Below are 121,287 nucleotides of genomic sequence, written 5' to 3'. Positions count from 1 at the left end.
TCAACATTTTTTTTTACCTCAAAATGTCATAAAAAACGTCATAGTATAGTAAGGCGTTTTTTGCTGCCAAAAAAAGTCAAAAATTTTTTTGACCTCAAAATGTCATAAAAAACGTCATGGTATAGTAAGGCATCAAAATCGGCCAAAAAAAGTCCAAAAATTTTTTTGACCTCAAAATGTCATAAAAACGTCATAGTATAGTATTGCGTTTTTTTCAGGCAAAAAAAGTCAAAAAATGTTTTGACCTCAAAATGTCATAAAAAACGTCATAGTATAGTATGGCGTTTTTTTCGGGCAAAAAAAGTCAAAAATTTTTTTGACCTCAAAATGTCATAAAAAACGTCATAGTATAGTATTGTGTTTTTTTCGGGCAAAAAAAGTCAAAAAAATTTTTGACCTCAAAATGTCATAAAAAACGTCATAGTATAGTATGGCGTTTTTTTCAAGCAAAAAAAGTCAAAAAATTTTTTGACCTCAAAATGTCATAAAAAACGTCATAGTATAGTATGGCGTTTTTTTCGGGCAAAAAAAGTCAAAAATTTTTTTGACCTCAAAATGTCATAAAAAACGTCATAGTATAGTATGGCGTTTTTTTCGGGCAAAAAAAGTCAACAATTTTTTTGACCTCAAAATGTCATAAAAAACGTCATGGTATAGTATGGCGTTTTTTTCGGACAAAAAAAGTCAAAAAATTTTTTGACCTCAAAATGTCATAAAAAAACATCATGGTATAGTATGGCGTTTTTTTCGGGCAAAAAAAGTCAAAAAATTTTTTGACCTCAAAATGTCATAAAAAACGTCATGGTATAGTATGGCGTTTTTTTCGGGCAAAAAAAGTCAAAAAATTTTTTGACCTCAAAATGTCATAAAAAACGTCATGGTATAGTATGGCGTTTTTTTCGGGCAAAAAAAGTCAAAAAATTTTTTGACCTCAAAATGTCATAAAAAACGTCATAGTATAGTAAGGCGTCAAAATTGGCCAAAAAAAGTCAACATTTTTTTTGACCTCAAAATGTCATAAAAAACGTCATAGTATAGTAAGGCGTCAAAATCGGCCAAAAAAAGTCAAAATTTTTTTTGACCTCAAAATGTCATAAAAAACGTCATAGTATAGTAAGGCGTCAAAATCGGCCAAAAAAAGTCAAAATTTTTTTTGACCTCAAAATGTCATAAAAAACATCATAGTATAATATGGCGTTTTTTTCGGGCAAAAAAAGTCAAAAATTTTTTTGACCTCAAAATGTCATAAAAAACGTCATAGTATAGTATGGCGTTTTTTTTCGGGCAAAAAAAGTCAAAAAAATTTTTGACCTCAAAATGTCATAAAAAACGTCATAGTATAGTATTGCGTTTTTTTTTGGGCAAAAAAAGTCAAAAATTTTTTTGACCTCAAAATGTCATAAAAAACGTCATTGTATAGTAAGGCGTTTTTTTCAGGCAAAAAAAGTCAACATTTTTTTTGACCTCAAAATGTCCTAAAAAACGTCATAGTATAGTAAGGCGTTTTTTTCGGCCAAAAAAAGTCAAAAATTTTTTTGACCTCAAAATGTCGTAAAAAAAGTCATGGTATAGTAAGGCATCAAAATCGGCCAAAAAAAGTCCAAAAATTTTTTTGACCTCAAAATGTTATAAAAACGTCATAGTATAGTATGGCGTTTTTTTCAGGCAAAAAAAGTCAAAAAAATTTTTGAGCTCAAAATGTCATAAAAAACGTCATAGTATAGTATGGCGTTTTTTTCAAGCGAAAAAAGTCAAAAAAATTTTTGAGCTCAAAATGTCATAAAAAACGTCATAGTATAGTATGGCGTTTTTTTCGGGCAAAAAAAGTCAAAAATGTTTTTGACCTCAAAATGTCATGAAAAACGTCATAGTATAGTAAGGCGTTTTTTTCGGGCCAAAAAAGTCAAAAAATTTTTTGACCTCAAAATGTCATAAAAAACGTCATAGTATAGTATGGTGTTTTTTTCGGGCAAAAAAAGTCAAAAAATTTTTTGACCTCAAAATGTCATAAAAAACGTCATAGTATAGTATGGCGTTTTTTTCGGGCAAAAAAAGTCAAAAATTTTTTTGACCTCAAAATGTCATAAAAAACGTCATAGTATAGTATGGCGTTTTTTTCGGGCAAAAAAAGTCAAAAATTTTTTTGACCTCAAAATGTCATAAAAAACGTCATAGTATAGTAAGGCGTCAAAATCGGCCAAAAAAAGTCAACATTTTTTTTTACCTCAAAATTTCATAAAAAACGTCATAGTATAGTAAGGCGTCAAAATCGGCCAAAAAAAGTCAACATTTTTTTTTACCTCAAAATTTCATAAAAAACGTCATAGTATAGTAAGGCGTCAAAATCGGCCAAAAAAAGTCAAAAAATTTTTTGACCTCAAAATGTCATAAAAAACGTCATAGTATAGTATTGCGTTTTTTTCGGGCAAAAAAAGTCAAAATTTTTTTTGACCTCAAAATGTCATAAAAAACGTCATAGTATAGTATTGCGTTTTTTACGGGCCAAAAAAGTCAAAAAAAATTTTGACCTCAAAATGTCATAAAAAACGTCATAGTATAGTAAGGCGTCAAAATCGGCCAAAAAAAGTCAACATTTTTTTTGACCTCAAAATGTCATAAAAAACGTCATAGTATAGTAAGGCGTCAAAATCGGCCAAAAAAAGTCAAAAAATTTTTTGACCTCAAAATGTCATAAAAAACGTCATAGTATAGTAAGGCGTTTTTTTCAGCCAAAAAAAGTCAAAAATTTTTTTGACCTCAAAATGTCCTAAAAAACGTCATAGTATAGTAAGGCGTTTTTTTCGGCCGAAAATAGTCAAAATTTTTTTTGACCTCAAAATGTCATAAAAAACGTCATAGTATAGTAAGGCGTCAAAATCGGCCAAAAAAAGTCAACATTTTTTTTTACCTCAAAATTTCATAAAAAACGTCATAGTATAGTATTGCGTTTTTTTCGGGCAAAAAAAGTCAAAATTTTTTTTGACCTCAAAATGTCATAAAAAACGTCATAGTATAGTATTGCGTTTTTTACGGGCCAAAAAAGTCAAAAAAAATTTTGACCTCAAAATGTCATAAAAAACGTCATAGTATAGTAAGGCGTCAAAATCGGCCAAAAAAAGTCAAAAAATTTTTTGACCTCAAAATGTCATAAAAAACGTCATAGTATAGTAAGGCGTCAAAATCGGCCAAAAAAAGTCAAAAATTTTTTTGACCTCAAAATGTCCTAAAAAACGTCATAGTATAGTAAGGCGTCAAAATCGGCCAAAAAAAGTCAACTTTTTTTTTTTACCTCAAAATTTCATAAAAAACGTCATAGTATAGTATTGCGTTTTTTTCGGGCAAAAAAAGTCAACTTTTTTTTTTACCTCAAAATTTCATAAAAAACGTCATAGTATAGTATTGCGTTTTTTTCGGGCAAAAAAAGTCAAAATTTTTTTTGACCTCAAAATGTCATAAAAAACGTCATAGTATAGTATTGCGTTTTTTACGGGCCAAAAAAGTCAAAAAAAATTTTGACCTCAAAATGTCATAAAAAACGTCATAGTATAGTAAGGCGTCAAAATCGGCCAAAAAAAGTCAAAAAATTTTTTTACCTCAAAATGTCATAAAAAACGTCATAGTATAGTAAGGCGTCAAAATCGGACAAAAAAAGTCAAAAAAAAATTTTGACCTCAAAATGTCATAAAAAACGTCATAGTATAGTATGTCGTTTTTTTCGGACAAAAAAAGTCAAAAAATTTTTTGACCTCAAAATGTCATAAAAAACGTCATAGTATAGTATGTCGTTTTTTTCGGACAAAAAAAGTCAAAATTTTTTTTGACCTCAAAATGTCATAAAAAACGTCATAGTATAGTATGTCGTTTTTTTCGGACAAACAAAGTCAACAATTTTTTTGACCTCAAAATGTCATAAAAAACGTCATAGTATAGTATGGCGTTTTTTTTCGGGCAAAAAAAGTCAAAAAAATTTTTGACCTCAAAATGTCATAAAAAACGTCATAGTATAGTATTGCGTTTTTTTTGGGCAAAAAAAGTCAAAAATTTTTTTGACCTCAAAATGTCATAAAAAACGTCATTGTATAGTAAGGCGTTTTTTTCAGGCAAAAAAAGTCAACATTTTTTTTGACCTCAAAATGTCCTAAAAAACGTCATAGTATAGTAAGGCGTTTTTTTCGGCCAAAAAAAGTCAAAAATTTTTTTGACCTCAAAATGTCGTAAAAAAAGTCATGGTATAGTAAGGCATCAAAATCGGCCAAAAAAAGTCCAAAAATTTTTTTGACCTCAAAATGTTATAAAAACGTCATAGTATAGTATGGCGTTTTTTTCAGGCAAAAAAAGTCAAAAAAATTTTTGAGCTCAAAATGTCATAAAAAACGTCATAGTATAGTATGGCGTTTTTTTCAAGCGAAAAAAGTCAAAAAAATTTTTGAGCTCAAAATGTCATAAAAAACGTCATAGTATAGTATGGCGTTTTTTTCGGGCAAAAAAAGTCAAAAATGTTTTTGACCTCAAAATGTCATGAAAAACGTCATAGTATAGTAAGGCGTTTTTTTCGGGCCAAAAAAGTCAAAAAATTTTTTGACCTCAAAATGTCATAAAAAACGTCATAGTATAGTATGGTGTTTTTTTCGGGCAAAAAAAGTCAAAAAATTTTTTGACCTCAAAATGTCATAAAAAACGTCATAGTATAGTATGGCGTTTTTTTCGGGCAAAAAAAGTCAAAAATTTTTTTGACCTCAAAATGTCATAAAAAACGTCATAGTATAGTATGGCGTTTTTTTCGGGCAAAAAAAGTCAAAAATTTTTTTGACCTCAAAATGTCATAAAAAACGTCATAGTATAGTAAGGCGTCAAAATCGGCCAAAAAAAGTCAACATTTTTTTTTACCTCAAAATTTCATAAAAAACGTCATAGTATAGTAAGGCGTCAAAATCGGCCAAAAAAAGTCAACATTTTTTTTTACCTCAAAATTTCATAAAAAACGTCATAGTATAGTAAGGCGTCAAAATCGGCCAAAAAAAGTCAAAAAATTTTTTGACCTCAAAATGTCATAAAAAACGTCATAGTATAGTATTGCGTTTTTTTCGGGCAAAAAAAGTCAAAATTTTTTTTGACCTCAAAATGTCATAAAAAACGTCATAGTATAGTATTGCGTTTTTTACGGGCCAAAAAAGTCAAAAAAAATTTTGACCTCAAAATGTCATAAAAAACGTCATAGTATAGTAAGGCGTCAAAATCGGCCAAAAAAAGTCAACATTTTTTTTGACCTCAAAATGTCATAAAAAACGTCATAGTATAGTAAGGCGTCAAAATCGGCCAAAAAAAGTCAAAAAATTTTTTGACCTCAAAATGTCATAAAAAACGTCATAGTATAGTAAGGCGTTTTTTTCAGCCAAAAAAAGTCAAAAATTTTTTTGACCTCAAAATGTCCTAAAAAACGTCATAGTATAGTAAGGCGTTTTTTTCGGCCGAAAATAGTCAAAATTTTTTTTGACCTCAAAATGTCATAAAAAACGTCATAGTATAGTAAGGCGTCAAAATCGGCCAAAAAAAGTCAACATTTTTTTTTACCTCAAAATTTCATAAAAAACGTCATAGTATAGTATTGCGTTTTTTTCGGGCAAAAAAAGTCAAAATTTTTTTTGACCTCAAAATGTCATAAAAAACGTCATAGTATAGTATTGCGTTTTTTACGGGCCAAAAAAGTCAAAAAAAATTTTGACCTCAAAATGTCATAAAAAACGTCATAGTATAGTAAGGCGTCAAAATCGGCCAAAAAAAGTCAAAAAATTTTTTGACCTCAAAATGTCATAAAAAACGTCATAGTATAGTAAGGCGTCAAAATCGGCCAAAAAAAGTCAAAAATTTTTTTGACCTCAAAATGTCCTAAAAAACGTCATAGTATAGTAAGGCGTCAAAATCGGCCAAAAAAAGTCAACTTTTTTTTTTACCTCAAAATTTCATAAAAAACGTCATAGTATAGTATTGCGTTTTTTTCGGGCAAAAAAAGTCAACTTTTTTTTTTACCTCAAAATTTCATAAAAAACGTCATAGTATAGTATTGCGTTTTTTTCGGGCAAAAAAAGTCAAAATTTTTTTTGACCTCAAAATGTCATAAAAAACGTCATAGTATAGTATTGCGTTTTTTACGGGCCAAAAAAGTCAAAAAAAATTTTGACCTCAAAATGTCATAAAAAACGTCATAGTATAGTAAGGCGTCAAAATCGGCCAAAAAAAGTCAAAAAATTTTTTTACCTCAAAATGTCATAAAAAACGTCATAGTATAGTAAGGCGTCAAAATCGGACAAAAAAAGTCAAAAAAAAATTTTGACCTCAAAATGTCATAAAAAACGTCATAGTATAGTATGTCGTTTTTTTCGGACAAAAAAAGTCAAAAAATTTTTTGACCTCAAAATGTCATAAAAAACGTCATAGTATAGTATGTCGTTTTTTTCGGACAAAAAAAGTCAAAATTTTTTTTGACCTCAAAATGTCATAAAAAACGTCATAGTATAGTATGTCGTTTTTTTCGGACAAACAAAGTCAACAATTTTTTTGACCTCAAAATGTCATAAAAAACGTCATAGTATAGTAAGGCGTCAAAATCGGCCAAAAAAAGTCAACATTTTTTTTTACCTCAAAATTTCATAAAAAACGTCATAGTATAGTAAGGCGTCAAAATCGGCCAAAAAAAGTCAACATTTTTTTTTACCTCAAAATTTCATAAAAAACGTCATAGTATAGTAAGGCGTCAAAATCGGCCAAAAAAAGTCAAAAAATTTTTTGACCTCAAAATGTCATAAAAAACGTCATAGTATAGTATTGCGTTTTTTTCGGGCAAAAAAAGTCAAAATTTTTTTTGACCTCAAAATGTCATAAAAAACGTCATAGTATAGTAAGGCGTTTTTTTCAGGCAAAAAAAGTCAACATTTTTTTTTACCTCAAAATGTCATAAAAAACGTCATAGTATAGTAAGGCGTTGTTTTTCGGCCAAAAAAAGTCAAAAAATTTTTTGACCTCAAAATGTCATAAAAAACGTCATAGTATAGTATGGCGTTTTTTTCGGGAAAAAAAAGTCAAAAATTTTTTTGACCTCAAAATGTTGTAAAAAACATCATGGTATAGTAAGGCATCAAAATCGGCCAAAAAAGTCCAAAAATTTTTTTGACCTCAAAATGTCATAAAAACGTCATAGTATAGTATGGCGTTTTTTTTGGGCAAAAAAAGTCAAAAATTTTTTTGACCTCAAAATGTCATAAAAAACGTCATAGTATAGTATGGCGTTTTTTCGGCCAAAAAAAGTCAAAAAATTTTTTGACCTCAAAATGTCATAAAAAACGTCATAGTATAGTAAGGCGTCAAAATCGGCCAAAAAAAGTCAACATTTTTTTTGACCTCAAAATGTCATAAAAAACGTCATAGTATAGTATGGCGTTTTTTTCGGGCAAAAAAAGTCAAAAATTTTTTAACCTCAAAATGTCATAAAAAACGTCATAGTATAGTAAGGCGTCAAAATCGGCCAAAAAAAGTCAACATTTTTTTTTTACCTCAAAATGTCATAAAAAACGTCATAGTATAGTAAGGCGTCAAAATCGGCCAAAAAAAGTCAAAATTTTTTTTGACCTCAAAATGTCATAAAAAACGTCATAGTATAGTAAGGCGTCAAAATCGGCCAAAAAAAGTCAAAAAATTTTTTGACCTCAAAATGTCATAAAAAACGTCATAGTATAGCATGGCGTTTTTTTCGGGCAAAAAAAGTCAAAAATTTTTTTGACCTCAAAATGTCATAAAAAACGTCATAGTATAGTAAGGCGTCAAAATCGGCCAAAAAAAGTCAAAATTTTTTTTGACCTCAAAATGTCATAAAAAACGTCATAGTATAGTATTGCGTTTTTTACGGGCCAAAAAAGTCAAAAAAAATTTTGACCTCAAAATGTCATAAAAAACGTCATAGTATAGTAAGGCGTCAAAATCGGCCAAAAAAAGTCAAAAAATTTTTTGACCTCAAAATGTCATAAAAAACGTCATAGTATAGTAAGGCGTTTTTTTCAGCCAAAAAAAGTCAAAAATTTTTTTGACCTCAAAATGTCCTAAAAAACGTCATAGTATAGTAAGGCGTTTTTTTCGGCCGAAAATAGTCAAAATTTTTTTTGACCTCAAAATGTAATAAAAAACGTCATAGTATAGTAAGGCGTCAAAATCGGCCAAAAAAAGTCAACATTTTTTTTTACCTCAAAATTTCATAAAAAACGTCATAGTATAGTATTGCGTTTTTTTCGGGCAAAAAAAGTCAAAATTTTTTTTGACCTCAAAATGTCATAAAAAACGTCATAGTATAGTATTGCGTTTTTTACGGGCCAAAAAAGTCAAAAAAAAATTTGACCTCAAAATGTCATAAAAAACGTCATAGTATAGTAAGGCGTCAAAATCGGCCAAAAAAAGTCAAAAAATTTTTTGACCTCAAAATGTCATAAAAAACGTCATAGTATAGTAAGGCGTCAAAATCGGCCAAAAAAAGTCAAAAAATTTTTTGACCTCAAAATGTCATAAAAAACGTCATAGTATAGTAAGGCGTTTTTTTCAGCCAAAAAAAGTCAAAAATTTTTTTGACCTCAAAATGTCCTAAAAAACGTCATAGTATAGTAAGGCGTCAAAATCGGCCAAAAAAAGTCAACTTTTTTTTTTACCTCAAAATTTCATAAAAAACGTCATAGTATAGTATTGCGTTTTTTTCGGGCAAAAAAAGTCAACTTTTTTTTTTACCTCAAAATTTCATAAAAAACGTCATAGTATAGTATTGCGTTTTTTTCGGGCAAAAAAAGTCAAAATTTTTTTTGACCTCAAAATGTCATAAAAAACGTCATAGTATAGTATTGCGTTTTTTACGGGCCAAAAAAGTCAAAAAAAATTTTGACCTCAAAATGTCATAAAAAACGTCATAGTATAGTAAGGCGTCAAAATCGGCCAAAAAAAGTCAAAAAATTTTTTTACCTCAAAATGTCATAAAAAACGTCATAGTATAGTAAGGCGTCAAAATCGGACAAAAAAAGTCAAAAAAAAATTTTGACCTCAAAATGTCATAAAAAACGTCATAGTATAGTATGTCGTTTTTTTCGGACAAAAAAAGTCAAAAAATTTTTTGACCTCAAAATGTCATAAAAAACGTCATAGTATAGTATGTCGTTTTTTTCGGACAAAAAAAGTCAAAATTTTTTTTGACCTCAAAATGTCATAAAAAACGTCATAGTATAGTATGTCGTTTTTTTCGGACAAACAAAGTCAACAATTTTTTTGACCTCAAAATGTCATAAAAAACGTCATAGTATAGTAAGGCGTCAAAATCGGCCAAAAAAAGTCAACATTTTTTTTTACCTCAAAATTTCATAAAAAACGTCATAGTATAGTAAGGCGTCAAAATCGGCCAAAAAAAGTCAACATTTTTTTTTACCTCAAAATTTCATAAAAAACGTCATAGTATAGTAAGGCGTCAAAATCGGCCAAAAAAAGTCAAAAAATTTTTTGACCTCAAAATGTCATAAAAAACGTCATAGTATAGTATTGCGTTTTTTTCGGGCAAAAAAAGTCAAAATTTTTTTTGACCTCAAAATGTCATAAAAAACGTCATAGTATAGTAAGGCGTTTTTTTCAGGCAAAAAAAGTCAACATTTTTTTTTACCTCAAAATGTCATAAAAAACGTCATAGTATAGTAAGGCGTTGTTTTTCGGCCAAAAAAAGTCAAAAAATTTTTTGACCTCAAAATGTCATAAAAAACGTCATAGTATAGTATGGCGTTTTTTTCGGGAAAAAAAAGTCAAAAATTTTTTTGACCTCAAAATGTTGTAAAAAACATCATGGTATAGTAAGGCATCAAAATCGGCCAAAAAAGTCCAAAAATTTTTTTGACCTCAAAATGTCATAAAAACGTCATAGTATAGTATGGCGTTTTTTTTGGGCAAAAAAAGTCAAAAATTTTTTTGACCTCAAAATGTCATAAAAAACGTCATAGTATAGTATGGCGTTTTTTCGGCCAAAAAAAGTCAAAAAATTTTTTGACCTCAAAATGTCATAAAAAACGTCATAGTATAGTAAGGCGTCAAAATCGGCCAAAAAAAGTCAACATTTTTTTTGACCTCAAAATGTCATAAAAAACGTCATAGTATAGTATGGCGTTTTTTTCGGGCAAAAAAAGTCAAAAATTTTTTAACCTCAAAATGTCATAAAAAACGTCATAGTATAGTAAGGCGTCAAAATCGGCCAAAAAAAGTCAACATTTTTTTTTTACCTCAAAATGTCATAAAAAACGTCATAGTATAGTAAGGCGTCAAAATCGGCCAAAAAAAGTCAAAATTTTTTTTGACCTCAAAATGTCATAAAAAACGTCATAGTATAGTAAGGCGTCAAAATCGGCCAAAAAAAGTCAAAAAATTTTTTGACCTCAAAATGTCATAAAAAACGTCATAGTATAGCATGGCGTTTTTTTCGGGCAAAAAAAGTCAAAAATTTTTTTGACCTCAAAATGTCATAAAAAACGTCATAGTATAGTAAGGCGTCAAAATCGGCCAAAAAAAGTCAAAATTTTTTTTGACCTCAAAATGTCATAAAAAACGTCATAGTATAGTATTGCGTTTTTTACGGGCCAAAAAAGTCAAAAAAAATTTTGACCTCAAAATGTCATAAAAAACGTCATAGTATAGTAAGGCGTCAAAATCGGCCAAAAAAAGTCAAAAAATTTTTTGACCTCAAAATGTCATAAAAAACGTCATAGTATAGTAAGGCGTCAAAATCGGCCAAAAAAAGTCAACATTTTTTTTTACCTCAAAATTTCATAAAAAACGTCATAGTATAGTAAGGCGTCAAAATCGGCCAAAAAAAGTCAAAAAATTTTTTGACCTCAAAATGTCATAAAAACGTCATAGTATAGTAAGGCATTTTTTTTTCGGCCAAAAAAAGTCAAAAATTTTTTTGACCTCAAAATGTCATAAAAAACGTCACAGTATAGTATTGCGTTTTTTTCGGGCAAAAAAAGTCAAAATTTTTTTGACCTCAAAATGTCATAAAAAACGTCATAGTATAGTAAGGCGTTTTTTTCAGGCAAAAAAAGTCAACATTTTTTTTGACCTCAAAATGTCATAAAAAACGTCATAGTATAGTAAGGCGTTGTTTTTCGGCCAAAAAAAGTCAAAAATTTTTTTGACCTCAAAATGTCATAAAAAACGTCATAGTATAGTATGGCGTTTTTTTTGGGAAAAAAAAGTCAAAAATTTTTTTGACCTCAAAATGTTGTAAAAAACATCATGGTATAGTAAGGCATCAAAATCGGCCAAAAAAGTACAAAAATTTTTTTGACCTCAAAATGTCATAAAAAATGTCATAGTATAGTATGGCGTTTTTTTCGGGCAAAAAAAGTCAAAAAATTTTTTGACCTCAAAATGTCATAAAAAACGTCATAGTATAGTATGGCGTTTTTTTCGGGCAAAAAAAGTCAAAAAATTTTTTAACCTCAAAATGTCATAAAAAACGTCATAGTATAGTAAGGCGTCAAAATCGGCCAAAAAAAGTCAACATTTTTTTTTTACCTCAAAATGTCATAAAAAACGTCATAGTATAGTAAGGCGTCAAAATCGGCCAAAAAAAGTCAAAATTTTTTTTGACCTCAAAATGTCATAAAAAACGTCATAGTATAGTAAGGCGTCAAAATCGGCCAAAAAAAGTCAAAAAATTTTTTGACCTCAAAATGTCATAAAAAACGTCATAGTATAGCATGGCGTTTTTTTCGGGCAAAAAAAGTCAAAAATTTTTTTGACCTCAAAATGTCATAAAAAACGTCATAGTATAGTAAGGCGTCAAAATCGGCCAAAAAAAGTCAAAATTTTTTTTGACCTCAAAATTTCATAAAAAACGTCATAGTATAGTATTGCGTTTTTTACGGGCCAAAAAAGTCAAAAAAAATTTTGACCTCAAAATGTCATAAAAAACGTCATAGTATAGTAAGGCGTCAAAATCGGCCAAAAAAAGTCAAAAAATTTTTTGACCTCAAAATGTCATAAAAAACGTCATAGTATAGTAAGGCGTCAAAATCGGCCAAAAAAAGTCAACATTTTTTTTTACCTCAAAATTTCATAAAAAACGTCATAGTATAGTAAGGCGTCAAAATCGGCCAAAAAAAGTCAAAAAATTTTTTGACCTCAAAATGTCATAAAAACGTCATAGTATAGTAAGGCTTTTTTTTTCGGCCAAAAAAAGTCAAAAATTTTTTTGACCTCAAAATGTCATAAAAAACGTCATAGTATAGTATTGCGTTTTTTTCGGGCAAAAAAAGTCAAAATTTTTTTGACCTCAAAATGTCCTAAAAAACGTCATAGTATAGTATGGCGTTTTTTTCGGGCAAAAAAAGTCTAAAAATTTTTTGACCTCAAAATGTCATAAAAAACGTCATAGTATAGTATGGCGTTTTTTTCGGGCAAAAAAGTCAAAAATTTTTTTGACCTCAAAATGTCATAAAAAACGTCATAGTATAGTATGGCGTTTTTTCGGCCAAAAAAAGTCAAAAAAGTTTTTGACCTCAAAATGTCATAAAAAACGTCATAGTATAGTAAGGCGTCAAAATCGGCTAAAAAAAGTCCAAAAATTTTTTGACCTCAAAATGTCATAAAAAACGTCATAGTATAGTAAGGCGTCAAAATCGGCCAAAAAAAGTCAAAATTTTTTTTGACCTCAAAATGTCATAAAAAACGTCATAGTATATTATTGGGTTTTTTTCGGGCAAAAAAAGTCAAAACATTTTTTGACCTCAAAATGTCATAAAAAACGTCATAGTATAGTAAGGCGTCAAAATCGGACAAAAAAAGTCAAAATTTTTTTTTACCCCAAAATGTCATACAAAACGTCATAGTATAGTAAGGCGTCAAAATCGGCCAAAAAAAGTCAAAATTTTTTTTGACCTCAAAATGTCATAAAAAACGTCATAGTATAGTAAGGCGTCAAAATCGGCCAAAAAAAGTCAAAAAATTTTTTGACCTCAAAATGTCATAAAAAACGTCATAGTATAGCATGGCGTTTTTTTCGGGCCAAAAAAGTCAAAAATTTTTTTGACCTCAAAATGTCATAAAAAACGTCATAGTATAGTAAGGCGTCAAAATCGGCCAAAAAAAGTCAAAATTTTTTTTGACCTCAAAATGTCATAAAAAACGTCATAGTATAGTATTGCGTTTTTTACGGGCCAAAAAAGTCAAAAAAAATTTTGACCTCAAAATGTCATAAAAAACGTCATAGTATAGTAAGGCGTCAAAATCGGCCAAAAAAAGTCAAAAAATTTTTTGACCTCAAAATGTCATAAAAAACGTCATAGTATAGTAAGGCGTCAAAATCGGCCAAAAAAAGTCAACATTTTTTTTTACCTCAAAATTTCATAAAAAACGTCATAGTATAGTAAGGCGTCAAAATCGGCCAAAAAAAGTCAAAAAATTTTTTGACCTCAAAATGTCATAAAAACGTCATAGTATAGTAAGGCCTTTTTTTTCGGCCAAAAAAAGTCAAAAATTTTTTTGACCTCAAAATGTCATAAAAAACGTCATAGTATAGTATGGCGTTTTTTTCGGGCAAAAAAAGTCAAAAAATTTTTTAACCTCAAAATGTCATAAAAAACGTCATAGTATAGTAAGGCGTCAAAATCGGCCAAAAAAAGTCAACATTTTTTTTTTACCTCAAAATGTCATAAAAAACGTCATAGTATAGTAAGGCGTCAAAATCGGCCAAAAAAAGTCAAAATTTTTTTTGACCTCAAAATGTCATAAAAAACGTCATAGTATAGTAAGGCGTCAAAATCGGCCAAAAAAAGTCAAAAAATTTTTTGACCTCAAAATGTCATAAAAAACGTCATAGTATAGCATGGCGTTTTTTTCGGGCAAAAAAAGTCAAAAATTTTTTTGACCTCAAAATGTCATAAAAAACGTCATAGTATAGTAAGGCGTCAAAATCGGCCAAAAAAAGTCAAAATTTTTTTTGACCTCAAAATGTCATAAAAAACGTCATAGTATAGTATTGCGTTTTTTACGGGCCAAAAAAGTCAAAAAAAATTTTGACCTCAAAATGTCATAAAAAACGTCATAGTATAGTAAGGCGTCAAAATCGGCCAAAAAAAGTCAAAAAATTTTTTGACCTCAAAATGTCATAAAAAACGTCATAGTATAGTAAGGCGTCAAAATCGGCCAAAAAAAGTCAACATTTTTTTTTACCTCAAAATTTCATAAAAAACGTCATAGTATAGTAAGGCGTCAAAATCGGCCAAAAAAAGTCAAAAAATTTTTTGACCTCAAAATGTCATAAAAACGTCATAGTATAGTAAGGCATTTTTTTTTCGGCCAAAAAAAGTCAAAAATTTTTTTGACCTCAAAATGTCATAAAAAACGTCATAGTATAGTATTGCGTTTTTTTCGGGCAAAAAAAGTCAAAATTTTTTTGACCTCAAAATGTCCTAAAAAACGTCATTGTATAGTAAGGCGTTTTTTTCAGGCAAAAAAAGTCAACATTTTTTTTGACCTCAAAATGTCATAAAAAACGTCATAGTATAGTAAGGCGTTGTTTTTCGGCCAAAAAAAGTCAAAAATTTTTTTGACCTCAAAATGTCATAAAAAACGTCATAGTATAGTATGGCGGTTTTTTTCGGGAAAAAAAAGTCAAAAATTTTTTTGACCTCAAAATGTTGTAAAAAACATCATGGTATAGTAAGGCATTAAAATCGGCCAAAAAAGTACAAAAATTTTTTTGACCTCAAAATGTCATAAAAAATGTCATAGTATAGTAAGGCGTTTTTTTCGGGCAAAAAAAGTCAAAAAATTTTTTGACCTCAAAATGTCATAAAAAACGTCATAGTATAGTAAGGCGTTTTTTTCGGGCAAAAAAAGTCAAAAAATTTTTTGACCTCAAAATGTCATAAAAAACGTCATAGTATAGTATGGCGTTTTTTTCGGGCAAAAAAAGTCAAAAAAATTTTTGACCTCAAAATGTCATAAAAAACGTCATAGTATAGTATGGCGTTTTTTTCGGGCCAAAAAAGTCAAAAAAATTTTTGACCTCAAAATGTCATAAAAAACGTCATAGTATAGTATGGCGTTTTTTTCTGGCAAAAAAAGTCAAAAAAATTTTTGACCTCAAAATGTCATAAAAAACGTCATAGTATAGTAAGGCGTTTTTTTCGGGCAAAAAAAGTCAAAAAATTTTTTGACCTCAAAATGTCATAAAAAACGTCATAGTATAGTATGGCGTTTTTTTCGGGCAAAAAAGTCAAAAATTTTTTTGACCTCAAAATGTCATAAAAAACGTCATAGTATAGTATGGCGTTTTTTCGGCCAAAAAAAGTCAAAAAAGTTTTTGACCTCAAAATGTCATAAAAAACGTCATAGTATAGTAAGGCGTCAAAATCGGCTAAAAAAAGTCCAAAAATTTTTTGACCTCAAAATGTCATAAAAAACGTCATAGTATAGTAAGGCGTCAAAATCGGCCAAAAAAAGTCAAAATTTTTTTTGACCTCAAAATGTCATAAAAAACGTCATAGTATATTATTGCGTTTTTTTCGGGCAAAAAAAGTCAAAACATTTTTTGACCTCAAAATGTCATAAAAAACGTCATAGTATAGTAAGGCGTCAAAATCGGACAAAAAAAGTCAAAATTTTTTTTTACCCCAAAATGTCATACAAAACGTCATAGTATAGTAAGGCGTCAAAATCGGCCAAAAAAAGTCAAAATTTTTTTTGACCTCAAAATGTCATAAAAAACGTCATAGTATAGTATTGCATTTTTTACGGGCCAAAAAAGTCAAAAAAAATTTTGACCTCAAAATGTCATAAAAAACGTCATAGTATAGTATGGCGTTTTTTTCGGGCCAAAAAAGTCAAAAAATTTTTTGACCTCAAAATGTCATAAAAAACGTCATAGTATAGTATGGCGTTTTTTTCTGGCAAAAAAAGTCAAAAAAATTTCTGACCTCAAAATGTCATAAAAAACGTCATAGTATAGTATGGCGTTTTTTTCGGGCCAAAAAAGTCAAAAAATTTTTTGACCTCAAAATGTCATAAAAAACGTCATAGTATAGTATGGTGTTTTTTTCGGGCAAAAAAAGTCAAAAATGTTTTTGACCTCAAAATGTCATAAAAAACCTCATAGTATAGTAAGGCGTTTTTTTCGGGCAAAAAAAGTCAAAAATGTTTTTGACCTCAAAATGTCATAAAAAACGTCATAGTATAGTATGGCGTTTTTTTCGGGCAAAAAAAGTCAAAAAATTTTTTGACCTCAAAATGTCATAAAAAACGTCATAGTATAGTATGGCGTTTTTTTCGGGCAAAAAAAGTCAAAAATTTTTTTGACCTCAAAATGTCATAAAAAACGTCATAGTATAGTATGGCGTTTTTTCGGCCAAAAAAATTCAAAAAAGTTTTTGACCTCAAAATGTCATAAAAAACGTCATAGTATAGTAAGGCGTCAAAATCGGCTAAAAAAAGTCCAAAAATTTTTTGACCTCAAAATGTCATAAAAAGCGTCATAGTATAGTATGGCGTTTTTTTCGGGCAAAAAAAGTCAAAAATTTTTTTGACCTCAAAATGTCATAAAAAACGTCATAGTATAGTATGGCCTTTTTTTCGGGCAAAAAAAGTCAAAAAAATTTTTTGACCTCAAAATGTCATTACATAGTATAGTATTGCGTTTTTTACGGGCCAAAAAAGTCAAGAAACATTTTGACCTCAAAATGTCATAAAAAATGTCATAGTATAGTAAGGCGTCAAAATCGGCCAAAAAAAGTCAAAAAATTTTTTGACCTCAAAATGTCATAAAAAACGTCATAGTATAGTATTGCGTTTTTTTCGGGCCAAAAAAGTCAAAATTTTTTTTGACCTCAAAATGTCATAAAAAACATCATAGTATAGTAAGGCGTTTTTTTCGGGCCAAAAAAGTCAAAAAAATTTTTGACCTCAAAATGTCATAAAAAACGTCATAGTATAGTATGGCGTTTTTTTCAAGCAAAAAAAGTCGAAAAATTTTTTGACCTCAAAATGTCATAAAAAACGTCATAGTATAGTATGGCGTTTTTTTCGGGCAAAAAAAGTCAAAAAATTTTTTGACCTCAAAATGTCATAAAAAGCGTCATAGTATAGTATTGCGTTTTTTTCGGGCCAAAAAAGTCAAAATTTTTTTTGACCTCAAAATGTCATAAAAAACATCATAGTATAGTAAGGCGTTTTTTTCGGGCCAAAAAAGTCAAAAAAATTTTTGACCTCAAAATGTCATAAAAAACGTCATAGTATAGTATGGCGTTTTTTTCAAGCAAAAAAAGTCGAAAAATTTTTTGACCTCAAAATGTCATAAAAAACGTCATAGTATAGTATGGCGTTTTTTTCGGGCAAAAAAAGTCAAAAAATTTTTTGACCTCAAAATGTCATAAAAAGCGTCATAGTATAGTATGGCGTTTTTTTCGGGCAAAAAAAGTCAAGAAAAATTTTGACCTCAAAATGTCATAAAAAATGTCATAGTATAGTAAGGCGTCAAAATCGGCCAAAAAAAGTCAAAAAAATTTTTGACCTCAAAATGTCATAAAAAACGTCATAGTATAGTATGGCGTTTTTTTCGGGCAAAAAAAGTCAAAAATGTTTTTTACCTCAAAATGTCATAAAAAACCTCATAGTATAGTATGGCGTTTTTTTCGGGCAAAAAAAGTCAAAAAATTTTTTTTGACCTCAAAATGTCATAAAAAACGTCGTAGTATAGTAAGGCGTTTTTTTCAGCCAAAAAAAGTCAAAAAATTTTTTGACCTCAAAATGTCATAAAAAACGTCATAGTATAGTAAGGCGTTTTTTTCGGCCGAAAATAGTCAAAAAATTTTTTGACCTCAAAATGTCATAAAAAACGTCATAGTATGGTAAGGCGTTTTTTTTTCGGCCAAAAAAAGTCAAAATTTTTTTTGACCTCAAAATTTCATAAAAAACGTCATAGTATAGTAAGGCGTCAAAATCGGCCAAAAAAAGTCAACATTTTTTTTGACCTCAAAATGTCATAAAAAACGTCATAGTATAGTAAGGCGTTTTTTTCGCCCAAAAAAAGTCAAAATTTTTTTTGACCTCAACATTTCGTAAAAAACGTCATAGTATAGTAAGGCGTTTTTTTCGGCCAAAAAAAGTCAAAAAATTTTTTGACCTCAAAATGTCATAAAAAACGTCATAGTATAGTAAGGCATCAAAATCGGCCAAAAAAAGTCAACTTTTTTTTTTTACCTCAAAATGTCATAAAAAACGTCATAGTATAGTAAGGCGTCAAAATCGGCCAAAAAAAGTCAAAATTTTTTTTGACCTCAAAATGTCATAAAAAACGTCATAGTATAGTAAGGCGTCAAAATCGGCCAAAAAAAGTCAAAAAATTTTTTGACCTCAAAATGTCATAAAAAGCGTCATAGTATAGTATGGCGTTTTTTTCGGGCAAAAAAAGTCAAAAAAATTTTTGACCTCAAAATGTCATAAAAAGCGTCATAGTATAGTATGGCGTTTTTTTCGGGCAAAAAAAGTCAAGAAAAATTTTGACCTCAAAATGTCATAAAAAATGTCATAGTATAGTAAGGCGTCAAAATCGGCCAAAAAAAGTCAAAAAAATTTTTGACCTCAAAATGTCATAAAAAACGTCATAGTATAGTATTGCGTTTTTTACGGGCCAAAAAAGTCAAAAAAAATTTTGACCTCAAAATGTCTTAAAAAACGTCATAGTATAGTAAGGCGTCAAAATCGGCCAAAAAAAGTCAACATTTTTTTTTACCTCAAAATTTCATAAAAAACGTCATAGTATAGTAAGGCGTCAAAATCGGCCAAAAAAAGTCAACATTTTTTTTGACCTCAAAATTTCATAAAAAACGTCATAGTATAGTAAGGCGTCAAAATCGGCCAAAAAAAGTCAAAAAATTTTTTGACCTCAAAATGTCATAAAAAACGTCATAGTATAGTATTGCGTTTTTTTCGGGCAAAAAAAGTCAACATTTTTTTTGACCTCAAAATGTCATAAAAAACGTCATAGTATAGTTTTGCGTTTTTTACGGGCCAAAAAAGTCAAAAAAAATTTTGATCTCAAAATGTCATAAAAAACGTCATAGTATAGTAAGGCGTCAAAATCGGCCAAAAAAAGTCAAAAAATTTTTTGACCTCAAAATGTCATAAAAAACGTCATAGTATAGTAAGGCGTCAAAATCGGCCAAAAAAAGTCAAAAAATTTTTTGACCTCAAAATGTCATAAAAAACGTCATAGTATAGTAAGGCGTTTTTTTCAGCCAAAAAAAGTCAAAAATTTTTTTGACCTCAAAATGTCCTAAAAAACATCATAGTATAGTAAGGCGTTTTTTTCGGCCGAAAATAGTCAAAATTTTTTTTGACCTCAAAATGTCATAAAAAACGTCATAGTATAGTAAGGCGTCAAAATCGGCCAAAAAAAGTCAACATTTTTTTTTACCTCAAAATTTCATAAAAAACGTCATAGTATAGTATTGCGTTTTTTTCGGGCAAAAAAAGTCAAAATTTTTTTTGACCTCAAAATGTCATAAAAAACGTCATAGTATAGTATTGCGTTTTTTACGGGCCAAAAAAGTAAAAAAAAATTTTGACCTCAAAATGTCATAAAAAACGTCATAGTATAGTAAGGCGTCAAAATCGGCCAAAAAAAGTCAAAAAATTTTTTGACCTCAAAATGTCATAAAAAACGTCATAGTATAGTAAGGCGTCAAAATCGGCCAAAAAAAGTCAAAAAATTTTTTGACCTCAAAATGTCATAAAAAACGTCATAGTATAGTAAGGCGTTTTTTTCAGCCAAAAAAAGTCAAAAATTTTTTTGACCTCAAAATGTCCTAAAAAACGTCATAGTATAGTAAGGCGTCAAAATCGGCCAAAAAAAGTCAACTTTTTTTTTTACCTCAAAATTTCATAAAAAACGTCATAGTATAGTATTGCGTTTTTTTCGGGCAAAAAAAGTCAACATTTTTTTTTACCTCAAAATTTCATAAAAAACGTCATAGTATAGTATTGCGTTTTTTTCGGGCAAAAAAAGTCAAAATTTTTTTTGACCTCAAAATGTCATAAAAAACGTCATAGTATAGTATTGCGTTTTTTACGGGCCAAAAAAGTCAAAAAAAATTTTGACCTCAAAATGTCATAAAAAACGTCATAGTATAGTAAGGCGTCAAAATCGGCCAAAAAACAGTCAAAAAATTTTTTTACCTCAAAATGTCATAAAAAACGTCATAGTATAGTAAGGCGTCAAAATCGGCCAAAAAAAGTCAAAAAATTTTTTGACCTCAAAATGTCATAAAAAACGTCATAGTATAGTAAGGCGTTTTTTTCAGCCAAAAAAAGTCAAAAATTTTTTTGACCTCAAAATGTCCTAAAAAACGTCATAGTATAGTAAGGCGTTTTTTTCGGCCGAAAATAGTCAAAAAATTTTTTGACCTCAAAATGTCATAAAAAACGTCATAGTATGGTAAGGCGTTTTTTTTCGGCCAAAAAAAGTCCAAATTTTTTTTGACCTCAAAATTTCATAAAAAACGTCATAGTATAGTAAGGCGTCAAAATCGGCCAAAAAAAGTCAACATTTTTTTTGACCTCAAAATGTCATAAAAAACGTCATAGTATAGTAAGGCGTTTTTTTCGCCCAAAAAAAGTCAAAATTTTTTTTGACCTCAACATTTCATAAAAAACGTCATAGTATAGTAAGGCGTTTTTTTCGGCCAAAAAAAGTCAAAAAATTTTTTGACCTCAAAATGTCATATAAAACGTCATAGTATAGTAAGGCATCAAAATCGGCCAAAAAAAGTCAACATTTTTTTTTTACCTCAAAATGTCATAAAAAACGTCATAGTATAGTAAGGCGTCAAAATCGGCCAAAAAAAGTCAAAATTTTTTTTGACCTCAAAATGTCATAAAAAACGTCATAGTATAGTATTGCGTTTTTTACGGGCCAAAAAAGTCAAAAAAAATTTTGACCTCAAAATGTCATAAAAAACGTCATAGTATAGTAAGGCGTCAAAATCGGCCAAAAAAAGTCAAAAAATTTTTTGACCTCAAAATTTCATCAAAAACGTCATAGTATAGTATGTCGTTTTTTTCGGACAAAAAAAGTCAAAAAATTTTTTGACCTCAAAATGTCATAAAAAACGTCATAGTATAGTAAGGCGTCAAAATCGGCCAAAAAAAGTCAAAATTTTTTTTGACCTCAAAATGTCATAAAAAACGTCATAGTATAGTATTGCGTTTTTTACGGGCCAAAAAATTCAAAAAAAATTTTGACCTCAAAATGTCATAAAAAACGTCATAGTATAGTAAGGCGTCAAAATCGGCCAAAAAAAGTCAAAAAATTTTTTGACCTCAAAATTTCATCAAAAACGTCATAGTATAGTATGTCGTTTTTTTCGGACAAAAAAAGTCAACAATTTTTTTGACCTCAAAATGTCATAAAAAACGTCATAGTATAGTAAGGCGTCAAAATCGGCCAAAAAAAGTCAACATTTTTTTTTACCTCAAAATTTCATAAAAAACGTCATAGTATAGTAAGGCGTCAAAATCGGCCAAAAAAAGTCAACATTTTTTTTTACCTCAAAATTTCATAAAAAACGTCATAGTATAGTAAGGCGTCAAAATCGGCCAAAAAAAGTCAAAAAATTTTTTGACCTCAAAATGTCATAAAAAACGTCATAGTATAGTATTGCGTTTTTTTCGGGCAAAAAAAGTCAAAATTTTTTTTGACCTCAAAATGTCATAAAAAACGTCATAGTATAGTAAGGCGTTTTTTTCAGGCAAAAAAAGTCAACATTTTTTTTGACCTCAAAATGTCATAAAAAACGTCATAGTATAGTAAGGCGTTGTTTTTCGGCCAAAAAAAGTCAAAAAAATTTTTGACCTCAAAATGTCATAAAAAACGTCATAGTATAGTATGGCGTTTTTTTCGGGAAAAAAAAGTCAAAAATTTTTTTGACCTCAAAATGTTGTAAAAAACATCATGGTATAGTAAGGCATCAAAATCGGCCAAAAAAGTCCAAAAATTTTTTTGACCTCAAAATGTCATAAAAACGTCATAGTATAGTATGGCGTTTTTTTTGGGCAAAAAAAGTCAAAAATTTTTTTGACCTCAAAATGTCATAAAAAACGTCATAGTATAGTATGGCGTTTTTTCGGCCAAAAAAAGTCAAAAAATTTTTTGACCTCAAAATGTCATAAAAAACGTCATAGTATAGTAATGCGTCAAAATCGGCTAAAAAAAGTCAAAAAATTTTTTGACCTCAAAATGTCATAAAAAACGTCATAGTATAGTAAGGCGTCAAAATCGGCCAAAAAAAGTCAAAATTTTTTTTGACCTCAAAATGTCATAAAAAACGTCATAGTATAGTATTGCGTTTTTTTCGGGTAAAAAAAGTCAAAAATGTTTTTGACCTCAAAATGTCATAAAAAATGTCATAGTATAGTATGGCGTTTTTTTCGGGCAAAAAAAGTCAAAAAATTTTTTGACCTCAAAATGTCATAAAAAATGTCATAGTATAGTATGGCGTTTTTTTCGGGCAAAAAAAGTCAAAAAATTTTTTGACCTCAAAATGTCATAAAAAACGTCATAGTATAGTATGGCGTTTTTTTCGGGCAAAAAAAGTCAAAAAATTTTTTAACCTCAAAATGTCATAAAAAACGTCATAGTATAGTAAGGCGTCAAAATCGGCCAAAAAAAGTCAACATTTTTTTTTTACCTCAAAATGTCATAAAAAACGTCATAGTATAGTAAGGCGTCAAAATCGGCCAAAAAAAGTCAAAATTTTTTTTGACCTCAAAATGTCATAAAAAACGTCATAGTATAGTAAGGCGTCAAAATCGGCCAAAAAAAGTCAAAAAATTTTTTGACCTCAAAATGTCATAAAAAACGTCATAGTATAGCATGGCGTTTTTTTCGGGCAAAAAAAGTCAAAAATTTTTTTGACCTCAAAATGTCATAAAAAACGTCATAGTATAGTAAGGCGTCAAAATCGGCCAAAAAAAGTCAAAAATTTTTTTGACCTCAAAATGTCATAAAAAACGTCATAGTATAGTATTGCGTTTTTTACGGGCCAAAAAAGTCAAAAAAAATTTTGACCTCAAAATGTCATAAAAAAACGTCATAGTATAGTAAGGCGTCAAAATCGGCCAAAAAAAGTCAAAAAATTTTTTGACCTCAAAATGTCATAAAAAACGTCATAGTATAGTAAGGCGTCAAAATCGGCCAAAAAAAGTCAACATTTTTTTTTACCTCAAAATTTCATAAAAAACGTCATAGTATAGTAAGGCGTCAAAATCGGCCAAAAAAAGTCAAAAAATTTTTTGACCTCAAAATGTCATAAAAACGTCATAGTATAGTAAGGCATTTTTTTTTCGGCCAAAAAAAGTCAAAAATTTTTTTGACCTCAAAATGTCATAAAAAACGTCACAGTATAGTATTGCGTTTTTTTCGGGCAAAAAAAGTCAAAATTTTTTTGACCTCAAAATGTCATAAAAAACGTCATAGTATAGTAAGGCGTCAAAATCGGCCAAAAAAAGTCAAAATTTTTTTTGACCTCAAAATGTCATAAAAAACGTCATAGTATATTATTGCGTTTTTTTCGGGCAAAAAAAGTCAAAACATTTTTTGACCTCAAAATGTCATAAAAAACGTCATAGTATAGTAAGGCGTCAAAATCGGACAAAAAAAGTCAAAATTTTTTTTTACCCCAAAATGTCATACAAAACGTCATAGTATAGTAGGGCGTCAAAATCGGACAAAAAAAGTCAAAAAAAATTTCGACCTCAAAATGTCATAAAAAACGTCATAGTATAGTAAGGCGTCAAAATCGGCCAAAAAAAGTCAAAATTTTTTTTGACCTCAAAATGTCATAAAAAACGTCATAGTATAGTATTGCGTTTTTTACGGGCCAAAAAAGTCAAAAAAAATTTTGACCTCAAAATGTCATAAAAAACGTCATAGTATAGTATGGCGTTTTTTTCGGGCCAAAAAAGTCAAAAAATTTTTTGACCTCAAAATGTCATAAAAAACGTCATAGTATAGTATGGCGTTTTTTTCGGGCAAAAAAAGTCAAAAAAATTTTTGACCTCAAAATGTCATAAAAAACGTCATAGTATAGTATGGCGTTTTTTTCGGGCAAAAAAAGTCAAAAAATTTTTTGACCTCAAAATGTCATAAAAAACGTCATAGTATAGTATGGCGTTTTTTTCGGGCAAAAAAAGTCAAAAAATTTTTTGACCTCAAAATGTCATAAAAAACGTCATAGTATAGTATGGCGTTTTTTTCGGCCAAAAAAAGTCAAAAAAGTTTTTGACCTCAAAATGTCATAAAAAACGTCATAGTATAGTAAGGCGTCAAAATCGGCTAAAAAAAGTCCAAAAATTTTTTGACCTCAAAATGTCATAAAAAGCGTCATAGTATAGTATGGCGTTTTTTTCGGGCAAAAAAAGTCAAAAATTTTTTTGACCTCAAAATGTCATAAAAAACGTCATAGCATAGTATGGCCTTTTTTTCGGGCAAAAAAAGTCAAAAAATTTTTTTGACCTCAAAATGTCATTACATAGTATAGTATTGCGTTTTTTACGGGCCAAAAAAGTCAAGAAAAATTTTGACCTCAAAATGTCATAAAAAATGTCATAGTATAGTAAGGCGTCAAAATCGGCCAAAAAAAGTCAAAAAATTTTTTGACCTCAAAATGTCATAAAAAACGTCATAGTATAGTATTGCGTTTTTTTCGGGCCAAAAAAGTCAAAATTTTTTTTGACCTCAAAATGTCATAAAAAACATCATAGTATAGTAAGGCGTTTTTTTCGGGCCAAAAAAGTCAAAAAAATTTTTGACCTCAAAATGTCATAAAAAACGTCATAGTATAGTATGGCGTTTTTTTCAAGCAAAAAAAGTCGAAAAATTTTTTGACCTCAAAATGTCATAAAAAACGTCATAGTATAGTATAGTATGGCGTTTTTTTCGGGCAAAAAAAGTCAAAAAATTTTTTGACCTCAAAATGTCATAAAAAGCGTCATAGTATAGTATTGCGTTTTTTTCGGGCCAAAAAAGTCAAAATTTTTTTTGACCTCAAAATGTCATAAAAAACATCATAGTATAGTAAGGCGTTTTTTTCGGGCCAAAAAAGTCAAAAAAATTTTGACCTCAAAATGTCATAAAAAACGTCATAGTATAGTATGGCGTTTTTTTCAAGCAAAAAAAGTCGAAAAATTTTTTGACCTCAAAATGTCATAAAAAACGTCATAGTATAGTAAGGCGTCAAAATCGGCCAAAAAAAGTCAAAAAAATTTTTGACCTCAAAATGTCATAAAAAACGTCATAGTATAGTATTGCGTTTTTTACGGGCCAAAAAAGTCAAAAAAAAATTTTGACCTCAAAATGTCATAAAAAACGTCATAGTATAGTAAGGCGTCAAAATCGGCCAAAAAAAGTCAAAAAATTTTTTGACCTCAAAATGTCATAAAAAACGTCATAGTATAGTATTGCGTTTTTTTCGGGCCAAAAAAGTCAAAAATTTTTTTGACCTCAAAATGTCATAAAAAACGTCATAGTATAGTAAGGCGTTTTTTTCGGGCCAAAAAAGTCAAAAAATTTTTTGACCTCAAAATGTCATAAAAAACCTCATAGTATAGTATGGCGTTTTTTTCGGGCAAAAAAAGTCAAAAAATTTTTTGACCTCAAAATGTCATAAAAAACGTCATAGTATAGTAAGGCGTTTTTTTCAGCCAAAAAAAGTCAAAAAATTTTTTGACCTCAAAATGTCATAAAAAACGTCATAGTATAGTAAGGCGTTTTTTTCGGCCGAAAATAGTCAAAAAATTTTTTGACCTCAAAATGTCATAAAAAACGTCATAGTATGGTAAGGCGTTTTTTTCGGCCAAAAAAAGTCAAAATTTTTTTTGACCTCAAAATTTCATAAAAAACGTCATAGTATAGTAAGGCGTCAAAATCGGCCAAAAAAAGTCAAAAAATTTTTTGACCTCAAAATGTCATAAAAAACGTCATAGTATAGTATTGCGTTTTTTACGGGCCAAAAAAGTCAAAAAAAATTTTGACCTCAAAATGTCATAAAAAACGTCATAGTATAGTAAGGCGTCAAAATCGGCCAAAAAAAGTCAAAAAATTTTTTGACCTCAAAATGTCATAAAAAACGTCATAGTATAGTATTGCGTTTTTTTCGGGCCAAAAAAGTCAAAATTTTTTTTGACCTCAAAATGTCATAAAAAACGTCATAGTATAGTAAGGCGTTTTTTTCGGGCCAAAAAAGTCAAAAAATTTTTTGACCTCAAAATGTCATAAAAAACGTCATAGTATAGTATGGCGTTTTTTTCAAGCGAAAAAAGTCAAAAAAATTTTTGAGCTCAAAATGTCATAAAAAACGTCATAGTATAGTATGGCGTTTTTTTCGGGCAAAAAAAGTCAAAAAATTTTTTGACCTCAAAATGTCATAAAAAACGTCATAGTATAGTAAGGCGTTTTTTTCAGCCAAAAAAAGTCAAAAAATTTTTTGACCTCAAAATGTCATAAAAAACGTCATAGTATAGTAAGGTGTTTTTTTCGGCCGAAAATAGTCAAAAAATTTTTTGACCTCAAAATGTCATAAAAAACGTCATAGTATGGTAAGGCGTTTTTTTCGGCCAAAAAAAGTCAAAATTTTTTTTGACCTCAAAATTTCATAAAAAACGTCATAGTATAGTAAGGCGTCAAAATCGGCCAAAAAAAGTCAACATTTTTTTTGACCTCAAAATGTCATAAAAAACGTCATAGTATAGTAAGGCGTTTTTTTCGCCCAAAAAAAGTCAAAATTTTTTTTGACCTCAACATTTCATAAAAAACGTCATAGTATAGTAAGGCGTTTTTTTCGGCCAAAAAAAGTCAAAAAATTTTTTGACCTCAAAATGTCATAAAAAACGTCATAGTATAGTAAGGCATCAAAATCGGCCAAAAAAAGTCAACTTTTTTTTTTTACCTCAAAATGTCATAAAAAACGTCATAGTATAGTAAGGCGTCAAAATCGGCCAAAAAAAGTCAAAATTTTTTTTGACCTCAAAATGTCATAAAAAACGTCATAGTATAGTAAGGCGTCAAAATCGGCCAAAAAAAGTCAAAAAATTTTTTGACCTCAAAATGTCATAAAAAGCGTCATAGTATAGTATGGCGTTTTTTTCGGGCAAAAAAAGTCAAAAAAATTTTTGACCTCAAAATGTCATAAAAAGCGTCATAGTATAGTATGGCGTTTTTTTCGGGCAAAAAAAGTCAAGAAAAATTTTGACCTCAAAATGTCATAAAAAATGTCATAGTATAGTAAGGCGTCAAAATCGGCCAAAAAAAGTCAAAAAAATTTTTGACCTCAAAATGTCATAAAAAACGTCATAGTATAGTATTGCGTTTTTTACGGGCCAAAAAAGTCAAAAAAAATTTTGACCTCAAAATGTCATAAAAAACGTCATAGTATAGTAAGGCGTCAAAATCGGACAAAAAAAGTCAAAAAAAATTTCAACCTCAAAATGTCATATAAAACGTCATAGTATAGTATGGCGTCAAAATCGGCCAAAAAAAGTCAAAAAATTTTTTGACCTCAAAATGTCATAAAAAACGTCATAGTATAGTATTGCGTTTTTTTCGGGCCAAAAAAGTCAAAATTTTTTTTGACCTCAAAATGTCATAAAAAACGTCATAGTATAGTAAGGCGTTTTTTTCGGGCCAAAAAAGTCAAAAAATTTTTTGACCTCAAAATGTCATAAAAAACGTCATAGTATAGTATGGCGTTTTTTTCAAGCGAAAAAAGTCAAAAAAATTTTTGAGCTCAAAATGTCATAAAAAACGTCATAGTATAGTAAGGCGTTTTTTTCGCCCAAAAAAAGTCAAAATTTTTTTTGACCTCAACATTTCATAAAAAACGTCATAGTATAGTAAGGCGTTTTTTTCGGCCAAAAAAAGTCAAAAAATTTTTTGACCTCAAAATGTCATAAAAAACGTCATAGTATAGTAAGGCATCAAAATCGGCCAAAAAAAGTCAACTTTTTTTTTTTACCTCAAAATGTCATAAAAAACGTCATAGTATAGTAAGGCGTCAAAATCGGCCAAAAAAAGTCAAAATTTTTTTTGACCTCAAAATGTCATAAAAAACGTCATAGTATAGTAAGGCGTCAAAATCGGCCAAAAAAAGTCAAAAAATTTTTTGACCTCAAAATGTCATAAAAAGCGTCATAGTATAGTATGGCGTTTTTTTCGGGCAAAAAAAGTCAAAAAAATTTTTGACCTCAAAATGTCATAAAAAGCGTCATAGTATAGTATGGCGTTTTTTTCGGGCAAAAAAAGTCAAGAAAAATTTTGACCTCAAAATGTCATAAAAAATGTCATAGTATAGTAAGGCGTCAAAATCGGCCAAAAAAAGTCAAAAAAATTTTTGACCTCAAAATGTCATAAAAAACGTCATAGTATAGTATTGCGTTTTTTACGGGCCAAAAAAGTCAAAAAAAATTTTGACCTCAAAATGTCATAAAAAACGTCATAGTATAGTAAGGCGTCAAAATCGGACAAAAAAAGTCAAAAAAAATTTCAACCTCAAAATGTCATATAAAACGTCATAGTATAGTATGGCGTCAAAATCGGCCAAAAAAAGTCAAAAAATTTTTTGACCTCAAAATGTCATAAAAAACGTCATAGTATAGTATTGCGTTTTTTTCGGGCCAAAAAAGTCAAAATTTTTTTTGACCTCAAAATGTCATAAAAAACGTCATAGTATAGTAAGGCGTTTTTTTCGGGCCAAAAAAGTCAAAAAATTTTTTGACCTCAAAATGTCATAAAAAACGTCATAGTATAGTATGGCGTTTTTTTCAAGCGAAAAAAGTCAAAAAAATTTTTGAGCTCAAAATGTCATAAAAAACGTCATAGTATAGTATGGCGTTTTTTTCGGGCAAAAAAAGTCAAAAATGTTTTTTACCTCAAAATGTCATAAAAAACCTCATAGTATAGTAAGGCGTTTTTTTCGAGCAAAAAAAGTCAAAATTTTTTTTGACCTCAAAATGTCATAAAAAACATCATAGTATAGTAAGGCGTTTTTTTCGGGCCAAAAAAGTCAAAAAATTTTTTGACCTCAAAATGTCATAAAAAGCGTCATATTATAGTATGGCGTTTTTTTCGGGCAAAAAAAGTCAAAATTTTTTTTGACCTCAAAATGTCATAAAAAACGTCATAGTATAGTATTGCGTTTTTTACGGGCCAAAAAAGTCAAAAAAAAATTTTGACCTCAAAATGTCATAAAAAACGTCATAGTATAGTAAGGCGTCAAAATCGGCCAAAAAAAGTCAAAAAATTTTTTGACCTCAAAATGTCATAAAAAACGTCATAGTATAGTATTGCGTTTTTTTCGGGCCAAAAAAGTCAAAAATTTTTTTGACCTCAAAATGTCATAAAAAACGTCATAGTATAGTAAGGCGTTTTTTTCGGGCCAAAAAAGTCAAAAAATTTTTTGACCTCAAAATGTCATAAAAAACCTCATAGTATAGTATGGCGTTTTTTTCGGGCAAAAAAAGTCAAAAAATTTTTTGACCTCAAAATGTCATAAAAAACGTCATAGTATAGTAAGGCGTTTTTTTCAGCCAAAAAAAGTCAAAAAATTTTTTGACCTCAAAATGTCATAAAAAACGTCATAGTATAGTAAGGCGTTTTTTTCGGCCGAAAATAGTCAAAAAATTGTTTGACCTCAAAATGTCATAAAAAACGTCATAGTATGGTAAGGCGTTTTTTTCGGCCAAAAAAAGTCAAAATTTTTTTTGACCTCAAAATTTCATAAAAAACGTCATAGTATAGTAAGGCGTCAAAATCGGCCAAAAAAAGTCAACATTTTTTTTGACCTCAAAATGTCATAAAAAACGTCATAGTATAGTAAGGCGTTTTTTTCGCCCAAAAAAAGTCAAAATTTTTTTTGACCTCAACATTTCATAAAAAACGTCATAGTATAGTAAGGCGTTTTTTTCGGCCAAAAAAAGTCAAAAAATTTTTTGACCTCAAAATGTCATAAAAAACGTCATAGTATAGTAAGGCATCAAAATCGGCCAAAAAAAGTCAACTTTTTTTTTTTACCTCAAAATGTCATAAAAAACGTCATAGTATAGTAAGGCGTCAAAATCGGCCAAAAAAAGTCAACATTTTTTTTGACCTCAAAATGTCATAAAAAACGTCATAGTATAGTAAGGCGTCAAAATCGGCCAAAAAAAGTCAAAAAATTTTTTGACCTCAAAATGTCATAAAAAGCGTCATAGTATAGTATGGCGTTTTTTTCGGGCAAAAAAAGTCAAAAAAATTTTTGACCTCAAAATGTCATAAAAAGCGTCATAGTATAGTATGGCGTTTTTTTCGGGCAAAAAAAGTCAAGAAAAATTTTGACCTCAAAATGTCATAAAAAATGTCATAGTATAGTAAGGCGTCAAAATCGGCCAAAAAAAGTCAAAAAAATTTTTGACCTCAAAATGTCATAAAAAACGTCATAGTATAGTATTGCGTTTTTTACGGGCCAAAAAAGTCAAAAAAAATTTTGACCTCAAAATGTCATAAAAAACGTCATAGTATAGTAAGGCGTCAAAATCGGCCAAAAAAAGTCAAAAAATTTTTTGACCTCAAAATGTCATAAAAAACGTCATAGTATAGTATTGCGTTTTTTTCGGGCCAAAAAAGTCAAAATTTTTTTTGACCTCAAAATGTCATAAAAAACGTCATAGTATAGTAAGGCGTTTTTTTCGGGCCAAAAAAGTCAAAAAATTTTTTGACCTCAAAATGTCATAAAAAACGTCATAGTATAGTATGGCGTTTTTTTCAAGCGAAAAAAGTCAAAAAAATTTTTGAGCTCAAAATGTCATAAAAAACGTCATAGTATAGTATGGCGTTTTTTTTCGGGCAAAAAAAGTCAAAAAATTTTTTGACCTCAAAATGTCATAAAAAACGTCATAGTATAGTAAGGCGTTTTTTTCAGCCAAAAAAACTCAAAAAATTTTTTGACCTCAAAATGTCATAAAAAACGTCATAGTATAGTAAGGCGTTTTTTTCGGCCGAAAATAGTCAAAAAATTTTTTGACCTCAAAATGTCATAAAAAACGTCATAGTATGGTAAGGCGTTTTTTTCGGCCAAAAAAAGTCAAAATTTTTTTTGACCTCAAAATTTCATAAAAAACGTCATAGTATAGTAAGGCGTCAAAATCGGCCAAAAAAAGTCAACATTTTTTTTGACCTCAAAATGTCATAAAACACGTCATAGTATAGTAAGGCGTTTTTTTCGCCCAAAAAAAGTCAAAATTTTTTTTGACCTCAACATTTCATAAAAAACGTCATAGTATAGTAAGGCGTTTTTTTCGGCCAAAAAAAGTCAAAAAATTTTTTGACCTCAAAATGTCATAAAAAACGTCATAGTATAGTAAGGCATCAAAATCGGCCAAAAAAAGTCAACTTTTTTTTTTTACCTCAAAATGTCATAAAAAACGTCATAGTATAGTAAGGCGTCAAAATCGGCCAAAAAAAGTCAAAATTTTTTTTGACCTCAAAATGTCATAAAAAACGTCATAGTATAGTAAGGCGTCAAAATCGGCCAAAAAAAGTCAAAAAATTTTTTGACCTCAAAATGTCATAAAAAGCGTCATAGTATAGTATGGCGTTTTTTTCGGGCAAAAAAAGTCAAAAAAATTTTTGACCTCAAAATGTCATAAAAAGCGTCATAGTATAGTATGGCGTTTTTTTCGGGCAAAAAAAGTCAAGAAAAATTTTGACCTCAAAATGTCATAAAAAATGTCATAGTATAGTAAGGCGTCAAAATCGGCCAAAAAAAGTCAAAAAAATTTTTGACCTCAAAATGTCATAAAAAACGTCATAGTATAGTATTGCGTTTTTTACGGGCCAAAAAAGTCAAAAAAAATTTTGACCTCAAAATGTCATAAAAAACGTCATAGTATAGTAAGGCGTCAAAATCGGACAAAAAAAGTCAAAAAAAATTTCAACCTCAAAATGTCATATAAAACGTCATAGTATAGTATGGCGTCAAAATCGGCCAAAAAAAGTCAAAAAATTTTTTGACCTCAAAATGTCATAAAAAACGTCATAGTATAGTATTGCGTTTTTTTCGGGCCAAAAAAGTCAAAATTTTTTTTGACCTCAAAATGTCATAAAAAACGTCATAGTATAGTAAGGCGTTTTTTTCGGGCCAAAAAAGTCAAAAAATTTTTTGACCTCAAAATGTCATAAAAAACGTCATAGTATAGTATGGCGTTTTTTTCAAGCGAAAAAAGTCAAAAAAATTTTTGAGCTCAAAATGTCATAAAAAACGTCATAGTATAGTATGGCGTTTTTTTCGGGCAAAAAAAGTCAAAAATGTTTTTTACCTCAAAATGTCATAAAAAACCTCATAGTATAGTAAGGCGTTTTTTTCGAGCAAAAAAAGTCAAAATTTTTTTTGACCTCAAAATGTCATAAAAAACATCATAGTATAGTAAGGCGTTTTTTTCGGGCCAAAAAAGTCAAAAAATTTTTTGACCTCAAAATGTCATAAAAAGCGTCATAGTATAGTATGGCGTTTTTTTCGGGCAAAAAAAGTCAAAATTTTTTTTGACCTCAAAATGTCATAAAAAACGTCATAGTATAGTATTGCGTTTTTTACGGGCCAAAAAAGTCAAAAAAATTTTGACCTCAAAATGTCATAAAAAACGTCATAGTATAGTAAGGCGTCAAAATCGGCCAAAAAAAGTCAAAAAATTTTTTGACCTCAAAATGTCATAAAAAACGTCATAGTATAGTATTGCGTTTTTTTCGGGCCAAAAAAGTCAAAATTGTTTTTGACCTCAAAATGTCATTAAAAACGTCATAGTATAGTAAGGTGTCAAAATCGGCCAAAAAAAGTCAAAAAAATTTTTGACCTCAAAATGTCATAAAAAACGTCATAGTATAGTATTGCGTTTTTTTCGGGCCAAAAAAGTCAAAATTGTTTTTGACCTCAAAATGTCATTAAAAACGTCATAGTATAGTATGGCGTTTTTTTTGGGCAGAAAAAGTCAAAATTTTTTTTGACCTCAAAATGTCATAAAAAACGTCATAGTATAGTAAGGCGTCAAAATCGGCCAAAAAAAGTAAAAAAAATGTTTGACCTCAAAATGTCATAAAAAACGTCATAGTATAGTATTGCGTTTTTTACGGGCCAAAAAAGTCAAAAAAAATTTTGACCTCAAAATGTCATAAAAAACGTCATAGTATAGTAAGGCGTCAAAATCGGCCAAAAAAAGTCAAAAAATTTTTTGACCTCAAAGTGTCATAAAAAACGTCATACTATACTAAGGCGTCAAAATCGGACAAAAAAAGTCAAAAAATTTTTTTACCCCAAAATGTCATAAAAAACGTCATAGTATAGTAGGGCGTCAAAATCGGACAAAAAAAGTCAAAAAAAATTTCGACCTCAAAATGTCATAAAAAAAGTCATACTATACTAAGGCGTCAAAATCGGACAAAAAAAGTCAAAATTTTTTTTGACCTCAAAATGTCATAAAAAATGTCATAGTATAGTAAGGCGTCAAAATCGGACCAAAAAAGTCAAAAAAAATTTCGACCTCAAAATGTCATAAAAAACGTCATAGTATAGTAAGGCGTCAAAATCAGACAAAAAAGGTCAAAATTTCTTTTTAACCCAAAATGTCATAAAAAACGTCATACTATAGTAAGGCGTCAAAATCGGACAAAAAAAGTCAAAAAATTTTTTACCCCAAAATTTCATAAAAAACGTCATAGTATAGTAAGGCGTCAAAATCGGACAAAAAAAGTCAAAAAAAATTTCGACCTCAAAATGTCATAAAAAACGTCATAGTATAATAAGGCGTCAAAATCGGCCAAAAAAAGTCGAAAAATTTTTTGACCTCAAAATGTCATAAAAAAGGTCATACTATACTAAGGCGTCAAAATCGGACAAAAAAAGTCAAAAAATTTTTTTACCCCGAAATGTCATAAAAAACGTCATAGTATAGTACGGCGTCAAAATCGGACAAAAAAAGTCAAAAAAAATTTCGACCTCAAAATGTCATAAAAAACGTCATACTATAGTAAGGCTTCAAAATCGGACAAAAAAAGTCATACATTTTTTTGACCCCAAAATGTCATAAAAAACATCATAGTATAGTAAGGCGTCAAAATCGGACAAAAAAAGTCAAAAAATTTTTGACCCCAAAATGTCATAAAAAACATCATAGTATAGTAAGGCATCAAAATCGGACAAAAAAAGTCAAAAAAAAATTCGACCTCAAAATGTCATAAAAAACGTCATAGTATAGTAAGGCGTCAAAATCGGACAAAAAAAGTCAAAAATTTTTTTGACCTCAAAATGTCATAAAAAACGTCAGTATAGTAAGGCGTCAAAATCGGACCAAAAAAGTCAAAAAAAATTTCGACCTCAAAATGTCATCAAAAACGTCATAGTATAGTAAGGCGTCAAAATCGGACAAAAAAAGTCAAAAAAATTTTTGACCTCAAAATGTCATAAAAAACGTCATACTATAGTAAGGCTTCAAAATCGGACAAAAAAAGTCAAAAAAATTTTTGACCCCAAAATGTCATAAAAAACATCATAGTATAGTAAGTCGTCAAAATCGGACAAAAAAAAGTCTAAATTTTTTTTGACCCCAAAATGTCATAAAAAACTTCATACTATACTAAGGCGTCAAAATCGGACAAAAAAAGTCAAAAAAATTTTTTACCCCAAAATGTCATAAAAAACGTCATAGTATAGTAAGGCGTCAAAATCGGACAAAAAAAGTCAAAAAAAATTTTGACCTCAAAATGTCATAAAAAACGTCATAGTATAATAAAGCGTCAAAATCGGCCAAAAAAAGTCAAAAAAATTTTTTACCCCAAAATGTCATAAAAAACGTCATACTATACTAAGGCGTCAAAATCGGACAAAAAAAGTCAAAAAAATTTTTTACCCCAAAATGTCATAAAAAACGTCATAGTATAGTAGGGCATCAAAATCGGACAAAAAAAGTCAAAAAAAATTTCGACCTCAAAATGTCATCAAAAACGTCATAGTATAGTAAGGCGTCAAAATCGGACAAAAAAAGTCAAAAAATTTTTTACCCCAAAATGTCATAAAAAACGTCATAGTATAGTAAGGCGTCAAAATCGGACAAAAAAAGTCAAAAAAAATTTCGACCTCAAAATGTCATAAAAAACGTCATACTATAGTAAGGCGTCAAAATCGGACAAAAAAAGTCAAAAAAATTTTTGACCCCAAAATGTCATAAAAAATGTCATACTATACTAAGGCGTCAAAATCGGACAAAAAAAGTCAAAAAAATTTTATACCCCAAAATGTCATAAAAAACGTCATAGTATAGTAGGGCGTCAAAATCGGACAAAAAAAGTCAAAAAAAATTTCGACCTCAAAATGTCATAAAAAAAGTCATACTATACTAAGGCGTCAAAATCGGACAAAAAAAGTCAAAAAATTTTTTGACCTCAAAATTCATAAAAAACGTCATAGTATAGTAAGGCGTCAAAATCAGACAAAAAAAGTCAAAAATTTTTTTGACCCCAAAATGTCATAAAAAACGTCATAGTATAATAAGGCGTCAAAATGGGACAAAAAAAGTCGAAAAATTTTTTGACCTCAAAATGTCATAAAAAACGTCATAGTATAGTAAGGCGTCAAAATCAGACAAAAAAAGTCAAAAAATTTTTTGACCCCAAAATGTCATAAAAAACATCATAGTATAATAAGGCGTCAAAATGGGACAAAAAAAGTCGAAAAATTTTTTGACCTCAAAATGTCATAAAAAACGTCATACTATACTAAGGCGTCAAAATCGGACAAAAAAAGTCAAAAAAAATTTCGACCTCAAAATGTCATAAAACACGTCATAGTATAGTATGGCGTCAAAATCGGCCAAAAAAAGTCAAAAAAATTTTTGACCCCAAAATGTCATAAAAAACGTCATAGTATAGTAAGGCATCAAAATCGGACAAAAAAAGTCAAAAAAAATTTCGACCTCAAAATGTCATAAAAAACGTCATAGTATAGTACGGCGTCAAAATCGGACAAAAAAAGTCAAAAAAAATTTCGACCTCAAAATGTCATAAAAAACGTCATACTATAGTAAGGCTTCAAAATCGGACAAAAAAAGTCACAAATTTTTTTGACCCCAAAATGTCATAAAAAACATCATAGTATAGTAAGCGTCAAAATCGGACAAAAAAAGTCAAAAATTTTTCGACCCCAAAATGTCATAAAAAACATCATAGTATAGTACGGCGTCAAAATCGGACAAAAAAAGTCAAAAAAATTTTTGACCTCAAAATGTCATAAAAAACGTCATACTATACTAAGGCGTCAAAATCGGACAAAAAAAGTCAAAAATTTTTTTGACCCCAAAATGTCATAAAAAACGTCATACTATACTAAGGCGTCAAAATCGGACCAAAAAGGTCAAAAAAAATTTCGACCTCAAAATGTCATAAAAAACGTCATAGTATAGTAAGGCGTCAAAATCGGACAAAAAAAGTCAAAAAATTTTTTGACCTCAAAATGTCATAAAAAAACGTCATACTATAGTAAGGCGTCAAAATCGGACAAAAAAAAAGTCAAAAAATTTTTTGACCCCAAAATGTCATAAAAAACGTCATAGTATAGTAAGGAGTCAAAATCGGACAAAAAAAGTCAAAAAAAATTTCGACCTCAAAATGTCATAAAAAAACGTCATAGTATAGTAGGGCGTCAAAATCGGACAAAAAAAGTCAAAAAAAATTTCGACCTCAAAATGTCATAAAAAAAGTCATACTATACTAAGGCGTCAAAATCGGACAAAAAAAGTCAAAAAATTTTTTGACCTCAAAATTCATAAAAAACGTCATAGTATAGTAAGGCGTCAAAATCAGACAAAAAAAGTCAAAAATTTTTTTGACCCCAAAATGTCATAAAAAACGTCATAGTATAATAAGGCGTCAAAATGGGACAAAAAAAGTCGAAAAATTTTTTGACCTCAAAATGTCATAAAAAACGTCATAGTATAGTAAGGCGTCAAAATCAGACAAAAAAAGTCAAAAAATTTTTTGACCCCAAAATGTCATAAAAAACATCATAGTATAATAAGGCGTCAAAATGGGACAAAAAAAGTCGAAAAATTTTTTGACCTCAAAATGTCATAAAAAACGTCATACTATACTAAGGCGTCAAAATCGGACAAAAAAAGTCAAAAAAAATTTCGACCTCAAAATGTCATAAAACACGTCATAGTATAGTATGGCGTCAAAATCGGACAAAAAAAGTCAAAAAAATTTTTGACCCCAAAATGTCATAAAAAACGTCATAGTATAGTAAGGCATCAAAATCGGACAAAAAAAGTCAAAAAAAATTTCGACCTCAAAATGTCATAAAAAACGTCATAGTATAGTACGGCGTCAAAATCGGACAAAAAAAGTCAAAAAAAATTTCGACCTCAAAATGTCATAAAAAAACGTCATACTATAGTAAGGCTTCAAAATCGGACAAAAAAAGTCACAAATTTTTTTGACCCCAAAATGTCATAAAAAACATCATAGTATAGTAAGCGTCAAAATCGGACAAAAAAAGTCAAAAATTTTTCGACCCCAAAATGTCATAAAAAACATCATAGTATAGTACGGCGTCAAAATCGGACAAAAAAAGTCAAAAAAATTTTTGACCTCAAAATGTCATAAAAAACGTCATACTATACTAAGGCGTCAAAATCGGACAAAAAAAGTCAAAAATTTTTTTGACCCCAAAATGTCATAAAAAACGTCATACTATACTAAGGCGTCAAAATCGGACCAAAAAGGTCAAAAAAAATTTCGACCTCAAAATGTCATAAAAAACGTCATAGTATAGTAAGGCGTCAAAATCGGACAAAAAAAGTCAAAAAATTTTTTGACCTCAAAATGTCATAAAAAAACGTCATACTATAGTAAGGCGTCAAAATCGGACAAAAAAAAAGTCAAAAAATTTTTTGACCCCAAAATGTCATAAAAAACGTCATAGTATAGTAAGGAGTCAAAATCGGACAAAAAAAGTCAAAAAAAATTTCGACCTCAAAATGTCATAAAAAAACGTCATAGTATAGTAAGGCGTCAAAATCGGACAAAAAAAGTATATTATAGTATGTATAATTTACAGAGCACAGGACTCTGGGGGCTGTGTTGTGTTGAGTCCGGGTGGAAAAACCACGAGCGACAGGGCTGGTGAATGTAAATGGTGGAGATGTAGAGAGCACAGGCCTCTGGGGGCCGATCTGTGTTGAGTCAGGGTGGCAGATGCAATCCCATTCTGATATCAAGGCATAGGACAGTAATCTGATTTTTATTGATCTTTTTGTTGGAGCTGGATCACTGCAACAGCAACAGAGTATACTTTGAATAAACAATAATGTTCTACATTCATGATAAAAAACTATTCACATATGAAAAACATAACAGGGTCAAAAAATAGTTTTTTTTCTGATTGTTTTCTGTAATCAAAAAAACACTGGAACAATGCATGTGCATTTATAAATCATATTGGCAGAAACGCTGAAGTTAAGACTCACTGACATACATAGTTATGTTAAAATAATAGTTATAATAAAGCATTTTTCCACTGACACAGTTACACACATTCACATTTGGAAGCTGCCCTGTACAAACACAGTCTGAGCTGCTGGTCACTGAGCAGCACAGCTGGATCAGGTCAGATGGAGTGTCTTGCTCAGGGGCACTTCAGTGGTAGTAATGCACAGTGGTGAAAAAAAAATTTCGGACACCCCATGCATTTGTGATATATTGCATTAACAATCACTCTTAAGTTTCCAAGTGCAATTGTTTTGTATAGTCACAGCCACAATACTAAACCAATCCTAAAATCAGCTATTCAAAACTTAAAATTGATTAGCTCCATAAAAATACTTAAGACATTTTGAGTATTGTGGTAACACTGACCCACTCATGAAGATAATCCTTTTTATTGAAGACAATTTTTGTTAGGGTGCTTTGTGTCTATATAAAGCCACATTTGAAAGTACTTCAGATCAAAAATGGCTAAAGCAAGGAACTTAACACAAGAAACATGCCTAAAGATAAACATTCTCAGCCAGGAAGGGTACAGCTCCTGCCAGATAGCCAGTAAGTGCAGATGCAGTCCTTCAGCAGTTGGATACACACTGCAGAAATATAAACAAACAAACAGCTTGGAAGACAAACCAAGATCTGGGCGTCCAAGAGTGTCTTCAGCGAGAAATGACCGCATCCTGATCCGCATGTGCAGGGAAAACCACCGAATGACATCACATGAGCTTCAGCAACAGTGGTCAAACCAAACTGGTGTCCAGTGTTTCACCTGCACTATGCGTGGCCGACTCCTACATCATGGCTTAAGGTCCTGCAAGGCTGTTAAGAAGCCCCTGATCAACGAGAGGCAGAGGTTAGCTCGGCGCCGCTGGGCCCAAACACACAAGGACTGGACCGCCAGGAACTGGAAGAAGATTCTGTGGTGGGATGAGTCCAGTTTCCAGCTTAATGCTCCTCGTGCTAATGTGAGGGTACGCAGAAGGCCAGGTGAAGCATTATCTCCAGCATGTACACTACCTACTGTCAAGCATGGTGGAGGCAGTATCATGGTTTGGGGATGTATGAGTGCTGCTGGCGTTGGTCACCTCACTGTCTGTGATGGCACATTGAACTCTGCTAAGTATTGTACCATTCTCCAAACCCACATGCTCCATTCTGCACATGTAGTGTTCCATCGAGGTTGAAACTGGATGCTTCAGCAAGATAATGCCTCTTGCCACGCATCCAGGTCAAGTAGCACTTGGCTGCAGGAGCACAACATCCAGGTCTTAGAGTGGCCAGTTCAATCCCCAGACATGAGCCCCATTGAAAATCTTTGGTGGATTATTTGGTGGTGAAAGGCTCGTGGAGAACATGCCAGCCAGGATTAAAGTGCTGCTGCATGCTAATGGCAGGAGTACCAAATATTAATTTTGTTATGTGATGATTTATTTATTTTTTGTTCAGTTTTGAACACATTCTTTGCTATTTGTTAACTTTGATTCCGACAATGTTGAGAACTGACATGCTGACAGCATCAAGAATTTAGTTTTGCTATTTTTTTTCTTGATAACAATAAACAAAAGAAATCATTTGTTTTGTTTGAGTGTGTCTGATGCAGCCACACCTTGTGAAATACAAAAAAGATTTTTCTGCAAATATTTCATGATAATATTTGAGATTGTGTAAAAATTTAAGGGTGTCCAAAAACTTTTTTCCACCACTGTAGGAGGGACAAGGGCTCCTGTCTCCAGTCTCCAGTCTGTGTTAAGTGGAGTGTGGTCAGTGTCTGGGGTCCTCCTGGTCCACACAAAAAGCATGAAAAGAGAAAGGCTGTTGTGTTACACTGCATAAGTCATAGCTTGGTGGATGTTTGTGGTTTTTTAACAGTAGTTACCAGTACGTTGATCCACTGGGATTGAGAGTAGATGTACAGAGCTTGTCTGTCTGTCCTCAGCACCATCACGTTCTCCCCCCTCAGCCTCCTCATCTGCTTCTCTCCGTCTGCAATAAAGATCTGGAGAAAAACAGATTTAAGCCTGTTTCACACCTTGAACACTACACAATACACCTGAAGCACCTACTAGAACTGGCTTGTGATTTTTTTTTCCTCCAATATTTGCTTTTTGTGAAATGTGGATAATCTTACATCACTGGGCCTCAAACAGTTACTGAAATGAAACCATCTGAGAAGCTCAGAGTGGATCTTATGAGCTTGTTTCTTTAATGTGAATTTTAATTTGAAAAGTAAAGTTATGACATTAATGTAGTGGGGTAAAAAATACAGCATTTTCCTCTGAAATGTGCTGCAGCAGAAGTATAAAGTAGCAGAAAACTATTGTGCTAAAACTCTGGTTAAATGCTGTACTTTCTACCACTAAACTGTCAAAATAAAATACAACTGATAAATAAATGTAAGTCAGAATATGAAACACTTTACAGAGATAAAATTCACCCTGTGGCTGTAAAACACCCACTGGCATCTCTCTTTAAATGATTCTGTTAATTTATCGTCAGTTTTCTTTCTTAAACAGTTGAACATTCAGCTTAACCATCAGATAAGTGAGTTTAAATGTTGATTATAACACATCATTCACCAAAATGTATTAATCAATGAAAATAAAATCTGCTTTAAGGTCAACCTGATAAAATAAAGGAGTGTGTTTCATTCACTAACCGTCTGGACTTTGTCCAACATTCGCTCCGGGGTCTGACCCTGTGAACAGTGGCATTTGGCTGAAGGACCTCTGTCTCCCATGTCTCCCTGCAGACCTGGTAGGACATACACTACAACACAGGGTTTCACTGATCAGTAAGTGAGCAGAGCTGATGTGTGTAGCACCATAGACAGTCTGAACCCCCACTGCATCATGCTCTCCTTGTGATACTACTTCTCACATAGAAGTAGAATCTGTTATATAGAGTCATAAATCTACTCTCCATGCTAAACGTGATATTTGTTACGTGCAGTCTCCTCTCTCTGTCACTGCACACTGATTGGTAAATCACCTTACCTTACCTTACCTCCCTGCTGTTACAAACCTTGTCCAGGTAGTCCAGGGTCTCCAGTCAGACCAGGTAGTCCTACTGGACCGGAATGACCCAGCATCCCTGGAGGCCCACGAGATCCCCTCAACCCCTGCAGACAGATTGATTCATTCATGGCTGGTTAGCAGGCAGAGAAACTGGGATACCAACCTCTCACCACCAGCTGTGTCTCTGCTGCACAACAGAGGAAAATTGTTGGATTTAGGCCTGACACCAGAAGGTTGCCTGCCAGAAACAGCTGGTTCAAGTCAGCTTTCTACATGTATGTACATGCATCTTTTGTATGTACCCACCATGATTCCTCTGCTTCCAGGTTCTCCTCTGGGTCCCTGCTCACCCCTCCAGCCTGGATCACCCCTCAGGCCTGGGTTGCCCTGGATCAGCACAGCACAGAATCCCATGCCTTCACAGTCTTATGTACACTCACAATGTTCTGGACTGTATTTAACTTTGAGCTTAGTGTTTATCACGTCATGCTGTCTTCTACCTTCTCTCCTGGCACTCCAGGGATGCCACGATCGCCCTACAGAGACACACACACACTGATTCAGACAAACAATTTAATAAATTTGCATAATTATGTCACATTTGTTGGCACAGGAAATGAAAGAAGAGAGACTTTGTCCTCACCATCTCTCCACTGAGTCCTCGGTTTCCTTCCCTACCTTTATCACCCTAAAAGAGAAACATAATAATAAATAAAAACATTAGATAAAAGTGGTAAATAAAGTGGTAAAATATGTGTTGCTCTTTAGAAATGCCAGTGGTGAAGTGTATAAAAGAAGAAAGAGAAAAAAGAGAAGACATGCAGCATGACTGTCACTTACCCTGAATCCCTTACGTCCCTTACTGCCCTGCAAATACACAAGTGTAGGGTGTAATTAGCTCTGTCATTTTTACTGTACCATTATCTTGAACACACTAACATGTATTTGTGCTGCGCCATGCCCAGACAGTTGTAGTAGTGCTCATGTATTACATAGAATAATTTCTCAGTAATGAGTCACCAAAGGCTGAAGGAAAGCAGCATGAATCCAAACCATGATGTACCTTTATCATCCCAGGAGTTCCTATGTCTCCATACAGACCCCTCCAGCCTCTGTCGCCCTTCTCTCCCTGTGGAAACATTATTTCATGTCAGCCTAAATCACAGCATGTCGAGGATTGTTATGTTATTATAACAAGACTAGAATTACACAGTTGTGTAAAATTAACCTTTTAAAATACACCGTCACACCCGTGGGACACTTTAACCTTGGCACTACTGCCTTAGGTGTGTTTTGGTCTGTACTGGACTCAACCTTCACACAACCTTGACAAATTATACTTTGTTCGAAAGGACAAAGTCTCCTGATTCTATCTGTGCAAAGCATTTTAGGATCATATCACTGGCTCACTACCCTAAAAGTTGTAGTCAGTGTGGACATCCACACACTGTCACCTTTCAAAGTTACAATACAAACGTCTGTCTTTCAGATGCAAGAGCATTGTGTGACAGTTTCTAATCTTTTGTGGGTTAATGAACATGTACAGAATCTATGTGACCTTTTGTCCTGGCAGTCCCATGGATCCTTGTATTCCTGGTTCTCCCTCTGGACCCATCACACCAGGTTGGCCCTGAAATCAGTTTGAGAAAATACATAGGTAGATAGTTGTGCAGAGTTCAGTGCTTACACTGTTTCACATGCAGCAAGGTGGATTTGAAAGCCTTTGTGTGTGTGTGTGTGTGTGTGTGTGTGTGTGTGTGTGTGTGTGTGTGTGTGTGTGTGTGTGTGTGTGTGTTACACTGCACCCTGGGTCCTCTGGGCCCTCTGCAGCCCTTTAAAACACAGACATGATTCAATTGTTGTGAATATTGCAAGTAAAAAACATTAAACATTATTTCATTATATGAAAAACAGCTATAATGAATGAGTACGGAAATCATAACATTAATTTTCCAAATTTTCCCAATTTTTTTTACACATGTAGTTCATTAAATTACAAGTTCCTTATTTTATGGGCCCCAGAACTAGAACTCCTCATGGAGGTCTGTCGTACCTTTTCCCCTTTAGATCCCGTGATGTGTTCTGTTATATCGACCTGGGGTTAAAGAAAAATCAGAATATTTATGTTTTCAGCCATGTGCCTGCTTTGCTTATAGAAACATCTGGATTTTTTAGAATGAGTTTGTTAACACATATTTTAAATTTAAGGCCCCTATGTGCAGAAGGAGTTCAGACTCTGGATTCTCCTTGTGGTAGAATGATAAAAGACACTGTGGTGAAAAGCAGCGGAGGCGCTCTTGATAAAGTGTGTGTGATAATGTGTGTGCGTGTGCGTGTGTGTGTGTTTGTGAATTCATCACCATCAGCTCTGCTTTCCGTTTGATTGGAGGAAACAAAGGGGGTGGAAGAGGAGGAGGAACGAAGACTTCACATTTTCGAGTTGACCATCTGCCGCCTCTGCCAGATGGAAATCCTACAGACAGGCAGGTCGAGAAGTGGTTTGTTCCATCAGTTTTTTTGGAAATCAGAAAGTAACAGCAGTGACAGTTCTCATTTCTCAGTTCTTTGTCTGGTGGGTCCCAGAGGACACACAAACTAAAGAGGGTGAACCCTCTTTTGAATGAAGATCTGGTTCTCTCAGTATTGTGTGTGTACGTACTGGTTGTGACGGAGGGAGCAGCCGGTTGGAGGCCGCTGAGCAAAGCAGTCCATCCCAGAACCAGCTGAGTCAGCATCTCTGCTCCTCCTGCAACAACTACATGTGAGAAATTAAAAAAAAAAAAACCCAAAAACATACTGTCCAGAATGTGAGCATGTGGACAGTTACACAGCTTTTGTTCCTCTGTGCTTCAGCACATCCAGTTTGACATAAAATGATGGATCCTACACCACAGCAACATACAAACCCCTGGTAAACCTCAAAAAACAAAAAGACTAGGCTGCAGTTTACAAAGAACAAAAAGAAAGTGGTAGAGTTGTGGAACAAAGTTCTATAGATGGATGAAACAAAAATCAGCCTCTTTCAAAATGATGGAAAGAGGAAAGTGTGGAGAAAAAAGGGAACAGCTCATCACCCAAAGCATGGCTGCCAATGGAACTGGCACGCTGGCCTTTATTGATGGTTTCACTGCTGACAGAAGCAACAGGATGAATGCAGAGGTAAACTGCAGAAAGCTGCTTTCTGTGCTCAGATTCAGCCAAATGCACCAAAACAGTTCATCATTCAGCGGGACAGAGATCCTAAACATATGGCTTTGACAGAGAGGTTTTCAGGGTGAAGAGGCGGAATATCCTCAGCCGGTGGAGTCAATCGATCTCAGTCTGACTGAGCTTCATTCCACCTGCTGAAGACCAGACTAAAGACAGAGACACTGCAACAAGCAAGAGGTAAAGTGACAACAGCAAAGGCCTGGGAGCATCACCAGGGGAGACACAGAGCGTCTGCTGATGTCTGAGGGTCGAAGACAAGCAGCACAAAGGATTTTCCACAAAATATTAACTATGACAATGTTGTTTGACCTCATGTATCTGTGTATCAGTTACTTTTCAACCCCTAAACTTTGATTAAATATTGAGTCTGAAACTTGTTACTTCAGCGTCTATTATTTCATTTCAAACTGGATGTGCTAAAACACAGAGGCTGAGGATCGACAAGTGTGTAACTGTCACGGTCTGGTCTGTTCATCTTTATAAACCGTCCATTTAGGACCATTCCTGACAGAGCCTAACATTAATAAGTTCTCTTGCAGTGACCATGCCTTCACCGCTTCTTATTTCATTTTGAAGTCAAACTGTTTTGGGGTCAGGAAAAGATAATCTCACCAACTTCAAACGCGGCTCAACTTTCAGTTTGCAGATTTCAAAGTTAGAAAACTTATTTAGTCCTGAAATAAGATAAGATAAGATAAGATAAGATGATAAACTTTTAATAGTCCCACAATGGGGAAATTACACTGTAAGACACAGATCACTGCACTGTTAAAAATGTGGTAATGGTAGATATTTTTTTAAAGTCCTAATGTAAACTGATTGTAGTTGAATTTGCAGTAAGTCTTCACAGATACTAAAAGACAAAATCAGCCTGAAGAACATTTAAATGAACAGATTCATGAAAGAAATGTATTTTAATCAACATGATTCATTTTCTTATCTACTAAATATGTGAATGTTTGGGAAGCGAATCCACTCAAAAAGATGATGGTGCATATCAACATATTTATCCTGATCCATTGTGAATTGAACTGTTTTATTACTGTCATGCTTGCTAACTCTGACACAGATGCTAATGCTTCTCATAGTTCAGATATGGAATCAGGTTAAAATGACCCTGTGTGGTCACATGCATTGTAATCCGTGCTGTGCGTCTTACCTCAGTGTTGTCTCCTCTTCCCGGCTCTGTGTGGACGCTCTCGTCCTGCGGTGGAGATGTCTGTTAGAGCTGCTTCTCTTCCTGGTCATCGTCCAGCAGAGCCGGAGCCCAATCTGCTAAGCTTGCACGCTGAGTCTGATTTATCTCAATAAACTGTGGAAATGCAACGCAGCCTCTGGCAGCGCTCTGCAGAAATAATCAGATAATTACTCACACACCGAGCCAAAGAGAAGCCAGCGTATCGGGCTGTGCTGTAGAGGATGAAGCAGTGAAAGGAGTCAGTGGCAGCTTCTCAGCTTATTCTAATTCTACAGACCTCAGCGCTGCTGATTCTGAGACGTTACAGTGAATCTATGACAAGTGACCACGAGCAAGATCAGAGGTGACAGTTCATCAGCAACACACCAGCACTTGTTAAATACAGATAGCTGCTGAAAGAAGAAGAGTGTTTAGATGATGAAGGCAGTAAAAAAAAAAAAAAAAAAAAACAACAACACCTTAAGAGATTCACACAACTTCAAATATCTTACTTAGACCTAAAGACTCTCCTCGTTTACTTTTACTTTTGTCAAGTCACTGGAATTATTCTAATCCTGTCTCACAGTATTTGTAGTTGTGTGATGACAGTAACGTGCCCAGGTATGACTGACTGCAGAAAACATTTCTGAGTAGAGAACAACAACAGAAACACACTTTGTAGTACAATAATTTACTGAATGTTGTTCTCTAAACTAACTTTGAGCGGGTCTTCATCTAAACCAACGTCCAAACTCAGAAAGGTGCTGTTGGCCTGTACAGCGGTACAAACCAGGTGACCAAATGTTTTCTCCAGGAGAAATCCAGCTTTGAAACTCAGGTTTCTCTAATGTCAAACCCAGATTTTTCATATCAGTCAAATCAAGTGGAGAAGTTACAGACGACCGTTGTGAGACGGACTTGAAAATTGAGAATCTACCGTTGAAGTGCCTACTCGTGTTTTTTAATACCTGCGGGGTTAAAACTGGTTTAATTACAAACATTTAATTTACCATTAGCACAGCATCGTTTAAGCAGCCTATAGAAGCCCCTCAAGAGTATTATCTTAAAACCAGTATCAGAAAAAGTTAAAAAACAAAACAAAACTGGACTTTAAAACTCAGTTTTGGCTTTTATTGAAGTATTTAAAACCACAAATAAAGACTGAAGTGCAGACTGTTACTACCATCTACTGTATGTTTCCTTACATTAAAATATAATAAGACATTAAAGTGAGATGACAGAAGAGATTTAGAAACTAAAACTACAAAAATGTACAAGAGCAGAGCTGATGAGCTGAACGTAAACAGCCTAAAACAGGCACAGGGGAATGAAATGACACCACAGAAACTGTATGTACAAAAAAGGAAGGGTCAACAGCACGAGTTATTATCCTCCACATACAGTTGCAGTCTTACATCTGTCCCATATTACAGTCTAGAGAGGACAGTAGGAAAAATACTATCCTTATCAAGACTACAACTATTAAAAGTCTTCTTTTGGCACAGCTTAAAAAGTCCGACTGTGCTTCCCTTTGAGTGTTTCTTAAAATCATTAACTACCCAACAGTTCAGGATAGAGAGAAAAAAAAATGTGCTGCTAACATTTATTTAAAAACATCTTTAGTAAAGAAAAATCAAAGGCGAGAAATGGCAGAGTTAAAACCATAAAATCCTCCTTTTGTAAAATCTGCTGATTTAACATGTCCATCTGCACAAAGCCTGGGTGGATAAAAGAACATTTTATCCTGAGTCACTGTTTCTTCTTGAATTCTTCTTTTATGTGCCCGTTAGCGCCTCCACAGCTGTCTGATCCAGCAGAAACAGTAGTCTCTTCAGGGTCTGCCGTCTGCCCGGCAGAGGCGCGTCTGCAGCTCCGCCACCACGCACCTCATCAGGCCTCCTAACTGATCGTGCATCTGAACGAGCTGCTGCGGCGAGCAGCGACCCAGTTCCAGTGGCGTCATCCTGCAGGTCAGAGCCTCCACCTCTGACAGCAGCCCGTCAGGGTGCAGCTGTCCTTCAGGCGGGCGTTCTCCTGTCGCCGGTGTGTCAGGTGTCTGATCCCTGGAGTCGTTCTGCTGTGGCCTCTCCTCTGCAGGAACAGGCTCGTCCACCAGCTCTGTTGCTGCAAACAGAGAGATTCTGTTGGTAACGTGCTTAAAAGAACAATGTGTGACAACACATTTATTTCAAGACTGACTTCCAATCTGGAATCACAGAAAATAACAGCAGTGGCACTGACTTTGGTTAAACTGGCTGAGGAAGCCTTATTATGGTGTATTCTGAGTTTTTACACACCTAATGTCTCGCCTGAGGTCTTATCGTCCTCATCCCGGTTTTGAGGAGCACTGGTCTCCTCCAGTTCCGAGGTCATCATCTCCATTTCATCAAAACTCTTCAACTCATCACCACCTCGTCCTTTACGCTACAAGATGTCAAATAATGTCAAATAAAAGAATTTCACCATCATATATTCTGTAAAATTTGTGTTTGTCTCATCAGATCAGTCCCGTTGCAGCCTTCTATCCCCTCACATACCTGCTGTTCATAGATTTTAAGTGCCTTCTTGACATTGGAAATCTTTGGGGAGCGAATTGGCAGAGTCTTGATTTCACTGGGAGTTAGAGCACTGAGGTCACCGACCGTTTTGATGTTTCTGGCTCGAACAAGCTGCCCAAAACCTCGAGACCTGGTCAGACAATTTACGAAAAAAAACCCAAAACAAAACAAAAAAACCCCCAAAAAAACAAACGCGTTTTCATTCGGGCTTTACATGGATCTAAAAAGGAGAAATATTAGAATAAATGCAAAACACTTTTCTTTTCACCAGCTCTGTGCCTTACTCACCACATGTTGGAGGATATCTGAGGCAGCACAGCTTCCACAGGTGCAGAGCAGCCGACCAGGGCAGGATAGATACAGTCTCTGGAGACTGGTCGAGGCTCTTGACTCATTTCGGAAATCTAGAAAAAAAAAAAATTGTTAGGACTAATAGCTCCCAGCTGTGGATGAAACTTATGCAATTTAAAGCTGCCCTAATCAATATTTTTCCATTAGAGATGAATCTGTATATGTATGGTGAAAGATGCAAACACAGAAAATTATCATCCAATTCACCAGATCTACGGAGCTTTTCAGGGCCTGTGTCCAGGTGCTGGGGAGCACCACTGCATATGTGCAGAAACAGCTGTAGAAGCCTTTTGCGGCTGAAAATTAAAAAGTGTTCTCTGTGTACATACCAGGCATTTCTTGGAGCTCTTGTAACCTGGACTGCGCAGATTTCTGGGGCTCAGGATCACCAGGCCCTTTGTCGGAGTAGTGACATACTACAGCAAAGAAGAGATGATAGCCATGTTCAATCGAAGCAGATCATTTGCAGGAGAAAAGGTTTGGTTCACGTGAATCTGAAATATGTGCCAATCAACTACAACGCGGGCCTCATTCACACCTTGGGCTGTGGGATAATGCTGACTTTGGATCTTCTGGGAGAGCTGGTTCTGAGAGCAGGGCTGCGACGATCAATGTCGTCCGCCATTTCCTGCTGTTGGATTGGATCAGCAAAAGACACGCGTCTGGACTGTCGAGTTAAAGGAGGAAATAAAGTTACTTTCATCCATATTACAAACAAATAAAAGCTCAGATTCTAGAGGCAGAACTTGTCTATTGTGACAAGGTTCGAGCATCGTCTCTTACTTTGACAAGAGGTGAGGGAGTGTCCTCCTCCAGTGGTCTCTTCTGGGCCTTCTTAAGAATACTGGTGGAGGGGGAGGCTGAAGGAGACCAGGTTCCTCTGGTCCTGCCACTGCTGGGGCTTTGACCAACCTCTGAGCCCATGACGGCCTCCAGGTCCTTCTGCTTCACCGGAGAATCCTGAAAAGCTTCTTTGCCGGTACAGTCTGCAGAAGCTGAAGCATCGCAGACATCACTCAGAGCAGCATCCAAATTTACGACTGCATCGTTGTCAGCGTTGGGCGTCTCTGTTTTCTCTTCATCCTGACACTCCATAATCTGGGTTTTGCTTTCTTCTTCGTTCTCCTGTCGAGGTGTGATCTCTTCCTCAGTGCTGGCCTCTCCATGATGGTTTGAGGCAGACTGTTCATCCGCCTTTGAAAGCTCACCTGTGACATTTGGACACTCTACCTGGTTTTGTGAAATGGAGGTAGAGTGAACATCCTGAGCTGTGTCTTCTTTCACTGGGACTGGTTTTTCTTGGAGGTCTGAATCTGAATCGTCCCCAGTTTCTGTAACTTCCTCAGCTTTGTCCTCTGAAGACTCCGAGACCTGATGTTTCTCTGTTGTCTCATCAGGCATCGCCGGTGTATCCACATCAGTTGGGTCACTGGGCAACTTTTCCTGAACGTGGTCGTTACTGATCCCACCTGATTCGAGCATTTCCTGGTCCCCAGCGCCACTGTCCTGTGAAGAATTATTATCAGTGTTTATTTCAGAGTCCGGTTGTTTCTTGCGAGGTGACACACTGCTCCTCTTTGTGTCCTCAATCTCAGTTTTCTCTGGAGCAACAGGCTGCGAGGCTACAGCAGCATCAGCCTCTACTTCCATTGGCGATTCTTTCATACTTTGCTCCCCAGAGTCGCCTGTGACCCGGGGAGATTCTGAACCCTGTAAATCTTGGCTTTTCTGCGATTCCTCTAATTCTGTTAAAGTTCGAGCTTCAAAGCTTTGTGTATCTGCTTCTTCACAAATGTCAGCAGTTTCCTTGGCCGTTTCATTATTAATTCTATCTTCTTTAGATTCAACGGTGAGAGGACTTGGAAGAGAAGCTCGAGGTTTTCTCCCTCTCTTCTTGGGGATAGGGGAATTTTCTCTGGCCTCTGAGGATTCTGACTCTGAGAGCTCCATACTGGCTACTAAAGCTTGAGAAGACCTTCGCCTTGAGTATCTGCCCCTGCCCTGGGAGGACTCTGTGGATCCCGCAGTATCCAGAGACTGAGAGCTCTCTGGGGTTGAGCTAGGACTTGATTTTGACAGTTCTTCTTGTGCTTTGCTCCTTCTGGTCCTACCTCCAATTCTGGTCTCGGCCTGACCAACAGCTGATGCAGCTGTCTGAGAATTAGACCGACTCCGCCTTCCCACTGAGTCCTTACCGTCACTTTTGTCTTCAGTCTCTGCTGCCTCAGATGAAACCTTGCTTCTTCTGGATCTGCGCAGAGACTGGCTATCAGAAGATGAAGGCGTGATCACTTGAGAGTCCTCTTGACTAAGGTTATCGTCAGTACCTTCACTTGTCTTGTGTTCGTCTCTGGCCTGTGATTCATTCACCAACTTCTCTGTCGTGTTTGTTCCATCTTGGGACTCCTTTGTTGGAGAGGAGGCGACTACCGAAGAATCTTTCTTTTCGTTTTTGGTCTCTTCTACAAGCTCAAACTCTTGAGTTCCAGCATCAGTTAGAGGGGAAGGATCGGTCATCTGGGAGTCTTTTAGCTTATCATCCTCCTTTTCACTCTGTTCTACAAGCTCAATATTTTGAGGTGTGTGACCAGTTTGAGGGGGAGGAGTGCTTATCTGAGAGTCTTTCTTTAGCTCGTTATCGTCCTTTTCGATCCGCTCCACAGGCTCAGGCTCGTGTATGGCAGTTTGGCTCGGCTGTTCTTTCTCATGCAAAACCTTTTTCTTCAGTCCCCCCTCCTCGTCCGTCTCTAATGATGCTTTGCTCCGCCGACCGCGTCGACCCTGCGACTGGCTTTCATAATCGGACGGTGTGTCTGACTGTAGGTCAGTTTGGCTGGACTCTTGCTCTCTGGTGCTCCTCCTTCTGGGTTCAGGTTTATCAAGGAAGTCCTCCGAACTGCTGTACAGTTTAATCTTCCTGTGTCCTCTGCCCTGAGAGCTGGTTCGGCTCGTCTCACTGTTGTCCTTCTGAGTCCTCGTTCTTAGCCTCCCCCTGCCAGTGTCCTCCTCAGCGGCCTGCTTAGTTCTCGTGTTTGGTCTGCTTTGTATTGAGCTTGATTTAGGAGAATCATTTTTAGGAGCCTCTCCAGAACGTCTCCTTTTGGAAACCACGTGTTTCTCCTCCCGTTCCTCAGGGTCCTCTCCAGGGCGCAGAGGTCTGACTCTGCAGCGTCCAGACCGCCTGGGTTCACTTGGAGAGGTCTGCGTCACAGAGGATTGAGAATCATCCAACTCCGTTTCCTGACTTGATGGTTCCATTTCCTCTGATGTGGAAGCCATTTTCGCACTCTCCTTGCCGTCCACTTCAGTCTGTGTGTCTGGGATAACATCTTCATCCTCTGTTGTGTCACTGGGCATTCTCTCAGTCAGCCTTACAGGCTCACTTTTCACACCAGATTCCTTTGGTCTTCGAGGGGACTCGATGGCACCGTCCACAGGATGCTGCGAGTTCATTTTTCCTGACTGAGAGGACTGAGAGCTTGGACCAGTGGGTGTCTGAGAAACCTGAGAAGAGGAGGTCTTGCTGGCGCTAGAGCGTTCTTGGCTGGAGGTCTTTATGAGGGAGCCTGTGAACTTGGAAGCACTGCTGGGACTGGCGGGCTTTCCCTCAGCATACTTCTCCAGAGTAATAAAGGACTGACGGCGACTGCTGGGTTTCTGAGGAGTCCCTGAAACCAAATCTGAGGAGCCAGAGATGTTAGGACTCAAGCCTTCTTTAGGCTGCATGTCAATGTCTCGTGCTCTCTCGTCACTCTTGGTATCATCCTCCATGGAAACATCTGCTGACTCTGGGATCATGTTTTCCTGCTGGTGGTTTTCTGTCATGTTACCCACTTCCTTTGGGCTGCCATAGTCTTGAGTGTCCTTTGTTAGAACCTCAGTATCTTCCTCATTTTCCAAATCTTCCTGAGGAACCTGAAAGAAACCAAATTCAATATAAACACAATCACTTCCAGTCCAGTGATGTGACTTGAAAGCTTTACTGAATATTAATACATTTCAGTCATAATGACAAAAAAAGAGATGATTTTCTTTGAACCAGGGACTAGTCTTGAATGCCATTCAAACGCCTGCAGGCGTGTACTGATTTACATGTTTCAGTGATCCCAAAATTGTCAATCATTTAAAACAACAAAAATATTCCTGGTTTTGGTTTGATGTCCACAGATTTCAGTGACATTTCTCTGTCAACTTCCAGCTCCTGCCTTAATTAATGCTACAAACGATTCTGTAATAAGTTATTAACCTGATTAATTAAAACACTGAAATTTCAGCTGCATTTGGGTCCAAGACACATGTGGGCTGTGCTGGCTATTAAGTGCTGAAAGTAATAATGTACAAGGAGCTTTTGTTTTATTCATTCTCCCTTTGACAGCATGAAAAACAGGATAAAACAAGCCCCCTGTGGAGTCTTTCCCTTTTTTTGGGCCTGTGGTGATAGTGGGTGTTTCATTACCTTGCCAGGAGCCTCTTTGGTAACTTTTTCAGCCTGTTCTGTTGGCACTTTGTCCCTGTGGGAAAAAATGCTTCATTATGTGAATGCTGTTTCTTTTTTTTTTTTGGAAAGACAGCAGGGATTTATCTTCATTCTAGTAGCAGATGAACACAACTTACAAAGAGTCCTCTTGGCTCTGAGTGTACTGACTGAAAACTGTTGTATCCAGAGAAGCGTCAAGGTTGTTGTACATGGCCGGGATGTCAACCCTGTCCCGAGGGAAAAAAAAACAAAAAGAAAACATTCACACAACTGACAACATGGACACATTAAATGTATTTTACTATGACGGACAAACAGACCTTTTTGTCCTTTTCACTTCCTTCTGGTGCTCTGTCAAAACTCTCTCCTTCGTCTCAGGAGGAATGAAGACAAAGTCGATGGAGGCCTCCTCCTCCAAAACCTCTCTGCGGGGTGGCTTCGGAGAGCCAAAGTCCAGCTTTGTCTGCAGGGGGGACACACATTGGAAACCAGTTGTGCAACAGTCGGATAATAAGCAATTTAAAAACAAGGGAAAAATCTAACAAGAAGAATATTCAGCAGATGTCTCTTACTCTCATTTTTTTAAAATTAAATGGCACCCAGCCATACTTCAACTAGCTCCTGCTTTCCATACAAGCTAAGCCGAGTAGTTATCACCACATCGTTTCAGACTGTGTTGAGGGTTTTTGTCTTTGAGCTCTACAGTATGCACCATGAGTTTACAGAACTTACAGAAACCGGTTTGGACTTGGTCTTTGTGGAGCTCCTGTCCTTCAGATCCGCAGCCTTTCCCAGCAGTGAGTCCCTCTTCCCCACTGACGAGACGGGCATCCCGCTGAGCTTGGTCTCCAGCTGGGAGCTCTCACTCTGAAGACAAACACAATCAGCCAAAATTAAGAACAATGAGAACACACAGAGAGCTGTAATTTGTAATTCTGTAATTTGTGGCAACTCACTGAATATTGTCCACTGAGCTCATCGGAAATGGTGACAACCTCAAAGCTGGGAAGAATGATTGGGATCTTCTGCTTCGCTTGGCTCAGTACTGGTCTGTGTAGAGAAAACAGCAACATTGGTAAACTCATACAAATGGATCTAATTTATTCTATTATCATTTTTTTTTAACTCAACAAAAGATCAATGAAATGTCCCCTCATTTACCACTGTGGTCAGATGTACAAGATGAAGTCAAAATGAATACGCACACACACAGAACTAAAGACAACCTAAAGAATTTCACCTGATCTCTTCGGGGTACGTGAGGCTGACTGCGTTGGCGAAGGTGGCGTTCCAGAACTGGGCGACCGAGGTGCGAAGCTGCTTGTTCTTGTGCGGAAACAACACACACAGCAGAGGAGACAGCAGAGCCAGGAGCTCATCACTGTAGGCCAGAGCGGAGCGGCTCTGCATGCAGCCGAGAACCTCACCGAGAAGCTTCTCTAACTGCAGGAGGCAGAGGGAGAAAGGAAAACATATTACTGTGTGTAGACTTCACTGAACATCATTATTAAAAGATGCATATTCCCCCAAACATCAGCTAATTTTGTCTGATTGTTAAGATTCGATGAGAAGCTTTCAGATATGACCTATTACAGCTAATTACTCATTAGTAGAAATACGCTTCTAAAACAACTTGTTTTAATTCTTTTAAACGCCCTCTGCAACCTAACAGTTGTTTATTTTAACCAAAGATGCAACACAGACTGACAACAAGTGCAATACTGTTTAACTTGTTTTATTTCATTTGAATATCTAATTTAATTTATGGACATTGCCGTGTTTGTTTCTAATCTCTTTAATGCTCTGCCACTTGGTCACCGTGTTGTAGTGTGTACTCTCCATATGGTGGGTTGTGTATGTGTGTTGTGTGTGTGTCTGTATCATGCACACATGGAGATCATGTATCAGTATTGTTTGCACCTTGTTTCCAGCTGTTTGCCTAAGAAGCAATTTCCCTCAGAGATAATAAAGAACATCTTATCTTAACATGCAGGGCTGCAACCGACTATTCAATCAATGAATGAACTAATCAGACGTGTTTGTGAGCTCAAACTCTGTGCACCTGTTTGATTAAGAACTCACCTTTGCCAGAAGCTGCGAGGTGAATCTGGGCGGCTCACTGGCCGCTTGTTTGTAGAAGATGGTGAGAGGTTGAACCAGGGAGGCGAGCGCCTCCTGGACAGCGTTGGCGAGGACGAGGTTGGTGAAGAGAGCAGACAGGATGGAGACCAGGGCGACTCCTGTGGCCTCAGAGGAAGCTTCAGGATCCTCCAGATAAACGTCCAGACACTGCACCAGCAGGGACTGGAACGTGGACAGGTTCCCCAAGGCCTTATTCCTCTTTCTCATCCAGTTCACAGGAGTGTGAGGAGCTGGAAGGAACAAGAGGGAAAAAAATTCATTCTTCATTTAATTGAAGGCATCTCTGAAGACTGAAATAATAATAATAATAATAATAATAACAACAATAACACTAATAATAGCTTCTCTTACACTTCAGCTTTTGCTGAAACTGAGGAGTGTACGGCGAGAAGTCCACACATTCAACCATGACGTGGAGGATACTGGAAACAGCGTTTAATGTTGAAGGAGCCTGGAGGATCAGACAGAATCAAACCAGGGTTGTTTTCAAAGCAAACAAATGTTTTCTAACTGATTTCTTTTTGATATTTATCTCTCTAATCATGATTTTTTTGTTCTTTTTTTTTTTTTAAACTAAATAAAACTAATTTTTTTTCCTGAGGTCAGCAAAGTACTGTATATGCTGTGTCCCGATTCACCACAGGAAAAGAAAATCTTCATGTGTCTGGATGTTCAAACATCGTCATTCTTTACCATGATGACAGTTTCCTCTGCTCACCTTTAAGGCATCTTTGTCTATTGAAGCCGTCATCTTTGCACACAGCTCCTCGCAGCAGATGTTCTCCTCAGCCGTGACCACGAGTGCTGAGCAGCGGGCGAACACCTTGTACAGCTTGGACCACGAAGATAACATCGACTTCTGAGCCGCCTGAACAAAAACAAACACAGGGATCAGAATCGGGCCATGCTCTACGGTCAAACTGAAAACAAAGGATTTTCAACAGGTGGTAAAGTTAAAGGAAAGAAGCAGTGGTTAAAAGTATAATGTTCTTGTAGGTAAAATAAAATCTTAAGGTTAACAGACCTGCTGCAGTGGTGTGCCACGCAGTAGGTGCGTGATGGGGAACAGCAGGGCAGAATGCATGGCACTGAAGTTGTGCTCCAGAGCGTCACCTTGGTTGACTTCATTAGACTGTAAAAAAAAAAATAATAATAAAAAAATCAAACTTCAACCTTCAGCAACTACCAGCTTCATTTCAGAGCATCCCCCTGCTTAGTCGGTGCTGTTTGCTTTTCTCACTCCTGTGAAACACACCGATGCTTCTCTGCCTACCTGAGTGATGGTGTCAGTGAGAGGGCTGACCATCACACTCCACATCCTCCACAGCTGCTCCTTGTTCTGCACGGACCCAGCGCTGCCTCTGATGGCACCCAGCACCGCCTCGCCAAACGCCAGAGGGGACGTGGGGCCCGACAAGCCGCAGCCCACCAGCGTTTGAAGGCACTGAAAAAACCTGCAGACGCAAAGACAGCAAGCAAAATCAGAGTCTGTTCCACACTCAGAAAGCCACATGGCTCCAACGTTTAAAAAAAAATACTTAAGTACATATATAAAGTATTTCTTCAGTTCATGGTTCCAGCTTCTCAAATGTGAGGATTTACTGCTTTTCCATTGTAATCATTTTAATCATTTTAATGTAGTTTATATCATAGTAATACTGAGGGCTGGACTGTTGTTTGACAAAGCAACTGTCATGAACGTGTCACTATTTTCTTGAAATTTTACAAACCAAACAATTACCTGAATAAATCAAGAAAATTATCTGAATATTAACAATTAGGAAAATACTTATTTACAAAATAAAACAGTAAAATATCCCAGAACTGAGTAGTTTTATCTTTAATATTCATTTATACATATTTTTATCTGTAATGAAATGATTTTTACAGTGGGATATTAGTGCTTATACTTAAGCAAAGGCTCTGAATACTTCCTCCACCACTAGTAGTAAAAACCCCATGCTTCACACTGCAGTGCCAGGTGCTCCAGTGGATAAAAACCTTATCATAATAAATCAGGACCTACCTCTCGTCCTCTATGTAGGCTGAGAGCATGCTGCTGTTGTAGAGGAGAAGGATGAGAAACAGAGCAGGCGTTCCCTGGAGAAAGGAAAACAAAGGCTTACTAATCTGTGAGGTCATTTCCATGGACGCCGTGTATGAATGTGGGTTTAACGGTCGACCAAGCAGAACTCACATTTAACACGTCCATCTTGCCAACTTGGTAGGAGGCAGAGCCGAGAACTCTCTGGGGAATACCTTTCACTGTGGCCTCGAACAGGACCTGAGGTAAAAGATCAAACAGTCCAACAGTGTCCAAACATTCAGACTTCATTCAGCCATTTTATCAAATAAACTTAAAAAAAAAAAAACTGCAACAGAACAATAAAATTCAACAAAAATCATTTCTACTAAAGTTTTTTTTTTTTTTTTTTTTTTTTTAAATCAGAGGCTAAACAAACAAAATTAATTTCAGGAGGCGAGTTTTCAGTTTTTACTTCAATGTTTCAGTAAAGACCTGTAATATTTTGGTTGATAAATATTATCTATCTATCGAACCATCTGTTGGCAAAATGCTCAAAATGCTGGTTCTGAGGTTTTATAATTATACCTAACAACACCTAAGTTAACGTTCTAACTTAACTTCAGTGTTCAGGTTTATTCTAGTTTGTGTTTTTCAAAGTCACAACGAATCATGAGGTAAAAAAAGAATAGCTCGGTTGAATTCTGGGTATAATTACATTAAGTATGATGCATCAAAAGATGACGCAGAGCACATGGGAGTAAAAGGACTTTGATTTCCGTCTTACCAGGACTCTGTCTGCAGGCAGAGCTTCTGAGGTGACGATGCTCTGCAGAGCCTGAAGCGTCAGTGTGACAACTTCACAGCCCTGACGCTCCTTCTTACTGCCGGCTAACATCCAAGAGACGAGATTCATTTTAAAAACTCACCAGCGTAATGCCAAACGCAAAACAAGTTCTTAAAAAAAGAGGCTAAGATCAAAAACGGCTGTTTATTTTTCCCCACACTGTCTGATTTAAGAGAAGAGGGTCATCATCGGGGACAGGCCCCTCAGCGGTTTCTTCTCTTCACAGCAGTCCAGAACACGAGGCCCTGAACGCTCCGACTTAAACTGATGACAGTGCGAGTGGATCAGGCAGGAGACGAGGACGAGGTCTCACTGGTCCTGTTCCCAAACGACGGAGCCCAGACCCAATCAGAGTGCTTTATGTGGCGCCGCGAGGTGGGACCCACAGCTTTAAGAGACCACCCTGCTGAGCAGCAGCCACAACAGTGTGAGTTCATACGACGTTAATACAAAGCAGTGACAGGTCCCGTAAGACCACTTTAACATTGATTCTACAATTACCTTTACAGATTTGTTTAGCTGCTCATTAATTTGCAAGTCAAGATGAGTTAACATCAAAGTACTTACCAAACTCTACAGTTAAGTTGACAAAACGGACAAGACTCGTCCATATAACAGTCAAAAGGGACTCTGTAGGAGAGAGGAAGAGAGGGAACTTTAACTACGTCTGCATGCACCTAAATCTGAACTGTCACTGTGAAATCTAGTTTACATGAAATTATCTATTATCTAATAATCAATAATCTTGTATTTCAGCCCAGGCTCACATATTTTCAGTGACATGAGGAGGTGTCCTAAATATTTTGACCCAGAAATTTCAGCTGTAGATCAGAAAAGAGCTAGTTCCTAGTTCCCAGCAAACTGAACGCTGTATTTCTACCTGTTACATCACGGTCACTGCGACAAAAGATAAATAAGATGTGATACATTTACAGAGACGTGAAACCCTGTCTGTGAGTATTAAAACCTGTTGTGCTGTGTTCTGAGATATAAATAAGCTTTAAAAGCATTAATCTGTTACTCCATCTCACAGGTACCTTAAACACACCACCTCCACTGTGTTTATAACAGGGCAGATGTTGTTCTGAACATTGCTCCTCTGAACTATAATATTTTAATTGTGTTTTCAAGTAACTGAGACTCTGTTTTCAGTCAATAAACAACAGCTGTTCCCATATTTGTAAACCCTCCTAAAGATTATCTGAAGCTCTTGATGGTAAAAACCTGGTTTAAGTGAACTAACGTATCAATGACTGACGTTCTAACTAACAGGAGGAGGTGGAGAGGGAATTTCATTTAACTGTTTAGAAACTAGACAACACAGACTCCTGAGAGAAAGAAAATCTCATTTACACAAGTGAGAAGAGAGTCAGTGATGAATTTCAATCCACTGAGTCACATACAGCCGCAGCGTTTACCTGGAGCGTCTTTGCCGACGTTGATGAATCCATCTCTGATGCTCCAGATGAGCACAGCGCTGTGTTTGGTGAAGGAGGAAGCACCGGAGAGGAGCGGGTGGTTCAGGGGCTCTGGATGGAAAAAAAAAAAAACATGAAAATTAAACTAAAAGCTAAATAATAATTCAAACCCAGCCCAACAATGAGACTGAACTGATCGCCATGTGTTAGAGAACATCACTGCAGGCTCATGTGTGGCTCTGACTCTCACCAAGGCTCAGGATGAGTTTTCTCTTTGCTGCGGTGGCGACAGCCTCTGGCCCCAGAAAAAAGTGAAATAACATCTCCAGGCCCAGCACCTGGATGGAGGGGAAGATGGAGGGGACCTGGACGCTGGAGTTCAGGCTCATCCGAGACGTGTTGGCTGGGCTGTTGAAGCCTGGAGTTCCTGCAACCAGATGGAAAAACCCATTATAAATTACACTCTCCGCCAATGCCACTGCTCACCCTGATGCAACTTCAGTATTCGTCTGGTGAATCATTAAAGGGGCTGAAAGGCCTGGGTGGAGGGAGCTGGATATATAAACGCACCTGTTTTGGGTGTGCCAGGTGTAGCAGCACCGTTTTGAGTGACAGCTCTACAAGGAGTGACTGGGACTGAAGAGGAGTCGGATCCAATGGTGCACTGGAGCAGAGGCAAGGAAACCTGGAGAGAAGCGAAAGCTGTTCACTCACAGCACAATGTGTCGCTCTTCAGTGTAACTCAGTAATAACTGACAGTTTAAGGTGTGTGGTAACAGGTTAGCAAGAAACCGTTGTACGACAATAAAGTTCAGAGAGAGAGAAAAGACGGAAAGTCTAACCTGATCAAAGTTGGACGACAGGTTCGGTCCCAGTTGGACTACCAGGTACCACCAGACCTCCACCTTGGTGAGCAGCAGGGCTTCTGTCCTGACGTGGATGGACATGAGCGGCTGCATCAAGAGCTTCATACGTTTGGCACTGCACAGGATGTCTTCAGGAGTAACAGGAGCAAGAAATTAAAACTTCAGTGTCCATGATTCTGAGTGACTACGTCTAAGAGTTAAAGGACAGAATCAGTGTGAGGACAGGGACCATCGAGTCAGCCGCTCACCTGGATTGAGGGAAAAGTTATCTATGAGACTCTTCCAGGCGATGAAGGCAATCTTCTTGACGGTAGGAGAGGAGCTGCGGAAACCAAGCTCCTCCAGGTGCAGCAGAGAGTTGATGAAGGGACCTCCTCTGTGCAGCAGCTGAGTGGAGGAAAAACAGTGAGTCTAACGTACCTTACTATGTGAACTATTATCATATGATTTGTGTAGGAAATGTCTGTTCTTCTTCGTGGGACACATTCAGTCACACATTCATCTTGTGTGTGTTTCAGAGGCAGAGTGTGCAGACGCACAGTATAAACACTTTACCTTCCCAAGCAGTTTCACAAATAACGGCCAGAGCTTCAGGACGTTGGTTTCATTCTTAGACATGAAAAGCTTCTGCAGCTCTGGGACCAGTGTCTGCAGAGACAGAAGTACGTCAGTGGTTTCTCTCATTGCCCAGTTCCTTCTCTGCTTGGCACGTTAAGAAGAGAAAGGCTGGCAAGAAGTGAATCATGCGATTTTAATGGTTATATCCTTATGAATGTGAACGTGTTTCATCTTTGAATATTTAAATACACAGGAACTCCTGGTGTGTAAATAATGGTGCCTTTGAGTGCAGTACTCAGCTTTCAGTTTCTGACACACAGATACTCACCGAGGACATCATCGGCTCGATGACAGCAGCCACCTCCGCCTGTTTCTCCAGCAGCAGGGGCATGCCCAGCTCCATGGCTGCCGCGGCTCGTAGACGCACCTTGGAGGCAGAGTGGATCACCAGAGGAACGACCAGCTTCGCCCACCGCACTGCTCCATCACCCATCTGGGCCGGAACCTGCTCCAGCATCCTTTAGAGACCGGGAGAAATTAGAACTAACCGTGGTGTTTCAGCGTGAACATCACAATGTGCACAGGTTAAACTGTCACAGTGGAAACGAAATGAAACGTAAACTCATGAAAAAACAGAATCATGTCTCTTCTTTTTACCTGATGACAACATTCAAGCCTTCATGCTCCACTACTACAGACTGGATGTCCTCTCTGCTCCACACGCTCTCCAGTGTTCCCAGTATAGACGATACCTGAGCAGAAGAAGTCACATGCATCAACACACCAGTAGTGTGACACCTCTCACCCATAAAAAAACCACCGCTGCTCCCTTCTCTGCTGATGCTCACTTTTTTGGCGACTACATCTGGAGGAAAGCTCTGTTTGGAGATGACCCATAATGCTCTGGTGCATGTGTTCTTATCTGTCGACTTCACCACCAGGGAACAAAGTGCTGATAGTATTTCTGCTGCAAAGGTTTCTGGAAAACGGACAAAAGAACATCACCATCAGGAGTGATTTCATGCTCATAATCCAAATCCAAAAAATGAAGTATAAAGCACATAAATGAATGTACCAGGCACTCCAGAGACGAGGTGCGAATGGTACAGACAGAACCCCAGGGCTTGCAGAGCAGCTTGGTTCAGGTCCGTGTTCGGACTAGTTATGTGAGCCTGTAAACAACGTAAGATAAAAACATTATTAGTGATCACAGATCTCAAAGCTTTACAATCAAAATGGGAGGTTTAGAGGTTCCTCTGTCTTTACGTGTGTTAGTGACGTGTAGAAGACTCACCAAGATGGCTTTACCCAAACGAGAAAAGTGCTTTTCAACTGCAGGAAGAAACTGTCTGCCTTCCTCTCCACTGAGCCGACTGCAAGGGAAAAAGATAAAGTTACGCACTCACTCATATTCCTGTTGTAACTGAGCCCACGCTCTTTGAACATATCCAGAGGATGGTGGAAGACCCAGGACGAGTGATTTACTTGGCAATGGTGAGGTAGGCGTCTGTCTGCTCGGACTGTCCAGCGCTGCTGTCCTCCAGAGTCTCCAGCAGTGGGAGGAAGCTGGAGCTGCTCGGAGGACCGGCAGTCGCCATCATTATTACTCAAGGCCTTAAAAAAACAGCACATGCAGAAAAATAAGAGTGTGTAAGGTCGGCAGTTTGATCCTGAAGCCTTCTGGTAACTAAATTAGAGGAAAGCTCTTTGCCTTGCACCAGGTATGGCTGTCATACTGAACAGAGACAAGCAGGAACAGAAAACAGGTGCATGCTCGTACCTCACTGAGATTTCTGTGAAGCTGTGTTCACCTTCCACTGTCTCCAGATCTGCAAACGTGGGGAAAACAAGGAGACAGAGGTTATGAGTGCACAGATGTGTGTTAGAATTAGCTGCCAGTGCAAACACCGTGTCTCAGAGTGAAGTCACCTGACCACTGTGTGCGCTGAACGCTCCCAGAGGCCCCAACACACACAGGGGAACCAAAACAAGTCAGTGCTCTGCTAAACAATAACGCTGCCGAACCTAAGCTACACAGGCCACACGATGCAGTTTAAGATACACGGATACTCAGGGGCCAGGTCATTGAACGCATCACGTTAAACAGCTGTGAACCATGCGAGGGGAGCAGCAGCAAGCAGCCTGCTAATGTTAACTAGCTTCATCAGGTTAGCAGCGCTAGCAGGCAAAGTTCTGTGCACACGTCCACTCACAGACTCACGCAAACACACACACACACAGGTGGACAACACGGCTGCTAACGCCGCCTCACCTGTCCGAGGCCAGGTGGAACTGTTTAGACTCGCCAACAGGAAAACACACGGCGCTAGCAAACAAACATTTACAGCTGCTTTTCAGACGCGGCGCGCCGCACCGAGCTGCTCACCGCGGAGTTCAGGAAGAGGAGCTGGAAGCTGAAGCGACACCGCATCGAAGCCGGCGCGTTCACCGGCAGCTCCGCTTCGCCTCCCGGTGTCTGAGACGCTTAAATCCGCCGGTGTGTGTTTCGGTATCTCTGCCTCCGCCCGACGTTGCGCTAACTCCTTGTGCTGTTACCCCGCGAAATCGCTGGCGCCAAACCACCACGCCGACGTACAAAATTACCTTTGACCCCGCATACGTCACGCCCGGGACCGCCCATATTACCTTATAAGGAAAGCAGCAGGCTGAGAGCGTTAAAATCAATAATACTATCAATAATCATTAGAACCTTTATACCGTGACTTCCGGTTTGTATTTGACCCAGTGACTCCAGTTGCACCACATCCCGTAAACTGTACAAATCCAGTAACTCAAGTACTGTGAAGTAAAGAGTTAATAGTACTCTACTTGAGTATTTCCCTCCACTTTCACTCTCACTACATTTATTTGATAATTTTAGTTTCTAGTTGCTCTGATTATTGTGTGTTATTACAGGCAAGTAAAAAAATCTGAGTTCTTTTTCCATCACTGGCTACAAGCAACAGGACGAGGAGAGTAAAGAATGAATGAAATTACTTAATAGCCCCAAATTTAATAATAAAAAGGCAGCATCAGGTGACATAGAACATTAGATTATAACTCTGGATCTGAGACTTTGGTGCTTTTAATTATGGCTGCAGCTAAAAATAATTTTCATAGTGACTAATCTTCTGCTTGTTATCTTTTCTTTTAAAGTATGATAATTGTTTGATCCATAAAATGTTAATGAAAACTGTAAAAAAAAAAAAAAAAAAAAAAACCCTGTAATTTCCCTTTCATCGTTAGTCATTTAATAACTGAATTTAAGCTCAGTCCTCAAGGATTTAAAGATGTGTTTTATCAACACTCTATCACTATGTCAAGATGCAACAGGTGAAAAGAGATTTCACCTTTGATTCTTCTTTGATTTCAATGATGAACTAAAACAACAAAACAAACTCAGCTAAACAAGGAAAAGAAAATTCAACATGTGCAAAGTCCATTTATTCCTTTTATGAAGGGCTACAAAGAAACAGAGAAGCAGCAGCTTTAACCAAACTGACAAAATGCCATGGTCAAGGTCAGAAGACTTAACAGCATGAAAGGCTGGGAAAAGTCCATGGGAACAACCGGAAAAATTTGTTTTCTATAAACTAAGCCTCAGGGCAAGTGAATACAAAGTGAGGATTGTGTCTATAACATGAGGACAATGTTAGAAACTGCAACACAGTTTAATGACCATGTTTATTTGACAGAGCTATACCTTTAATGAGCTATAAAGACTCACTTATTACAGTACTTGAGGTAACCAATAACATAAATACAGAAACAGGATTACATCAGTGCATTAAACCATTAGTCAGTGAAAATAGTGGGTGTAATTCTGTGAGAACAACGATGCATTAAAGGCAGTATAATGCAACTGGAAGCCTCCAGCTGTGACTGACGCGTCAGAGAGGAACTTTAACGTCATCACGTTTCCTGTAAAACAGAAAAATGTGAGATCCATCAGTGTGCTGTCGTCTAAAAGTCTTTCCTCATAGTAACAGAAATATTGCATGTTGGCATCTCACCTGTGCTGAGGATATCGTCCGGCAAATAATCGCCACAGAACCTGTAAACGGATTAAAGAGAGACGTTCACATGTCACATTCTCTGCAGGTCAAATACACAGAATCTCAGTGTTCATAAAATCTCTTATTCATTGTTAACACTAGTGCTGAAACAAATAGGCGATTAAATAATTAAAACATGAATCATCAGACACTTTTTTTATCAAACAAAAATAAAAAAAAAACTTGTTTCTCAAATGTGAGAATTTGCTGCTTTTTCTGTCACTTTAAATTAAATATCTTTATTTTTTTTAACTGGTGTTTGGACAAAACAAGGAATCTGAAGACATCGCTTGGAGCTCTGGGAACTTTTGATGGGCATTTCCACCATTTTCTGCTACTTTACAGATGAAATTGTGACTTTATAAAGTGAAAAAAAGTTGTCCAAATGCAGGAGAATGAGGGAAATGAGGAGGTGAAAAACACCACAACATAAATCAGAGTGGCATTTGTCTGATGAAGTGCTGGGATCTGTTTCTCCGTCCATGGTCCTCACCTCCCAGCAAAGCCGGAGACATCATCGTAACTGTCGTACACCTCCAGGTAATCTGCTAGACATGACGTGTCGTCCTCCACATCAAACTCCAGGAAGTGGAGGCGGATCCTCTGGCCCAGGCGGACGCGGATGTGCCAGTAGCAGATCTGTTCGTCCTGGTACTCCTCAGGGAAACCGGGAGACTGAATGATCCTCTGCTGATCTGTCAGTACTCCACCACACTCCTTGGCTGTAAGACACATGAGCGACATGTTGTGATTATTAGTCACCAATGTTTCTGACCAGTCACTGGGTTCCATTGCTGAAGGCGTTGAATGATTGTAGATTCAATGTGAAAATAAGACACAGACACATTTCATATCACTACAGTAAAAGGCAGCTCTGCACCGCTGTCAGTCAGGGACATGGATAAATTTGGTGTCTGTTCTCAGGCGAAAGGACGAGTTGACTGGTTCCCCACAGTGTATTCCTTTAATCAGCTGGTGGGATTGTGAGAGGTATTTTGGTTTGGGGGTCGGTCTCTTTCGTGTGAGCTCTCAATGAATTCAGAATAACAAAAAGAAATCCTTTTGTTGAGTAAAGCAAATCAAACACACATGTGGAGAGTGGTGACAGTGGCATCAAAAGCTTTTCCCCTAGACGTCCTGGAGGGATATGAAATTGAATGTTGTTTAAAATCGTCTGTCATTTGTAGACCATTAAAACAGTAAGCTGACATCCATCACTGGGTTACGGTTTAGCCAAAGGTTTAGACACAGAGGCAGAATGGGTGACCAGCAGTTACAAAACTATAAAATCTACACAGCAGATGAATGAAATTGATGCGATCACGATTACATGAAACATGAAATGTTTGTTGTCAGGAGATTAAATGTCCATTTTCAGGGAATTTTAAAATGTCTCATTAGCAGTTTGTCTCATTCCATGGTTTGACCACCAGAAAGCACACACTTATTTTTCAATTGTAAAATGTCTTGCTGGATACTTATACTGATCAAAGTTCTTTAATAATCAAGTTTATATCTGCTGTAATCAAAACTGTGAAAATGGTGAAATCTCAAACACATTAATGTCGCACTCCATCATTCAGACTGTGGCGAATCATTCAGGCGTGGTGGTTTTTAAAACCACTCGCTCACAGGCCAGCTCGTGGCTCAGTTATCACTCGCTCAGTCGCTCCACCGACATCTTATCCAGACTGGTGTTGTTACTTCCTTCTGGTTTATTCTTGGTCTGAACATGATAACTCACAGGGTGGGACTATGGTGTTGAGTCAAGACAAGGCTCTCACTGTGGTGAAGGTTTCTATGTCATCCCTCACGTTTGACTTGAAACAGAGGCGATGACAAAATCCTGAGTGAGTCTGTGGAGCCTCAGACTTGATGACTACTCTTAACCTGTGGGTCCGAGTCTCTCCTCCCCTACTGGGACTCATGACTCCGACGCTTAACCACAGACATGCAGTCATCACTTACTCTTAAAATCATCCACAACCTCCTTGGAAATGGTGAAAGAAGCATTTAGAGATTTTACTTGAGTGAAAGTATCAGTACCACAAATACTACTACAAGATAATAATCACCCAACTCCAAATCTTTCTGGCTGTTTTTGTGCTCTTTTGGGTCATTGTTTTGCTTTTATGGCCTTAAAATTAATTGTTAAATTCTATTCAACCCAATATTCAGCAAAAAAGGTAATAAATTAATAAATAATAAACTTCTGTCTCTGTTCGATGTATCAAGAGGCAAAAACAATGAGCACACAGACGCTGAAGCGCCCTGTGGGTTTGTCGCTACGAGCAGCAACTTTTACATTACACAGTTATTTGATCTACTCTCAATAATTAGTGCAGCTTTAAGTACAGTACAGTAAATATAATGAAAGCGATGATTCACCATAATGTATAAAACAGGCACTCACAGTGTGGGTTGTAGCAGTACACATCCCATTTCTCGCTCTTGTTCAGCCTGTATCCGTAGTCGATGATGCCAACCTTCCCAAAACCGCAGTTGGTACCAGCTTTGACGATGGGGTAACCAACACGTCCTTTGTCGAACCACCCAGCTGCACACACGTGGAAACCTGAAACGAAAGATGAGAAACATCTGTTTTATGCAGCAATTAGTCGGTCAAGGATACAACGTCCGCTGTGGATGATTTTCAAAACTTTCAAAAATCTTTTTTTTTTCAGGTTGATTGTAAAACTAAAACCTGTCAGAACACCTGGGGGAGGGGGGGCTTCAGAAGTCAGTGTAGAGTTACAATCAGCAGACCCCAGGCAGAGCAGTCCAGATAAAAGGGGGGACCTCCTAGGTAGAGTGCGGTGGGGAAGCTCAGCTATAACTGTTGACAGGGAGGTGGATCGCAGTGCCAGAGCGAGTGGCTGGATTCAATCTCTGTGCCATGGGAACAGTGATATTACCCACCCAAGAAGGTGTTAACAGGCTTTTACAATACTTGTGGGACCATTTAAAATTGGGCACAGAGTCATGCAACAGCCAAGAACTCGTGGAAAGAAGTGTTTCACCCACTGCTTTCCACTGACCTTTAGCCCATGAACATATGAGCCTGTTTTTCTACATGTTAAAAGCATTCCAGTGGGTTAAGAGATGTATCACTACTGTTACATCAGAGAGCCGTCTTCAGACATTATGCTGAATTTATTTCATGGGAGAAAGGCAAGTTAAACTCAGTCCTGCCTGCATTTGGCGAAATGGACTGATAATTAATCAAAGTGCTCTGTGACTCATGGGAGCAAATGCTGGCGATGATAAAGAGTCTCTATCTGCTCTGAGTGAGTTGTAATGAATTGTGGTCCCTACGCTTCCCTTGTTCTTTGGCAGGAGCTCTGCATGTGTGTTGCAGATGCATTTGTGAGGAAGCTGGTGCAGACCTATTTGCCGAGCTGCCTCCAGTTGTTCGTAAGTGGCCAGCTTCCCTCCCTCGTACTTGCAGACAGCCTTGGCCTCTTTATACGTCAGCTGGTATCTCCCTTTGCGCGACTCCCGGTGGTAAACTCCAGCTGCTTGTTCTGCCAAACAGGGAGAAAACAAAAAAAGCTGCTACTTCTGTCAAAAGCCCAAAGAAAGTCTGCCTGAGCTTCTGTGGTGATACTGTGTGTGTAGCAATCAGTGCTATTTGTATCCAGGCTACCTGAAACACAGTCCAAGGATTTGGCCTAATTTTGCCACTTTGAAAACACATCCATGGGGCTACAGCCGAGCTGATGACAGTGTTTTCAGTGAGAGAGTGAAGGTTAAATTGACACGAAACACAAAAAAGTGAAGAGGCAGATTAACTGTGTGACATTTTTCTTCATTTTGCAAGCACATCAACAATGTGGTCACTTGCTCCCTGGCCTCGTCAGTGGGGAGTCCTCTGCTGATCCTGTTTGGGTTTTACGCATGCATGACTGCAAAGGTAGGCAGAAAGCAGAAGAAATTAGTAACTTAGGAAAGCTGATATTTTGATTTGTCTAAGTTCATGCTGCAGGAGTAACTATTGTAAACTCTGTGGTAAATGACTAGTTTATCAACTGTGTTTGGATGTTAACACTGTTACCTACTTATTATTATTATTATTATTATTATTATTATTATTATTATTATTATTATTATTATTTGTGTGCCAGCTGCTGTTTCGTCCTGAATTTAACTTTCTGCGTTGCTGTGCATGTGGATCCAGGTAAGGCGAACTCATTAACAATATGAAACACTGTTCTGTTACTACAGCAGGCTTTCACTCTCACCTCATAAAAATATAAAGAGAGGGGTTCACAAACTGAGAGTCAGAGGTAAATGTATGCAGCTGGTTAGATTTATATTTCAGCATAAATGAAATGGGGCTCCTGGCTATGGTGTTAGTGTTACTTGTTATTTGAAAATGAGTCCTTCTGTTCTCAGAGTATCAGATACAGATTAGTGGAACTATCTGTTTGCATTTTGGAGGGCCCTGACATGAAGTCATTTCCCCATGTTTACTGGCCTCATGCATCCCTCAGCCAGGTCATAAACATTCAGTTTGGAACAAGGGAAAGCTGCTGGACCGGTGCATTTAGTCTATTAATCTTTCGCTTTCCCTCACAATATACTTTTTCTGTGAAGGCATAAGACATAACATAAAGTTCTCACGATCACAGGTAATTTAAGATACTGCAGATTAGACTGACTTTGATGAATAACAAAGTCAATGTTTAGTGAACCACACAAGTTAAATTACACTAATCATGTAAATCGCTAGTTTGTTTCCCGATTGGATTTTCAACTTCACCACAACGAGCGCGACGGAAAAAAGGTGAATGTGTCAGCGACTACAACAGAAAGAGAAAAGTTACTTACCCAGCCATATTGAATTATGAAATATCCCGTTCTTGAAGCCCCATGCCTGCGCCTCTTTCAGCAGGAAGCCGAGTGTCCAGAGGAGAGCGAAGACGCGCATCCTGCAGCTCCGAGTGCGCAGCTGCTCTCTCCAGATGTTTCCAGGAGCTCTCTCCTCTGCCTCTCTGCTGCTCCTGGCTTTATATACGAGATCCTCACTGGTGCTGCCTCCCAGGAGAGGTGGGGGAGTTACTGAGTACATTCACTCAAGTACTGTATGTCAATTAACTACAACCACTGGTCACTTATTTGAGTATGTAGATGTTTTGTAGACGTTTTACTGAGTTCTTCTCTCTGTATTTGCTTGTAACTCAGATCATTTACTTGAAATACTCAGTAACAAAAAGTTGACTTAGCCTAAGTATTAAAGTATTAGCGTTAAAATATACTTAGAGTTCTTAAAATAAAAGTACTTATTTGGCAAAATTATGCATTTTATATTACGTATAAGTTTCTATAGTGCAGCCTTAAAGGGACATGCCACTGACTTTACACATCAAAAACAGAAATCAATGCTAGTCGCTCTAAAGTCATGAGGAACATCGCATGGCACGGATGAACATAAGCTCCTTATCTCCACATCTCCTTTTAGCTCTGGTTTGGTCTCCACCAACAGCTGAGGAGCCTTTCAGCTGTTGGATTTTGTCTTTATTCAGCAGATAACTGTTAGTTGTTAAGTTTGTCTTTTCATTTGGTGTTGGGTGGGCAATGGAAAGTGGGTTAGGGCGCGGTTCTACTCCATCTGCATGTAGGTTGTTTTCCGAATGGCCGCACAGAAAGGCGGAGTGAAAAGACGGCCGTCATAGAGAGTGGGGAGATGTAATGTTGTTTAAAATTGGGAACAACAATGATCATTCACAGACAGCATTTCTACACAAATATATGAGTAAGGAAAAAAGAGCACCACTGAGAGAAGCACAGTCACTGGTTTCTGAGAGTTATAGAACTGGTCAGACACAGGCCCCCCCGTCCACTAATCAGATATCGGAAAGGTGTGGTTGGGTGGGGTTTCCAAAGCTACTGGCAACCTAAACAGTAACTGTGCTGCAAAAAAACTCTCTGTAGAGCTGCAGAGTCGGGTGATCGTTTTCTCTGTGGGGGGTGATAATTTTCTGTGGGGGGATCATTACCATGAATTAAATCTTTCACATTATACAGTCACTGTAAAAATGATTAATGCAGCTTAATCAGTGTAAAGTTTTGAATGCAGGATCATTCCTTATGTTGTGCTGATGTTTTAACGTGGGGGAGACTGGAGATGAGAGTTCCTCTGCTCAGCTCCCCTGCAGACTGCTTTCAGCATGGTTGCTCAACCTCTCAAGCCACAGGGGGACCAGCATTGCTGGTAAGAGTAAGAGGAATAGTGCACAGCACCATGTGTTAGGCTTTTCCAGATGTTAGGTGTCTCCCACAGCTTCAGTGACGGAGTAAACCACCAAGAACAAATTCTGAGTTGAACAGCAGTTTGGAAATAGATAAGGAAAGTTTCTTAACAGCATCCCCAAGGACAGCCCAGGTCTTTCAGGAGTCCAAAGCAGAATCTGAATATTTTTTACTCCGTTAAGGCCAACCCATTAACTTTTCAAATGTAACAATTAGCGATTAGCAACAGGGCAGTTAGCAATACAGCACTGTAACACGAAGAGAATTTGAGAATTACCCAATTCTTCAGTTCTCCTTGGTCCATTTTGGCATCTTTCAGCTTATTGTTTTGGTTTCATGGCCGACAGCTTTACTTCTTTGGTTCAGTCCCATCATCCTCTTCAACTGTATTTCCAAAAGCTCGTACAAATCCACTGCATGCCACCTGCCAACAGCAAAGAGCCAGAGGGACAATAGCTGCTGAACACACAATCGTGGAGCTTTAAGCAGCTGAAGAGCCAGAAATTTCTCACAGGAGCTGGTTAAGACTCAAACAGAGATTAAAAAAAAAAAAAAAAAACAAAACGAGGGAATTTGGATTTACATTCATCAGGTGGTCAAAAACACAACTTTAAATGAAATGGTAGTGTTGCCCAGTGTCTGCTGCTGGATGTGTAAACAGGGAACTGTTTGATAACAAGTTCGCTTATCTGCGTTTTCTGGTAATAATATGTTGTATTGTGTTTACAGTTTGTTGCATTACCCCTAAAATAGCAGTGTATTCAGAAAATGTATATCTCAGTGGATAAGATCATTTATTCACACAACACAAATTCTGAACGGAGAGCGCAGCCTCAGTTTGCAACATGATATGTCCTTTTCTCAGAATCACAGGTTAATGAGACACACACACACACACACACACACACACACACACACACACACACACACACACACACACACACACACACACACACACACACACCAGTGGCTGCTGGGTAAAATTGTCCTGAATTGGTTCCAGATCTGGGAGGAAATGATCTGTACCTTCCTAATTCCCAGAGCGCCTCTCCCATTCAAACCCACGCATGGAAAATCCGTCTCAGACGCAGTAATTGTGACATACTGTATATTACAAGTGCATTTTAATAGGAGACTCATCATCATTTCCATGTGTCCTACAACTACAGGAGGGTAAGCTGGTTACGCAGATTGGAGTGAGTAGTCTGTATCATGATCTAAAAAAAACAGTAAAAGTGTACTGAATTATTTATACTACTGACATCATGTCTGTAATGAGGTTAATAAATGCAAAAATAAAAACATGTTAAATGTGCACAGAAATAGAAGGAAAGACCGCCCAATGCTGACAGAGCTCAAACAGTTGCACAGACAGTTCTTGAATTTACCACTGATATGAAACTAATCAAACTTCTGTCAATATTAAACACAGAATAAAAGAAAATCTCAGTGTGCTGGAACTGTTTGGAAATTTTCATCAGTACCAGGAAATGCTGGAGAATGTCCTTGGGCTTTGGGGGAGCTGGGGGTGGAGGGGTGTTGAGGTGGGGGGTAGCATGTGTTTGGTAATTGCTGCCCTGAAGTGACGTGACATCCTCCTCACATATGTCAAACGTTTCTGGAGCAGTACTTGTTTTATTGTTCAGACCCTCTCTGACGCTGACTGTTACTGTGAACTACCTCCACATGGATGTCAAATACAGCAGATCCAGATGGAGAGGGGCTGGATGGATGGATGAACGGATGAACGGATGCAGAGGATAATAGAGTCTTTGTTTCTGGACTGCTTTTTTTTTTGCTGAGCAAGTGGTGGTGTTCCTCACTCATACACCTACTTCAATTATTTGCATCACTGCAAATGTTGAAATGACACCACTGGAATAGGAAAATATAAAAGTTTTTTTTTTAGATGAAAAATTAGGCTCTCTTCAATGAATAAACGCATTAATGTGTCACTTTAATCGTTTTAATGATGCAGATGGTAAAGCTGGAGATGATTTTAAGCATTTTATATACTACTTGGTAGACTGACCTCCCACCTGTGTGTGTTTTGATCTGTACAAGACTCAGTTGTACAAAACCTTGACTGTTTGAAAGCCCTGAGTCTCCTGATCCTCATATCACTGCAACAGCTGTTGACACAAAACGGGTTCAGACTTGGGGCTTTGGCTCCAAAGTGTTTTCCACAGGAAAGGTTCTCCGACAGGCCGTACATTCCCCTTTTTTTAGAGCCAAAAAACGAGCTAAGCAAAAACATTTCTACCATGCTTGTGCCTCTGTAAGTTTGTCTCAGCATCTCTTATATTAATTCGGAGTTTTTGGTAGTAAAATGTACTTTTCAAAGGAGATCAGGGTTATGATGATGTAATCAAAAAGGACTTGGGTACATTGAGGTTAAATGGAGGGTCAGGAAACAGGATAATCTACAATATCATATCAAATTTTTATTTGTTGATTGTGTTTTGAATAAATGAAAAAAATGTTTTGTTCTAAGTAGCATAAAATGTGATTAATACATGTACCTCAAAGCTGTACTTAAGTGCAGTAAATGTACTCACTTTCTACCACTGGACACAGGTGACATCCACCTGCAGCATGTGTGGATACTGTCAAGAACATGTCACCTGTGATGTGATGGAGCAGAAGGGCTTTTAAAAAGTGCTGGCGCCTCCTGGTGGTGCTGGATTACACCTAAAACACAGAGTCTGGCTGTTCTCATGCTGTATTGACTTGTTAGGTGTGGTTTCTGAGAGAGATGCAGCTCAGCTCGTGTGTCTGTTAAACTTGTCAGAGTTAAAGTGATAATCTTACTAACTGTCATTCATCTGATGTAATAATTAACACGCAAACATGTTTCCTTGTCCACAGACAATGTGCTGCTCTCACAGCAGCATGTGGTTTTCCATGAGAGTGTGTGAATAACTTCACAAGCTTCACCGACATCTTTCCATTCACTGGGTGGCAGCAGAAGTCAGGATATGGTGGAGCAGTCAGGCTTCTTCCAAACAACAACTCAGCATGCAGCAGTGCACTACGTAGCCTAAAGTAAACGGACACCTTAATATTAAACCCATATGTGATTGTTGTATATTTCATTTGAGAACTGTGTGTGTTAATCTGCTGTCACAGCATGAATACCTACCAATTGGTACCAAGGTATCAATGCAACACTAAGTGGTTCCTGCTGATACTTAAATTCAGGTACAGTGGAAGAAACCAAGACCAGTGCCTGGGTGTTTGTTCCATGTACCTACGCGTGAGTACCAGCATACATCCAATACATTCAACAAAATTATTCGGTAAATCAGGGACTGTATTATAAAGTCTTATGAAAAGGTGAACTGATTTGAAAATTTGCATCCAACAAAAAAGACAATACCCCAACAGTACAGCAGGGGGAGGCAACGTTACAGCATCCAAACTTATTCTGCCAAAAAAACAAAAAGTGGACTGTGACATGTTGCCTGTTCACTCAGCTTGTAAAAACTTCAGGACGGAACATCAGGAAGTACAGCTTACACTGAGAAACACATCAGGAGACGACAGTAATGATTTATATTTCTAATCCTACGGGCAGAGTGTGGATCTGTTGGTGAATTATCTAAAACCAGGAACATCAGTTTCCTTTATTTTGTTCACCTCAGAGCTCAGATTTCAGGTCACAAAGCTTCTTGATGGCTAAAATAACAGTAGACTATAAAACTAAAGCAAAAATCCTGCAGTGTTTCTGTCCAACAATTTCACATCTAACTCTAAGATCAGATGGACAATAACACCATTCAACATCAGGAGGTCAAAGGTCAAAACGTTGTGACTTTTTGACAGTGGCGTTTTACACGGTTCGTGGAGCTTTTGTGATGCATGTGGTCTGAATGTGTCAGAGCTGTGAGAGCAGACGTGAGGTCAGAGCACATCATGGACGCTGACAGGGAGGACTGGTGGAGACACACCACCAGGCGTCCTCTCAGTATCCAGACATGGGAACTAAACCGCAGTTTACACAAAACATTTCCATCACAAAAAGAGGTTAATGCTCCACAGAAAGCAGAGTCGCAGCTCTTCCCATTAGGACTGAAACAGACGCCTGTGTTTGCTGCAGGAGTAAAACTTCATTATTGAACAGTCTGATAGAGAAAGTTATCAGCTGTGGACTCCGACTATATTTCTAATGTTCATATTTATGTTATTTATTTAATTATATTTAGTTTATACTTTCACAACACTGACAGGGATCATTCTCCACAATACGTTCAACTTTAATACGATATTTTAATCCTACAATATTAAATCACTGTATAGTACAGTACTGTAATACTGCAGTAGTCAAATGGTTTTACCACTACTATTTCTATTTTTACTTGTGTAGGTGTGTCGGATCTATTGGCAGAAATGAAATGAACTAATCATAATTATGTTTCATTACTGTATGATGACCTGAAATTAAAAAACGTGTTTTCATCAGCTTACACTGATTTTAGTTGTTACCATTATTGCAGCTTGTTGTCAGAGTGACTGCAGGTGTCAGCAAAAAAACTGTGAAGGATTTCAATGCCTTTTCCAGCACTAAGCATAATCACCATCATTACCTTGATTCCAGGGCTGTCAGTGATGACTGCCAGTTCTTGAATTTCCACTCCACACAGCCCATGATGAATACACTAGCTGCATCTGTGCATCGTTTGGAAGGACGTGGTTTTATTTTCAATTCCTCTAAGTAGTAAAGCTGGGAAGAACAGAAAAAAAGAAGTGATGATATAAATGCAAGGTAAACAGAAAGATGCTGTGTTGACTAAATAAAGCAGAAGGATGGTGGAAGGAAACTTTTCTTTTTTTAAAAACAGGGAAGAAGTTAAATAAAGGAAGTGAAATATTCAAAAGTAAGACACTGCTTCTCCAGCAGGAAAGCTTTTCTTAGATGGATGTCAAGTTCGAGAAGAGACGGAGGCGGAAGTATGATCTCAGCCATGATGTAAATGATGCCTTTTAATTCAACCATGAAGGACGTTTGCCAAATAAATTATCAGTAATTGTTTACCAGACATAGTTTAACAACAGTTTTAAAAATCAGTAAATTATTTTTTAAAAATCTCTGTAAAAGGCAGAAACGAATAAAGACCAGAATTTCTGAAAAAGCTGTGAAAACTCAAAGAGTCTTAGAAAAGAGACGGAACTGCACAAAGCAGATATAAATATACTAACAGGTGTGTTTGTAGAAAATCTGCTCACGTCAAAGAGTCTTGTTTCCTAAAACATAACAAATGTGCAGAGACAGCCATTCACCCCCTCTAATAAATCAATTTCCCATCATCCTCTTGAGCTGTGAGTCAGGCTGGTCAGCAGATGCTAATTAGGACATTGATTGTGTTAATGAGGGTGAGATCTCTCACACTGGTAATTAGTTCTGTGTATTTTTGTCTGTCGACTCTTTCTGTACCCCCACCGCCAATTCCTGCCTCTCACAGGCAGATTTAACCTGAGCTCTGTGACTTCATGAGCATGACGCTGCAACTGGCAGAAGACTCTCACCCAGCCAGGAGGGGGAGGAGAGAGGGAGGAAACCCACTGAAAACCACCAAGAGGGAGGGGAAGGAGATTTATGAGCTCACCTCGAGCAGGAATAACAGAACAAACAGAGGCTGCTGCAGTTTCCTCCTGACAGAAGTTAGTCTTCGCCCGAAAACAAGCTGCAGAGACACATGGAAGATGTGTGTGACACTCAGAGACATGAGACACAGATTCATAAATCTGTGTATGAATTTACAGATTTGTATATACATTCAGAAACCTAGGTATGACCACAAGACCACTGCCACAATAATGACCCCGCAGAGATACGATGCTTTAAAAGAACAAAATGATAGGTTGATCTGAAGAGAGCGGCTGAACACATCATTATAAGGTCATTTTGTACAACGTGCTGCATCATCATGACCATCATATCTGGGAGGGGTCTAACCAAGAAGGTGTAAATTACAGCGCCAGAGCACACATGAGACCAGCCTTCCTGACTGTGTGATCACACATCAAACATGTGAGAGCATGGTTAGTGGTGCAAACAGATGTTTAACTGCACTCTGTGTGTGTGTGTGTGTGCACACACAGTAGTGTTGTTTAAAATTAGATTGAGCCAAACACAACAGACTCACTGACTTTTGACATAAGCGGATTTATTGTTTTTGCTGTGTGTGCGGTATTACATAAACACGTAGAGGTGCGAGTCCTTTGGTGGACCGTTCATCCGTGTGGAAATGTTGAGGATCGTACAGGAAGAGTGCTGCACTGCTGGTTTATGTCTGAGCTCATAAAGGTGGCGATCGGTGAGTTTTCGTCAAATGTGCCCACGACACACACACAGCCAAGCCGAGTCAAAACTCCACAACTGAAATTTGTGGAGTTTTCATTTCATTTTGGCACTGTATGTACATATGTACCCAAGTAATATCATTTACAAACACTCTCTCAAACACACTGTTACACACACTAACTCCAAGTCCCTGCAACTTTTAATGTAAGACCACTAAAAAAAAAATAGTAAAAAAAAAACAGCCACAGAGCACCCTCCTCCCTCACCCAGACTCACTGCTGTCAGACTTCCCTGTGACAGTTCACACTCCACCTCTTCCTGTGGGAACACTGACGGTAGATTTATGACCCTGGACACTGTCCTTTGAGGCTTCCCAAAGTTTCCACCCACTCCCACAGCTGGCAGGGTGGACGCAGTGTCACAGGGAATTTAGCAGTGAATGTAGCAGCTGGTCGTACTGTATGCCCAAATCCTTTTTTTTTTTTTTTTTTTTTTTTAACATATATTCATTCAAAGTAATTTCTCTTTTTACACACATTCACACAATGTGACGACAGTCTGACCTATGGTGCTTAAGGGCACCACAGTGGTGATGATGAGGGAGGCTTTTTCGTTCTTCACACCCAGATTTAATCCTGCCAGCCCAGGGGACTGAACAGGGAACCTTCCAGTCACAAGCTCACTCCACTAGCTTCTAGGCTCACACTGGATTTAACTCAAAGCACTGCATCTGTCTGTATTTCAAGCTAGAGGTGATGTTGTCATGGGTGTAACGTATTTGCTTTCTCATATGAGAAGGCTTTGGCAGTTACCACAGTGCTGGTTGTATGGTACTTAACATGTGAAGCTGCCTCTGATTGTGAGGTGCTGTTAAGAGATCAGAGGCTGGTGATATTCTATAGTTTTCATACTGTCAAATTAAAAATTCAATGAAAATACCAAAACCAGCAATGAACTTATCTACTAACTAACTAATCCAGGAACACACATGTCCTGCTGCTGTAGATTAGACCTTCAGCTAATGCTTCTTTCATTACTAATTCATTATTCAACTATTTTCTCAGTCAATCATTGGGTCCATATAACGTGCAATCAAAAAAAAAAAAAAAAAAAAAAAAAAAAGGCTGTCACACTTTCCTAACGCCAAAGGTCCAAGACGACATCTTGCCCTCGTTTGTCAAACCAACAGCACAAAGCCCAAACATCTTCTGTTTAAAGTCGTATAAAAGAGAAAACTGCAGTATTCAGTGATTTGTGTCTACAGGAGGAACAAATGGGCTCAGAGCAGAAAAGTATTAAGACTACGACACTGGTTTTGTTCTTTTCACTGGATTTTGTGACAAAAAGAGAGTAACACCAGCCTAATCTTTTAGGGGTTCAGAGGCTGGGGGGTGTAAGCTGGTACCCTGCGATTCAGTTAAGAGAAGGGAGTGCAAGTGGAGCATTCAATAACACACGCACACACAAACACAACAGAGGAGAAAATTTAAATCTTTACAAGACTTGACTCTTAATATTCTCTGTGCAAAATGAAGGTAAGACGTCTATTGCTTAGTAAATGTTAGTACCACAACGTCGTCATAGCCACCTTCAGAAATATGTGCTGCTTAATAATCATGTGAATTATCTGAAGAATGAAATTCAACTTGTTCAGAGTCCTGCTGGGTGCATAGTTTAGAATAACAAGGGCAATTTTAGTGTTTATAAAAATATACAAATATAAGTCAAGGTCTTGCCTGCTCTGTACAAAGAACGAACGGTGGTTTTAGTTATGGACTTCATGAGAGAGTTTGTTTATCTCATGTAACTGCAGACAAGCTCACTGCTAACTCTACTTTCTTTCTCTCTCTCTCTCTAAACAAGACCAAGGAGTCCATGCTTCGTTGCTCCTCCACCGACTGCCACTGCCAAGCGAAGCACACACATGAAGAAAAAGAAGTCAAATCACTTTTGTGTGAAAGGCTTGAATCTTCTCTGCAAAAGATAAAAAGGCCACAAATTCCCCCCTCAGACACAGTCCAGTTTATGTCACTTCTGTTATCAGTTGTGCACCGTGCAGGGGGGACGAGTGTGTTCAGTCCACCATCCACCTCGGCCCCGTCCTCCAGGGATCTGTTTGCTGGACCGGTCCTGCCGTGCCCTGTGCTGAGGGATCAGTGGACCCCTCCGTTGTAGGACTTCCCATACATGTTGAAATCTGTTTCTACAAAATGTGTAGAGACAGGCTGCTTGTACAGAGGGTTGGAGGCCTGAGATTAGAAAAGAAACAGAAGGCATTTGATCATGAGACATTTTTGGCTACAGTGAAATTTTTCTGGCGAGGGAGATCGTCCTCACCATCTCGTATCGGGCACGTGAGCGTGCGCTCTGGAAGCGTGCAAACTCCCGCCGGTCGTGAATAGTGATGACCAACTTCCAAGCAGCGAGCAGTACAACTCCCACCAGCAGGATGCTGCCGACCACCGCCAGCAGCACCATCAGGGCATCTGGCCCACCACCACACTCTGACATGGGAAAAGGGCAAATGTAAACAATCAACCTAAGCAGCACTTCAACAGTTTGCCATTTCCCTGAACTTAAAATTTGCTTTGTGCATCAGGCGTCACTTGCTGATTTTATCAGCAAGAGATGTCAAATTCTCACCTAAAAATCAATGTTGTAAAAAAAAAAGAAAACCTAAGATGTTGTTGTTTTTTTTATGTACTGACCTGGCTCTTTAAGAGCTGTGAGGATGGACTGTCCGCTGGCGTGTTCAGAGTATGTGAACTTCATGACACAATCGTTGTCTGTCTTATACAGACAAAGCACAGCACCTGGTTCATCAGTTTCTGAAAGGGAAAGGTAGGAGAGAAAGTCCAACTTAAAAAAAAGGAAAAGCTGCAGGAATGAATTCACATTCTACTGATTTTCTGTGGAGGTATTATCATTATCATTATCTGTCAAAGTTTGGCTTCCGATTCTGTAACAAAGAGAGAAAAAGGCAGAAAAGATGAGGTGAAATCGAAGAGGAATCTCAGGCATCTCGGGGGGAAAAAACAGAAAACACTTCGGTCGTCAGGCTACGTCCTCATGTAGCCTGAATTTCTTTGCTGTGAAATCACAAACAGAGAAGTATTTCCCCGATTGAGACGCTCATTTTCTGTGTGCCCTCATTTTCAGTCAATCTTCATCACCCAAAAAGTCTGAAACACTCATGAGGGAGGGTGAGGTCAGCCTGGCCCGGTCCACCCCTCCCTGTGCTCGTCCCCCCATCAGCCCCTCCTCCTCTGTTTCATGCACAAAGTATCTGGAATGTACATGTGGAGTCCATTAAGGCCAGTCAGATGGTTGAACTAGCCGGGAATGCTATGAAACACGTCGGATCTGGGCCAGGGCCACGCTGGGCCAATATGGAATGGTCTTATAATAGTTTCTGTAACTAAACACACAACCGACGGCCTCTCTTCTCTCCTCCGTGCAAAGCAATGCAGCATCTCAGTGCCATGAAGCCCATAAATGACTTTGCACTTGTTAACACATCCCTAACCATCCCCTGACTGTGGAAACATGCTTTAGAGATGGAAGGATGTATAGTAAACACACTGGGATTCAGTCCACAGAGCTCAAACTCCATCTCTCTGTTTTTAAAATGACACGAGAGAAGCGATGCTTTGTAACAGGCACATGTTTGTTTAGTGGGTGGATTCTCTCTATAGAGAAGTAAGGACACAGGAGGTCTGTGCAGGATTTTATACTTGAATGGACTGAACTCTTTGAACCAAATGAGGGGCTTTGGCTGGGGTTGGCTGTCGTTTCCTGCTGTGCGGAGCGAAGGTGTCCGTGGAGCTGTGAGAGGCCCCAGAGTGACACCTGCCACATAATAATATAAACATCAGGACACGACTGACCAGTGCGCACTTGTGTGTGTGCTTTCATGCCTAATCACAGAGGTGTGTGGGGTCTTATACACGAAAAGATGTGAGGCAGAGACGCCCCAAACAACCACAGAGAACCACAGAGTCCACAGCCAGTCTAACACCTGTGTGAGGCTGTGATGAGCTAAAGGCTAACAGGCTGCTTTTTTTTAAAGCAGGTATAATCCTTACTATGTCCTTGTTTGGCATGTTAGCAAAAGGGAAGTTATGTGATCACCAACAGTTTACGAACATGAACGTCTGGATGAAATGGTTTATTCAGGACCAATGAACAGAGGAAAAAAAACTGTCTTTGACAAATACTAATAAAGATTTTAATTCAACAAGCAACAATTTTCTGCGGGTCAGTGTTTAATGTGACTGCTTAAATAAAACAGAGAAAATGAACGTGATACCAGTAACATGTTACCAGGTAAATATCCTCTATCTCGTTATTCATTACTGGTGTGTAAATATTTAAACTATGATTATTCTTGGAATGTCAGTGCTTCAGCATGCTGTGTGGCCCCAGTGTGAATGTTTGTCTGTACTTTATCACATCAGAGGTGCTAAATATGTCCCATTATTTGAAACCTCTGGACGACTTACTGTACTTTGGCAGAACTCCACAATAACAACAGTGAAACGTCAAACACAAAGTGACAGCTGCGGATGTATGTAATGTGAAATGTGAAACTGCTGCAGATGCCACAGATGTGAATGCTTTTCTCTGCCAGCCAGCTGGTCTGTGTGCGGAGTGAAGTGTGTACTCACTCAGGGTCTCCACAGTGATGATTTCATCCTTGCACAGGCGCTGGCAAGTCTGGTTGTCTGCAAGTCGTCCCGAGTTGAAAAGCCGGCACTCGATACACTCCCTAACGCAGAGGGAAGGAAGTTCAGAGGAAAAAACAAACACCACTTGTGCTGTTTTTAAATCTGGATTCATGAGCTAGAAAGGAGTGTGAGAGCACAAATCTAAACAATCCTCGAAATTTGTCATTTTAAGGGTGTTTGTTGTTTTTGCTCTCGGTGCGTCAGCTGTTGAAAATGTCCCACTGCGCTGTAAGCAGCTCAACAGTGGGCGAACTGTGCAGCACACAAAACAAATAAACTGCAGCCAGTGATTCTAATTACTGATGTTTCCGTGTGTGCAGCAGCGAGCGATGCAGGCACTTAAAAATTACTTTAAAAAAAATATCATATAACTTAAAATTATATGATCATTTTAGACGATGTAGTTTCTGGTGCCGTTGAACAGTATTACATTTTACTGACAGGTGTTTCTATTATTTTGTCCACTCCATTTATATCATTGAGGACAGGTTAAGTAACAGAAACATCTCTTGGAATAACAGCAACACAAACTGCAGCCTCCAAAATGACTGTGAAGCTGAATCAGCAGCTCTCTAAAACTAAACATTATAACCACTGTGAAGGAGGATTAGTTTCAATATTTAAACTGCTTTAACAAATTAATGATACTTAGTTGGAACTGGAACATGCTCAACATTAAAGAAAAAAAAAAAGAAACTGTCAGGACAACTGTCTTCACGTCTTTTCTATATCCTGCTAACTAAAGATACTAAACTACGAGCAAAGCCGCGTTTCATCTGTCAAATACCATCAGACTGGACACACAATCGCAGCACATGCTGCTGATGAAGCCGTGATGACCTGTCTCTAAACCCAAGTCTGGACAAGGGTCAAAGGTTGTTCCATAAAACCTGCCTCTGCTTTGGAAAACCGGAGACATGTGTATGTAAGGAGGCCTGTTGAGAGGACACAGCAGTTACTCTGTCCTCACAGAGGACCGTTCTCTTCACTAGATGTCTGATAGGCATTTTAACCCAAACCTCAAAGAGCCTGAGCTGCCACACTGACTGATGCAAGTTCAAGCGGAGGGGCAACAGTTTCACTTCTTAGGGTCACAAATGGCATGAGAGTTATCTGAACAACTCTCTTATGACTGTGTGATCAAAGCTTAGATAAGTCCATAAGTGAGTGAGTTATGTGAAGGTTCTGACTTCAGTTTTGGACTTGGCGTGTTTGATGATTTGACCTTTTCCCTGGCTGCCTGAGGACCGCGTCTCATCACTGAAGCAGATGCCTGAGGTCAAACTGCTGCTGCCTATTCAGATTTCTCACTTTCCTCCTCGCACAAAGAACCCATCTGTCATCACCATCAACTGATAAGCATCACAAACATGTATATTATAATATCTGATTGGTTATTGAACAATTTTGTCTCCATCAGTGATGCAAAGTGCTTGCATCACTGTGATGCAAAGTGCTTGTTACAGTGTGGCGTGTTCCTGCTGCGAGACTTCACCTCTTAGTGCCACAGGCGTCTGGGCAGGTGGGGCATTTTTCACAGGTATCTCCGAAAGCGCCCGGCTCAGTGCACTGACAGCGGCCGCACACGCAGTTGCCTCGTCCGCTGCACATCTGCCCGTCATCTGAAACGCAGGACGACGTCTCTGTGGAGCAGTTACAGTTGTCGCCAATGTAACCGGCATGGCATTTACACTCCCCACAGTGACATTCTCCATGACCTGGACGAGACAAGAGGAAAGAAGAAGTTAGCACTGATCGCTCTGTGGAACAGTTATAAAACTCTGATATTCAGCAGGGTTTCCAAAAGAAAAACAAACAACAAAAACAAAAACAAAAACAAAAAAAACAAAAACGCCAGACTACTCAAAGAAAAAGAAATGCCCAGACCAAACTTACAAGTATCTGAATACAGGTGTCCAGATATTTTTGGCCATGCAGTCTACAAGCAACAGGTGCCCTGAATAAGTTTTGCCAGGATCCAGATATTTGTAATCAGTCTCCTCAGTTTCAGTGTGAGACAGAGTCACACGCAGTTCACGGTTTCCTCTTCCTGAGAGAACAGTTTGACCTTATTTCACATCTAATACCAGCACTGAGCAAACTGCCCCTTGTGTACCACAACTGTTTATCTACACTGGAATAAATCCAACAGGGGACAGGCCTTCAGGGAGTAAGTCGTGTCCCACTGGACTTTGTTGAAACTCTGATTTGTCTTGGTCGTCTATGTGAGCACTCTCTTCCTACCGCAGGCCACTCTAAGACAAGAGGAATCCTTGACAGAGGGAGGACAGCAGCTGTAATCAGAGAAGCATTACTCAATAGGCTTATTTCACACTAGTTGTTCCAAGACCCTCCACAAAGGAAACATTCATTAAGCTGTTATCATGGATGGAAAAGGAGTGGACAGAAAGGAGATGGGTGCACATTATCGAGGCAGGCCCAAGTGGGTCAAATCCAAGGATTCATGGTCTGTATCAGAGGAAACGTGCAGAATAACAGCAGGAAGACACATCAGCACTGTGACGTGACACACACATAAGGGCAACTGCTAAACTTGAGACCCCCCCAAAGGATGAGCAGTGATGATCCTGAAGTGGCAAACTGTTGTAAAAGAACAGCATGTGGCTTCATTTTGGCGCCTGGAGGCCCCCAAAACCACACAATGTTGTGGGAATGTTCATCGATGTATTCTGAAAATCTGAACATCAACAGCTGGTCAATTCATCAATTCCAGTGATGCACAGGAAATTAACCGGCAATAATCTGTTGATCCTTTAGATCAATTCCCTGGTTCCAGCTTCTTAACTGTGAGGATCCGATGCTTTACTTTGTGTTATGTGACTGTAAAACACTGATCTTTGGGTTTAGATTGGACAAAACAAACAACCTGAAGATTACACCTCTGGATTTAGGGAGTTGAGATTTTTTCATTATTTTTTTTAACATTTATGAACCAACAACTAATAGAGAAGAATTTACAATAATTGACGATAAAGTTTACTTTGACTGTGACAAACTAACGCGAGTGAGTCTTTTGTTTCAGACACTGTCAGTTACAATCATATAGGAAATTATTCTAAGTTCTTCTATTTAAAAAAAAACCCTTTGCATTGTTCTGTATATCACACCTGCTGGAACATTACATGAAATAACTATTTTTCCAAAAACTGCCATTACATTTCACTCTAAGCAATTCAAATGGAAGCAGTGAAGACAGAATTGTGCTCAGACGGAGTGAGGGCTGAGCAGAAATTGGGTCACTAACGAATGAAATCACTGTTGTCCGTCTAGGAGTGGCTGCTCCTTCCTTCCAGCATATACTCACGACAGTCGGGGATAAGAAGAATAAGATTACGCCGTCACTCAACCTCAGACACCGTGGGGAAGAAAAACAGAGCCTCTGATTAGACCCAGATCCTCACAGAGGTCACAGAGACTTCTGGAAGTGAACAGGAAACATTCGCTCTAATCATCAGGGTTGTGAAACACAGTCTGGACCAGCAGACATGCAATAAATTCTTATTGTCTAAACACATTTCACTTCTTCATTATTCAGTGCATGTTGCAGACCTGTGCATTTTTAAAGTGGAAAAACTGACCAAATTAATCTTTTTTTTTTATGGTCAAGAGTCTGGAACACCACTCCCAAACCTCGGTCAGCTGAGGCTGCCACGACGAGTGGCATGTGGCTGAGTCATGGTACCCAACTCTGGGAATGTGTCCTTAAAGGACAGCACTGCTGCTCAGGCGTCCAGAGGGCGAGAGATAAGGCTTTTTTCACCAGATTTTGGGGAGAATAAAAGAAGTGCGAGTGCAGCTGCATTGACACGGAGTTACTGTTCAACAAGTCCTGACGAGCTGCTACCAGGTCTGCCGTCCACAAACTCCCTGCTCTTTATGTTTGTCTGAGAGAGATTAGGTAGGTTTGTGTGTCCGGTTCACAACCCTTTAGTTTGATAAGGAGTTGCTTTCTATGATATTACCTGATTGTGCAGCTCCACTCAGCTCTATGGAGCATTTTAGTGTCTTTGAGCTCAATATTTCTGGTTCTGTGGCCCACAGCTTTATTGTTTTGGTTCACTCTCACCCTTCTCTAAGTGCTCTTAACAGTCTTAAAAGGCAAATGTTTTCAGAAAATTCAACTTATCTACCAGCTTCTGTACACTGCCCGCCTACCTACACTACGGCAAACAGAACATTTAGCTGCTCAAGAGCCAGAACTTGGTGGAGACCAAAAACTGAGCTAAAAGACAGTGAATAATGGACTTAGATTCCCCAGGTGGACACAAACCTGACTTGAAATGTTTTCTAATGCTGGTCCATGTCTGCTGGACGTGTAAATAAGCGACTGTTCACTAAAACATTACCATGTACATTTTCTGTTTACAGCTTGTTGCTCTTCCTCCAAATTGCCAAAAAATCAATAAATGCATGTTTAAGGCATCACAAGTTACTGTGACAGCAGGACACAGTGAGAACATTTTATGCATTATTATTAAGCTAAGTGTGCTAGCTTAGACTTTATCATGCCATGAGTTAGGATTGTCTCCATATTCTCAAATGACGGTATCTGCATATGGTAAGTTTTTGGCTCACCACCTCGCTCTGGAGATAAAATGGCATCCTGACAGAAGAGAATACAAGCACTCAACACGAGCCGACATCCGGTAACCATCACCATGCCTCCATGCCTAAAAACAGATGTTTGGAGCAAGTGCACGGCTCTTTATCCCCCCATTCCTTTTTGTTATTAAGCTGCTCGGTCGTTCCATTTCTTTTGGCTCTAACGTTAGGCCATTTTGACTCGCCGCTCAACAGTGAGATTAAACACCACTCATGATGAACACAGCTGTGGCAGAGGAGGAGATATGGAGGCCTTCCTCTTCAGCTTGCACCTTTTCCAGGACGTTTCTGCAGATGCTGTCAGTCTGGACGAGCAGCCAAGTTGAGGCAAAATGACACAGATGAAGGAGCCGTTTAAAACCAATCTGAGACTCTGACCTCAGACAGTGGGCTGTTTTCTCTTTCCTGAGCAATGCGCTTTTGCAAATTGTCCCACGCCTGTATTTCAGATACAGTCTGTGAAAATACAGCTGACACTCTCAGAGTTCTGTCAGCCACCAGATCAGTGAGTGAAAGAGACAGTGACAGGTGGACAAGAGAATGAGCAAATCAAAGCCTGATGCAGCAGGGTCCGCCCCATGCCGCTCACTTCCTCTGCTGAGCGGATTACAGCTCACTGAATTAATTCACATCTCACATCAGCAGGGTCGAGGCTACAACGTTTACTCTCATTGCTTCTTTTTTTTAACTGTTTTTAAACAGCTTGTAAACTGTAATCAGTTGTATAGCAGTATCAGTTGTGTAGCTTTAGATGAACTGTGTAAGACCCAAACACTTGCAGGCTCTGAGATTACTGCAGCTCCTGCACATCTTGCGGTTGGCACCCCTGACTAGTGAAGTATCAGCCTGCTAAAAACGTGCCATAAGCTGAATTACAGCCTGCTGATTCTGTCAGACTGGCTGCCTTCAAAGACACAATTATGGGATCAAGAGCATATTTTACATTAAACCAGTGCAGCAGTAGATACAGCACAGAGACGGCCTGTAAATGTATTCCCATATTTTCTGCCTTCAACATCACATTTAAACAGGCTTAGTTAAATATTTGGAGAGCATAAAAAGAAGAAATGAACTGCTGGCTTATTTTCAGAAGGATATTTGTTGCACCTTATCATGCAAATGTTGAAGACAACAAGAGCTTGAGCTTTAAAATCAAACAGCAGCTCAACTGAAGCTGCCACCATCCCTAGAAAAGCATTCTGAATAAACAGTGTTCACACAGCAAATAATATCTGACATTTAGAAGCAACAGACCACTGTGCATAACCAAATATTTCCTGTCTTCTTCTCTAGAACACACATTTCACACATCATTCTCGGTCTAATATGGTTTTTGTGGGGGAGCAGCAAGAGAGGGACTGGACACAGATCTGTAGCCGTCAGATGTCTACAAACCTAGACTCTGATGCTTTAGAGCAGCTGAGCATCACGTCTAGCTTTATGAGTCAATCAACTCTGTTTTCACCAAAGTATGAAAACTGACTAAAGCCTGTAATTGTAGAGCTACAGTCAAAATTTCAAACCGTCTAATTGTAACAGAAGCTTAGATAAATAAAAAACCAAAAAACTGGCATTTAACAGAAGGATAAGAAGGACGTCATCAGTTTTACTCCAGCCAAGATCCTTTATCTGTTCTGGAGGAATCCTCTTCTACAAAGCTCAGGAGGCTGTGATACTGAACTCAGTGACCCTCATTAAGAATTCAGTCTCTGATATGATGTGGTAATATGCAGAGGGACTGGATGGAGGCCTGAGATACTCCTTCACTTCCTGCAGTGGCGGTTACAGAGCAGCCTGTGTCCCAGAGGTTGTGGTGTGTTTGTGTGTGTATGAAAAGAAAACATGGCCTCTAACCTCCTACATCTCCAGTTGCAGGCTGAAGCGTTGCCCTGTGCTCTGCTCTCGGCTGAGCCTGATGAAAAGCTTCGCTGAATATTTGAAATGCTTGTGGTGCACCCTGGTTTGCCTGCGTCACAGGAAGAATCCAGCGAAAAAAGAAGCTAGTAAAGAGGTAACTAGTCTGTCTCTAGAAAGGATTAAAAAGGGGTAAAGGCTTTATTTCCTATGCCTGCCAATTTCCTGTGGGAAATCCTGCTGGACATAGTTGGCATACCTGCACGTAATTTCAAAATAATGTTGCTATAAAAACATCCAGGAAGATAAACATTACACCAAAACAGCAGGCATACAGTGGAAACTGGAGACTACAACTTCCTCTGTCTCCATGGAGAACGACAGCTGGACATTATTCAGATTATGAATCTATACAGTGCACGTCAGGTGTTCAAAAAGGTCATTCTCATTACTTTTAACGTTAGTTATGTCCAGTCACTGTGGTAGCTGACTACCCAAGGTAAACCAGACTTCTGCCCACAACCTCCAACCCCTCAGGAGTGTGTGCTCAAGTTGCACATGTCCACACTATCTCAATAGCAGGACATCCTGATCAGATGCTACATGCACCTCAACTGACTCCTTTCAACATAAAGAAGATCCTTCTGGATGTCACCTTGTCTCTAAGGGAGACACCCTTGACGTGCAGCAAAGGAAAGTACTGTCAACTGTTAGTATCTGCATTTGAAAGAATGCAGATCAAATGCTTCGAGGGACACAGTCATTGGGCCCCAAGTCCACAAAACTCATGTGGAGTGGATGGGCAAAGGCCCACGATGACCCCTTCAGCATCCTTTTAAGTCAACATTTCCAGATCTGGCTTTTTTCTTGGTTATTTCTTTGGCATATAAAGAAAAATGAGACATATTTAAATTGCAACAGTCAAAAATCCAAATACTCTAAGCTTACTATCACAGAGGTCTAAGAAAACCAGAACATAACCTCATTAGAGAGGCTGGAGTCAGGTTTTTTTTTTTGCATTTCTGCTTTAACAATTAACTGTTTATTAAAATAGTCAGACTAATTTTGTGTCAATCAACTAATTGATTAATCCTCTCAGATCTACAATGGGCATTTTGATACTTTCTGTGTGCCGTGGAAACACAACATCCAACATAGCTGATGCAATTCAACAGCAGCCACAGTGGTGGTCTTTGTGACAGATAAAAGTTCAAAGTTTAAACAGCCACCGCACATTATTAAAAAAAAAAAAGTACTCAAATGTTCAACTCTACAAAACAGAAGCATTCCAGCATGTCAGTTAATACTACCACATTTAGTATGTGTGGTGTCGCTTCTTTTGTCTGACAAAATAAAAAAAAACAAACAAGTCTAATGACAGAGCGCTTTGTGTGTTCATTTCAAAGTTAGACGAGACAAATCTATCACAGCACGCAGCCCCTCCCTGACCCTGGGAAGAGACGCAGAATGTGACTGTACGACTTTAATTGAAAGCTCTGACAGCAGAACAATACCACCAATAACCACTCAGCTTAATTACACAGTAGGCTGTGGGATAAGATTACTGTTTGGTCATAGGCTCAGGCTGGCCTGGGAGTCGATTTCTGATTTTGTGTGTTTGAGTGAAAAACATACAGAGAAAATTTAAACAGTAGCTGAAGGTCACAATGTGCAAAGACGATGGGATGGTTTGTTTGGACTTATTTCCTCTAAATACATTTAAGTGTTCAATAAAGGCACACACACATTTCAGTAACACAAACCCTTCAAGGACACATCAGCAAAGCTCTAATCGCCAGACACACACTGGCAAAACAGCCGTGGAAACAGAACTGATGCTTTCATGACAATGGGAATAACCACAAAAACAACCAGCAGTGAAACTAAGAAAATGACGGCAGCTTCTGTAAACAAGGGGAGACAACGAGCAGGAAAACTGCTGATGAGGCAAATAAAAAACAAAAATAAGTTTCTTCTCCACAAAAAAATTTAACTCCCCAACAGGAGAAAACACATCAAGGACACTGTCACAGTTTAAACACTGCCAGTCATATTTTCTGTCATTCATGGGGAATGGCTTCTAATCCTCCTTCAGGGCTAAAGTCAAGGACACATACTGTTCTGATAAGGAGACAAGACACACAGAGGCTTTTCTGTCTGTCTGTCCAAACACAGCGCTTGAAGATTTAATACCTAGGAAGGAAAAAAAGGCAAACTCGGAGGAGGAGGGGGTGCTAGTAAATGTCATCCTATTTGAGGGACTAAATAGTTCCTGAGATGAATTACATTTCAAGACGCAAATTATAAACATTAAAGCCAGATATATCCAATAGATTACCAAGATTTGAGTTATGTCATGTGAGATTAAAGAAGGCCTGTGATTCATCTTTAAAATCCAGATAGAACTGTGAGATTTATAGGCCCAGAGCACAGAGCAGCAACATGCCGCTCGTCCAGTCTGACTGCAGAAGCCAACAGCTCGCTGCAAAACATAAGAGCAGGTGGGAGAAGAGAGGCGTTCGCTGTGGGAACAGGGATCTTTCTGTCTGTCACCTGATGAGACAGACAGTGGTCCTGTTCCTGAGCAACAATGACAATCTGTCCTTATTAGACAACAACTCTATTACACTACTAAGGAAATAGTTTGACAGTGTGGTGTACGTGCTTCTTCGTGTCACCTTGTCTGAGTATGAGCTTTGGATCTGGGACCAGGAAGTGGTCAGCATATCTGAGATGGATGTCCTCCTTCTGATATGTTCCTCCATCTCTACAGAGGACACTGAAGTCGCAGCTGGACTGATGGTCACCCCCTTGTCCCTTCTTAGCCAGTTACTGAGTTTGACAAACATGGACAGCTCCAGGAAGAGACCTGCTGGTTTCAAAGTCCACTGTATTTAAGACATCTGGACAGTCAGGCTGCCTGTTTCCTCAGGCTCCCAGTCTTTATGTAAATTCATCTCCATCTGTCTCCAGATCCGAACTTAACACACAGACATGAATGATACTGATCTTGTATCATTCATGTCTGTGTGTGACACAGCAAACAAGTCTATTTCCTAAAATGGTAAACTATTTCTTTTAAAGCTGCAATTAAAAGTTTTGACAAGAGTACTGTGGCGAAACAGAACAGTATGCTCTGCCACACACACAAACTGTTTATTTCACAATTTAATTTCTTTTTTGAAACCGATTCCATGTGTTATACTTCAACCCAAACTTCAGCTTGGGTCTTCTGTGATGTGTGTTTTCTATATGCTGCCCAATTTCTAGCTGATGTGTTTAAAGGGCTGTAAAAACAATATTGCTACCCTATCTTTATGTGTCTCTAAGTGTGTGTGTGTGTGTGTGTGTGTGTGTGTGTGTGTGTGTGTGTTTCTTTCAGGGTAAAACAGCTAAAAAATGTGGGCTGTTAAAAATGTGCAGGCCAAGACAAGCTCTCTCTCGAACACTGAGCCGAGCTCATCATCAGAAATAAACAGCTAATATCAGCGTTGGTAAAAAAAAACAAAAAAAACCAAAACCCTTCAAAGAGAAACAGCTTCTTCTGTGGTTTGTTAGTCTTCGTGTCTTCGCCAGTGAGAGATGAATAATGCCACCTTTAAAAATAAGCAGCCTGCAAAGGGAACAGACACAAAGCTCACTAAAACCAAAAGAACATGTAGCACGATCAGTTTGGGTGAAATTACAGGCATCAGCAGCTCTGACGTGTGTGTGATTTTTATGTGAACAGCATCACGTGTTTGACAGACAACAGTCATTTACAGCCATGAAAACAGTGTTTACTCCCAGATTCTCCTCAGTCACAGGGAGCCTCAGCATCCACTGACATTACTCACAGTGAGCAGAGAACAAAAGCCCATAAAAGCAATGAGAGGAGGACGACCTGGAGACACAGTGATCAGTGACCTGAGTCTCAAAACTCAGAGGCAGCCAGCTGTTTGTTTAACACTGACATTTGCTGAGTAGGCATTTCATCTGATGACACTCCATACAGAACCTGTGAAAATGATAATTATCTTTTTCCTCTAAAGCTTGATAATGTTTTGATAATGGATACAGGGACTTCTGTGTTGGGTGGGTGGCACCGCAGAAATGCCATTCAAAGGAACAAAGTTAATCCCCACCTCCTCCGCTCGTTAGCCTTAGTCCCACCAGTTTTCATCTGTTGAAACTTGGTGCAAAATTTCAATGTTACACATGATAAAAGACTGTTTCAGGATCCAGGTTCTACAGGAGATCTCCTTGAGATATTTAATGAGAAAAGCTTTACATAATAGTTAAAAAGCAAAACCTTTTGTATCCACTGCAGCAGTATCGCCCAGATTTACAAATGAAGGGCCACTGCAGCAATGGTGGCTCATTTACTTTGGCCTTCTTCCCTGACATAAACAAAAGCACAGTGTAGGGTAGCAGATCTCTCTTTTTCTTTAGTGGGTTTGGGAAAGTTTACCAAAAACTTCTTTGCCAAACCCATTACTTCTTTTGAGAAGATGCACATAATCTCCAGCAGAAGCTTCAGCAGAGGTCCTGCTATGCTTACAGTTGTATATTTACACGTTCAGCAGGTACAGAGCGACATTAGCCTTCACTTCGAGACGTGTTTCTGTTGGAAATCCAATATTCATTGTCTTTTTAGCTCCGTTGTGGTCACACATTGACCATAGATCCATAAATCTTCTCTCTGCCACTGTTAAATAATCAGGTACGAAGAGAAGCCTCCACTCTCTGAAACCTGCTCTGCACAAAGCTGAATTCAGGAGCTCTGGTTTATTTATTTTCTCACCGGCAGCCTGGTTCAACACACTGTGGACGGAACAGCACGCATCAAACAGCATTCATGCAGCTGTGATTTTCTTTTTTCTTTAATCCAACTCAAACAATTACAGTCAGCTGTTTAGCTTTAAGGATGTAGATCCTGGGGGCGGAAACCTCCGGGGGCTCCTAACGCTGATGAGCCACCCAAGAGGCTGAGCTGCCCTTAAGCCTACTGGACTTCACAATGAGCCCTGAAAACAGATGCTGAGCCCACAAAATGAAACCTAAACACTTCCAACACTTTTCACTTTTGTTGCCAATTTTAGGCTAAAATCCACCCACACACACACACACACACATCACAGTTTATAGGTCTGCACACAGTGATGGGATCAGGGTGCAACTGCAGTATTTCACCAGAGAAACCTCAGGTCTTTGTGTGCAGCGGTCAAGTTCAGTCAAGTCTCAGCGAGCAGAGAGCGGTGCAGAGGGAGGAGTGGCTGTTTGCTTTTCCTCGGGGCCCAAAGGGCTGAGTGTCAGGTGTCCCGGTGCTGCTCAGGTAGCTCTGTTAATTCAGGTACACCTAAATTCCACTTTCCAAAGAAGATGGAACAATCGTGAGTGAATCAGCAATGTGTGATTTTATTGGGTAAACACCCACAGAAGGGGAACAATATTTTTAAAATATTTAAACTGCATCTTCACTTGTGTAAATCAAATTGTTTCCACTGATTACTGAAATGACTACTACCACAAATGCTGACACAACAAAATGCCATTTACACCCTATGCAACAGTCATTACTGTCAAAAACTCCCTTTTCACCTCTTTGCTGTCGTCTTATTGCTGAGAAATGACAACCTCACAGACTGCAATTACCAAGTGCGTTGTAAACTCGATTTCAGTGGTTTTCCACCAGACGCTGTTTCCAATACAGCCACGTTCGCAGGTTAGAGCTAAAGGCAGTCGCACGCTTTCCCCATTTAAACAGCTTAAATTTAAACTGAGAATAAAGAAACCCAAATGTCAAAAAGGTCATGAAAAAGTAACACAACTATTTTCAGACAAATTTCCTTTTTCTTATCTAATTTATTTTAGTTTCCTTTTTTTATTTTACATGCCTGACAGAACTTTAATGATTATTAACTCAAATTATTAAAGAACTGCCAGCCATTGTTGTGATATGTAAAACAGTATTACTTTTCTTTTTCTCTCTGGTGTAGCTGGTGATCCTTCGACGGCCTGGGTGGCTGTCAGCCAAACGTTAATGAAGACCAGACTCGCTAATTGCTGCATGTTCAAGTAATGACACATGAAACACTAATGTGAACCACAGACTCCATGTTGCAGGAGGAAAGATCCCAGTCCTTTGTCAGCTGACACGCAGCATGGCTTTACTGGCACATCTGAGAATTGGCTTCTTTCAAGTAGATGATTTAATGCCCACTGCAGCATGTTACTATTTTCATACGGCATTTTGACCTCTGTGTAACAGACGAGTTACAAAAAGCAGAGCCACCACAGAGGAGAGAAAACCAACACGTCATCTCACCGAACCTGGAGGATACAAACGAGAGACTTGCTGGTTTTGACGAGGATCAAATGAGATACTTTCTCTATAGATCAGATGAGGATGAGATCTCAGAGGAAGAGCGCAGGACAAAGATGTTACATACAACATCTGGAATGTCACTTTGGTTAACTGAAGAGCAGGATCTTCTCTCCAGCTCCTGAAGGAAGACAGACCTCATCAGGTCTGACTTCCTCTGAGCCACAAAACTTTGTTGTGGAACGGGAGAGTTAGATGTAACAACAGGACACTGTGTTGTTCTGCATTTTGATGATGGCAGTTCTGTGCTCAGGCTTCTGTGTTTATTTTCTTTAAGCCTTTCAGCGACTTTCAGGAGTGTTACCTGTGTTTTCACATGCTGCTGCTGGGATAACGACCTGAGCTTCTCTGTTTCACCTGCACCGCCTCTTCCTGTCAGACTCGACTGTTTTAAACCTAAAGCAACAAAAAGGTCATTTCTTGTTTTTAACTGACAAAACAAACAGACCACTTGAGCCAAAAAGGCACTTTGAGCCTGAAGAGAACTGCCTCCTTCAGCCAAGCAGAGTTCCAGTAATGCCAGGCATGAACACGAATAAACACATATGTTCCAATTTACCCTACAAGGAGACACACGTGTGCATGCACATGATGCACGCACACACACACACATACACTCCCAGGGCGCTGCTTTGGGACAGCAGTTTTATTTATGGGGGAAAAGAGGGGTTGAGCAAGTCTGGAAAACAGAGCTATTTCTGGCAGCTGGAGACTGCTGAGTGCTTAGATCATTATTTAGAATCAGCTGCAGAGCTGGCGATGGAGATGTGGGTCAGGGGGGCAGGCGGACCAGGAAGTCAAGTCCTACGGAGGCCCAGAGCCGACAGGAGAGAAGAGCCCGAGCAACACAGGATTTCTGAGGCCGACAGTGAAGTCAAAAGTCATCTGATAAAAATATTTAGCATAAGCAAACATTTTTGTTGTGTAAAGATAAGGCCTGAGGAAGAATATTTTACAGCTGAACAATAACATCCAAAATGTCAACCACTAATGAGCCAAGAAAAACAGCCCTGGTTTTAGCTATGGGTTTTTAAATGGGTCATTTAATGGAAAGATTCACAAATGTCTTAAAATAATAGTCTCATGTCCACATGTCTCGAAAAATATTGGAAAATCTAAACTTATTTTAAGAAAAATTTCTCCGCCCATGAAGGAAAAGTTCATCTGCAAAATTCCAAAAAAAGATTCTGACCATAAACTTAAATGAAATAATTATGAATAATAATAAAATGCAAAACACAATAATCTTAACCTAGAATTTGTTGAAAAAAAAGAAAATTTATGTCACTGATAAATCTGTGAAAAGCCAGTAACAGCCAACAATCAGTCAGTGGATGTGTCAGTCAGGCTGATACATACAAAGGAGAGCGAATGACTTATCTTTGCATGAGTTTCTACTAAAGAGAGAAACATCTGAGACACAAATAAATACCAGTGGGTGAATCAACACACTGACCCACACACAAACGCACACCACCACCACCACCATTACCACGGTTTAAATCAGGTCAGTCACTGATACAAACACAGCACACATCTGTCTGTGTGTCATTCGCCTTTAAAATAAATCCACAAACACACAAACAGGTGGCTCTGTAGATACTGAGTGTAAGATTACTGCAACATTCAGAGACTGACAGTCGACCAGCGCAGGTCACCTGAGATCAGATATCGTACATCCTCCACTGAGCTTCCTGTTTTCAGCTTTGTGGTGAGGCTGTGGAGAGCACTGAGCTCAAAGTGTGCAGATTTATGTGCTAATTTAACTTTAGAGAGAAAAAAATGAATGATGTAAATATGATGATGATGCTGAAGCCAAAGCTGCTGAGCTTCAGAGAGCGCTTCTTCTAGAGGTCACGAAAAAGCCTGAACAATAAAATCCTAACTATTCTTTTGAAATGCTAAAACTTTTTTTCCGAACCAGCTGGGCCCTCCACACTTCGTTTCACCTCTCCTAACTCCTGAATGCTGGTTTTGGAAAATACTGTTCTACTAAAAAGATTTCAAGGCTTAAAGAGACAAGTGTTTCAGATCTCTCAGATTATCACACTCAGTGGTTCAGGAAGCTGGAGATTTATGTAACAGTCCATATCCTATCATCACAGACTAAAAGATGTGATCAGTTATCAGTCAGCTGTTACACACTGTGGAGTAAACGTCATACAGATGTACACAAACGGCTCGGTGACTCCTCCTGGTCTATCTAAAGGAAACAAAATGAAAATCAGCTCTGAGCATCACCAAAACAAGTCTGAATAAGTTGTATGAGTCACTCGTGTCGAGCGGCGACGGCAGCAAGTTTTATTGCGTCACATTTCACTGCGAAAAGAAAAAAAGGAAAAACCAGTAAATATAAAATGTTGCCGTCATTTTTGGCCGTTTCTTCTGGTCTTGCAGTAATTCTGTTGGAACGCCAGCACAAAAGGAAACGCACACCGGGCAGCTCCATGTTCTCATGGCATGTCTCTCTCCTTCACACACAGTTATTGTTGAACCCAACAGCCAGTCCGCCCAGCAGGTGTGGGCCACAGCTGGATGTGGAGTGTCGCCTGCTTCTGTCGCGGTGTCCTCAGCTCTGACTGGAGAGCCAGCAGATTTCCAAGAATGGAAACTGGACTAGAATTTACTGTAGACGTACCTTTCATTTACTGAAACTTTGTGTGAACAGAAATAAATTATTGTTTCCATATTTCACTTTAATAAAAGTAAAATAGTTCAAAGATTCAAAGAACCCGTTCAAACTGGAATCGTTAAGCGTGGAAATAATTCTGGAAAAAGTATTTTCTGACCAAAGAGCCTCAACTCATGGCCCACTGTCATTTTCCTCAAGCTCCAGTGTCTAATGATCCCTCTCTACTTTTGGACTTTCAAGGAGACGAACAGTGATTTAAAAAGAAAAAGAAAAACCTTGAGGATGCTATGCAAGCTGATTTCCTCTTTAATAAAACCTGCTGCGCCTGTAGGCGTTTATCAGTCTGAACACTGGAGATTTTCCCAGACGTAAGACAACAAATGAGCAGCTCTCAGTGAAGCATGACCAATCCAGGTGGAGCACGATGCTATTTACAAGATATTTGTGCTAGCTAAGGGGCTCCAAACAGACCTATATCCTGTGGGTTTTTAGAACTGAGCAGCCACAGATTAGTTTTTACAGCTTGCCTTACACAGGCCACTCCACAATAATTAAGTGACAGATTCAGAGGAGCGAGGGGGGGGGGGGGGTTGTGGAAGAGGCGTACTGTTTGGCATCATTAGGAACTCATTATGGCTTCACACTGGGACGTCCACGCAGAAAAAGGAGGAGAGAAGAGACGAGAGGAGCAGCAGAAGGTAGCAGACTGTTAAGTTTTAATGACCGCTCATGGACGATCGGCACAAACAAACAGCCGTCCTGCATTTGTGCATTCAGTGCATCCGGCCCTGCTGCTGACTAAACGAAAGACTTCTGTTTCTACTGGGTACAGATAAATAGAGGCGGGCATTGTATTATGGGATTGCGCCAAAGCTGACCCCGCTGTCACAAAGCGCTCTCTGTGGTTTCACAGGAACGGTTGTTGGCTTGGGGGCCAGCCAGTGCCCCCCGCCCCCTTCAGGCAGGAGATCTCGCACCAGAATGCAGAGTCTCGGACTCGATGTTCTGGGAACGCAACAGCTTCGGCCTCATTCGTACCAATCCTCAGCGCCAATCGGGCATCAGAATAAAGCGGGGACGGCTCAGTGAAAGGACAAGGACGTAAAGCTGGCATCAGCACATGAATCACTGATTAACAGAGCATTTTTATTGTCTGCGCAGCATAAAGGAGCAGCAGTAATTAAAAGCCACAGCTCCAGCTACTATATAATCTCAGTGTTGCTGGTTTTTAATCTGTCACACATCTCTTCTGCTAAATCCGTCTAAATCGTCTAAATCCTTCGTTGAAGAGCGAAGTCAGCAGCTCTACAGGTGTCTCAGCTCACTCAGAAAATAAAAGCTGGGTGTGGTGGAGTCAGGAAAGGGTCAAAGCTGTAAGACACACCCAGAGCAGGTATGGGACATGACTCAACATCATGAATGTGCATTATTTTTAATTATAACCCACAACAAGCCGCAGATCTGAAGGGTTGGCTGCATGTTTGATGTCGGCTTGTATTCTCATTAAGTTCAATGCCCATGGTGGTGGTGGGTGGGGGGAGGGGTGCGGTCTCTCAACAGCTGTAGTTCAAACCGCCACCTCACTCCAAGCACAGCACCCCGATGGAGTCAAAAACAAGTATTCTCTTAAAGCAGACGGCCCGTGGGCCATCGTCCTACCTGAGCAGAGGATGCCTTTGTGTCGGGCACAGGAGAAGTCGTCGCACTCGCAGAAGCTGCCGTAAATCTTGCCAAACTCCGATTCGTAGCACAGACACTGGTTACAGCTGCACTCTCCGCGCCCGCTGCAGACCTGCTTGCCTTCGGCTTCCCGGCAGGCGCTGAGGTACATGCTGCTGGCCTCGCCCTCCTGGCACTCACAGCGGGCGCCCAGGTAACCCGGCTCACAGTGACAAGTCCCACAGTGATAAGTGCCTGCAAGAGCAAGGGTTCACTTTATTCTACTCACTTCTCACGGACTTAGACTCATGGCCTCCATGTCCCTGTGTAATTCATTCTACAGGATTACAAAGCTACATCTATCAAATTCAGTTTCAAGCCGCTATGATCATTTAAAGCCTTCAGTAATTCATGAATCTGAAATGTCTCCAGTCAGATCTTTGTTTTTTTGGTGTTTTACACTTTCCCAACTAAATCTAAAACACAGACAAAAATAATTTAATGTATTCCTGTCAAAAAATGTGACGATAACTGATGTAACTGAAAGGCTACTGTGTTTCAAATATCTATATAAATCAAGTTAAAAAAATATGGTTAGAGTATAATTTTGGTTTTATTACAGTCATTAACTCAACAACAACCACAAGTGAGAGCCTCTCCATAATCATGCCAGAAAAGTGGACAGTTAAGAGAGTAAAAGTAGGAGTTTTCCTCAGTTATTAAAGCCAGAATACCACTGACTGAGGCACATCAAAGCTTCCACCCACAGGAAGCAGTGCAGGACCAGTTTTTTAACATTCAGCTCCCTGTAAATCCACATCAAATATCCAGAAAGCTACCTATGGAGCTGCAGATGCTGCTGTTGGTCTGTGCTGTCCGGCTGCAGCCGCAGTCACACTGATAATTCACAGCCACCTCCAGCCGGTCCTTGAACCCCACCGGCTTGATGGTGAAGCTCTGGTCAGTGCCGCGGGGAGGACAGCTCCTTGCCTCCACACTCACATTGAAAGAAACCTGCACAGAAAAAGAGGAGATTGTGCGATGAGAACAAAAATGTGCAAATACGGACACTGCTGGGAAAACGGCAGCGACTTCCTGTTTGTTGATTAAGAAGGGTTCATGTCAGGTTCAGATGATCTGAGAGAGTTTAAACACTCGTAACATCAGACAGACTTTGAACCACAGTATCTACACACATCTTCTGTTTGCACATTTCTGAGTGATCTGATCCCACCCTGCATCTTTTCATTTAAGCAAACACAACCACCCTACAAATGCTTGGCAGCTGCCAGCGAGTCTGTAGGCGTGAACTACACATGACCCTGTGCTGTTACGTTAACCTCAGTGGGCATTTTTAACCCTGAGAGGACTTTAGCGTGTGCAGCTCATGTGGGTTTCACTGCTCAGAATGTGGGACATGACATAAGACCCACACCCATCAGACTGGCCTGGTGAAGGAAGTCTCTCCTGCTCTGTTTACTGTTCCAACATGAGCACGCTCTTATGGTATTTTCCCTCATTTTTACTGAGTCACTATTGTCATTAATGCTGTTTGTTCAATGTGGAGCTCACAGACGCTGCAAAAGAGCACGACAAAGTGCTAAAATGAAAAGCAGCGTGGACTGTTTTTTTAAAAGTTGCTTGAAAACCTTCTTAACCATCGACCTATTTTAGCTCAGTATCAGGGGGCGGGGTATTAAAGCGGGACATTTGTTTTTACCTCAGCACCACACAGAACACAAACTGACTGAGGATACAGGAAACGCCTACGTCACATGTTGCCCGGACTCTCCCTCCACTTCAGGGCGGGAAACAAGTTAATGAGAGGACACAATTAAATTTACTGTAAATGCGAGTCGCGAGGAGGGAAGTTCACCCAATCATGTGGCCAGTTAGGACAACCATGACGCCGCGGATAAACAGAGGGGGCAAAAAGCTGGGAGGAAGTCATAGTAGAGGACACTGAGGGGACTGGGGAGGAAGGAGTGATGAGATTAAACTCTTTGAGAAAAATGCGTCAACACACAGACGAGTGAGTAACGTAATTCAAGGAGATCAATGAAGGATAAGGGACAGACACTATGGTACTCTGGTATGTACTATGGTATGATGTAAAAGGCGGGACAACTAAAGCAGATGTAGACAGCAGAGTAACATTAAAGACTCTATACACTGAGGACAAAGATTTTCTTCATGAAAGACAAAAAAAATCTGTGTTACCGAGGAAAAATCATTTTGGATGATGGAATTCTTATGACTGCCTGAAATTCAATTAACTGGGACAAAACCCACCGAGAAGGTCAAACAAAACAACACATAATTCAAATGCCTCTGGTTTGTTTGGACAAAAATTCTTTTTAAAAGAAAAGGATCTGTGGTATGTTAGCGCAGAGCCGGGGTTTATTCATATGCATGAGCCTATTCAGTGGTCATACAGTTCTGTGAGTGCTACAGCGAAAAGGATGCCGGCTTAAGTATATACACTCCAGCTAGCATTTCTCCTCCTGCCAGTTTATTCCTTTCACGGCTTTGCAGTTTCACAGGCCTCCTCCTGCCTACTTTTGTGCAAGATCATTGAGATGCAGCATCCGACTCGATGGCGAGCTCACACAGACACAGTGACTGACACCTGGGACGTGGACTGAGCCGTGTCCTCAGGAAAGACTGGGAAGCTTGGCACCCAGCAGACCGAGCTGCTGTCCTCCACCTCCTTTCAGCGCTAAGGATAAAAGGCATGAGCAAGGCCCATAACCCGAGAGCCCCCTTTCATTCACTGGTGCCATTCTGCCTCAATCACCCTCAACTCCTCCGCCACCCATTCCCATCCCACAGCCATGCCAGGGAAACAAAGGAGCAGAGAGAAGAGCATGGGGGATTTTGGGAGAAGAATTCCACTGTGCTGAGGCTCACTGCGCGACAGCTTGCATGAAGCTGGCCCTTGATAGCGTTCTCAATGGATTCAGGGCTCGATAAAATTTTAAGTGAGGCCTGTATAGAATGTAAAGGGACCACCAGAGAGAGGTCTGAGCAAAACTCAAAGCAATTAAGACGTACCATCATCCCGTGCCACGTGATCTTTGCTTTTGTTCAGTGAGACGGCAAGAAAGGATTTAATACATCATTCTCATTTACAAGATGTACTCTTCCTGCTGCTGTGTTCTCTGTCTCTCACGTCCATCAGAGTAATGAATATAAAAGAGCCAATTCACAAGTTGGTTAGCTCAGAAAAACCAGGGGCACGTATCACAATCAAGTTGGCTCAGCTGCTCAAGATGAGCTGCTCTGGAGAAGAGCATCTACCAGACGAACATAAGAGAGTGATTATTTAATAGTCAGGCTGTTAACACGTCTTGATCCAGGTTGCTATGGTCATCTACCTCTACCTACAATCACAATCCCAACCTCAGAGACTGAAGCTGGACGTAAAGAGCACACCAGGCAAAGGACGCAGTCCTCTGACACCTCTGAGGACGTGTTCAGGCTGAAAATGAAACTATGCAGAAAAATGCAAGGGGGTGCGTGTTAACGTGAACATGCTGCGGCAGGTAGTGATGTGAATATCCAGGAAGTCCAGTTTGAGTAACAGATCTATGAGCTTGAAGGCTTATCAGACGCCATAACACTGCACAGCAGTGACACTATGAGTCAGGCCTGGAAAAAAAAAATCACAGTGCTAACAGACTTTTTCCTCAGAAGTGATGATGATGAAGCAAAAGTTCAGCCAGGTTCACTGTTTTTACTGGATGATCCAAGGGTTCTGTTGCTGCAGTGCTGTTGTTGGTCTGAGCACAGCCTAAGGACAGTGTGTGAGACGTAAAGCTTTTTCCCACAGCTGTATCCACTGCTGATTGAAACCAGCTGAAAAGCAAAAGAGCAAATATTCCCCTAGGAATGAACCGTCTCTGCCAAGAGAGTTGTTTGATGGTAATTGAGTCTTTCCTTCTCGTAGCTATAGAAGCATTATCAAGAAACTAAAATACAATTTACAAATCAGTTAAAGTCATTATTAACAAGAGGAAATGGACAACTACAGGAAAAACAGGAAAATTGGTTCACGTTGGGAGACAATTAGAGTCAGAAGCTCCCCCAGTCATGGTGACATTCATGGTGTCTCTTTGGTTACAGTGAAAAGCAATATACCCCCCCCCCCCCCCCATCTCGGTTTGATTTCATCAGAGAGGAACTCACTCGGAGAGGATTCAAAGGTCACAAGGCATTTCCCCCACGGCTGCCAAGTCACCACTTACTTTCTTTAGTCACTGGCTGTGACTCTGAATATCACTGTGAGCAGAGCGGAAAGATTAGAGCCGGACGATATCACGTAAAATCAATATTGGAATGAATTTTCACATTTACCCTTGTAACCCGTGCAGACACCTGCTCACCTCTAATTACTCTGGGCTCACTGGATGGCTGAACATCTGATTAGATATTACTGTTTTTGGTGGCTATTCTCAGTTTAGGTATAAATGTATTTTATAGAATAAAAGATATAATATCGTGTTTTGTTTTTTTATTTACTGTGAGTACGAGAAACTTTATCCTGTGGCTGAAAGTTTGATGACAAATTTGGTGTACTGTCCAGCCCTGAGAAGGAGTAAAGCACAAACGAGATACTCCTCTCAGTAGCTGATTTATTCACAGTCAACAGTCTTATCAATACTAATCAATACCCGATTGGCATCTGCAGCCTTCACCAAGCAGAGACACACTGTGGAACCTTTTGATAACATATCCAGCAGCGAGGGTTGGATCATTTTATCAACAGTTACACTTCCTGAAACCTATAACTGCAGGCTTTCAGATCCTGTACCACATCCTGCTAGTTCTGGAATTCACACACACACATTTCTTTCACATAATTTGCTGTAAACGCAGGGGGGAAAATATTCTGTATACCTGCATGTGAATGGATGCAATGAGATTATCAACCTTAAAGAACTAATTCGTACAAAAATAAATATTTTCTAGCAGAAATAAAAGCTGCAGATTTAACTGCTTTGAATCTGCAACCTTTCAAATGATTGTTTTTCCACGAGCCCTCAGGTCGGTACAAATGCTGATTCATTCAAAAACAGTCACCCTGAAGGTGACATGAGGTCTTAAAGTCAGTGATAAATTTATCATTACCCAAAACAATAAAATAATGTGGGTAAAGACAAACAGGCTGCTAAAATAGTCAACTGTTCAGGGCCAGTTGGACACATTAAACATTCATAATGAGAGGTGGGCTGGAGAGAGAAGTGTGGACAGGGGACTCACAGTGTCTCCTATCTTCAAGTCAGCACACTTCCTGAGGCCTGGCAGAGGTTGTCCATCCTGGCAGGTTGCGGTGAAGGAAAGGCTGATGTCCTCTGGGTGGTCCCACACTGTCAACTCCACTTTAGAACGGATGTTCTGAGGAGAACACATCAGGCAGAACACAAATCAGGGGTCTGAAGCAGATCACTTTCCCTGCATGATAAAATAACTGCTTACACAGTTTCTCTGAAACGGTGCAGAGAGGATTTCTAGCAGTTGCCATTGTGCACATAAACACTTTCCAATGTTCTGAAACTACAGCCACATTAACATGATGCCTCCTGCACAGACACTTAAATTGGAACCACCTCCGTCTATCCTTTCATGTCTGTGACTCTGGTTGAGTAACAGAGTGGAAAAGAGTGAAACATGGGGGCTGCATTGCCCTGGTTACGCACATTTTATAGTTAATCTTACCACAACCACAACTGCCATGCACGGATGCAGGTTGCATGTGTGTGGATGTGAAATACTACGGCTGTTTGCAATGCCAGCTGCAGGCAACATGCACAAACCCACTGTGTAACCATTCATGCACGTTTACTGTGATGTAACTGTGCCCGGGGTAAATCAGGATCGTACTTGGAGCACACAGGTTAGTATGCCCTCATTCGCTCTCTCTCACACGTATTTACACTTTTCTGACCCTTAACACAATCACAGCGAGCAGCAGCTTTGTGCCACAGTCAAATTTCAGGAAAAATGAGTTGGTTACACAACATAACCTCACAGTGTTTGGCAAAGCCTATCAAGCTAACAGCCCCGGAGTGGTGGATATAATGTGGCAGCTGGAATGTTAATAAGGCCGTGAGTCAAAGCTCTTCATTCAAGCTCACTCCCACACACTGAGCATGTCAAGTCTGCGTTTGACACAAGTTTCTGTCGCAGAGAATACACCGCCACGGGCCAACGCAAGATGCAGTTCCTCCCGACTGAGGCGAGGAAAAATCTGCACACCCACACAGGAAAACATTTTAGGGAAAGGCTGACTCTGTGCAGCACAACGCTTTGGATTCAAAACGCTCAGAAAAACAAATAGATTTTTTTTTTTTTTATATTTAGGACAGGCAATCAGACAAATAACAGGCTGCAGTGTGCGGGCCAGACAGACAGAAGTGGGACTCACTAGACAAAAGAATAATGTGATGGTTTGCGACACACCACACATCATAAGAGTATGTGACCATTTCTAACTCCCAGCTTTAATGCAGAATCTAGTACAGGTCTGTCTGATGCTTAGACCTCTTTCACCTTCATTTGTAAACCATCAGATCACACGGCTGCAGTGAGACTCAACACACCTCACATCTTACGGCCATTTAAACCTCCATACAACAGCTTATAATAACCTGAGTTAAAATTCAGTTGCTTTGTAGTTTTGCTGCATATTTTTTCTGGTTCTTGTGCCGTTATTCATTTTGCACGCCTCACATTTATATTGTGACCCCTTGGCTGAGAACCTCTGGTTAATTCTATGAAATGTTCTGTAAATATAGTGAAAAATGCCCATCAGAACTCCACAGAGCCCAAAACTGACATTTTCAAAGTGCTTTGTTTTGTCTGACGGCCCAAGACCCAAAGATATTCAACTTCCAACAAATCCTCTCACACAACACGTGGCATTTTTTCCTTACTAACTGACTTAAGTGATTACTCCATTGTCAAAAACTGTTGATTGCTCTTCTGTCAATAGACTGACTAACATTTTCTGCCCCTATGAGAAATATTTGCCACAAAGTCAGCTGTTAAAACCACTTCAGGATACCAGCCCCACTACCCAAAAGAGAAATCCAGCTTGTGTGTAAGCACCCATGTCAGCTGGAGGCTCGTTATCTGTGTCACAGTAGAGGGAAGACTAAAGAATTTTCCTCCCCCTCTTCTTATCGCTCTTCTCAAATCCCTCTGTGTCGTTACTTGGCTCTCTGACAACACACAAACAGGAAATCCCACACGCCGACGGTCATACCAGCGCAGACACTCTTTACTTACATTGTAGGCTGTGATGATCAGCTGAATGACATTCTTGGAGTCCTGATCCAGGATTTCAACTGTAGTTCCAGGTATGAGTGCAGTAAAATTCTTTGTAAAGGAGCAAATAAGAGACAGCATTAGTTGCTTAAATATAAAGGAACACACAAAAAGTCTTTGATCCATAACGATAAAGAAAAAATTCTAAGTACCTTGTAAATAACGTACAGCCGTTTGGTGACTGCAAAGATGAGAAAGATGTTATTTTCTGCCAGTTTCTCCCCGAGAAGAGCCAGAGAAGGATAGTCCTGCAGAAAGAAAAGTTCATGTTCATCACATTTCAGTATCACAAATAAAGAGTGTGAGAGCTTTCCAGATTGCCCTTTGAGATGTGGTTATTTTCACTGGATGCAGAATGGTCCCTGGTCAGATTTCTTTTTTTTTTCTTTTTTTTTGAGAAAAAAAAAAAAACTCCCAGTGATTTGTGTTGATTACAGATCCAATGGTCTGACTGAAAAACAGAAACATGGAACAGTGTGTCCCACAAACAAAGAGAAACCTTTCTAACATTTTTTGAGGCACAGTAAAAATAAAATCAAAGATAAAAGCTCTGAAGATAAATCCCCTCCTTTACAACAGTATTTCTAAACTGTGGCTCTTGTCTGATAAACACTGATATCAATTTGTCTTCAGAAATTTGGCTTTTAGAGTAAAATCAACCATAAAAACAACTGAAAGAAAATCCTGAATAAATGGGAGCACAGCACCATCCACATGATATTGATCTATTTTTCATAGCATTAGACCACTGCCATTTTCTGGCACTCATTGAACGTCTTGTGAGTGAAGGACTTCCTTTGTTCTTAAAAATCCACTGGCTCCTGATTGACTTTATGATTCATGTCAGAACTGTTCCCGGACATCTGCTGGAAGTGGAAGAGCTTGGTCGAAAACGTCAGAGAGAAATATCTTTTACATTCTTGTGCCACTGCATGCTCTTCAGCTGCTTATTTACAAGTCCACAGCCTATTCTGTGGTTTTACTCGCAGCCTCCAGGTGTGGAAGCGTGTATTGACTCTTCCCTCTGCAATTACCACCACAGGCTGTTGCTATTTATAAGCATGTGTTCTCACTCACGCTGCCTGCTTGAATACAAATTTTAAAAAAAAATGCTCCATCTTGTTTCAGCTGAATTTAATCAAGTTTTTCTTTGGAATGAAGGAAGATTTAGCAAAGAAACTGGTTTAAAAAGTACTCAAATCTCCATGTAGACTTGGATAAGAACCAAGTGGAGCCTGAAATCCTTAAAAGGTTTTCATACTGTCGTAAAAAAAACCCTGGTTATTAAAGAAGGAATCACGCTCAGTGTTTCGATTGTATCTTCCAGATATTCTTTGGGTGAACACACATCCAACGTCCTTTCACAACTGGATTTTCTCAGGAAAAGTAACTGAGATTTGATCAACAATGCTGATATGAACTGGATTACAGTAAATTACAGGGTTCAAATTTCCTAGGGAATGTGAAGCTGCAGCGTGAATCGGCTGCTCTGAGGTGAGAGATGATTTCACTTGGGTTAAAAAACGCAACTGGAGTTTTTGCAGTTACAGAAAGTTCGATTTTTAATTTGTTTTTTTTTTAAGGACTGACGATCATCACATGTGGAGAACTGCAAAGTGACATAGCATAATTTTCATTACTGAATTTCTCTCTTTTCTTTTCTCGTGCTGGTGGCAGGAAGGGTGGAAGGTGGTGGGATCTTTTAGAAGATAAAAAAAATCTGAAATAAAGCACCCAAAAAAAAGAGTGAGAGAGAGAGAGAGAGAGAGAGAGAGAGAGAGAGAGATGAGGTGGCCTACCTCCAATCTAAAACCCTGTGCCAGACCCTGAACACTGCTGTCTTTGTGAGACAGGCAACAGAATGAGCAGCTCTTCTTACCATCTTAGTGGAGGCGCTGTACTCGTTCTCCTCATCGAGGTGACACTGTCCGTCGTGGGGCTGGACGAGGCCTCCCAGCCTGCCGTCCAGAGCAAGGTGAGGTACGTCATCTGTGGCAAACACCAGCAGGTGGTAGGCCTCCTTCCTCCAACCTATTTTCTCCTGTTAACAGGGTGCAGCAGATTAGGACCCAGAGGAAATGTTTTTTGGTTTCGTTCTTGCTTGTGAGGGAGAGTAAAAAAATCCAATGGTGTCACTATTCTTTTGGTTTTGTTACACCAAAGAACGGTCACAGCCATGATACGCGGAGGAATTTCAACACATACACTAAATGGATTTGTATCCTTGGCTCTTACAGATACTTTCAAACTTCCCACAAGTTTGAGAACCACTGATCCAAACTCCCACACAACTACAGCGAGAGTTTTTTGCAGCACGTTCAGTTTGGTCATTATCAATAGGAAACAACAGGCAGCGGCAGTGAGCATTCGACAGAGTGCTGACTAATGCATGACACGAAAGAAACACAGCATTTCACCCAGTGAGAACAGAGAGCTTTTGTCCATTATTTGATCTGTACAGTAGACAACAGAGCTGTGCTCCTATCCAACGCCTCTTTGAAGAGGGACACAAGCATCTATTTAAAAAAAAGGGAAACGTGTTGTGTGAGAAGCCTGAGCTTTGCATCTGACGACACCGTTGGATGACTATTTTGTGTTGTTGACGTAAAAAAGGAAATAAATATGTTGCTAAATATGTGTTCAAACTCACGGAGGAGGCACGTGTATTTAAAAAAAAAAAAAAAAAAAGAAAAATCCCAGCCAATAGAAAACTGAAGTTAAAATCATGTCCACATCCAGGCATTCGTGGGCGTTTCAGACACAATATCACTGTTTTGAGTCATTTATGTTGAAATAATCTTCACATCTAATGTCTGACCTGACCAGCGCTGAATGAAACTGGATCAATCAGGCCTTTGGACAGACCCAGCCCAGTCTCCTAACCAGTGTGTTTGAAATGGTGCAGCCTGAGTAAATTACAAGGCAGGAGCTACTTGGAGGAAGTCATTCTCTAGAAAACAATTAAATCGGAAGAGAAAAACAGGGATATGACTGGGCCTGTGAGTGACTTGTCCTCATGTTTAAACAGCTGCACCAGACTGCACTTCCTGTCTATCCCCCATGGTGCTTTTAATTAACAAGCAAATAGGCCAGACGCTTGTCACGGGGGCATCTCAGTAGTTTCACAGCGGCTTTCCCCTCCATCGAAATCAGATGTGTGCTGTCACTAGATGCAGCCAAGTCAGGGTTCACTGACAGGGAGTATTCAAAGGATCTCAAAGGGGCACTAAATAACAATACTAAAGAGTGGATGAACTTAATCCTCTGTTAGTAAAAAGATTAAGACATGAGACATTTGTCACCTTACAAACAGCAGCCTGTAGGATGGCGTCGAATCCGCCCTCTGGTGCATCCCGGTTGCGAGATACCATCTGCTTCTGTACTTCCTCATTAAAACGGTCCACTTTGTCCGTCAGTGAGAGGATGTGGCGGAAACCGAAGGTAGGGACACAGTTGGGGAACAGTTTGTATCTGTGCAGGGCGACAGAGAGGCAGAGATCCAGGTAAGGAAGCGAGAAGGTTTGGCCTTGTTTTATCTGCATTTATTTTCTCCATTTATTAAAAAAAAAAAAAAAAAAAAACCTTGGTCAAACTGACTTGATTTCTACAACATCAATGGAAATATTGCATCAGTCCCAGCAGCATTATTTAAAGGGCCCATTGATGGATCATCTTGCTTTGATAACAGTATAAAAAATAAAATCAGACGTTCTCCAAAATCCAGCTGATTGAAACGCAGGCCGTGTTCTCGCCTCGTTTAAACAGCGGCAGAAGTGAGATGGATTTCTCAGGGTCAAAATGTTGCCCTCTATCCCTTTAATATTTCCCCGCCGCGCTTGACTGTGTGTGACTGACGCACACACATGCATGCACACAGCCAAGGCCATAACCTAGATAGGAAGTGATGCGCGATGCCGGGCGGTGAGTTAGTGCAGTGAAGCCTCACCTCCAGGGCAAACATCGTGTGCCACAGCTTTTTACCCTCTATCCACTGTGTTCCTTTTCAGTTTGTCCTCATCGACAACCCTGAGGAGCGCGGGAGCAGAGGGGCCATTTTGAAGAACTGCTTATTCACTCTGCTTCATCAAAAATGAAAAATCTCTCATTCTTGCAACTGCAGCATATCAAACTATACATGATTCATGAAGGTGCAAAAACAGAACACGTGGGCTTCAGGACACTTTTCATCTACTGCTGCACATTTACGTCAAGTGAGAACATTTCTCAGTCTCAACCTCACATCCAGTCCTGTAACTCTGCTCTTTGTTTGTAGGTCTACAGTACGTTTTCACACTGCTTCTAAACTGTATTTACATAATAATAATATCTGTCAGTCCAACAGACACTTTAATGCAAAAGCCATCAAAGCACAGTCCCGATTTAAACGTGCAGTAAATCTTGCGTCCACTACCCACCCATTGCATGGATTCTCTTGATACTTGGGAGCCGTGTAGGAGAATGGGGACATGTTTTTGTCCACAAAGGAGCCAAAGCCCAGCCTGAAGTTGCTGGTGAGCTTTCCCATCTCCTGGGCCAGCTTGGTGCCCAGATTACGGATGGTGTCCAGGTCATCTTTCATGGAAAGAGAGAGGTCCATCAAGTAGTAAAGATCTACCGGATAGTCCTCCACCTGCCGCACCTGCAGTCCAAACCACGTCTGATCTCCTGGATGGACAAGTGGAAAGAATCTGTCTGGTTTACTCACAAAAACATGTAAGAGATGTGGCTTTCTTTTTTTTTTAACTCCTCTGACGTTCATGCCACTCTACACGTTTTATAATATTTACCTGGCCGCAAGCTGAGGGAGATTTTCTGAGGCATGATCTGGACCACGTTGTACTGGGTTGACCCGGACCCTTTAGAACTCAGGGGCATGTTCTGCAGGACTGAGATGCTGCTGGTGGGGTACTCGATGAACCGAGCCTCACAGCCCCTCTTCTGCAGGTTTGGACTAAAATCGCACCGTGATGTCAGAGTCCGCCCCCTCCCAAAATCCTGAGGGATGGATAAGCCACAGACCTCCATTACTCATTGTAACCCGTGAAAAACGTTTTAGATGTAGTGACACGTGGGCTGCAATCATGATTTCATCTCTATGGAAACTGTTGGAACTCCTAATTCCCAGAGAGAGCTGAACATACACTCATGCACGCTCCCGTTCTGCACCTGCACAGTGCACAAATCCTGAAAACAATGCAGCAGGTAAGCTGTACCTCTTGTGCGCACCAGGCGCAACTGGGGTGAATCAGGAGACATTCTTCACAGGACGTTGCACTGCCACTCATACACATGTTGAGACCTGAGAAAGGGTGGGAAAGGATAATAGAGAGGGACGGTTACAGTACTGAGACTGAAATGGGAAAAACAAAATCAGGAAGCAGAAAAACAGACACCCCTGTGCACAGTCATGCAATCCAATCAAACCTGTGCTTTGTGAATACTTTGATTTTGTGTGTCTCAGAGGTGTGTACACAGCTCTGTGGTAATGTTTGAAGCTGTAGTTTGTGGTGTTGTGCTGGAGTGCATTATGTTGTAGGATATTTCACCAAAAATAGATGAATAAATAAAAATAAAGAGCAGAGAGTGTGCAGCCAGAAATGAAAATACCATCGCTGTGACACACGGTGCTAACAACAACTAAACACCATAAATTCACAAAGCAAGCATGCGTGGGATTACACAAGCGTGTCCATATTTCTGGTCAGTGCGACACTTTCGTAACTGTTGGCTTGTGATAGCTGTCAGATATTAAAGTATATAGGTGTGTCTGTGAGGCAGATTTCCACACTACAGTTGGCCTCTCCCCTCCTCTGCGAACTGTGCTGTGAACCGCCAGTGAAACACAAACATCCAAACACTGTCGTTTCTCTCGCCTCCATGCGGCGCCGGTTCACAGCAGCGCCTGAGGTGTTTGCCCCAAACACTGGCTCACAGGGCAACATGTTGTTGACTGATGATAAGAGAATTTGTGGTGAAGCAGACGAGCCTGCTTTGTCCTACCTCTGGCAGTGCGCGTTAACGCTTCCAGAAGCACGCAGCACAGAGCCGCTCGCCACATCCACGTCCCCGGGGTCCACATGGTGTCACTCAGCGTGGTTATCACCGCCCAGCGAAATACCAGATCTCTATCTCTGTTCGCAGCACACGCCGATTTATTACTTTCCCATCAGACCTCTCATTGAATTGAGCCCCTGTTGATCTGTGAAAACCACAACAGTAAAGTGCGTTCAGACCATCGCAGCTCGGCCGAGGCGCCTATTCTCCGCTCATACTGAGGGATCCGCGTAAAGAGGGGCGACAGTTTCCATTGTTTTACAGTGCGCCCCAGACCGTCCTGCTGATCCGCTTCTTGAACCTCTGCAGCCTTCCACGTCCCGACGGCTTCACCCAAAGCTGACAGCTACTCCACAACTTCGCGTCGGTTTCATGGCTCTTCTCTGTCCGCTGCACGCAAAATTAAAATAAACAAACAAAACAAAAAAGGACAAAGGTCGCGCCCAGAAGAGGGAACAAAAAGATAAACACACAAAAACTCTCTGCGCGGATTTTCTTTTCCAGATTTGACTGTTGCTTGCTCGGTTGTCCGGTTCGTGTCCCAGCTGCAATCTCCGCCCATTTCCAACCAGGGATCACATTAACCCGTTCGCTGCTCGGCTGAACCGTCGGCACCATATTGTGGTTGACACCAGCGCAGACTGCTCGGACCCCTAGCGGTGGCTCCCAGGGACTGGTCCAGGAGGTTTGTTGTCACCCTGACGGCTTTCTACTGCCTTTTGACAAAAAGCATTAGAAAGCAGGACAGAAGAATGAGGAGGAGATCTGGTAGAGCAGTCAGAGGAGCCGTGTTCACCAGGCTTTACTGAAAATCCAACACTTTGGGTTCATGAAAGCTCCGTTTCCTTATGTTAGAGAGGTCAGTCCAGTGGGAACATTAGTCAGGGAGAGCCCCTAAACCTAGCACAGAGAGGGGCTCACGTGGATCACAACACGATTTAAGAAAATATTTCAAAATATGTTCAATATTTTTTATTAATATCAGATGTGACAAACAAACAAAGCTGCTGCACGTACAACTGTATGTAAACTTAAACACCATTTTAGAATGTAAACTATTATCTTTAAAACTAACTCAGAAGCCGGCGAGGCAACGTTTGAAACCCTCAAACCTGAAATGCTCCAAAAAACTCCGCTCTCAACAATCAAAAACAAAAATCTGAAAGCACAGACAACGTTTCCGAACTACTTTTTAAGGCAAACTGAACCTTTTCAGCTCAGGTTCACGTCCAATTACTTTTAGACTGATTCCTTCCCTCTTCAAGGAAATATTTAAGTTGTAAAAAAGAAACTTGATGTGATGCTGAAAAAAAAACCCAAAACAAAATCACATCCACATCTCTGGTAAAAACCAAAAAGTATTGATTCCTGCTTCCTCATATCTGTGTAGCACTCGCTGGTTTGGCCAGAAGCTCGGACGTCATCTCCCTGATGGTCCTGAGGGGCAGGCCGCTGAGGATGCCCCGGTGCTTGGCCCTCAGCTCTATCAGAGCATCCACAATCCTCTGCCTCCCAACCTCTGGGTGGCGCTGTGTCAGCTCTGCCATCAGAGTATCGAAGCTGCCCATGGTGCCATAGTGTTGGGGCACACAGGTTCCCTTTGCCGTGGGCGAGATGCAGATCACCTTCCTGTTCTTGATGCCTGAGCTAAGAGGTGGCTGAGATATCAACTAGAGAACAACAGAGGAGGAAATGAATCAACTAAGATCTACAACATGATTACATCTTATTTTAGGAACACAAATAATGATTATTTTCTTTATTTATTAATCTAGTAATTATTTTCTCACTGTTTTGTTTATAAAAAAAAGCTCAAGTCTAAGAGATGTTGAAATAGGAGAAAGTCTGGAACTTGTTTGTAAATTGACTGAAATTATTTATTGATTATTCAAATAGTTGCTTAATTGATTAATTTTCAGATTCATTTTCAGCTTTGTTTTATTTATCTTTTGTCATACAGAAAGAAAGGATTTTTATAAAAACATCCTTATTTTCCTGAAAGATTTAAAGCAGCTTTATGTGTCTGACAGCTCCAAATGCAGACTGAAAAATGAGTTCAAGAGGCCTCGTCTTTATCATATATCACTTCCACATCCCATCATACTTTTCCCATCCACACTCTCACCTTTCTTTCTGCGCCACTGAGGTCAGTCTTGGGCGGTTGTGGTTTGGTGACCTCCTGTGAGGACTCAGGCTCACTGACGGAGGCCGAGGCCTGGCTTTGGCTCCGGGTCTGGCTCCCACCAACAGCTCCGCTGATGTGCTCCACATTTAAAGTATGGCCTTCCCTGCTGAAGCCATTCATCTCTCTCACTGCAGCCTCAGCCGATTGGGGGCCACTTACCATCACTATGGCAACTCTGGAGAATGCAGCCAAAGAGACAGACAGTTGTTGATATATGGACAATGAGATGAGAGAAATGTCTCAGGTAGTGTGTGTTAATAAAGGTTCTCATGCAGCTCACCTCACATCGTTCTTTAAAACAGAGACACTGACTTCAGAGGGATGGTATTTCTCAAACCACAGCATCACATCACTCTGGCAAAGACAAAGTCTTATTTAAAGCCTGTACTGCCCTCTGCTGGTTACAATGGCACCACGCAACGCGTTAAAGTTAAACATTACATTACAAAATCAGTGTTGCTATTTAAAATTTCTAACACATATTCATTTTGAATCACATATCACAACTACACTAGCACTTATTCCCATGAGTTCTCCTGTGAGATGTACAAACTCACCTGTGTCACGTTACTGGGCAGGTTGGAAACACAGAGTACTGAGCTCTTGGCCTCATCACTGGCAGATTCTGTGGTTACAACAAATTCACCACTAAGACTTTGATCAAAAACTCATTCAAAATCTTCCACATTTACAGCTGTTGAAGTTTAGCTTAGCACTCACCATTGGTCCTGTCTTCTGAGATCGCTGTTTGGTCCAGTCCCGTCGCAGCAGCAGCCTCCAGGTCTTCTTCAGCATCGTACCACGCCTCGCTCACGCTGAGCTCTTTGCATGCAGCACCTGTCCACACAGAGAATGGCACGTCTTTGACCTAATCAGCTAATTCCGGGTAATTGTTATTTTAAATGTGAGAGAGATGCTTTTGCTTACTTGTCTGCTTTTCTTCCGGCTTGCGTGCATCATGGTTAGCACCTCTGTCCTGGAGGACATGACTGACTGCTCTGCTGGGTTTGCTGTTCACCTTCTTCACCTGTTTTTCAATCAAACATCAAACTGGACCCAGTTAACAGAAAAGGAGGCAACAACAAGCTGCACTGGGATTTGTTATTTGTCGTGCTCTTCTTTGACGTCTCAGTCTGTAAGCATACCTGGCAGCCATTGCTGCTTTGATTACAGTGGCTACAAAGTCACATGGCTGATCTGCTGAACCGCTGAAACTGAATTACATCAGACATACATGCATGTATGTTCTAACGTACCAAGAAGGAAGATTTCCCAGTACATCACTGATAATCTAAACAGGGAAAACATTAGACCGTTGCTGTTACACCTGTGGTTTAAACACATGAAACGGTTTCTGACATTACTGGGTTTGTAGGTTAAGTTTCACCTGTGCAGGGATGTAAGTCACTCCTGTGGTTATCTTCCCAGAGTCAACAGAAAGAGGCTTAAGTTGCTCCAGAGGAAACCCGTCCAGGATCTTATCCCTCATCTGATTATAGTCAGATTCCAGTTTTTGCAGAACACTCAAAATGTTTTCAGAAGGGTCCTTTGGCCTAAAGAGGAAAGGGAATAATAAAACATAAAGCTGGTAAAAAAAAAAAAAGAACACACATTCATGCAAACGAGTTAAAACAATGTTAGGTTTAAATCTGACATTCCCACGCTGACGCACTGGTAGCAATGTGTTTTACATCAACCAGCAACGATTGGTTTGACAGAGCTGAAGAGGGGAGCAACTGGAGATGGAGTAGGTACAGCAACTAGGAGTACAGCAGAGCCTGTGGCAGAAAAGCTCTACACTCTACCTATTAGAGTAAATGTAGAGTAAAACTTTATCACTGGAGGGTGCTAAAGAAGAGATGGTACTGAGGAGTTCACCACTTGCTACTTGTTTGTGTAATTACTTTCGCTGCCAGAGGGGGGACACATATAACTTTAGAGTTTGAAACCCACAAACGGCAGCAGTGAAAGAGCAACTGACCAACACTGTTTCATATCTCCACGCGCTGCAGTGAGCTGTTCTCCCTCAGCAGAGGTACAGTAGACTCTCCAGCAGTGCTGTCTGCACATGCTGTACTGCAGGGCCAGGAGGCACAGCTCTGCCTGCTGAGCACGCTGGATACAGTCACATTCCTTTCTCAATTTACCAACCGAACTGGAAAAAAAATATTATAATGAAAGACATTAGTCTTACAACCATGTTAGAAATTCCTTTGGGGCAACACTAACAAGTTTACTGTAGGACTGTCTGTGTCTGGTGCTTCACCTTTTCTCTTTTCGCTCTCTCAGTTCCTCTTGAGCCGTCCTGAGTTTGGTAAATTCCTGAAATGTTGAGAAGAGGCTGTTTAACATACTTCTGGAGCTACAATAATGACAGCTCTTTTGACTTTTGAACCTTACCTTAGCAAGGTAGTCCAAATCTGACATGTGGACTTCAGTGATGACGTTTTTGTCAGCTGTTTCTGGGTCTTCGGTCTGGGTTGAAGCTGACACACACAGTGCCTGCTCAGTGCCAACCGTAGCGTCGCAGGTGGGAGCGCGGTTCACCTGTTCTAGCTCCACTGACTGGACAATGCTCCCGTCATTGTCCTCTCTACCATCTATTTCAATACTGTCAAAGCTGTAGACCTCAGAGGAAGACTCTTTTTCAGCTGCGGCCCATTCAGACCTGCAACATGAATCAGCACTGCTCATATCATTATATATTCACATGTATTCATGTTACACAATGAGATGAGACACGATGAGACGAAACACAAAACATGGAGTCTTCACTGTATGAAATTAACAAATTACATGTCGTGTGAGTGAAAAGATTCATACTCACTCTAATGGACTGACTTCAGCACATGTGGAGCTTGCACTGACATCTGACATCTGACTCCTGAGCTCAGGATTTCCTCTCTGCCTGCATCTCTCCAGCTCCATCCCCAGAGAGAAGCTCTCCGAGGCAGCTGCATCCTCATACACAGAGACACCGCTGGTACTGGCAATCTGCCTTGATGGCTCTTCTTCATTCAGCTGGGACATTAATAGCACAGAAACACTAAAACACTACACTAGTGTTACAACGTTAGCTGTTTAACACACACACAGAAAACTCTGTACCCGCTCTCTGTGGGCCATCTGATGGCTTGCTTCCTGTGTGATGGAGCTGTTGTAGGCTGTATGGAAGCTGTCCGGCAGGTGGATCAGCTGTGAGGTGTGGTAGATTTCCTCATGTGGCTGTTTTTGTGATCCATCTCCACTGTTGCCACAGCCAGCTTGGGTTATGTAATCCGTCATATTACCGCGATGCATCTCCAGCTCCAGATGTGTATGGTTCGTCTCTTGCAGGAGACGCAAACAGATGTTTTTTGTTTCTCTTTTAAAATTGTGAGATTGTGTGTGTGAGATTTGCAAGTTACCCCATCTGCAGGTCTTTGCGCTTGTTGATCTAGAGGTGAGAACAAAACAGGGCTTAAAATAATAAATCCATATCTCATGCGACACTGTGCATTATCAGTTTACTGCATATACTGTGAAACATACTTCTGTTTGTTGGACGTCACAGTTTGCTGGACAGGACTGCTGCTTCCAATATTATCTGCATTTGTTATAAAAGAAATGGCACTGTCTTATTTTAATGTCTGCACAGCTATTAGAAGATTGTAGAGTCTTATGGACTTACACTTCACATAAACATGATGCCTGGACAGTTCTAAGGCAGGATGTCTTTGCAGAAACTGGTGAAACCCTCCTTCATCTAAGAGAGAGAGAGAGAAAACTGACTTTTTTTTCTGAAAATAAACTCACACTTATGAACTTATTTTTCTGATCTTTTATCTCCTTTGTCCCATTCCAAAGCTACATTCACATACACTTACATGTAACACAGGGTCATACATGCGTGCGTGTTTAAGATGGAAGCAAACTGATATATCTGCATTCAAACACACATTAGCACTTCTGTCAGTATAATAAGGCTGTAATGTTGAAATCAGCCCTTCAAGTCTTCACAGTCCTAACAGGAATTGTCCAGTAAACACTATGTCATTTTTCTTTTTTTGTGTACGTTTGCTGTTGTGCATAGCCATGAACAAACTCATGTATGTAATACATGCAATACAAACCACACCCTGCACAGCACTTTGGTCAGCCAGAGGAACATGTTCGGTGACAGGCTGCTGTCACAGAGCTGCTTGATAAAAAAGACGAAGGTAATCCTTTATCCCCAGAGCCATATGGCTCTTCAGCACCTCCCAACGGGGGCGGAGGAGGATGAGCCTCACTTCGATCTGTATGACCTCCATGTGCACACTACCTTCTGTACACTCATGTACAGTTCCCATTGTTTTTGTTACAGTGGTTAGTGTAACCATATTTCATCTGCTTGTCATTAATGCAACATCATATTTTCTGCTTGTTTTATTTATTCTTTTGTCCTCTTGTAATAAGACATTTTTTATCACCAGTTCTTACATCAGTTGATTGGTCTGTACTGAAAAAAACTATTTGATGCTTAAATTTCATTCTGTATTACTAAAGTTTTCCTTAAAGTTGTCTTTCCATCCATCCATCTGTGTCTTTTATGTATTTTACCCAACACATTTTGTCAGAAAATAAAATTAAACTGATCATTTCACATCAAGCTGTGTCCTCTGACACATACCTTGTATGATCTTTCTGTCCTCTGGGGACAAACACAGATACCAGCCCAGCAACCTTTGGTCAGTTAGAGCGAGATAGGTATGAGCATCCACCAAGCTGAACAAGGACCTGTTTGATGAAAAGAAATAACTCTTGGTCAAAAGATAAGTGTAGGTTATATTTATTTATTTACAGTGATATAAAAACAGCTGCATACCTGTACAGAAACAACTTCCTGCTCTCTTCTGTTGATGGAGAAACCACAGTGAAATGAATGAATGTCAACCACAACCTGAGATCCTGGACAAAATGTGTTAGGGAATCAAACATGTAAAGGCTGTTAAGTAATCTACAGCCCCGCAGAGACCACTGTCACCGTGCAGCGCCTTCGTTCGTATTACTTTTCACTGCCGTGTTGATTGTGACTGGCAGCGTCTTTCGGGGACTTACCTGGACTTGGCTGCTCGATCACCGCATTGGGAAAACAGGGTGTCACCAGCGGACGAACCACCAAGCCCGCGTACTCACCGGCTATGTAGGCAGCCGGAGGAGCGGACACCTCGTAGGCTAAAGTGAGCGGAAAGCAAGGCCACACTGTCTGAAACACAGCCATGGTCTGAGAAGGCCAAAAGTTTTATAAAAATAAAAAAGAGAAAAGTCACAGAAGTCGACAAGGTGTTAGCATGAACGGCCTTTTTAATATGCAGTGTATGGGTACGACTTCATCACGACTGGAAGGCTAACGTTAGCTAACCAAGGCGAGCGTTAGCTAACCAAGGCGAACGTTAGCTAACTAATGCGAACGTTAGCTAACTAAGGCTACGCAGATATCAAAGCTGGAGGGACAGCGATCACTTTAGCTAAAAAAATTTTTTAAAAAACACCAAAAAACAGTCAACTGAACTTTAAACGCTTGTTACCTGTTGTGCTGTCATGTTCGCCGTCTTTACAAAACGAGAATATATATATATATAGAGAGATTTCTATATTAAGCCAGATCGCGGTCCTCCGTTGTTTTTCGGTTACCCGCTTGGAGGTGGTGGCTAAGCTAACCTCTGCTAATAAGGTTAATCACAGTGTCCGCCCAAATTACAAACAAAAACATGTTCTCACCTCTGTCTAATGGTGTCCACCTGGGCAGCTGTTTTAAGATTAAACTGTGGACAGTGAGACAGATTTTTTTTTTTTTTTTTTTTTTTACCAGCGAGTAATGGGCTATAAGAGCTCTAACACAACACTACTGAAAATCATCAGACAAATCTTTTAAAGGAAGCACTTGCTGGGAAGTACAAACAAAAATTGTGATATAATAATAATAATAATAATAGTGGTAAATAAGTCTTTCATACTTTGAACTGCATGCTT

General features: G+C 38.8%; 4 protein-coding genes across 7 annotated transcripts; all 4 read right to left on the bottom strand.

The window, feature by feature from the left end:
* Nucleotides 1–47,137: 47,137 nt before the first annotated feature.
* rif1 (replication timing regulatory factor 1) lies at nucleotides 47,138–63,809 on the bottom strand. Of its 3 annotated transcripts, none has more exons than XM_041057265.1 (36): nucleotides 63,630–63,809; nucleotides 63,036–63,084; nucleotides 62,741–62,869; nucleotides 62,550–62,628; nucleotides 62,331–62,427; nucleotides 62,104–62,234; nucleotides 61,913–62,007; nucleotides 61,584–61,773; nucleotides 61,253–61,345; nucleotides 60,946–61,084; nucleotides 60,674–60,825; nucleotides 60,402–60,516; nucleotides 60,082–60,258; nucleotides 59,832–59,942; nucleotides 58,981–59,043; nucleotides 58,354–58,457; nucleotides 57,741–57,827; nucleotides 57,570–57,643; nucleotides 56,817–56,997; nucleotides 56,568–56,675; nucleotides 56,262–56,411; nucleotides 55,895–55,994; nucleotides 55,484–55,773; nucleotides 54,642–54,844; nucleotides 54,358–54,451; nucleotides 54,134–54,268; nucleotides 53,722–53,864; nucleotides 53,539–53,628; nucleotides 53,381–53,435; nucleotides 49,708–52,839; nucleotides 49,463–49,591; nucleotides 49,254–49,340; nucleotides 48,862–48,977; nucleotides 48,553–48,703; nucleotides 48,313–48,439; nucleotides 47,138–48,139 (listed from the first exon to the last, which is right to left on the bottom strand). In XM_041057265.1, exons 3-36 carry the CDS (start codon nucleotides 62,854–62,856, stop codon nucleotides 47,847–47,849), a joined length of 7,407 nt encoding a protein of 2,468 aa, XP_040913199.1. In that variant the 5' UTR covers nucleotides 62,857–62,869; nucleotides 63,036–63,084; nucleotides 63,630–63,809; the 3' UTR covers nucleotides 47,138–47,846. The 3 variants fall into 3 exon arrangements, with proteins under 3 accessions (XP_040913199.1, XP_040913198.1, XP_040913200.1); XM_041057264.1 differs by having other exon boundaries at nucleotides 63,642–63,809; XM_041057266.1 differs by having other exon boundaries at nucleotides 49,708–52,830; nucleotides 63,642–63,809.
* Nucleotides 63,810–64,688: 879 nt separating this feature from the next.
* tnfaip6 (tumor necrosis factor, alpha-induced protein 6) lies at nucleotides 64,689–70,271 on the bottom strand. Its single transcript, XM_041057601.1, has 6 exons — nucleotides 70,141–70,271; nucleotides 68,697–68,834; nucleotides 67,724–67,885; nucleotides 65,804–66,032; nucleotides 65,269–65,309; nucleotides 64,689–65,176 (listed from the first exon to the last, which is right to left on the bottom strand). The coding sequence occupies exons 1-6, from the start codon at nucleotides 70,238–70,240 to the stop codon at nucleotides 65,055–65,057; spliced, it is 792 nt and encodes a 263-aa protein (XP_040913535.1). The 5' UTR covers nucleotides 70,241–70,271; the 3' UTR covers nucleotides 64,689–65,054.
* Nucleotides 70,272–76,527: 6,256 nt separating this feature from the next.
* Nucleotides 76,528–113,633, bottom strand: itgb5 (integrin, beta 5). Of its 2 annotated transcripts, XR_005895372.1 has the most exons (17): nucleotides 113,055–113,633; nucleotides 112,268–112,353; nucleotides 111,842–112,049; nucleotides 111,470–111,719; nucleotides 110,357–110,525; nucleotides 108,934–109,095; nucleotides 107,207–107,302; nucleotides 107,016–107,105; nucleotides 104,988–105,122; nucleotides 100,565–100,739; nucleotides 99,726–99,980; nucleotides 84,089–84,311; nucleotides 82,534–82,634; nucleotides 80,575–80,694; nucleotides 80,204–80,370; nucleotides 79,059–80,115; nucleotides 76,528–78,990 (listed from the first exon to the last, which is right to left on the bottom strand). XR_005895372.1 is itself a non-coding variant. In XM_041057191.1 (16 exons), exons 1-16 carry the CDS (start codon nucleotides 113,131–113,133, stop codon nucleotides 80,020–80,022), a joined length of 2,412 nt encoding a protein of 803 aa, XP_040913125.1. In that variant the 5' UTR covers nucleotides 113,134–113,633; the 3' UTR covers nucleotides 76,528–80,019. The 2 variants fall into 2 exon arrangements, 1 of the variants encoding a protein (XP_040913125.1); XM_041057191.1 differs by having other exon boundaries at nucleotides 76,528–80,115.
* Nucleotides 113,634–114,122: 489 nt separating this feature from the next.
* rbm44 (RNA binding motif protein 44) lies at nucleotides 114,123–120,269 on the bottom strand. The gene is made up of 17 exons (XM_041057520.1): nucleotides 120,140–120,269; nucleotides 119,945–120,051; nucleotides 118,964–119,038; nucleotides 118,825–118,879; nucleotides 118,701–118,729; nucleotides 118,402–118,622; nucleotides 118,121–118,314; nucleotides 117,694–117,961; nucleotides 117,560–117,615; nucleotides 117,275–117,448; nucleotides 116,681–116,846; nucleotides 116,221–116,320; nucleotides 116,014–116,130; nucleotides 115,851–115,918; nucleotides 115,574–115,647; nucleotides 115,234–115,468; nucleotides 114,123–114,778 (listed from the first exon to the last, which is right to left on the bottom strand). The coding sequence occupies exons 1-17, from the start codon at nucleotides 120,250–120,252 to the stop codon at nucleotides 114,485–114,487; spliced, it is 2,346 nt and encodes a 781-aa protein (XP_040913454.1). The 5' UTR covers nucleotides 120,253–120,269; the 3' UTR covers nucleotides 114,123–114,484.
* Between the last annotated feature and the right edge of the window lie 1,018 nt (nucleotides 120,270–121,287).

Source organism: Toxotes jaculatrix, chromosome 15, assembly GCF_017976425.1.
Source record: "Toxotes jaculatrix isolate fToxJac2 chromosome 15, fToxJac2.pri, whole genome shotgun sequence".
Taxonomy (NCBI): domain Eukaryota; kingdom Metazoa; phylum Chordata; class Actinopteri; family Toxotidae; genus Toxotes; species Toxotes jaculatrix.
The sequence above is the reverse complement of the archived record's forward strand: the minus strand, read 5'-3'. Positions and strand labels throughout refer to the sequence as shown.

What these genes read in the sequence shown, in the direction of transcription:
- itgb5 (XM_041057191.1), bottom strand. Translation starts at nt 113,133, where the DNA reads ATGTGGACCCCGGGGACGTGGATGTGGCGAGCGGCTCTGTGCTGCGTG. An exon ending in ACTTGAAGATAGGAGACACT is followed by an intron (nt 100,740 to 104,987) that starts GTGAGTCCCCTG and finishes TTTTCTGTGCAG; the next exon opens with GTTTCTTTCAATGTGAGTGT. An exon ending in CATCACTGTGGAGACCCTGA is followed by an intron (nt 80,695 to 82,533) that starts GTGAGTACACAC and finishes TTTCCCTTTCAG; the next exon opens with AAACTGATGAACCAGGTGCT.
- tnfaip6 (XM_041057601.1), bottom strand. Translation starts at nt 70,240, where the DNA reads ATGCGCGTCTTCGCTCTCCTCTGGACACTCGGCTTCCTGCTGAAAGAG. An exon ending in TCATAATTCAATATGGCTGG is followed by an intron (nt 68,835 to 70,140) that starts GTAAGTAACTTT and finishes CCTGTTTGGCAG; the next exon opens with AACAAGCAGCTGGAGTTTAC. An exon ending in GGAGGCAGCTCGGCAAATAG is followed by an intron (nt 67,886 to 68,696) that starts GTCTGCACCAGC and finishes CTTTCGTTTCAG; the next exon opens with GTTTCCACGTGTGTGCAGCT.
- rbm44 (XM_041057520.1), bottom strand. Translation starts at nt 120,252, where the DNA reads ATGTTTGATTCCCTAACACATTTTGTCCAGGATCTCAGGTTGTGGTTG. An exon ending in GCTGAAGTCAGTCCATTAGA is followed by an intron (nt 117,962 to 118,120) that starts GTGAGTATGAAT and finishes TTCATGTTGCAG; the next exon opens with GTCTGAATGGGCCGCAGCTG. An exon ending in TCAGTGGCGCAGAAAGAAAG is followed by an intron (nt 114,779 to 115,233) that starts GTGAGAGTGTGG and finishes GTTGTTCTCTAG; the next exon opens with TTGATATCTCAGCCACCTCT.
- rif1 (XM_041057265.1), bottom strand. Translation starts at nt 62,856, where the DNA reads ATGATGGCGACTGCCGGTCCTCCGAGCAGCTCCAGCTTCCTCCCACTG. An exon ending in ACGTACCCCGAAGAGATCAG is followed by an intron (nt 54,452 to 54,641) that starts GTGAAATTCTTT and finishes TTCTCTACACAG; the next exon opens with ACCAGTACTGAGCCAAGCGA. An exon ending in CAGATATCCTCCAACATGTG is followed by an intron (nt 48,704 to 48,861) that starts GTGAGTAAGGCA and finishes TTGTCTGACCAG; the next exon opens with GTCTCGAGGTTTTGGGCAGC.